This window comes from Falco peregrinus, chromosome 5 (genome assembly GCF_023634155.1).
Source record: "Falco peregrinus isolate bFalPer1 chromosome 5, bFalPer1.pri, whole genome shotgun sequence".
Taxonomy (NCBI): Eukaryota; Metazoa; Chordata; class Aves; order Falconiformes; family Falconidae; genus Falco; species Falco peregrinus.
This window is the reverse complement of record NC_073725.1, coordinates 12,038,045-12,182,223: the sequence shown is the minus strand read 5'-3', so window position 1 is coordinate 12,182,223 and position 144,179 is coordinate 12,038,045. Positions and strand designations below refer to the sequence as shown.

The following is a 144,179-nucleotide window of genomic DNA, read 5'->3' as shown; positions in this document are numbered from 1 at the left end:
CTATTTGGGGGTTTTTCCAGTTGTTTTTTTTAAGTATCTTAAAATCTCAAAGTCTAAAAGTGGTTGACAGCAAAAAATACGTATATAGCAATTAAAAAATATGAACCTAATACCATGCTTGTCATCAGTTTTCATCAGAACATTAGAAATGCATACTTTACAACAAATTTTATAGGTCTCTCTTTTCTCTTGCGCAGTACTACATTAATTCACCTGCTTGATCCTTTAATACTGCCAAAAAACATTTCAAAAATCAAACTAAGTAGAAGCCAAATACTTGTAACAAACAAAATTAACTGTTACACTGATTATTCATGATATAAATGTAGTCCTTACCTGTTGAAACAATACACATGTAATTGATTATGTCACAGCAGAGACTAATATCAAAAAAATCAGCTAATTTTTCAAACGTCTGCCTTTAGATGTGTAAATCAGTGCTTTCTGTTACTATGACTTTTAATAATTAATAAATCACATACAGTTAATAAATTGCATAAAAATATATTTGGGTGTTCTTTATACCATCCTTTTTTAATTTCTTTGTATAAGGTACATATTAGTACACCAGCATATATGTATATTTATAAATTAATAGATATACTAGTAGTATTTTTAATGAGAGCTATGTGAAGGAATACGCTTCATTATATTTTTGTTAAATCTTTGCGTAACACTTTGTGAAACGGCAATTCAACAACCTTGTTCTAAGTTCATTTTATTTCAATACTTGGTTTTAATGGTTGTCACAGCTAAAAAGATACTTGACAGAGATGTTTAGATCCCAGTGGAAGAGGTGCATTGTTGCCTGCACTTACTACATCATGATACTAATTTTTTAAACCCATCCACAAGTTTTGCAAAGGTTTTACTTGGAAGTTAGGCTAGTGAATGACCATCTTCCCTGATGTCAATCTGTTGTTCTTCCAAACTAATCAGAAGGTGTTGCATGCTTATGTTTTTAACAGATAGGTTCAAAACCCACTGAAACTGTCATTTGGACGATTTTTAAATAGGTTTAGATCTGTTTCTATCCTTCTGAATTGTACAGATATGAGAGGTTTTTATAGGTGACACACTCACATTGTGTTGAGCAACAAGAATGAAACAAAACATCACATACTGAGGGGAACATACCCAAACACTTGTTTTCAAAATGCTCTCTCCATAGCCTGAGTTTCTTCTGAAAAGCAGTTACTTTCTCACTCACTGTTAAAATGTCCCCTTCACCTCGAAGGGACCTACTAAGAGTGTTTATTTTTTGGAAATACCTGCTAGGCAGCAAACGACTCACAGCCACCTGTCATCACTGAAAAGGTCAGCCAATTTGGAACATTTTACTCTTTCTAAAAGAAAATGCCTAAAGTTTGACAACTCTCTTAAGCTTTTTGCCACAAGAAAACCAGTGAACCTCTGTGTAGTATGGGAGATTTTCAGGGCCCCTCCCCATCTCATTACTAAGTCTGGTAAAGATGCTACTATTTGAAAGGCTTGTTTGTATAAAGTTAACTACAATAATGTCACCCTGTAGCACTTTATACACTCCTGGTTCCAACCAATTTGCTGCAGTAGCTCACCTATGAGTGAATTCCACGTGCGGTGCTAGCTCTGTAACTTTAGCATGGGATCCCTTTCTCATTCCAGTCAAAGCAACCACTGTAAAGCTGCACCAGTTTTTCAATAAAGCATTGGGCTTTGTTAAATAAGCCATTTTCCATTGGAATTTATCTTCTCCAGTACATCTCTCCTTTAGTGGCTCACAAAAAAAAAAATTCTTCATGCATTTCATTATTGAATGATGAACAGCGAAGTCAGAAACATCTGTACTTTCATCCAACTGTACAGCAAACCTACCACACTGTAACCTGTTTCTTCAAATCTTCAGCAGTGTCTTCTATGCATCTTCCAACAGCACTTACTTACAAAGGAGTGCATTTTAGTTAGTTGTCATATTGTTTTGCACATACTATTTCAGCAATTTTTACCATGGCAGGAAGAACAGCTGTTTCTCCAATGGTATGTGGTCTTTTGCTATTAGCTAAGAAACCTCTAGATACTTATCATTAGGTTTTACAAAATACTGGACGGAGCATCACAACTTGAAACATTGCTGAAAAAAATTGTGAAGGTTCATCTTCATGTTCCGAATGCTTAGTTTCTAAACATCTTGCTAATCATAACAGCTTTATATACTATTAGCTAATATCTCAAGACACAGCACCCACTTAGAGCAAACTTCATCATTAACAGTGGGTGTCAATCCTTATTTCAAACAGTCTTGATAATTTTTAATGGTTTTGATCAACTTATTGTCAGATCCAATCAGATTGCCATTGGTTTTGATCTCACGTATCTGACAAAGCTTGTACTAGGAACAGAAGTGTCAGCTCTGCCATTTTCTAATTGCTTGCTTGTGCTCATTATCTTCAATCTTTGTAGGAATCTTTTTAAGCCACTTGTCCATTTTGTGAGGGTTAATGTAGTTAGAACTAAATATAATCTGTAAATCTAGTTAAGCAGGCACATGTAAACTGCAATACAAAGCAATACACTAAACAAAGCAGGTGCTATTGTCAACCCCTCTGCCTTGTAGAACACCCACTCCTCCCCCAGGGTATCTTGTGTACAACACCCGATGTGACCATTTGACATGCAGACAAAGCGAGGGCACCAGCATCAATCTGTATATTAAATACCAGTAAAACTTTTTTTTTTACTAGAAATAACTAGAAGTGATAATTTCATTTTCCCCACATGCCAGTGGATCATCCTGTGTACTACTGGTGTGTACATGCCGCATTTTGGAGACCACTGGTCTAGATGATCACTAACCAAATGATTATATTAATAAAAAATTCAAATTCTTCACATTGTTTTATTACAACGACTGTCAAAAAAAAATATATATTTCTATCACGATCCTGCAGGCCCTGCTTCAAGTAAAAGAGTCTTCCAGTAGTAACAGTTTCTCAACAAAGCTCCCACTGACAGTGTCAAAGGGCTATTGCTGTTTGGGTTTTTTTTTTCTTTTTTTTTTTTTTTTTATTAAATGAAAGTACCAGGAATTGCTGGAACAAAGGCAGACAACAGGGAAGTAACTGAATCATCTTGCTCTACAAGAGTTGAAGCTTCCAGTTTTGTTTTTGATTTCCCGCCCCCCCCCCTTTAAAGAAAGACAAGTTGAAGAAGCTACCACCGAAGCATGTATAAGCAAAAGCAACCACAAGGAGAATAAACAGCAGCAACAAAGAGGTCATGTTGCTGGTGGCACCTTTTAATCTGGAGTTCTACTGAAGGGAGAGAAGTTTTTGCAGCAAGACCTAATAGCTCTGAACAGTTTAAACAGTTAAGGACCGGCCTGTGTGCCTGAATGTTGGCTTTGTCAAACCCTGAGATGCCATCCAAGTGAGCTCTCTGTTACTTGTGATTGGTTGCAACTACATTCTTATGGCTTCTCAGACCCAGTTAATACCAGTTTAATTCTGCTTCCCACCCCTGACTAGCCTGCCTGCCAGTTTACTGCTTCTGGAAATAAAATCTTACCCTGTCTTTCAATGTAGTAGACATTTTGGTTCTGTGGCTTTCTCAGGCCAAGTCTGAATCCTGAGTATCAACTCTTTTTCTTTTTTTAAAAAAGAATCTCTTTACTGCTCCTAATTACTATTTCAACTTTGGCTCACCTTAACATTGTTTCCAGCCTTGACTCTAGTCTAGCAGCAACCACAGAGCCCAGCTGTCTCTTAATAGTATCTACCTCCAGATGACAGTTGTTTGATATTGTGTTGAAGTATAAATCAGGAAGTGAAACTTTCACAGATACTGCACATGTTTAGAAGCTGTGACATCAAAACATCACCAAAACAAATTGAATTGAACACTGCTGTAATTTTCTGTATAGTTACCGAAACGTGAATACTCTTTGGGCATCTGTAGGGAATCCAGTGTAATTCTCCATCTTCCACAAGGGACGCTCTTCAATTCCCATAATTGTGAGCATTAGGCCCCTCACTAACTATAAAGTTTCAGCAGGTAGGCTGACTCGCATGCTATGACATTACCTAAGCTAAAATGCAGACTGTTTTCATACAATTTCTGAATTAATAAGATGTTACTTATGAAAACTGGTGATTTTGAATGTCAAATATTGTAAGTGCAAAACAGAAAAACAGGTTCGAATTAACCTTTTTCGTAACTATTTCTAAATTTGATACAAGTCCCAATACTATTGTTTATTACACATATAAAGTCTTCAACGTAACACGTTACATTAAAAAATGATAATAAAATCTATACCTGTAATCTTCTTGAACAGAGATACAAAAATAAAAAACCTATTGTTTCAAAGTCTGCTTTATGGCTTCTGTTCAAATCTCATGTCTTTTTGAGATATCTCATTTTGCAGCTTTAGAAAAGCCTATATGAAAATATCTGCAGTGACAGAAGAGCATTGAACTTAATCTTAGTAACTTGATCGAAAATTTTCCACGAAGGATCAAAGCAGATTGTTTTCAGGATCATCCTTTCCCACCTATTGACAAGAAAAGAAAGTGAATGCCTGTAAGTTTTTGGCTTCTAGGCTTATGCAAACTTCAACATCTGAAAGCAGATGTAATCTTCAATGCATTCGTAGTGCTCTTGGATTTTGCTATACCCCTGTACCAGGACTTGTACCTGAAAAGACCAAGCAGTGCTAATATGAAGACTACCTCAAAAGCAGTGACCCTTATACTTGCTGTTTTTTGGATGGCATTGTAACTTGACAGTTCCTATTTAACACGTTTACCTTGACTGGAACATAGTTTAATCACACTGGACCAGATCCTCAGTCATCAGATACTAATGAAGGTTCCACTAAACCCTTCTGAGAGTAGCATTATCAAACTTTGACAGTTTGCTATTGTCCAAAACCTGTACACTCATGTTCCTGAACAAAATCTGTTTTCTGCGCCGTAACACTCTTTAGGGTGGAGCTTCTAATGAAATACATCTTGCCACAATGAATTATGAGAAATAAATCAGCACCTCAAGAAAGTTTTGAAACCGGAGAGACTAAGCCAATGAGAGAATAAAGATTCTCTTGTCGAAGAAATGTACTGTTAAGAATTGCCTCTGTGTATTTTTGTTTGTGGAATTAGTAGCCTCTGATGACAGGCTTACAAAATCCTTGTTAGAGTTGCTGAAATCAGCATTTGAACCTGGTGTTTGTCTTAAATCCTATTTCCAAATATAAATACATTGTAAGCTGGTATAACCAACTAGAAATGCATCTTTTGCCAGTTTAATATCCATCTTTTTTTTGGTTGGTCATTGATCAAACGCTAGAGGACAAGCAATTAAAGGGAAGGATGGGAATTCCTCATCCAGTAGCACTGTTCTTGAAAGCATTTTTAAAAATTACTTGGGAGCATCTGAGAGTGAAGTGGCCATGTACCAAGTTAAACCTGTTCAACTGTGATGTTACCTTGAGCGAAGTGAACTTTGATGCAGAAAATGCAGTGGCAGAAAGTGTATATAGTGACAATTCTTGTAGTTTCCTTGTTAATAATGGTGGTTCTCTATTTCTTCAAGGACCTCTGTACATTTTTAAAATAACAGTCAGAAACACTACACAGAAAATAAGGTGTAAGTTGATCTTTAGCTAAATACAGGAAAGTGTTAAAAGGCAAAGCATAATATTTAAGCAGAATTTCAGATTAAGGTACTGACTACTGAAGAAGAAACATTAACTGTTAGGGTACTCTACATACTTTAATTTGTCCATCTGCAAATAAGGCAATAGTATGTAGAATAATTCCAAATCAAGACAGAAACTTCAGTCAGAGTTACAAATGAAAATGAAACAGTTCAGTATGCAGAAAAACTCTGGATAAGCCACCAAGTTTTTCAGAGAAATATGCTAGAATTTTACCCTATAAGGGTCCAACATGCCATTGTAAGCATATAAGGATATATCAAACCACTATCGGATTTCTATTAGCACTGCATTCAGACAGAATAATGTAGGTACTTATGAATATGGGGTTTTTTTTGAAGTTTGATATTTGTAAAGCTTTGGGAAATTAAATAGTATACACAGATTAATGCCACGAGCCTTCAGGAAATCAACAGGTGAACTATTCACCCAAAAACTGGAAAAAACAGTTCAAGAGCACAGAGATCAAACAAGGCTGCTACAAACAAAACCACAAAACACACACAAAAAACAGAACAACAACAAAACCCCCACCTAACTATCTATCTATAAGACAAAGGACTTCCTTGTCTACTCGAGCATTTTCCGATTGCCAATTTTCCACTGTGGGGAAGACTGAAATTTTAAGACCGCAGGGTGGCAGCATGCAGCATAACACCATAGTGTAAGTAGTGTTATTTTTCCTTTCAGCAGAACTTGCACCAAAGAATAATCTCATTCTCTTGCTTTTTCTTAACAGTGAAGTTGTGTAACTGGGATAGATCATGCCATAAGCTTAGGAAACATCCATAATGATAGTGTAAAGGCTGTATCAGATTAGTTTTAGGATACAGTGCTGGAATGTATGGTGCTGGTATAGAGAAAATGGATCATATATGCAGTGCTACTGAATCACTGTTTTGAAGAACCGCTGTTCTTCAAAGATCCTTCAGCTGATGGGAATATCGAATCACAGGTTACTGTTGAGAACGAACATAGACTGAAAGACTATTACTTCCACGCAAACTCCCTGAAGAAGTCTGCAGCTATCTGGATAAAGAAGTCAGGTTAATACAATCTTCTTGGATTTCAAAAAGGCACTTTGTTCCTTATGATAAACTCTTAAGATAAGAATACCACAGAATATGGGTCCTCAAATGACTAAGCCAATGACAAAAAAAAAGAAAAATGGATAAAAGGATATTTAGTCTGTTTACTCAGTAACAGCATTTCACTAATGGAATGCCAAAATGGTCTCTGCTTAATTTATGAACATGTTGCACAGCAAAGCTATCTGGAGAAGGGAGTAAACACTGAACTTAATCTCTAAGTACCCTCCAATGAGGACAGTAACTTGTTCCAGTAAGATGAAAGTCACAGGGACAAGCAACTAAAAAAAAAACCCCCACAGAACAACCAACCAAAAACCCACACAAACCAACAAAAAAATCCCAGCTTCCTAGGCTGGACTGGGTAATAAAACAGCAGATGAAATCCAGCATAAATTAAAACCAAGAAGTGATGAGTATGTGAAAGAAATCATAACTTTACAAATATGACAGGCTCCGAATTGAAAACTGACACTTAAATGTGACCTTGAAGTTATGACAGCTCTATGAAAACATTGGTTGAATGCTCAGTATCAATCAAAAAAGCAAATCAAGTATTAGGAATTAAGATGGGACACAGGAAAACATCACAATGCCGCTGTGCGATTCCACAATGCTCCCAAATCTTACAGGCTGCATGCATTTTGGTTCCACAATCACAAAAACAACATAGAACAAAAAAAGACAGAGGCAACAAGGAATTAAGGTATAGAATGACTTTCAAGTACCACTATATAAGGTAAAATTCTTTAGCTTAGAAAAGGGATGGCTAACAAGGTGGTAAAATGGAGATGATCTAAATCTTGACTGGCTTTTCAAAGAAATCACTTTCTTTCAAAAAAAGTGAATAGGGAATTATTTCTACTCTCTTTTTTTTTTTTTTTTAAGCATGAAAACTAACCGGCATCAAACAACTTTTATGCACTGTAGACTCTAAACTAACAAAAGAAGATACTTCATAACTTAAGTAGTTACAGTGAAGAACTCCTTGCCAATTTCTGGAAAAAAAAAAAAAAAAAAATCAGCCACCAAGACCTTTGCTTTTAAAGGAAGGCCCTACAGCTACAAACTGTTGGAGGCTGGGAGAGCATCCTAGGGAAGTAGTGCCACATTTGGCGTTGTTTATATACTCTTTGCTGAACATTCTGCAATGTCTGATCAGAGAAGTAAAGGTGGACCAACAGTCTGACTTGCTAGAACTATTCTTACGTTATAAATTTGTGTTAGATGCATTCATTTCACCACTTCCCCAAACCCTCTTTCAGAAAGGGAATATGTCAAGTTATTAGGTGGAAGAACATAAAGACAGGAAAATGGACTATTTTGAAATAAGGAAATAAAAAATTCATCTACTATGCAAGATGAGGAAAGAAAGAAAACCAAAAAAAAAGGCCAAAAAAACCAAAGGACAGAAGAGTGATATACTGGAGTACCAAGCATGAAACATGCTACCCTTTCAAGAGGTGACAAAATAAACTGACAGTAGAAAAGAATCACTGGGGTAGGTGGCAGTACTAGTTTGAAATATCATTCTGTGTCCAGAAAGAGAATCCTGGCCTGAAGACTAGTGAAAAGCCTCTGAAGAACTAACTTACCAGCAGGACTGTTAGTAAGGTAATGGCACTTTCAGCGATCTGCCACAACCAAAAGAGAGGCCAGAGACTTCCAGTATTCCTGTTTTGTTGTGCGTTTTTTTTATATATTTCCTATTTTACTATGTTATCACAAAAACGTCTGCAACAACAACAAAAGGGAAAAGCCATTGCTTAAAAGAGAAAGTAAAATAGTAAAGCTGTGAAGAAAGTCCGAATGAATGTTTGTCACAAAAGACTACCAAGTTAGCAAAATGGAGAGCAAATAATAAAGGCAGCTGAAGACAGAAAATTTTGCCATTAAGAAACTAACACTCTTCCAAAGACAGTATTAGAGTTGGGGGACAGGGGAAGGGGGAGGGAAAGGGAAAAATAGTCTTTGCAAACAGGTTGTGAAGAAAGCAATCAATGGTGTTAAGCTCCGTTACACATTCACAGACAGGTGTGTGACATCTAGTGGCTACACAGCGTAAATGCGTTACAAACACAACGCTATAGAGCGCCTTTAGTTTTGCTTTCGGTATTCAAAGCAGACACTGAAGTCATAGCGATCGGGGGCGGGCGGAATAAAATCAGGTGTACGCACTACTTACTATATATATGGTTAGTTTGCAAAAACTTAACAAGAGGAGCTACTAGCAGAGGCATGTTAGATCTCACATCTTAAATTGCCAAGTTCTAGATTGATATATGAAAGGAAAAAATAGTTGACTCAAATGCTATTTTACCATTAAAAGACATGCTTTTATTAACACTGTTAAACATGACGTCAATTATTGAGGAAAACAGACTAAAGTTTGAGCGCAAACTGAACCCAGGTATCAGAGACCACCCAAATAATGCTCCCTCGGCTGTGAACGGAGTTGGAATTGAGTTACAGCACGTACATAGGGTATGGTTCTAGCAGACACTAGCAGCCATGGAATCTTGAAGACCCATGTGTGGGGAACAGCAGATCTGTTCATTTGGAAACCTTCCTGGAACACAACCTCCTTCCTAGCCCTTGTTTTGCACCTTTAAGTGCAGTTCAGCTCAGCACTGCAAAAGCAACACTAATAATTTTAAGATCCTTAAAAGAAAGGAGTATACAGAATTTTTCACAACTACAGTACAAGCTTTCAACTATTACAGGTACTTTCTTTTACCTACTTTTAAGTTTGTGAACTGGTTGAATATTTCATTTTACAAGTAAATATATCATACAGTTAATGTTGAATTTCAAAGTGTAAATATATTGGATAAGATTCACTGAGATCCATATTCAAGTGCAAATTAAGAATTAATCTTTTTAAAAAAAAACACTCCAGTTGCCCAAAATATTAAATAAGAAAACCAATGTTTCTTGAATAAAATATGAATAAATTGACAGATGTTTTTAAAAACCATTTTATCTACTTGCCATCATTTAGATAAATCTACTGCCATGTAGAAATAAAGACATTTTTTATTCAACTTGTGCATTGATACACTTATCTTCTGTAGTAAAAGTAGCAGAACAAGAAAGTTTTGTAGTAAAATAAGCTGTTTCTATTCCTCAGCTTTCATTTATTCTCTGCATTTCCAACAGTCCTAACTTTGAAATAAACAAACAAACAAACAAACTGCTTAATTTTCTGTCCTTGGAGGTTAGTAAGAGTTTATTTAAAACAAGTATTGCAAATATAAATAATAGAACTAATGACAGAACTTTATTTTTGATAGTCTACCAAATAAATTAAGTACATAAATGTACCTAATGCATACTCATATCTGAGATGTCTCTGGCTAAAGATGTCAAGAAAGGCATATTTCTTTATCCAAAGATTTATTTGTCAAGTGAGGAATTTAGTGAAACATGCAAGTGGAAGAATAGCTGGATTTTTGCAATCAACCTCATTCGCCCTCTACAATCCACATTTTAAGTAGTGAATGCTCCTTTTAGAGGAGCAGAAGCTTGCCTTTTAGGGACAGCCAATATTACATGAGCTTTGCTCATGACCATCATTCTTGGGCTATTCTTTTTCCTGAAGTTACTATGTTTGGCTTTGTTGAATTCTGTTATGTTATTCACTTCAAATAACCACAAAAGAGTTCACACCTTTAGAAAGTCCTGCAAAACTCTTCCATTACTTGTTCAAGGGGATTTTCTTCTCCCAAAGTCTCAATTACTATTTAGTCTAACAGCTTAAAAAAAATTTATATATCACAAGCATTCAGTAATACTGCAAACCACATTAACCAACTTTTTCTTTTTAAGCAACTTAAAATATCAACAAGAATTTAGTACTAATTAATAAAATTAGCTTATGTAATACTCCCTTGGCATTTAAGTTGCAAGTTGTCTTTTCCTAGATTGGAATGAAATATATTCCTGTGGAATACAGTAAAGTGAGGATTAAAGTCTCTCTTTTTTTTTTTCCTCACAACAAGGATTATGATGTGTTACTAAGACCTTTCAGAAGACTCCTAGTCAAGACATAAGGTCAGTTCAGAGGGAAGACAGAAGTACCCAAATAAGAGGCCCAGAGAAACTAGAAATACCTAACATAGTAATTAAACAACTTGACTGGGTAGATACAGAATGAGGGAGACTACATTGTTCTGCCACAAGTACTTTCTCCCAAGCATAATATTGTACAGCATGCACATTTCCAAGTAAGAGTCTTGATTTACATACAAAGTCAGTTCATACAACACTGAGTATAACTAAGCCATGACACAAATCTAAGAATCAGACAAGCTTTTCTGAATTAGCCATATGGAAAGCAGATAGTGGTAAGGGAAGTGAGATGACTTCTATACCACTACTGTCAGATCTGCGTAAAAGAAGCCATTACGATGCAATGTGATTCACAGTGTATCTGTCTGATTACTACTGGAATTGACAGAAACTACAAACATATCTAACACAAAACCATTCATGGTCAAATCTCCATCCGCTTATATTTGACAGCGGAAACTGAGAATACTTTCTATCCATTAGGTCATGATTTATCTACAGGCAGATTATTGCACCCCCTGAACAGCAAGCCTAGTAAAATACCACCATCTAACCAGCACTTACAAAAACTTGAAACTTGCAGTCGAGTCCTGCTGGTAGAATTTTACATCCACTTGACAAAGCTAGCATCCCATGTACTTGAAAAGCTAGATACCAGTATCAAAGCACTATCAGAATGAAAATAAGACATCCTCCTTTACGTTCATTAAAATGCAGCTTTCTTATTTGTGTTAGCTGCTGAAAGGCACACCTCTTGCTCGGTTTGATGGGAGGACAGAAAGAGAGGGTTCAGAGTTCTGGCACACTTACATGAAGCTGCATCACCCACCCCATCCCTCTTGGTCAGAGACAGCCTCTCCAACAGGGAGATCAGATGTGTCTAATGATCAGAACAGATGGGTATGAAAATTGAAATAGAGTCCTGAAGCATATTATCATGAAGTTCTCACTAGCAGATGGAATTCTCCACAGATCTCATGTACAGTAACCATTTGGAGTTAATTTTGCTGCCAATCAGTGCTGTGGGTAATCACCTTCTCAGGTATTAGGAAAAGTCTATGAAAGAAATCAACAGGACTATTAATCTCAGGTGCAATCTTTCTTCTCTTGCAGAGTGGCATAGCAAGCTTCCTCACAATCTTAACTGTGAGATATGCTTCAGCCAAAGGCAAGAACACAGTAATTCCCTTAAGAAAGATTTTTGTCCTTACAAGAATGAACATGGTCTTTATTGAGAAAAAGAACTGAAGTGTCTGAACACAACAGAAATGGCTATATTAAGAAATACATGAATGAGTTGGGTGAATTAAGCAGAAGTCATGTGAGGCACCTGGCAATACTTCCAGTCCAGCATAAAGCCCAAAGGTTCAGCTTTTCTCCACACACACAAAAAAAACCCCATATTGTTTCAGCCAATCAGAGACACGCTGAAAATCATTTACATGGTCAACTCTGCTTAAGGGCATATCTGTCCACACTCTACACCTTACCTTTTTAATAATCTGTTTGAGGTCCTAAAGATCAGTGACAACATGCTATCTTTCCTAAAGAAACCACTCAAACACTTCTCAGAGACGTAAAAGGACAGATGGCCTTTTGTGGTGGGTTGACCCTGGCTGGATGCCAGGTACCCACCAAGCTGTTCTGTCACTCTCCCTCCTCAGCTGGGCAGGGCTAGAAAAATAAGAGGACAGGCGTGTGGGTCAAGATAAGGACAGGAAAATCACTTAACAATTACTGTCACAGGCAAAATTGACTTAGCTCAGGGAAATTAATTTATTACCAATCAAACCAGAGTATGGTAATGAGAAATAAAACTAAATCTTGAAACACCTTCCACCCCCCACCTCTTCCTTCTTCCAAGGTTTATCTTTACTCCAGATTGTCTCCACTTCTCCCCCCACCACCACTCCAAGCGGTACAAGAGGATGGGGGAATGGAGGTTGCACTCAGTTCATCAGATGTTGCCTCTGCCACTCTCTCCTCCTCACACTTCCCCTGCTCCAACGTGGGGTCCCTCCCACAGGAGACAGTCCTCCGCAAACTTCTCCAACATGAGTCCTTTCCATGGGCTGCAGTTCTTCATGAACTGCTCCAGCATGGGTCCCTTCTATGGGGTGCAGCCCTTCAGGAACACACTGTTCCAGCATGGGTCCCCCCCAAAGTCACAAGCCCTGCCAGCAAACCTGCTCCAGCATGGGCTCCTCTTCACAGGTCCTGCCAGGAACCTGCTCCAGGAGAGAGTCTCCACAGGGTCACAACCTTCTTTGGGTGTACCTGCCTGCTTTGGTGTGGGGTCCTCCATGGGCTGCAGGTGGGGATCTGCTCCACCATTAACCTCCATGACCTGCAAGGGGACAGCCTGTCTCACAATAGTCTTCACCATGGGCTGCAAGGGGAATCTTTGCTCCAGCACCTAGAGCACCTCCTCCATCTCCTTCACTGACCATGGCATCTGCGGAGTTGTGTCCCTCACGCATTCTCATTTCTTTCTCTGGCTGCCATTTTCACAGCAATTTTTTTCCCCTTAAGTGTGCCATCACAGAGGCGCTGTCACTGACAGGCTCAGCCTTGGCCAGCAGCAGGTCTGACCGGGAGCTGGCTGGCATTGGCTCTGTCAGACGTAGGCAAAACTTCTAGCAGCTTCTCACAAAAACCACCCCTGTAAACCCCCCACTACCAAAACCTTGTCACACAAACCCAATACACCTTTTCAGATTTTTCCTTTTAGAATAGTAGTCTAAAAACTAAATAAAAACAATAAAAAAGGACATTTGTACTCAGGTTGGTAAAGTTACACATAAATCAGAAAATTTCATGGTAATGTTACATAATGTTTTTTAAAAATGATCCAAGACTCCTTTCTGCACAAAATATTACATCTCTAAGGACAGTTTTTATCTATTTAAAAGCAATTTCTTTTTAATTTCAAGATTCAAAATTCCAGTTTGTTGGTATGCATGTATGCACAGGTATATATCCACAGATACAAAGCTGTGCTGTGCCTAACACTCAACAATGACAGTACTTCAACAGTTTCTGGCCCAAATAAGTGAATGTTGAGAGTTACAGGCTCCTGTATATATATTAGCATTCTGCTATTTCTATCAGTATAAAATAATTGCTGGCTATGGATAACATAGCAAGTAGGCTGCAATGCATTATTGATTTGTTGAAAATTAAGGACATCTGAAAAATGGTTCTGATAATATTAAACAAAAAAAGATGGTACTTTTAAGCTGTTCTGTATTTCTGCAAGTGGGAAGCAAGTAGTAACAACTTCCAGAAAAACATGCATGTCACCGAGGAACAAGTGCTGAACAGCAGAAGGAAGAGGGGATTCTAGCTGATGACAGCACACAGAACATACGCTCTTAAAATATCCATAAGCTATTTCACATTCAGAATTCCAAAATAAGACAGAGTTTTCATATTTGATTTGCTCTGGCATAAATCTGGGTGAACTAGAGTCCCGAGCTACCCAACATGAAGTTTTTAAAAGAAAATTATACCCACAGACCAATCTCTGGCAAGCACTCAAAAGCAGTCAAAGCAAGAGTCATGAGATGGTTTTATTTTATGGTAGATAACTGAGATTTTCATTAGTATACGCTGGCAAGAAATGCATACTGATGTTCTGAATGCCTATAAAAAGCAAAACTGAATACACACACAGAGAAATTACAAGTAATTTAGGAAGAAAGCGCTCTTCCTTTTTCATATCAACAGTAAGCTCCTGAGGTTGCCAGCAAGTGCTAGCAGAAAAATATTTGGGGGAGAAAAACAGAAGGCTTTATACATAAGAACTGCTAAGTCAGAGTAGCAAAAGGAAATACCGTTTAGGGAAAATACACATCCACACAGTTTCTCCTAGCACATGCCCACAGCACCTACAAATGTTGGGTTAGGGGTGCTAGAAAGCACTTACTTGCCTTCTCCAAGTCATCATTTTGTTTATGACAACAATTCCTTTTTGAACCTACTTACACTACCTAACTTTACAATCTCCATTAAGTTCAAAAAGTTCAATGCCCACTGCATAAAGCAGAACTTTGCTGTATCTTTTATAAATTCACCTCCTACTTCCTTAATTGAGTGCCACCTAGTTTTAGTACTGTGAGATTTGGCAAGTAACAGTTCCACATTCCTTTTATCCACTGCCTTCGTGACCATAGAAATTTCAATCACATTTCTGCACCTTCTTTTTTCCCCAGATTGAACATACAGCTTTGGTTACACTACTTGTTTTTCATAAAACTGCTGTAGATTCATACATGGTCTATCTGAAAGTATACATAACTTTTTTACATCTGTTCAAAAGTAAAATTTAAATACAAAATAGACTCTTAATCCACTTTAAATTTTTTCAACTTTTGACTTGATAGTCAAAGAATCTCCAAATTCTCTAAATAATCTGCACATTGCTCATGTCTGTTAATACCTATATCATATGCAAAATCAATTCCTAACTACCTTTAAGTATGAACATATACAGTGACTCATATTTGAAAATATTCCATCAGTCATTTATGTGTAATGTAATTATTTTCCCAACCTTAAAGGAGTTTGGAATAACTGTTAAAATATTTTCCTGCAAGCCAAGCTCTGGAACAATGACTAACCAGGAATTTAACGTGATAGCTTAAACAAAGTCACCTAAATCATCCATCACGCACTGTCTGTTAACAGGATTGGAACACAATGTGTCAGGTCACCCTAAAAACTAACTGAAAGAAAATACGCTTTCACAGGTAGTCTATCTGGGAGATATATCCATATCTGTTACCATCAACTACTGCATAGAATGCATTAGGAGGCAGCAATGAAGTGCCTGAGTAGTCTCTAAAGATGAACAATTCTAACACCCATATTGACTTCACCTGAATTTTATGATAAACCTCTGTATCAACAGAGAGCAAGTCCAATCTGATATATTTAACAAATTTAGTTTCCCATATCATCAATATTCCTGCAGTAGCAGGATACACTGGCTGTTCATTTTTTGACTTAATGGATTTGCTTATTATAATATATAAAAATACAGGCATAAAGCTTAGAAGATCCTTCAGTGATCAAATTTCCAATTGTCATTTGTCTTTATAGACATTCAGAAATTCTTACCATGGATTTGAAAGACCTGTAGATACTAAAATTCTATTTTAGTACTATGACACAAGTATCACAGTCATGCAGATTTGCTCAACTAGGGATCATCTTAATACCATGTGACACCAAAATAAATAATGGCTGTAAAACTTCATTGAAGGAACTTCCACTGGAATAGCATGCATGTTTTGTAATTTCTACATTCTCAACATTGTTATAAAAGCAAAATTCACAAAAGGAATTAGAAAGCTTTCCTGTTCCACAGCAAAGGCCTACACATTCTGTCCATGCCACAACTGGCAAGCAAGAGCTAACCTTTGCTCCAGAAGTGCTGCAACTCTGTAGAATCAATGCAAACAGGCTTGGAAACGGTAAATCTGGACATATGACTGTCTGTGAGCACTATAAAAAGCATTGCTGTAGGCACTGCCTAAGAGGGCAGCTCTTGCTGTGAGGTTCTCCAGAGAAACGGACAGAAGAGTTGTCTGTTAGCATCAGGCAAAGGTTTGGAAGAGTTCAGCATACTCATTTGCGAGCAAGATAATGGTATGGTTTCCAAGAGAGTAAAAGGAATAGAAAGCCCCAAGAAATAGAAAGCTTTGAAAAATGAAGGGGTGAGTGGGGAGGTCAGGTCAGATTTTGGTCTGTTGAAAGGGTAAGATTAGCTTGCATGTTTCTGTATACCTAAAGACAAGTCAGTCTTAGATCATCAGAGAAGTCATCTTTGCTCAAAGGTAACTGGTACTAGAAACTGGAAATCTTTAACAAAGGCTTCTTACAAAATATTAGTAAAGTTAAATAGGTGTCAATAGAGACAACACAAGGTACAATGTAATTAAAAAAACCCAACACTGCTGCTGAAAATTAGATATAAATCATGTTCCCCCAGTAACCAAGCACAGATCCAACAGTGATTGAAATACTATTAAGTGGGTTTTTTACAACTTATTTTTATTTTTCACACTAAAGAACACATCTGAAATATTTCTGTACATAATACAAAGTAAGTATATGCATGTCTCAAGAAAAGAGACTATGATAAAAAAATAAGGTTATAACACCTGTAATCTTATATTGGCCATCTCCACACTTTTCCCAGAACTACTTCCTAGAGGAAGCTCTGGACAGATATATTTACTTCCATTTTTATGGAGCACAGATTCTACAGGGAAACACTCAGAAGCCAAACACTTATTAAATCATGGATGAGTATCCACATCACAATACCATGGCTAATTTGTATAAACTTACATAGCATCATCACCTGAAGACAGTCCCCGTTTTAAACATTTTTCCACTTTCACTCTGAACACGCACTTCATCTAGTTAAAATTCTTGTTTCTTTCAAATTTTTGCTAATCCATCAAAAAAGTGTCAAACTGTATTTATTCCAAATAAAATTAAAAAACCCACAGTTATAAGTACAACAGATATTTTTTTCCCCCCAAGGAAGATTTACTTATCAATAAAGTGATTTTTATTTCTTTTTATGATCTAAAAGCAACATCTTGTAACAAAAGAATTTTACCTTAACACTCAACAAGGATACCAACAAACTGTCAATCAGTGGACATGTAACACATTACTTCAGCTACTTACTTCTCTATCACCTAATGATTAAGGTAGAAGGAAAAAAAAAAGTCAAAATGTTGTGGTGAAAAAGTACAATCATCTAAAATATATTTGTCAATTCAGTCTCTTGAGATCTCCATTTCTCCATAATTATTACATCCAAAAGAATATCAGATATTCAAGAAGCATAATGAATTAGATGCACATTAATGATATTTTTTTTAAATAACCTATTTTCATGCATTTTGCAATTTACAAGTCAGCTGTTTTATCACAGAAGCATGACTATACCTTAAAACATTTTTTTGCTTTTAATTTTGCTAAATCATAATACTGCACAAAGGAAGAAAGGGAGTCTCCTTAAAAATGAATTGCTTTGATGCTTGAAAATGACATCAAGTATGACAGCAAAGACCCTTGCCCATACTACCAGGTCATTGCAGTGATTAGAGAGCATGTTAGGCAGAACTTAAACCCAGGACTGCTTTAAGTGGTTTAACTGCATAATATGACATTGATAGTACATGTATGCAAGAAAAAAAAAATGAAATTAAAAAAAAGCAGCAATGTATACTGATATCAGGATGAAGTGCCTGGTCCAGACTATCTGTCAAATATATTCAAGACTATCAGGAAAGACATCCAAAAATGCGTTCTCACACAAGAGCCCAGTAGAAGAAGAGAGGAAAAACACAAGAATCGCAAAGAACATGGAGCCTTCTTTCACTACAGTATACCTTTCTATACCTCTCTCTCATCTCATGGTTCATAAAAGATGGATGAAAAAGTCCTCAGGATAATACTCCTTTTCTGGGGAGTACAATAATCTATCCTGAACTGTAATTCTCCAAAATTAACAAAATTAATTCTCTTTCTCGGCCTTCCGCAACACACTACAGTTCTGTTCAAGGAGCAGACTGGGACATATCCATACATTTCTTTCAATGCTTAGCAACTTGTGGCTTTGAAACTGTCCTCTTAGATCTTGAGTGATTCAGCAGTATTTAATGGTATAAAACAGGTGGAATATTATGCCAAAGGACCTTCCTGGTTCATGAAACAGTGGGACGATGCTTAGATTATCAACAGAAGGCCCCGAGAAAGTAATTTCATTTTCCTGAACTGAGAAGACACAATTTTCTTGAATGAGCCAAGGTATTTAAAACATTGAAGCCATTGAAAAAGAGTTCCATTAGTTAGCAAAGACTTGAGAATAACAAAGCATTTACAGTGCGTATCACTGAACTGAAGACTTATTAAGCCAGTCTCTAATTAACATAACTATCTCAGCAGAAAATTACTCATTCTTCTTATAGTACCAAATCAGCTATTTATCACAGTACCACTTAACTTCTGGGAATAAGGAGTACAAATGTTTCCTTCCTACAGTCTTCCTCCTCACAAAACACCTCTTCCGCTGCCCGCCCCCCCCCCAAAAAACAACCTAAATGCAACCCACACACACAAATTCTCCTCCTTCCCTATGCTGTCTTAATGTATTTCACTAAAATTTGTATAAGACATCAATAAAGAAACACACAAACAGTGGGAATGCCTGTATTTGAGCAAGTTCTTTAGACTCTTAGCTACAAAAGTAGCTAAATTTCTAAGTACTTATAAAATGAGCAGTTTGGGATTAACACCAAAACAAAAATTAAAAGCTTAGTCAAGAAAGGGTAATAGAGTTTTAACTGCTTTTATCATATTAGCATATAGAAGTTCAAGCTTGTTGCAGCTAATCAGAATGAGTTAGCATGCTCAGGACCAGACTCTGCTCCCTTCACTTAGCTAAAACGCTACCACAACACACTGCCCTGTCAGTCAACAGATCTCTCTGGCTTGGATACCTGGATTATATACTGCTAAAGAGTAACAAAACACTAAACACCAAGTCCCACAGAGCTTTCCAAAAGTGAAGACACCACTCATGGCTCAGGAGACAGCACTATTGTAGTTTAGGTAGTTTTAACTTTTTCAGAGAGCTAGAAGTGTTGACCATTTCTACCTTGTATTTTTACATTTTAACAGAGTAACAGTTTGTTACTGAAAATTACAATAATACTCATACAATATAAAGATTCACTATAAAAAGGCTTATGAATAAGATGACAGAAGATGCTAGGCTATTTATCCATAAGTCATTAACCTGTACAGTAATTTAAATGAAGAGTTATAGGACAGTAAAAGTATTTCACAAGGAAAGAAAACATAAATAGTCATAAGAATTCTGACCACGTAGTCAAAGCACACACTGGAATTTTCTGAGAGTATCATTAGCTCGTAACACCTTCTTCTGCTGTAGTCCTTGAAGGTAACAGTAGACAAGCCATGGCTTTAATTTAGGTGACATTTCACAGACAGATTAAGCCAGAGCCAACTACTACCTTAATAATAAAAATGTCATAATATTAATAATTACATGAGCTCCTTTATCATACTGAAAATACCCAGCTGTATTTTCTTCTGGCTCATTAGCACCATATCCTAGTTGTACTGCATAAGAAACCAGTTTCATGTATGTGTTCAGTTAAGAAAAAAGTACAACCAGCTAAATGCCAATTAAAAAAAATTAGTTTGATTCCATGCTTACTAAGCCAGTGGCAAAACTCAGGTGATACTCTAAGCTTCCTCCACCCATTCCTGACTCCTTTCTAGTCCACAGCCTACTTCTCTAAAAACTGTAATGAAAGTTTGTAAATTGCCGTATTTGGAATGGCAATGCTGTAGTGCCTTAAGTTTATGCATTTTCTTGACTACATTGTCTTTCAGAACAGTGTCCCTTCATAAAAAGGGCTGACCATTCTAAAGCACAGTGGTTTACCATCAAATTAGTTCTGGACAGACCTCTTTCCATTTCCTTTCTCTCCTCATTCACATGCATATTGACCTTCCGGCACCATCAAACAAAAGTAAAAATATGACTTCTAACAATCTTTTCAAGTCATCTGTAAAAATGTACAGAGCTTCAAACACACAGTTCTTTCTTTTGATACATAGAACAAGCCTGATAAATACAAGTATTTTGGCTACACAGAAAGAAAAGTTAGTTAAGTTTCCCCAAATGCAAATAGGGTCTAGTTTTTGTTTTAAATCTCAAAATGGAGAAGGGACAAAGCAGAAATATCTAGAAATAATACTCATTTAAGCACAAACAAACATTTAATTTTAATGCACAATTTAACATTTTGAAACCTACAGGCATCAAGGGAACAACAAAAGACATTTAGCTCAGCTGAATTCAGTAGAAGGTTTGTCATTGTTTTTTCAACCAAGAAAACCAACTAATAAAGCTATAGATGACAATGAAAGCTCAAATTTCACTATTTTAAGTTTTTAGCCTCTTTAAAGTATTTTCATCCTAGTAGGACTTAATTTTTCATCTGCCACAGCATCTGTGCTCTGCAAGGATTCACCATTTCAACTAACATGGGTTCCAAGGCAGCAGCATTAGAACTGAGCAAGATACATGGATGTATTGTGGTTAAAAATATTCTTCAGCTCTGGCATCCTCTAAGGAGCTTGCTATCAGGGCTAATAAACTTCCAGAATAGCTTTTCAGACAAAAGAAGGAAAATAAGAAAGAAAAAAACCAAAACCACACCAAGCTACAAAAAACACCCAACCAAAAATTGCCCAACCACTCAGCTCCTGTCTGCAGCCACTTCTCCCTTCAACCTGTTACGGTTCGGGGGGGGAGGTTCTCGGGACGGAACCAGAGCCGTCCCGCACTGCCGGCACGCCCGCTCCCCTCAGCGCCGGGAGGGAGCGCGAACGGCCCGGGCGGGGCGCGAGTGGCGGAGCCGCCCCGGGGCTGCGCTCACCGCCTGAACCGGGCCCTGCCTGCCCGGCTTGGGCTGCCCCTCACGGGGGCGAGCTGCCCGCCTCAGAAAGGAACGCAGTACCTGCGCTACTTCAGCAGCGCCCACCACCTCGAAAAAAACCGCGCCCGAGCAGCAGAGGGGTACGGACGCAGCCGCCCGACGCGAGGGGTGGCGGGCGCGCCGCAGCATCGCGACCCTCCATTTCCACGACCAACACCCTCGAGCCGTCAAGATCACAGAAGAACCGACCGCCGCTAACCTGCACCGGGAGCTCTCCTATCCCTACAGCAACCAGCGGAGCCTTTGAACGAGCAGATCCCTCCCGCCGCCTCAGCGAACCGCCCTTACTGACAAGCGCCGCCGCCAGGCGCTGCCCCGCCGGAGGGAAAGGGGCGCCGCCCGGCCCCGCCCCGCCCGCGCCCCGCGCCTCGCGCCTCCCGGCTGAGCTTCCCGCCAAATTCCGCGGCGGGCGCGTGCGCGGCCGGGCGGCCGCCCCAACGGGGTTGTGCAGTGCTCCGGCCCGCCCCGCCTCACCGGCCCGGGAGCCCAGGCTTTTCCGTGGGCTTTGCGTGGGTTCCAGAGCTGTTAGCGGGCTCGCTGCCGCCGTGAGGCGGTGCTCGTCCTGCGGCGGCTGCAGCGCGCGGGGCTGTGCCGGCGGGTTGTGAGGGAGAGCGCAGCGGCGGGCGCGAGGCGGCGCCTGGCCCGGCTCGGCTGTTGGCCCGGGTGGCGGCCTCGGAGCTCGTCAGCCTTTTAGCTTTCAGCGTAGTCGTCTTGTTCTTCGCTGGCAGCTGGGTAAGCCAGTTTTTAGACAGAAACATGTCTTCAAAGCCTCTTCCACTACAGGAGCTACTGGTGCCCAAGTTAGCAAGTCCTGCCTAATTAAAAACTAGTTTTACAGCTCTTTCTCAAATCCTTTTCTCCTAAACCTTCAGAAATTGTGCTTCCCACATCATTTGCTACTGCAGTAAGAATAAACTTACTAATGCATACTGTGAGGCTCAAAGGAAAGGTGTTCTCCTTTGCTATAGTGTTTGTAAATTGTTTGGTTTCATTTGCAGCTTGGTTCATTAGAAGTTTCATCCACATCTGTGTCTCAAGTGGTACTGAACTTGTATGGGTTTTTTTTTAGTCATGGTTTTCTTAGGGGACTGAAAATACCTCAGAATTAACTGTGGGAGGTACACTGCCTTTGATAAGAAAACCATCATGTCTTTGCTTTTCCTTCGTTCCTTAGTTTTCACCTACTCTTTGCCAGTCAAGATTACCCAGTTAGGCTTCTCTATTTTAACAAAAATCCTAAAAAAGTAATGAAGTATAAACATATCCTAAATAATTTCCAAAGAAAAGACCTATATTTTATGTTTATTTCTGTGTGTATGTTACCAGCTTCTGCCTTTCATATCCTTCATAAAGAGGCCCTGTAACAATAGCAAGGACAGAACAAGCTCCACTTGCCTGACTGAGTCACCAAAAACATGGAAATTTACCTTCCAGCATGTTCTGCTGTCTGCTAAGACAGCCAGGTAAAAAATATCAGCTCTGTCATCATACAAAGTTTAGCAATTTTGGCAAGGGTTATGTTGTTCATGTGTTTTTGCATAGCCCAGAGTTTTCCAGGGGGAGTTACTATAAGGACTTTTTTAAAATCTAACAAAGGCCTTGGTTTTGTTAGAAATCCTTAAATAAGGGGCTGCAGAAATAATGTTGTAAAGTGTTTTCATTTGGGGTTTGGTTTTGGATTTGGTTTGTGGGGTTTTTTTTACTTTTTTCTACCTCTACAGCTAGCTATTAACCTCGAACAAACCCATGCTGGTTGAACTGTGATTCTGCTTACCACGCTTAATGGGTGTAGAGCTATGTTCCCATCTATCTCTCTGTAAGATGCACTGTGCAGACAGGAAAATTCTGCATTTCCACTTTCACCGTGTTTGAAGGATTAATGGAGTGGCTGCCTGTTTTACATAGGTCTATGTATATGCTATTTTTCTCTGAAAGACTTTAGTTCATTTGCTACCAATTTCTACTGTGAATCACCTGAAGATCCTTGATGAGTTGATGAAACAATATTGTAGCAATAGCTTCAATCTAACGGGTGTTTAAAGAAAAGTATGCTGTAACATTAAAAATTATATTAAGTACTTCAGTTTGAGTGATATATCTTGAAATGAATGACTTGTAAAATAATATAATACAGAAGGGTTAACCTATAACTAAAATTCAGGAGATGCCTTTTGTATTTAAATGTTACTTGTGCTTTATCAACAGTCTAGAGAAATAGGTGGCAAGGGGTCTGACTGCATATATTACTGTACTTCCAAGTTTTTACTGTAATGCAGCTTTGTGTTCTACCATGACTAGTACAGGATTGCAAAAGCGTGAAAACTGATAAGGCATTACCTTTGGGCAGGACATGTTTTATGAGATCTTTGCACTGCTTCTATATAATGTCAAGTACAGGAAAGGATCTGAGGAGAGCAACTATGACTTATTTTTATGTTTGCACGATATGAGGAGACAGTAATACCTATGATTACCATTTATTTTAGAGGCTAAGCTACCCTGAATGAGTAGATGAGGGTGTTTAAAACAGCTTTTGCATCTGCCAAAGTGAATCTAACTTGCTGTGTTTTATAGCATGCTGATTTTTATATCAAGTTCATTTTATTCTAATTATGTACAATAAACATTTTGTATCATTCTAATTATACATTCTTTAAATCACACATAATAGTCAAGAGAATTAAACAGAGTACAAGAAATAAGCTTCTAGGCACATACTTCTAATGTATCAGTTATTTGTCATCTAGGGCCTTAACATTTCTGAATCTAATATCTTCTATTTACAGTTTTCTAGATGAAAATCTGATGTTGTTTGGTTTGATATTGCTTATGCTAAACAACTGTATTTAATTGTTGATCAGTGTTTTGTTTGTGATAGAGTTTTTAACTTTTCTGTTTTGTAGTAAAGCACATAATCTTTCTGTAACTCTGAAAAAAACCAGCTATGGAATCAGTTTCTTTAAAGGACATACCTCTCTTGTGGGTCATCAAACTGGAATTTATTTAGTACTGAAAAGTTACTAGTGTAAGTGAAAGATGATATGCCTTCTGACACTGGATGTTCTGGCCCACATCCTTGTGGCCATTTGTTGTATTGAATTATCTGCAAGAATTGAAAAGATTTAGGATTTGGGTTTGGTGTGTTTTGTTTTAAAAGCCTAGTGTTCTGGTTCAGCAGGCTTATGCTTGTGCCTGGCATTTCACTAAATGTGCCTAACGTGCTGGAATTAGGATGTCAAACTGAAGTACAGAGAAATGTCTTGCTAGTGAGATAATAATGCTTGGTGGCTTGCAAGGTCTAGACCGGACAGCTTACAAAGAGCTATGTAGCAACGTGATCGTATTTTTTAAAAAAATCTGTCAATCTGTTGGCACATTTCATTCTTTTTTCTTTTTTTTAAATTTCTAGTTGTTCAACAGCAACATTGTATGCCCATGTGCAGCTGAATTACATGTTTTTTACACTTTAAAATTAGCTTTTTAATCCATACTCTGCTCTAGCACATTTTATATAAATGGGGTGATAACGAATTAGGTTTTTTTCTCTTCAGAAATCGAATAATCTGTTCTTTCAGAAAAGATAACCAATGCCATGAACTGTTGTCTACTTAACTATTCAACACTTCAAAAAGAAGAAAAAAGGCTTTCTACTATAGGAATAAATTCTGATATTAATTCTAGTATTACTGTCTTTAGGCTGGTTTTAGACACCTGCCACCAGGTTTTACAATGTTGGCCATTGCTTGGGGCGATTCTTTTTTTTTTAGCTGCTCTGCAGATGTGCTCCCAACTGTAATTTTTTATGGATGTATGTATACATCCATAAAAATACATAATTTTAAACGTATGTATGTATACATAATTTTTAATACGTGTATGTAAACAAATTAAATACATGGATAAAAATAAATGGGATAGTTAATGCTGTTCACAAAAATAGCGCACATATCTGATAGTCCAAGTCCTTATATTCTTTTCTTCTGGATTTCATAATGGCACTAATTCAAATCAATGCTAATGTATGTAATAAAGCCTCTGTTCTGTAACTTAACGATACGCAGACACATTTGTATCATTATCACATTATCACATTACTTATCACAAAGAGGTATTAACTTGGAAACAGTGATTTTTGGACTTTAAAAAAACACTGCTTTTGTTAAGAAGGATTTTAAATACAGCTGAGAGCAGAGCGCTGTACTACTTAGAATCATTAAAACCAGCAAAATTTACATCTAAGCTTGTGGTGTAAGTCTTAATAATGGTAGCATGCTGAAAACCTTAAAAATTTGTTTTGAAGTCTATAAACATGATTAATGGAGATCTTGTGGTTTTGGTTTTTAAGTTAGATTCTTGTCCGAGTAACAATCCGCTATGCACAGCAGAGGGTGAGGTCCTGGTTACGTTTGGTCTTTAGGGTGTACACAATATTGCAATATTCTTCCATATATAGAGCACCTCCCTCGCTCCAGCTGACATCGTGGCACAGTTGCATAAGGCCCTTAGGAACTCTGCTGGAGAAGTCTCATAATATAGCAAACTCCTGTTAGTTTTCAATTAGTCTTGGAACAGTGCAGCTGCTCTCCCCCGTAGATCTGTATTAGACTTGTTGAATCAGGGAGTTTTTATCCTCAAAACGGAGGTTCTGAACTGTGGTTTAGACTTATTCTTGCTTCGCTTTGAACTTGGCAGAGGAAGAAGAGCTGTGTTTTGGTCAGATGAGGATATGTACTTATCAACGCTGGTGCAGCAGCAGACCGCTTCTGCCTTCGCACCTACCTACCCTTGTTAAACAAAAACTAAACAAAAAAACCCACACCACGACAGTAAAAGGTTTCAACTGTGCACAGGTGTAGACTTATTGAAAACCTGCAAATATGTCTGAAGAACGTAAAATGGCCAACAGAGGGGAAAAAAACCCACAAAAACAAAACAAAAAAACCATTCAGCTGGGGATGGCTGGGAGCGCCAGCTGCGGAACGCCTTCCCGCCGCCGGCCCTGCTGCCTGCGTGCAGCTGCCCGTCAAAGCACCGATCGTTACTGCTTTATTGCCGTCTCGCTTTGGATCGGTTCGGGCAACTCGGTGCGCCTCTAAACGGAAGAGGCTGTTCGTACGCCGCCGTGCCCCAGCGGCGATGCCCCGCGGGGCAGGTGTGAGCGGAGAGCTGGAGCTGGCGGCCAGCAGATTCGCGCCCTTGTCGGGGGAGGGGGCGCGGTGGAAGCAGCAACGCCGGCCCCGACCTGCCCGCAGAGCCTCGGGCGCCGCCGCCGCGGCCGTTGCTTCGCCCCTGGGGGTCAGAGGCGGGCCGAGCCATCCCGGCGCGGGCGGAGACAGGGCCCGGCTCCCGCGGCGCCGCGCGCCCGCCCGCTGGATGCCGGGATGCGCAGCCCGCCCCGCCCCGGCCGGGCGCAGCCGCCTGGCTCCTTCCGGGAGCAGCGGGCGCCCTGGAGGCGGAGCGGGGCCGGGCCCGCGTCACGTGAGGCGTGTGTTGACTTCCTCGAAAGGCGCGGGGCAGGGACGGCGCCCCGGGAGTTCCCCGCGGTGGTGGAGGCCGATATCGCGGCCGGGCGGGCGAGGTGGCGGCGATGGGAGCCCGAGGGGGCCCGAGCGGAGACCGTGACGGCCGGCGCTGCCTCTCCGTCGAGGTGACCTCTCGTTAGTGCCCCGCCTGGCCCGAGGAAGGCCCGCAGAGGTTGGTCCTGGCATCGGGAATGGGCCGCCGGGCGGGCGCAGGGGGCTGCGGGTGGCACCCGCCCGTGGGCGGCTCCGGCCCCGCGGCCTAGCCTCCCGCCCGGTGGCAGCTCCGTGCCCCGCCGCCCGGTGGGAAGGAGCGGTTCCCTCTGGGGACGCGGGCAGGGCTGGCCCGTCTGTGGTTTCTTTCCCTGCGATGGCGGGGGTCCCGCCGGGGCAGCGGGGGTCCCGCCGCACGGCCCTGCCCGCTTCGCCTTGGCAGGCGGCGGTGGGGGCCGGGGAGCGTAGTTTAAAGGTACAGCTGATGAGCTGGGAGCGGGTCTCGGGTAGCCAATAAAACTAGTTAAAAAGCTGCGCCTAATTAAACTGAAAAGCTGGGTGAGATCTTAGAGCGGCAGTTTGTGCGTTAGTGTAGGGGAATCTGGCGAAGGGCATGAACGAGGTAGGATTATGGGTGTGAGATGTGGAAACAGAAGCACGATGGAATGCTGGACCAGACTGGAATACGTGTGTTGCAGGCCACATGGGTTTGGAAGAAGGGACTGCAGACGAGTGTTGAGATAGCCTTGTATGCCGGTGATGCTTTCAACTTTTACAAAATTACAGCTTTGAATCCTGGTATTTTACCCAGTGGGGGGATTACCACGATATCCTTAAATAAATCTGTTCCCCATCAGCTTACAAGTGAGAGTGGGTTGGGCTGTAAACTGTTGCAGTGAGGGGTTTCAGGAGCTTTTGCATTTGGTGAGGGATCCCTTAATTTCCCTGCTGTTTTACACTCTGTGTGTGCAGTAAAATCGGGACGCTGGAAGCCAACTCTGGAAAAAGTAGAGAGGAGGATTATTGTTTTAACAGTCAAGCCTACTCTGGACTCCAAAGGTCAGGTGCTCTTTGGAGACAGTTCTTTGAGGAGTGTTATTATGGACTGTGGGAAACATTTAACTTCCTGGATATTGGTGTATGATCAGATGCTACTGCTGCTAATAATACTAGTTACCCATTAGCACATGTATCCTGGAATTTTTATTGTAGAAACAAAAATAAATCTGAGATTTAACTATTACATTAATGAAATACTAATTATCCAAAAAACAAAAAGAACTTGTGATAGAAGTGTTTCTCAGATGATTGCACTGTAACTTAAGCAGGAGACTATTGCCCCAATTCTAAGCACAATTTTTGAGCAAACAGCTCTAAGTAAAGTCAGAAGGCAGAAAATGCTGGCTGAGTGCACTCTGGATCAGATGATAAGAGGATTGTAGCCCCTTCCTGCCCCCCAAACCCCACATTTTTTCTCAGACTACTTGCTATTTTTTCTGTCCTTGTATGCTATAGTTTACAGTTTGGAAAACTCTATAAAGTGACCACTGCCAGAATACTAGCTAGGTTATGTTGTGCAATTAAAATCAAATAATAAAAAGGCCTTGAAAAGAGCAAAGGGGGTGAAGTGACATCTTTGTGCAGCAAAAATGGGTAATAAATTAGAGATAATTTTAAGATTGCCTAAATATGAGCAGATGTTTTGATTTGGTTTTCAGTAGGTCTCTGTTTTCTATGTGACTGTTAAAAGGTGGGGAAAGTGTGAAAATTACCAGGTAAAATACGTAAGTAAACTGTATTTAGTATACTCAGAGTGGAGAAATTGGATAATTTCCTCCCACAGTGTTGGAAAAGCTCAGCATGAAGTTGCAAATCCAGTAACATTTGTTCTTATGATATCAATAGGTACATTGAATTGGGGATTGTGCGTTATGACTGGAAAATGTTAAGTGTGCGATGCCTTAGGAAAGCGAAAACTACCCTGGAAAGAATGCAGACCTGTCACTGCACGTGCTATTGGTGTCTGACTTCTTTAGAATAGAATTTGAAGAAAATAAGCGAAAAGGTAGACGTAAATGGGATAAAATGCAGTGTGGATTTACCTTTTGATGTATGTTTACATTCATTTCCTAACCAGAGGAAGTCTAGATAGACTGTCCATATTCAGTAAACAGTTGCAGCGGCAATGAGATCTAGTTGGTTAAAATGGTAGAGTCGGGCTAGTAACTGGCCAGGTAGACGTCAGTGGTGGGTTCTGCTGAAAGGGACTTTTAGGGATTTCGTATGTATGCAGTTTATTCACAATCAACTTTGCAATCAGACTTAATGTTTTTGCTATGTTTATACTATAATTTCATTAATTAACTATTAATTGCATGATTATATAATATTTTATGTGGTATCCTTAGTGCATAAAAATCATAGATGCAACTGAAATTTGACAGTACATTTGGGGAGAAGAAATGAAGTTTGAGAAGGGAAGTGAAGCATAAGTAACTTGAGCAAAGTCATTCACTTAGAGACTGCTAACAGGAACTTGGGTTCAAATGACCAGGTTTGTCTGCAATAATAAGGTGTAAACTTGAATACAGAATTGTAGAATGGCCCAGGTTGGAAAGGACAGGGAAGGATCAGCTGGTCTAGGCTTTTGTGGGAAAGAGCCTAGATGAAATTATCTAGCACCCTGTCCAGTTGTGTCTTGAAAACCTCCAGATGTTACGTTAGTGAATTGCAGGATGACCAAGGGCCATCAGTGTGACTCAGTTTAATTTGCCTTTTAATAGTTGTAACAGGTGGGGTGTGTTTCCAATTGAATTAAAAGTTAATGCAATTATACAAGGCTTTCATAATACCTTATCACTTGTGAACTTACTGAATGTTAATTAATCTGACAGTTTAATTGACTGGGAGGAAACTTATGACTGGGAGGTAGGACCTACTGTTTGTTTTACAAAAGAAGATTTTAAAAAACCCAAACCAACCCCTCATAGCTTTTTTTATTTATAAACATTTTGAAATGGGAAGAAATGAACGCCAAAAAAGTGTCTATTAAAATAATATTCAGTGTTAGCATGAGGTTTTTCAGTAACCTTTTAATATACTTAGATTTGGTACTAGAAAGGTTTAACAGCCAAAAGCCATCTTGCTCCTACTTGTGTTTCTTTGGCAGTATTGCTTCTCATTAGTTTCAAGATAAAATTTAATAGTTTAATAAACAGCATTACATGATGCTGAGAGGACAATATTTAATTGACTCCAACTTGGGGGTTTTTTTTTACCCCCCTCTCATTTTCTGATAGTTGTCAGGAAAACTGGTTGTTGTGGCAGTATCCACAGAAAGGCAGACTGAGTATGTTATGTTGAGGATGTATAGGGTTTGCAAATTAGCAATGAAGATACTGGAGTATGAAACTGTTCAGAGAAAGTAAAATTTATTAAACACTGTTGTCATAAAATGGGCTTTTTAGTACTTCTCTAGTTCTTGTGAGAGTAGGTTATTTATTCTAAAAAACTTCAGATTGAAAAAACTGCCTGTTGTACCTAAGGAGACACTGCTTGGCTCTCCTGTAGCTTACCCAGATGTTCACAATGGATGAACTACAGTGATCTGGTTTGTGAGTTTAGAGTCAGTAACTTTCCACTTTCTGGAGGCAGCGAAATGAAAGCGATGCGGAGGTCTGATTTGGCTGATGTGCTGACCTGTTTCTGCAAGAGTACCAAGTATGCTGAGGCTGCAGGGCTGTGTCCTTGTACGACTGGACTTTTAGAAAGTACGTTGGGGCTGTGGACTTTGAAGGATGAACAGTAGCCAAAACTAGCAGCTACTGAGACGCATGTATGCAGATACTTTTTTTTTTCCCCCCCCTAAAAATGGAGTAAGTATCTGTAAAAAGTGATGTCTCTCTCTGTAGAACACAGTGTTCACAGCTGAAATCAAAACGAACCTAAGGTTTCTGAGGGATAGATGCATAAAGAGTCTGGAAGTCTTGCTTGTTTTAACAGCGTGTGTTGTATACTCCATGTACTGCACGGAGGTTTTGATGCAGGCTGCAGGATTCTGTATTTTTCATTGCTGTGCTGAAATGTCTTTAAAAAGAAAGAAAAGCAGTACAACTTTTTTGAAATTAGAGGCAGCAACACATGCATTCAGGGTTCTGGTGGACCAAAGGCATTTCTTGAATTTAACGTTTTGGTTTTATGTCTACATGCATATATACACTCTTCTATGTAAGGCAAGGTAAACTAGTATAAAATCATACTGTTGTTACTAGCAGCTGGAGACTGCTTCATACTACCATTATGAAGTCAAACCCCTCAATTCTGGAAAATAAACAAAATGAAATGGTTCAGACACTCAATAGTCCTGAAAAAAATCAGGAAAATACTATCCTGAAATTACTTGCATTTGGAAATATTTTGAAAACCGTTCCATTCTCTTTTAAATCAACGGCTGGGGCAAAATGGGAATTTGCTTGATACTGGGAAAAATTTAATTTAATCCTGGTTTTACTGTCTCGCCTCCTGATCAGAAAGTAAGATTAGCATTTCAAACTACAGAAATCTGTTTGTGCAGTGGTCTGCCTGCTGTTAAAGCCTCTGCATCCTGTGTTCCCTGCATGTAAAATGTGTTTTGTATTTAACTACCTCCCATGGTGTTAATGACTAATATTTGTAAAGCTCTATGAAGAGAAAAGCTATATTTCTGCCAAATATTAGTAAGAAGTGGGAAAGGATTCTTATTCTCAAGATATTTAATACATTAAATCAGAGCTGTTCTATATCCTGCATTAGCCATCAATGAACAACAGAAGTAGGTTCTGGAAACCCTTGTTTTCTACAGTATGTGAAACAACACTTAAGTGGTGCCATCGCTTCAAACTCGTACGCTTATAAGTAGTGGACATAATTACCCCTGCTAGAACTTAATACTGCGTCCTGTCAACAGTGTATTCATGTTGTGGGTTTGGTTTTGTTGGTTTTTTTTTAAAAAAAAATACTTAAATACAAACACTAATACTGGTATTCATTTAATATGTTCATTTTTGGAAGTAAAGATTAAAGTTCTTTTAAATAGGCTGTTTCAAATGCAGGTCATCCTCAAAAAAAGTATAAATGTAACTTGTTCTTTGTCACAGGCAAAAGTATTAGGGAGACCTGTCTTGGGATGGGATGTATGGTAAGCGGGATTGTAAAACTTGCTTTAAGTAGGCAGAGATGGACATAAATTGTATTCATAAACATTAACTTGTCTGTGTATTACTCTAAATATTTTAGTGGAAAATCTTTCACTTCAATTGGTTACTCTAGTACCAATTATCTCATGGATTGCAACTCCAGAGAGACCAAAATTCATTCGGGTGCCTCAGAGCAACAGCTCTGAGGCATTTGCAGCAGTGCATGCAAGTGTAGCTTTGAATTGGAGAAGGCAAACAATAAAACGTGGGCAGAGGTCTGTGGTTGGACTCCGTGAGCCGTCCTGCAAGCCCTTCTGGGAATGCCAGTTTTGAGGAGTCATAACTTGTGGAATAATCTAAATGCATGCATTGTGTCAGGAAGCAATTCTTTGATTGTTGCTTACAGTTCATATTTTTAAAATGATGTAATAGAGTACCGGAGAGACTAAATTGATTCCTGTCCTTAAAGAGTAAAATTAAAGGCTACAGCAGTAGTCAGGGATTTCTTACAGATATTGGCCAATTTTGTAAGGTTTTGCCTTCTAAGGGTTTCTGTCTAATGCTTTAATATCATGGGAGAGCTTCTGACGGAGAAAGAATTTGCAAGCATACTTTCTCTTTTTTTCTGGTGTCTTTTTTTTTTTTTTTTTTTTTTTTTTTTTTTTCCTGACAACAAAACAAAGAGCTGGATGAACTGTGTATTTCACCATGACCTTTATAGAACTGCTGATCTTAACGCTGTTTAGCAGCCAGGTTTTATTCTTGTATGAGCTTATATCCTTTATTGGCCTTTTAATACGGGCTTAGCAGGTGCTGGAGCAATAACATTGCTTTTTTTTTTTTTTTTTTTTTTCCTTTGGAAATACTTCAGAGAGTTTTTTGCAGCGTAGAGATAAATTGCCCGGGGTTTTTTTTGTTCCCCCTTTTTTTTTTTTTTATTTTTGTTGGGTTGATTTATTTAGATACATGTAGCAATGCTGCTCTAATTTTTCTAATGTGAATTTTTCCTCATGCTTATCTAATGTATACTGCACTTAGTAGTGCATATATTAAAACTTAGTTTGGAGTTGTCATGCACCTATCCAATACAGAAGTCTTAGCACTGTTTGTCTTTAGGAAATGGCTATCATATAGTTCTGTAGACTGAAATTTGAAACTTTGAAATATGCAATAAAAGGAATATTTTATTAGTACAGACTGACGTTTACTAATAGTTAACTGTTAAAATTATTTTTTATCAACTCATACCTGAGGTTTCATAAATGCGTTTTTTCCTGCATTTTTTTCCTCTTTTATAAATTCGTTAATATTTTTGCAGGTTTCTTTTAAATTCAACTGTGTGATCTTGTAGAAAAACTATTATGGGAGAAAACGGGGAGCTATTTAGAAAAAAATATTTAAAGAATTTCCTTTTCAGATTGACTGACAAGAGCATAATGAAATCTCTTAAATTATAGTGTCTTGTTTATTTTGCAAAGAGAAGGTACTTTGGTTTCAAGAGTAGTGCTCCTTTTCAAAAGGACAAACATCTTTTAAGAGGTAGGGGGATATCTCAAAATACCTTTTTGTTTTCTGGCTATCTACGCTATGGCTTTTTGAAATGATCTTATGCTAAACTTAGAGTAATGTAAATATTACTATACATTACTGCATCTGATGCTCTAAAAATCTGAGTAAATTGGTGTTCAGTGGCATTTAAATTTCAGTTTATGTAAATCTGTCCATTTATTTAAAAGTTACCTTTGTCTGAAGTCTTGGTTTTGTTTGCATGTTGTTGGGCGTGATGACAATAGTGATTTGAATCAAGTTTCTTGTAAAGCTGAAACAACTGCACTTTTTTGCAGTCGTGGCAGTGTAATATGGTGAGTGGATATTATTAATACTTTATGTTAATAGATGAATATATCCATAGTAATGAAATAAAAATGAAGTATCTACAATGTGAATATTGTGGTGATTTTGCCTTCTTGACAGGCTGTTGAGCTTCTGGTACAGAGAAGCATGTTTCATGACAATTTTAATTATTTTTAATAACTGAAGCAAAACAGTTTAAAAATCATACAATTCCTTCTGAATATCCCATTTTTACTTAATTCAAGGCTGTGTAAGGTGTGTTGCCTCTTCCCCTCCAAAGTATTACATCATCAGATCTGTTCTTTAAGGGTGTGAGCTGAGAGGTGGTTGTCTTTTTTGAGCACCTGTCTCAGGAGAAGTAGCATTTTGTATTGGAGGCAGTTTGTCGGCACTTAGTATGCATTGAGATTAGTTAAAATGTGTATATCCAGTCTTTCTGAAACGGTTACCTTGTGTGTAGAAATTTAGGAAAATGTGTATTACAGGCCCCTTTGAATTATGCGGAATTATATGCTTATCTTCTAAATAGCATCCAGTGCTGGCTTAGAGAGCAGCATCGGAAGACCAGAGTTGAATAATCCTGTACACTAAATGAGATCTTTTAATAAAAAAATATTAATGTGAATAGTCCTCTTAGTAGGTGCAGCTTATGTGTGTACCTGAATTTATAAAATAGTGTTTGTGTATGCTGAATCTTACTTGGAATGTCTTGCTTTTTTGGAAACTCATAAAGGCAGTAAGTTTTAGGTAGCAAAATACAGAATAAATATCGTCTTGTCTTCTGATGTTATCTCCTGTTTTCCCTTATTGCCATCTCCTGGTGGAACTGATGTGTGCAAGAAGTAGGGAATGTATGATGCTCGAGTTTAGGAGCTATAGGAAAGTGTGGAGATGAAGATGTGTTTTATGTACAAGGTTGCACAGTCTGCTGCTTTCTTCAAGAGATAATAATGAGCTGTGACACATTAATGACACTTGAGTCTAGTGTTCAGAGAAAATGAGATGTGTTGCCATGAGAGGGCAAGCTCCTGGAATTTGACAAGATGGGTGACAAGACTTGCAGGGCCATCGGTAAAATGGGGGTGGAAAAGCTGGAATGCTATGCTCATTTTAGAAGACAAAATGAGCGATTCCTTCAGTCAGTTAATGCAGTTTGAATGAGGTAGTACTTTTGGTCAAGGTCACCTTGTGCGCACAGTGATATTCTTACAATGAAAAGGCATCAAACCTATTTTGCAGGGCTCTTTCTACTTAAGTATGAGTCGGAACAACAGGTGAGGGAAGCTTAGCCTACCTATTTTGTTAGAATACATCAAACAGTACGCAAGGCATCTGTTTGCCTTTTGGAGGTAACCCTTAGAAGGACTTCAGTTCTAGTTTGTTGTTCTATTGTCTTCTTTCACTTGCAACTCCATTGTGGTCTATTTAATATAAACAAGCTGTCACAGTTTTTTATCATGTTGTCTAGTGCTGGCTTGGAGCAAAGTGAGACAAATGTGATAACACCACCATAGTTCAGCTATAGCTGTGCTACAGCTCTTCATAATGCTGCAGTCCATGTAGCTTTTCCATTGCTAGCACAGTGAGGGAGATTTGACCACACAGATAAGCTCCAGGGCAGTAGATCCCTTTATGTCTTAGTATCACTAAACAAATGGAAGTCTAGTTTGAATTTAAATACCAAATACACAGGGGTTGTCACCTACTGATGCCTGCCTTTCCTGCAAAGTTCAGCTTGATCAGGGCAGTTTTCCATTGAAAAAACATTTTCCTGTAATACAAACTGCCTTCATTAGGATCATTTCTTTCATTCCAGCATTTCTGTTGGTTCAATAGCTAATCACCAGGAACCGAAGGATTTGTTCAAGGGGAAAAAATAAAAACCTGGTTTTGGTAGTAGCATCAGTAGTTTGTTCAAGGTGGGGGGAAGAAATGATGTTACCAGGTACTGTATAGCATTTGTTAGTATTACATATAAATGCAAGGAATCTTGATCATAAATAAATAAGAATGAGCTGTGTCTTTTTGTTTTGTTGGGTTGTGTTTTCTGTTGGGGGGGGGGGGGGGGGGCAGTTCTTTATTTTGAAATAAACACCCTGAACTTCTTCCTGATAACTAGTAACATTAAGGAAAATGCTGTTGGGGATTTCCCCTTAAGACCTGGAGTTCAAGAAAATATGGGGAGTTTTTTAAAGGTGCCATTTTCTTACTGAATGTTGTGATGTGCCTAAACAGTGTGGTGGTGTAACAAAAACTCAATCTAATGGTTACTTTGCATTTGTCATTCAGGTGTTTACCTAGTATTTTAGGGCGATACTTTTCTTACAGTGAGATTATTGTCAGTTTTTTCCATTCGCCTTGAGGCAGATCATGTTATTGAGTACATTTTCATTCTTACCGTATTTGCAGTCCAGAATTATTATAACTGTTCAGCAGGATGTTTTCTACTGTGACCAAGCGAAGAATAGCTACTCATGCATCTTCTTCAAGGACTAAAGCAAGTGTACCTCAAGATGCTATTTTGAAATTTGGGAAAAGTATAAATATTTGCAATTAAGATTGAAGGAAATTTGGCACTTGTGCTCAGGAACCGCAGTAGTTAGTCCGTTTCTTGCAGCTATAATCTCTTTTACAGCTCAGTGCTGGCTTGCAAAAACTCTTAACATGGTGTTCTTTTGGAATTAAATAATTGGTACTAGCCAAATTTTAGGATGGTGTTGAGCCTTAATAACAATTAATTTGGGGGTTCATAAATCTGATAAGCGCTCAAAAAATTTTATCGAGTTACACTGGCTAGAAAAGAAGCATCTTTCACTGTATTTTCAACGTGAAATGGATTTCAAGATTTTTCTGCAAGATTAAGATATTTCCTAATATTTGCTCTTGTCATACATAGACAGAAACACCCTGCAGTATCATTTTGGAAGGTTTTCAGACTTCAGACTCTTGATGAATTTGTCTTTGTGGAAATTTTACACTCATATCTGCCTTTTTAACAGCTGTCATGGAGGAGTTGGTAGAGGATGACATCTGTATTTTGAACCATGAAAAAGCAGACAACGGTCATAAGAGAGACGGGGAGATTCCTGTTTCATCTTACAGTGGAGATGAATCTGTTGCCTCACACTTCGCACTTGTCACTGCATATGAAGATATCAAGAAACGACTAAAGGAGACAGAGAAGGAGAACTCCTTCTTAAAAAAAAGAGTGAGAATTCTAGAAGAGAAGGTAAGAAAAAAAGGTGACTTACCAGCTTCTGGTAGCAGCTACTTTTTTTGCTCCTGGCTGGATAGCGGAACAGATGGTTAAGTTTTTAAAATTTACTTAAAATAATTTCCAAGTTAAAAAGTTTTGGTAAATTGTTTTATTTAAGTGAAGCACAGTTTGTTCCTCTGGTAGTCTGGTTACATAATACCGGGAATTCTGATTTTTTACTGGGGATGTGTGTGATGCAATGCTGTAGTGCCCTGCAAAGATATGTAGTTGTGTTGAATCATTACTGTATTTCATCTTCCTCTTTGTGGTATTTCTTAACTTAGGCAAGCATAGTATTGTTGAATAGTGAGGTGCCAAGTCTATAAATTGTCAGAATCCAGGAACTGTCTATCAAAAGAATCTCTTGGGCTCAGCATAGCAAAATGATAAGGGAAAAATTGGTTCTAGCTAGGTCTAGATAACAGCAGTCTCAAACACGAAATACGGAGTTGCAGTGTTTAATGTAGAGGTGTTGGCTGGCTGTTTTTTTTTATGCCGGCATTCTAAATTGTAAAGGAATCTGGGAATTTGTTTTATATGCAGTTTCTCATGGCCTTAGTCTAGTGAAGCTCATTAAAGCTGAAAATTGATCATGGTGCAGGTTTTTCTCCCTTAGTAAAGAATGCTATTTCTAAATGTATATCCGTCATTCAGTAGTGAGGGTCTTGATTGATTGCTTTCTTAATTAATGTAAGATGGAAAGATAGATCCTGGAGTTAGAGCCAAGACGTTTATTAGGACTTGGGACTAAGTATGTCCTACTGACTCTTAAAAGCTTATGAAGTCTGTAGTATTTTGTGGCATTCAAATTAAAAGCTTGAGTCACAGTACAATTTTGAAACACTTATTCAGGACTCTTGGTGACTAGTTTGACAGGATTGACTTTCTGTCAAAAGGCAAAACTTTCTCAGCGCTTTCTTTATATAAGGTCCGGGAGGAGTGATGGGGATAGGAATAGAGCTCTAGACTGGACAATGTCTGAACCATGCCGAGTGTAACACCTTTTACATGGTTACTTAAAATCATAATAAACAGGACTTGACCTTGACAACCCCTTCTGTCTTTTCTCTTTTGGTTCGGCTTAATTGTCTTGAAGATGATACTTTGTTTTCTATGTTTGAGAGAGGGGCATTGGGAAGGCCTGGACCATTAAATACTGGAAGGGACTTTCAGTCTTTGTTAATGGCTAGTATACCTCTATGATAAAAAATACATGGGGGTTACTCCTTTTTGAGTTTTCCATTTGAAAGTGTACGGAAACTTCCAGGAAGTTTGGTAAGGCTTATATTCTATCTGAATGGCTTTATTTGGAGGAGGAAAGTGTAAAGGACAAAACTTAAAAAGAGTAGTGTACATACTTTTGGTGGTCAATACAAAAAGCAAAGGGCAGAAGCTTCCTATCATTACGGCTGGCTTTCCCATACCTTTTCTCAAGCGAACACCTAAAAGAGGAGAGATTTAAGGGAGATGTATAACTGTTACCTCTTTGATTTCTGTAATTTTTTTTTGTGTGACTATTTAATTTTTATGAGAATATATAAACAATCTGTCACAAGTATCTACATTAGGTACACTGAATCTGTTGAAATGCCTCAGTAATTTAAAGCAAGTATGCAGGATAAACAGTGAAAAGGATAATGTGGTACTCAGTCAAAACAAGAACTTTATGTGTGAGCAGATGTAATTGATGTAGGACTTCTTGCTGTCTTACTAAAAATACTGGATATATTTTAACTCTGTTCTTCTCTTTCTGACGATCTAGTTGATAGTGCTTATTCCCCCTTGCTTGTCTTTGACCTGAGCAGGCAATGAGGTAGTGGTGATCTGGAAGTTAATAGTTATTTGTAAAATAATTCTGCTTTTGGCTTTTCTCACATAAATACAGTGAAAAAAAATCTTTGTTTAAATTATGAGTCATTACAAAAATTGTTCGGTTTCTTCTGAATTTTCTCTATGTTGTGTCTTCATATGCTTAAAACTGATTCCAAAAAGTAGTTTGTACATCATCAGAGCTTGGGAAAAACATAAGGGATTGTCAGTGTGAGTAATCATGACTTGTGGATGTTTTTTAAATACTCATAGCAGTAAACTAGAGGGCATTAAGTATGGTTAGAGATTGCAGAATTTGTAGACAGCTTTTTTGGCACTTGCATTGATACAGACCAAAATTTTTTATGAATCTGATTTATTTTGTAAGCTAAAAAAATGCTGTTCGTTTAATGTTGCAGGCCATACTATTGCACTTTAAAATTTTGCAGTTCTCAGTATAACATACAAAACTTATTTCCCATGTTTGTTAAACTTTTAGCTGCTGGGCTCTCGACTGGAAGAGGAATGCAGTTCAGTTGGACGTGAACAAGTAAATAAGGCATACCAAGCCTATCGAGAGGCCTGCATTGACCGAGATAATCTGAAAAACAAACTGGATAAAATTGTATGCCTTTTTAAGTAATGACTTAAATGCATGTTATAGAAGTACTGCATAGTTAGTAAATGTTTACTGTAGAATTAATTTTATTTGCTGAAGATCAGTGGTGTTTATTACTCCTTTTGTTTTTTTAAGTACAGCAGTACTTTATTTAGAAATAACAATTTTAAGTATCTCAATTTTATTACTGCAGTAGGCTAATGCTAAATAGAAAAATCATAGCACTATTTTTCTTGAGTTTGGGGTTTTTTGTTTAAAAAAGTTGAATTGTCAGGTATGATAGAAAAAAGCTTCTCAAATGATTTTGGGGTTTTGGGTTTTTTGTTGTTCCCCTCAAACCTGAAAATAGATGAAAGAAAGTGCAGAATCTTTGAAAACCTTGAATGAACAGTTGCAGTCCCAAGAAGTAGAGCTGTTACAACTAAGAACTGAAGTGGAAACTCAACAAGGTATGCATTTGGTTACTTCATCTTAATGTATGTCGACTGATCTTTGTGGTTATGTTCTCAGGGCGTGAAGAGGCGTAACCCTATAGAGTGGCTAGGCAAGAGAGGCATATACTGCAGTGAGGTACTTAGAGCTTGTATATGTGCTCATTCTTGTGAATGTGCGTGTTAGATTGTCATAGACAAGGAACTCCATGGTAGAGATCTAAGGCTGTTGTGCTCTTCCACTGTAGATTATTTAGTAATTTGAGAAACGTGCACAACCTGACAGCTTATAGGCTAATCATGTACATCTCTAGACCCCACCACCTTTTTCCCGGAGTCAGACAGGGGCATAGTTGTTCAAATATCAAACACTATCTGGTCGATACCACTTCTTCTGGTACCTGCAGATGATCCAGTGTATTGTGTTGCCTCACTGTTGGGATATGACACGTACAAGAAGATGTTGTATAGCAATAGCTGCAATCGACAACAGTTACTTGAAGGGCTGGGAGATAAGGAAAAGTAGAAAGATGTTGGTAGTAGAGAGCCTGGTGGAAAGAGGAAGAAGAAGCAAAACAGTGTACCCTGGCAACTCCAAAACCCCCGTTACTGCTATTGTAAAGAGTGCTGTGTAGATGATAGGTACATAAAATAAAACGCTATGGAAGAAAAAAGTAATCTTTATTAATATAGTTAAAAGAAAATGCCATTTGTGTAAACTTAGAGATATAGATTGGACTTCAGGTTCTATACAAATGCAGTCATTTGACAGGGGCTCGTAAGCATTGCTGTGCTTGAATTGGATTGCTTTCCAAGAGGACCTCAAGCATGTAATGCACTGCTTCAGCTGCACAAGGTTTTAAACCGAAAAGAACAAACCACATGTAGTAGGTAGTAGTAGTAGTACCATTACCATTGTGGAGGAACTCATGTTTTAAGGAGGTAAGAAATGCAGAGTTTATAAGGAAAGCTCTGAAAGCGTGGTGACTTCAAGCCTTTTGTAATCAGTTTTACTCCTAAGTGGGGTCTGAGTACCTTGTCTAAGAAAAATTAGTGTAGCTTAATCTTGTTTAAGTTGTCAAATCGGGAAATGAGTGTAGAGTACCATGCAGTTGAGGACTTGGGGGTTTTCTTCCTGTCATGTTCTTTCTTGTCTTGCTGTCTGACTAGTGCCGTACTACTGATTTGATGCTAGGATCGTCTTAGGTTGCTTCTTCCTAGTGACCATGTGAAATGCTTCTGTCTAACAAGAAAACTTACGTAACTTCTAGGGTTTGCTCTTTTGTTTTTGATTGAGGCTTTGGTTGTTGTTTGGAATGTCTTCATATTAAACTTGTGGTTTAATATGAAGATGCAAGTCTGAGGGGAAAAGGCTTTTGTTTTCAAAGCATGTAAGAATTATGCAAGTTGATGTGTATATCATGCATGTTTGCCATTATTTTGGTTTTGTATTTCTAGTACCTTTTAATGCTGTTAATTCCTTTTTCTTTATGTAAAATCTCCAGTGCATTCCTGGAAAGTAAGGCTGTCTAATTAAAGTTCAGAAGGTAGACCGCTTTTCTGCCAACTTTACCAGTACTACTATTTCCCTGTTGTCATAGACTGCAGTTTCTTCAGAGTGTACAGGATAACATTTTTGTAGGGTATGGGCTGGCTGAGGTGAAACCTTACATACCGAGTAACATTCCCTGAACTGAAACTGAAATCTGATTGTCTTGCTTGTCATCTTTGCAGTGATGAAAAATCTGAATTGTACTCAGTCCACCTGGGAAATGCAGAAGCTGAGCAGTGACCTGAAAGTGCATAGTCTGGAACAGGATCTGGAAAAGCTCAAGCAAGAGTGTAACAGTCTCAGAAAGGAGTTGCAAAAATCCAAGCAGAAGGTAGGTACCTTAATCTTTAAGGAATTTTTTGTATGAATGGATTATTTTAAATTCCATGTTCAAGGAAAATAACAGGTAAACAAAGATTAAAAGTATACAATTGCCTGAAAGATTAACATGTTAGCAAAATTAACCTTAAATGTTCTCACAGACTGTTGTAACATGCTCCCCAGAGAGGTGGTCACATCATCAAGCCTGTCAGTTCAAGGAGCGTCTGGACAATGCTCTTAGTTATAAAGTTTAGTTTTCGGTAGTCCTGGGAGGAGCAGGGTGTTGAACTCAGTGATCCTTCTGGGTTGTGGTTCTACATAGGTGAGATTTCCCAGCCATTGCCCATGTAACAACAGAAAATAAAGCTTGATGATTTCTTCTAAGTAGCCATCGACATCAGCGTTCTATGTTAGACTTGGACTGGACTGCCTAGAAAGTTTGGGCAAAACCTGGTGTATTGGGTCCGGCTGAGCTGCACAGCAGCCCTCATAGTGCTGCGCTCCCATCGGCACCTAGGAAGGTGGTGACAACGCACCAGTGTTTCGACTAGTGCCGAGCACTGCTCACCCAGTGTCAAGGCTGTCTCTCCAGCCTCCCCCCCAAGCCCAAGTAGGCTGGGGGTGGGCAGGATCTTGGGAGGGGACATAGCCAGGACAGCTGATCCAAAGTGACCAATGGGATATTCCATACCATATGACCTCTGCTGGGATATAAAAGCTAAGAGGAAGGTGGGGGCATTCTTTTTTCTTAAACAACAATAGAATGCTTATGTTAAAAGATGTCATGGAACTTTAAGGAGTCTTTAGCACTTTTCTTTAGGATAGTAGCATGAAGCTTGTCAGGAAAGTACCTCTTTTGTTGCCCTTTCCTGCCATTTCTGGGACAAATATGTTTGATGGACTCGCTGTGTAATGTAAATGCTAGGATTTCAAAAAGATTAAGATAGCTTAACAGTAATACAATGCAATAAGTTTAAAAAAAAAAAGTCTAATGAATGCTTATTGCTTGAGGAAAGGTACAGTGACAGTCTCTAGGACTCTGCAGTCATGTTGAAGTTACACAGTAAACTTAAAAAGATTTAAATGTGATTGTTTGAAGACTATTTTAGGTTCCTTGTGGTCATTTAAAATTATAATTACGATTCTGTAATCTTGATTCACATAATTTTGAGTGAGTCAATATTCAGGGTATGTAAGATTTGCAGATAGAATCCATCATCTATAGCCATCATCCTGCCTGCAAACAGGATTTGGTTTAATTCGGAAATGTTTCTTCGGCACACTGACACTACTACAGAAATGTATTTTTGAAGCAAATCTCCTAATCGCCACTGCCTACTGTGCCTTGCATTACAGAGCAGTCTAGAGTATAGGAACCAGATTCCTTTAAGATAAGATGCACCCCAACCTCTCCTGGGCATTCAGGGACCAGACTGGTGCTACCCTGAAGTCCTTCTCTGCTGCCCTCAAAGCATGTATGGTTGGGGCACTGGGGTCTCGCACTGGATGTGTCTGTGCAGGTCTGGGGCTGTCATGCCTCACCGCTAGCTTACACGGGCAGGCTTGGTCGCATCTCCTGTTGTGTTTCGGGTTTGGTCTGTGGTTTTTCCACTAGATGGGGATAAAGCACGTTACCTGGAAGGTATGTGAGGTGTTCTGTGAACTTCTGCCACTGTTGGTCGTTGCTTTCACTGGAATTCTTTCAGGTGTTTTTAGTAACTTGTAAATTCTGAAGGCATACTATAACTTGTATGCAGCTCTGGTGTCTTCAGGTAACCTATAGCTTAGAGTAACAGCTATATAAATAACTGAAGGTTGCAGATTATACTGTGAGAGTGAATGTTGCTAGAAAGAACAGACTAAAATAGCAGTTGTAAGCACTAAAGCATCATATCTAATATTTCTTATGCCAGCAACTTTTGTTGCTAAGAACAAATAAGGAAAAGCTTTTTTTCTTTTTTTTTTTTCCCAAATATAATTTCTTTTTGCTCCTGGTAACTGCTTAATGTAGGAAATTAAAAGGTACAGATTTTTCAAACGTAGGGTAATATAGCACAGCTTTGTGTTTTTTTTTCTTTTAACTATGAAATTTAATCTCTGATGGGTGGTAGTGGGAAAGTCTTCAGGAGGGGGAAAAATTGTGAGGTAAAATACAGGGAAATGACAAGTCGGTACTGTTTCAAACACAGCTGGTATTTTCGTTATTATTGGTTTTAATTACATCACCATTTTCAGATGTTTTCTACCTTAGGCAGGTATACTTTCTATTTTTGGATATTCTTATTTGGGGTTTGCATTTTAATTGATGCAGTGTGTGCGTTATATGGACAAGTTGCTTGGTGAATGTTTATAGGCTATCATCAAGCCAAGTGACCGGTGTCAAGTTCATAACAGCTTTGGCTGGAGGGAACAGTAGTAGGAAAGGAACATGAAGAGAAGGGTAATGAATGGGAACGGCTCACAGGTGAGGGTCTAATAGAAACATGACTAATAAAGTGAGCCCAGTCCTGTTAGCTTCAGTGAAGCTGCTTGTATGCATAATTTTAAAGTGGTCTTTCACACTCGAGATAAATTATGTTCTATCATAAAAGTAACTCGTGGAAGTAAATCTATACTGAAACAGTTTCCTTGCATTTAAAGGTTTTTATATACTGAGGCAGGGCAAGAACAAGAGAAGACTGATTTTTTTGTTGGTTTTTTTAATGGAAGTCAAAAGTCCATCTTAATTTTTGCTTTTCAGAGAATCACAAACTTTGAGATTTGTTACAAAAAAAAAAGTATGGTGGTGGCTGAGCACTGCTTTCATATAAGCAGGTCATTTAAGCATTAAGTGGAAATTCTTAGTCAAAGTCTTGTCTGTTTTGAAAACCATGGCAGCCAACACAAATGAAGACTACTTTACTTCTGAGTTTCAGTATTGGTGAACTTAAAGTTTCACTGCAGTATTTTTAGAAGGAAAATCTGAAATCATATGTTAATTCCACCTCTTTCTTCCCTTTGCTGTGTTATGCAGGACCAGGCTGAAGAAGAAAACCCATTGAATGGAGACCTCCTTCAAAAGCAAGACGTCCAGAGGTATGAAAATCAAATGGCTTTCATGTTTTGCTTTTAGTTTAATGAGGGACAGTTATTTGAACAAGTAAACATTTTTGTAGCTTGTTCAGATGTGTTATTTCAAATTATATAATCTAATTGCAAGTCTAGGTATACTAATTGAGCAAGATCATTGTAGGGTTTTTTTCTTCGTGTTGGTAGTTCAGGATGATGATGATACGAAAACATTTACACCTTCACATTGTTGTACAGAACATGAAAGTTAAATTATCTTGGATTTAAAAAATCAGCTATTTAATAATTATTGGACTTGAGGAGGTGGTAGATAAATTTCCAAGTCTCATCTTAGCTACAGAATATTGTCATTTTGTGTATGGGGAGGTTTCAGTGTTTGCATAGGTGACGGCTTCAGATCTCTTGCTTATTGTTGGGACATACATTCTTATTTAGTGCAGTGCAATAATACTTATACTAGAAGACATTTAAAAAGATTTTTTTAAAATATTGAGGAGCCATTGTGTGACCTATTTAAAAAGAAATAGCAATTTTCCAGAAAAATGCTAAAATATCAGAAAGCGTTTTGTTGCATTTTGCAGCCATTCAGATAATTGTGCCTATGATATGAACTCCATTATCCTGTCTTGAGTGTGTGTGCCATGTTAGAAAATATGTATGTCCTTTAATTCTTTACGCAAGATAACACTTCATGAATGTCTGAAAATTCCCAAATGTTCTATCTTGCAGAAATTAAATACTAACTGTGTCTCTTATACCCAGTTATGCCTGTTCATGTACTTACGCGATTTTCCACAAGAGGGAAGAGTGGTCCTTCGTAATGACACTTAGTGTAATACCTTGTTGCTTCCTTGGGTACGGAAGAGAGGGAAAGGGAAATCGGTCACTGAAAGAGAACAGTGCAGAGTTTTTCATATAGTCTGCGGTGTAATTATGATAATATTGTATGTGCTATGTGCAGATTACACTTTCACCTTTCACCTTGACTGGACAGCTAGCTAGCTAACAGGTTTTCTTGTGGTTTCTACTGGAGTTTCATACTCTGTCTTTCACGCCTGAAAAAAGGTGTTATCCTAAGGTATAGTAGTTATCGGTGATCTTGCAGAGGAGATTTATTCCACAAAGTGACGTTTAGGTGGCAACCATCTGAATTAGCATATGCACAGTATAGCATTCATTCTAATATGACATAAATAACGAACGTGTAATGTGTGCCAAAGATACAAGCCCATCCAAAATTCTGTGGAAAAACACTTGAAAAACCTCCTATGCAAAACATTTGTTGCAGCACGCAGTCCTGCTGTTCATGGGAGATGGAGGCATTTGCAGTTAGTTAACTTTTTGGAAAGTAATTATTTCACATTTGTTAGCAGCGTGCAAATCTGACTTTAAATCCTTGTTTTGCAAGCCTGCTTTGCTGTAGGTTTAGATAGGCTGTCATATCCGAAGTTTGTTATGTGTTAGAAGGCAGTTTAGGATAAACTTAAAGCATGTGGAATCCTTGGTTTTCAATTGCAAATTCCTTGAAAATTAGGCTGTGCAATGGGAGTCTAGGTCAGTGTCCACAAAACCAATTAAAATGTTGTGTGTGATTTCAGTGGAATTCTGGTACCTGCATCCCCTTGCAAGATGTTTTTAAAAGCACGTTACAAAATTTATCTAAGCGCTTTCCTTATGGTTGGTGGCAGACACTACACTGTTCTTATATTTACCACTTCTGTATTGAGTATTGGACAGTTCTGTTTGAGACAAAACCACATGAATAAATTAAGTGTGATTGCCACCTCAACTTAATTTTAAAATCGTCATCTCTTTAAAAGTTCAAAGAGCCAAACAGATTTTGCAGTAAAAAGGCTGGAGGTTTTAGCTGAACTTAATGAAATATGAGTTGTGAAAATTTTAACTTGTTACCTATCTGAATTGCTGATACCTAATACATTACCTATTAAACCATCAGCTTCTGTTCTGTAACTGAGTTTTTGAATGTGGATGTTTGTATTCTGGGGAAATAACCTCTGTGCATAGAAGAAAGTTTAATGTCTCTGTTTTAAGGGAACTCTTTTTAGTGTTAACTTGCAGAACAGATTAATAGCTGTTTCTCAGAGTGCTTTTGACATGTGTCTGATAAATTTCATGCAGGATTGAGTGATCCTATATTGCTGTTGTAGAGGGATAGAAATCTGTATATATGCATGTTTGAAAATACAGTTGTTATATAGCTTAATAGTTCTTAGTCATCTGGACAGTAGTTTGAGGTACTGAACCGTTTTCAAATAAATATCTTGGGTGAATATAGTGAGGAAGAAATTCTGAAAACTCTTGTCCATGATACTAGTCCTCAATAAATGTGTTTTGGTAAAATGCTAAGCATTAAAAAACATTAAATCATTGATCTCAAGTTTAAGTTGAAGTAACTGCATCCTTATGTCTTAGAACATTAGTTATTAATTACATAAATATGGTGTTCAGTGAGCCTTTGCTCAAAATTTTACCAAGAAACATATGGTGATGCTGACTTCTCTGATTTTGTTTTTTGTTCTTGATTTTCTTACCAGCGGAGAAACTTCAACATTGGAACAGTGCTGCTGTTGCTAAATATGTTCCTCGTATTATGCTGTCTTATCAGAGAATGAATTGGGTCGCTGTTTTTACACTGTCTGATGAGGCAGTGTATTAACATAAATTAGATTACTTGAATGTGAAACAGGATGTTTTATATTTTAGTTTGGTCTGTGTGCGGGTGCTCATTTTGGATCTCGGGTATCTTGTGTGAATTCATTGTAGCCAGGTAAATGGTGTAAAGACCCAAATACTGATTTGATGTAATGTTAATTGATCATAGTTTTAAATATTCAGAGGATCATAGGACATGGTGTGCGTGGTCATTTATCAGAAGCCATTCAAAATTAAAACTTCCCCTTGTTTGTAGCCTAGTGTAATTTTTTTTTTTAAGAAGTGTTCTTTTGAGATTACTAGTTTTATAGGAAGACAGTTTCAAATAATGGAATTGGAGAATATGCTTCATACGTCTTTCCATTTGGGGAACTTGAAGTTATTACTATCATCTAGTATGTTAATACATAATACATTATATATTGTAATATGCAAGAGTCAAAGTATACAAAGGTCTGTCAGATCAGGGTGATTATCAGTACTGCTCAATTCATTTTGAAGTATGGAGCTCTAGCAAAATCTGCAGTGTATGTCGGGCAAAAGCAATTCGTTAACAACGCTTGATGAGCATGTTAGTAGGCATGAGGGTGCTTTAGAGGTGGCAATTTTTTAACTTTTAAAAAATCTTTGTTTTGAAAGTGTGCAGCAAGCATATTGGGAACTGAAGAGAGAAATGTCTAACTTGCATCTAGTGACTGACTTGCAAGCTGGGATTCTGCAAAAACTGAAAACAAACCCAACAGCGACCAAGAAAGGCAAGTCAGTGTGTCTGTAAGGTCTGTTACTGCAAACTGTTGATTCAAGCTGTACCATCTTAAAAAGACACTAGCTATCATATCTTATCAGAATCTCATCAATTGAAGTTGATAAGATGGACTATATTATGGTTCCAGCCTACCCATTTTCTGCTTTTGCTTCTGTCTCATACTGGTCAACTTCACACATAAAGGTGTTGCTGATGTGTTTTTTCTTCAGTACTGTATTCTGTTCCCCTTGTGGCTTTTTTCTCAGTCAAGTGTTGCTTATGTGCACAAGGCTGAGGTGTTAAGTTTACTCGTATTTGACCTTTTACCACAACTACTTCATATTGGGGGGGGGGGGGTGATCTTTTTGCAAACACAGTCTTTTTTTCCCCCTGTATAGAATATATAAAGTATTAACTTGGCAACATTTTAAAGTCAGACTTTAATAGAATGAAATTCCCTTATGGTTGCGTATTTCTCTATGTTGGCATTCAGAAAAGTTGTCTTTTCTAGCAAAATGCTATGCAGGATGACATTTCCTGAATGTCACAATGCTGGGGCTGCAGAACTGCCTTATTTCGGCTGCTACACCGCAAATAGTCAAGGGAGGAAAGAATCTCCCCATAAAGTATGTATAATCTATGTGAGCAGTTCATCACACAGCTCTTGTATTTCATACATACGTTTCTTTCAAACCAAATGCTTAAGGAGGGCGTGTTCTTGCTCTGGCAGGCCAGACCGTCAGTCTGTTTATTGCAGTGTTTATTTCCTTTGTTGCTCACTTCAGTTGTGGTATTTACTGTGTTCAGAATACAGAAGATGCTGGTGAAAGACAGTGAATTTGGTTACAATATGTTGGTGGCAGTCTCTGCTGTCTCTGTCTGTTACAAGATCAAGACCTTTTGTTTCTAAATGGCTTTGATTGGCTCGGTGAGGTAATGATAGGATTCACCTCCAGGTCAGTCACTGCCTTTGTGGCCCACAGTGGCTCTCTGGTACTTGGCTGATAAACTATCAACACATTTTGTAGATTGGTCAGATTGTCACCAGGTGAGTCCCTGTTCCTACAGTTCTAAGACACATTTGTTAAATAACTTCAGCAGAGAAACTGGGAGCTTGAATGAATTTTTAATCCTTAAGTCTGTCAGGGTTTGAAGTGATCATGTAGTGTCTTTCTGTCCTTATTTTTAAGTTAGAGCTGTCAGTTTTGCCACTACGCAAGTACTGACTTTTCTCTTCCCCTGCTTGGTGAACAGTCTGATTTTTCTGCAGTTGCTAATGCAGTTGTACATCCACAAGATGGATTTCTGCCTTTTACTCTGTAGGCTTTTTTCAGTAATTTTTCAGAAGTACGTAAGAGTGGACAGGTTCAGCAAAAATGAAAACTATTTGTTTTTTCAGTTTACCTTGCTTGTCAGCCACGCTTATGAATGCAATGCAGATATATCTGTGCTTATATTTACAGAGAAATCTTTGCTTATGCAAAATACGGGTAGAATTGACTTGAACCTTCAGTTTTCTGTACTTGCAGTATTTTATCATGTGCAAACTAGTTGCCACTGTAAGAGGTGCTTTAAGTCTGGAGAACAGAGTGTATTTGTTGCTCTGTGTGATGTTAATAATGTCATAATGATATCGATTAACATGCAGATTCTACTTAGCTGTCATTTATGTATGGAAACATTTTCAACAAATGTCTGCTTTTCTTTTTTATCTTTTTTTATTATTTTCAATCCATTTTCAGTGGATTCTGTTTTTCTTGAAATTATAAGAGGCCTGTAGGCCTCGGATTACTTTTTATACCTCCCAGCACAAAGAGGCCAAATCCAGTGCCTTAGCACGTCTTTCAGATCTGATGCCTGTGCCGTTGGAAAGTGCTTTTGGCTGACACTTGTGGATCGGGCACTGCCCTTCATTTACTGTGACAAACAGAAGTTGTATTCTTTGACCGATATACTGGCTTCTCTTCCAGTCCCTTAAGAACTGAAGTTACTAATCACAGTTCGTACTCAAGATTCGTAGCTGTTCTAGAAAACCACCTGTAAGATAAGAGCTTCCTTAACTGCAGGAATTATTAATCTACTCCCATTACATCTATGTAAATCATCACTAAAAAAGAATTACCTGGTTGTATGTGGCCATCTGTTCAGATGTGCGTTGAAGGCGCAGCTCTTTCATTTCAGGTAGATGCTGTCCTATTTCAAAATCACCCTCTTCCTAGCACGGTTTAAAATTCCCCTGGAATTTCAGATGGCTGAACGTTGCAATCTCTCCAGAAGTCAGACAATAGTGGAGCACAGAGAACCTGTGAACACCGTGTGTTTCCCTCTTGCTGCTTCCTGGACAGTGAGGATGCAGGTTCTTGGCAGCTTGAGAACACAACTCATTAGCAGAATCAGTAGAGTAGGAAGAGGCATGCTCTGTGTAAGCAGTGTTCTGAATCTGATCGATTTCTCCAAGTGCACAGGAATCCTCTTTCAGCATTCGTTCCAGTCTTGTCAAAGAGAATCATCAGTTTATCTGTGTTCGAGGGGGAGCTGGGAGGTTTCCTTGGTGTTGGGTGTATTTTGACATTGCGATCTCAGGATCTCTGGTTCATCTTGCAGAATCAGACCGAGGTTAGTATGTTCAGTTTGTAACTTCTGAGCTACTGAATACAGTCTGAATATTTGTAGCTTGAAAATACTACTGTTTTACGTTAACATCCCTACTATACTGCCATATACATTTGGAGTATATGAAAAATGCATTAGGTAATGTCATTTTAAAATCTTTTTATCTTCTTTCTTCAGCTGCCTCTACTGCACCCGTACAATGTGTTGACTTGAACATTTCAAAGCTGAATTTGACATCTGGGGTAGTCTATAAAAAACTCTCACAAAATGATAAAGTACTGTGCAATGCTGTGTCTCCCCCTCCACCAAGAGATGTAAAAACCCCATCTGAAAGGATGACTCTGCAAGCATGGACAGATGAGAGACCCATTCCAGTTGACGGCAAACCATTTCAGGAACACCATTCTTACGGAAAGAGCTTTCTGGAAGATAATTCCTGGGTATTCCCAAGTCCTCCAAAGCCTAACGAGAATGTGTTTTGGGAAATTAAAAATAAAACAGCTTTGTTAAACTGTCCAGCAGATTACCTGGATCAGTGTAATCAAAACTGTCTGCACAAGAGTTAAAACAATTCTTGGAATGAACCGAGGCATCTTTAGAATGGCTCTGAACAGGCACCTTAACGATTGAACTGTTAAAGAGGGGGGAAACAAACTGCCTGAAATGTTCGTTCTTTATTTTTAATTCTAGTTCTGAAACAGAAAGCCTAGTCTTCCTCTGCTGTAAATCAGGAGTGAGCTCCTTGAAGTTAAAGCTGCGCTGGTATAATGTAAATATAAAGAAATACAGCATGGGGCCCAGATAGTCTTGTACTGCAGATGGCATAGATTTGCAAAAGACTGCTCTGAAAAGTGAGTTCTTGGAATTACACAGAATAATAGAGTTCTTTATTTGTTCGTTATTTGTAAGTTATCAAAAAAATACTTGGTATCCTGTGTTAAAACTTGTACCAGCTCTGAGCTTATTTTTTTGACAGTGGTTTCTTTCAGAGTAAGACATAAAATGAAGAACTGGATTATTTCTCCCTTCCTCCTTTCAATTAACCTTCTGATTCCTCTGGTTTAGAAATGCATTTTTATGTGATTTTTAACAAAGAAAGGTGAGATATTGGGGTTTTTTTGTCAAAATCTGGATTTATATTAGATAGCAGCAAGAATCACTGTTTAGATTGTGGCATTTTGGGCTTCATTGTGAATTGTAAAGGATCGTAAGTAATGCTGCTGAACGCTGTGAGCCCTGGGTGATCAGCCTGTTTCCCCTCAGATCATGCTGTAGGAAACAGACTTAATTGTGTGCACAGTGGTGCCCGCCGCAGTCTCCCTGTTCATCGTGCAGTTAGCCTTCCTTATTGTGCCTCCTCTGCACAGCACCAAAACCCTGACTTTTTATTTGTGTGGTGGTGAAGGCTACTAACTTATCTTGTATTAAAAGAAACAAAGCCTTAATTTAATCAAACTAGGTGTTGGAGTGTTGCTGATACACATAAGAAGGATTTTCGTGGTGTCTTTAGTATGCCACTGAGAACTAGAGTTATTTGAATTACAACTACCTGCTTTATAGATTAAGGGTGTCTGCTTTTTTTTTTCTTCTCAAGAACTGGTTTTAGATAAATACATTTATGCTTTTTTTTTTTTTAACTGCTCTGCTTCATATCAGGCTTAATACAACCGGGTTAAGTGAAATGCCTTGACTGCTCAATACGTTGGAGAAAAATGCTTTGTATTTTAGATCCATGATTCCTAACTTGTAATGGATGGGAACATACATAATACTAAAGTTATTTACAGGTGGGTTGGTGAAGTATTCAACTTCACAGGTGCACCTTAAGATCTGTGTAATAAAAGTTAATTTGTTACTAAACAGCTTTGACATTATCTTGAAATTGCTTGCAAAGAGGGGGGGAAGCTGTGGCTGTAGCACAGCCACAGTAATGATGGGCTGTAAAAGTGTTACCAAGGTGCTACATGACCTGTGTGGTCCCAGAAACCTCCTTCCCTGTGGAGTCAGTATTTCCTCTGATGGCCATCTTCTTCTCCTCTCTGTTTGTCTTATCAACGTCGAAAAAATGCCTTCCAGATACCTTCTACTGTATTAGTGAACAGCATCCATAAATAATGTTTCCCATTCACTAGATATTGTTTTTATCTTTCTATTATCTTGCTCACGTATACTGGCTTGTCTGTGATTAATGGAAATGGTATCAGATGCTGGAATTTATTCTGACCAATGAACACAGCTGACTCAGGGGAGTACAATCTCTTGGAAGGTAATAGAACAAAACCCAATATGCATAAAACAAATCCAGCTCACTAGGCTTTAGCTGACAGAACCAACTACCTGTGTAATAACGAAGCAGCAGAAAACATTTCTCATCTGGCTGCATAAACTATATCGTGTCTACTTCTAATGTAGCTTGCTTTTTGGGGCTCCCCACCTCAACATTACAGAAGGTTTTTATTAAGTAATGTATTATCCAACAGACATCAACACGATTAATACTTCGATTTGTGCAATGAAGGAATTCTACTGTGTAAGATTTTAAATAAATTTATTTTTGTTTGAAATGGGTTTCCCTTACAAATCTCCTTTCTGTATCTGGCGCAAAATGTTTGAGTCAGTTTTAATGTCTTGGTTGTGTATAAATGTCATTCCAAATGCAAACAATTAAACTTAATTTCGTCCTCTTCCATTCAGGAAGAAAAAAACCCCAAACCAACAAACCAGACATCCTCTGTAGACTGCTTCGGTGTGTTCTGGGAAAAGTAATCTCTTGGATGTTGAAACCTGAAGGATTTGGTTCCCTTAAGCTATGGTGTGTTCCTGTGGTCTGACTGCTTCTGTCAGAAGGCTCCTGGTCAGCCTGTCCTGTCCTCTGTGACCGGACAACTTAAAATAAGCTGCTCTGTGCAGTGCCGAAAAAGTCTGTGCTTCACCTTTGACTCTTGGTTCATCTGTGCTGCTTTCTGTGCTGGAGGAGGGAGCGGTGATGTTTGCCGAGAGGGACTTCAGAAGAACTGCTGCTACCGGAGAGGGCAGGGCAGGGTGATGGAGAGCTTGCTGTAGGCGGCATTTCCAATCCAGTCGCTCACTGCTGTGGCCAAGCTGTAACATTTGAGAAGGAAGGCCCCAGATGTGGAGCCACTTGGGAGCTAGCTGGCTTGTGAAGCATAGAATCAAATTTTGATTCAAGATGGTAGAGTCATTTAAATCCATGCCACTAGTGGCTTACCGGGCCTTTTCCATTTTCAGAAGTGAAATCTTTTCATCACAGCGACAGCAAATTACATGCAGAAGTAGCTGTAGTAAAGGGGTTCTGGTGTTTCGTGTGCACGTGGGCATTTGTGCCACAGAACTGTAAAACTGCATAAAGTAAGGACTGAGGTCCTCATGCAAGTACGTTACATGACACCAAAAAGAAGAATTTATTCGAATACAAACTTGGAACATTTTAGAACTTCACCCACCCCACTGATCTGACAATTTCTAATTTAAGAAAGCACTAATTCCATTTAACAGAAATGGAAGACTGCTTTTTTGGGCAGGTGGAGGCTGTTGATGTGCACATTTAAGTGAGCATATGGCCAACTGATGAATATCTAGATGCAGAGCTGGACAAACGTTTTAGTAACTCGTATGTAAACTTCCACTGTTCGGTTAATTTTAAATATTTTGAAAATCTGGTAATTTTAAGTCTCCCTGCCAGTTTGGTGGGTTTACAGTTGACCAGTTTTCCTCTCGTGGACTAGCCATATTGAAGAAAGCAAACGCTGAAATTAGCCGTGATGCACTGGCAATTTTTTACAGCTGGAAGAAGACCAGAGTGGTACTAGACATACGGTGGAGTTACAGTAAGACAATACCCATTCCCAGCAATTTAGCACAGGCCCATGTAAGTATAATATGAACTGTACTGGTGATGTAAAGCAGACGAAATCTTACTTCAAAGCCAGCTTGCAATACACTTAAGACTCCCACACTCGGATGCCTGCATTTGTGGCCCAGTAAAGGAAGAGTGAAAAGCTCCAGTACGTGACCGGCTCGCCTGCGTTTTCTGATCTTCAGACAGGCCCTGTGAGACAGTGGCTGCGAGCAGTAAGGGGTTTCCCTATTGCTCTGCGGAGTCTGAATACAAAAAGGCATGTGGGGTTTTGGGGGAGGATGGGTTTTTTATTTTGGGGGGGGGGGGGTTTAGGGTTCAGGCTTTTGCCCCTTTCTGTGGGGGAGTGGTGTGCAGTTCGCAATTGTATGAATGTAAGACAACAGACAAGAACTATTTCTTTTTTTTAGTACCAGCACTAAAGGTAAACCCTATTTTTAATCAAGTTGCAGTTGAACCATTTAAAAAAAAAAAAACAAAAACAAAAAACAACAACAACAAAACCTGTTCTCTGTCGTAAATGTGATGTGAACTGAGGTCAGTGTCCAGAGGGATTGATTGCATTAAGATGGAAGAGACAGAAGGGTTCAAACATCAAGATACAGTAATTGAGGGGTAAGATGATGATGTTTGATCTAGGGGAGAAGCATGAAAGGAAGAACCAGGTGTTTGCTGTTACTAAATGATTTTTAACTAGATGGAACATTTGCGCTCCAACTGTATTTGACCATTTTTGGACCAGCAGAGTAAACACAGGAATTACTTGAGGAACAGTGTGTCTGTACTATGTATAAATACAAGGTCGAATGGGTTTGGGGCTTAAATCGCTGGGTGATGCCTCAGACCTGCAATGGCACGTAGCTCCACTCCTCTTTGAAAACTCTGTTCCCCCTTTCCTCAGAGTTGTCATTCTAGACTACGAAGGCAAACTTTTGTATATGACACCTTTTCCCTCCTCCTTTTTAGATCTTGCAGTTGTAGGGGGCTGTCTCAGGAGTTTGAAGAGAGCCCCAAGTGAAAAATGTGGGCGCTTGCTGCGAGGAGGCAAAGGTAGGCCCCTTTGCCGCAGAAGCTGACTTCGCTGCACTGGGTGAGGGGGTAGGTGACACAGCAGTCTTCTGGTTTTAAGACCTTATTCCATCGCTGTCCATCAATGGTGCCACAGAGCAGATGGTTCCCATGCAAGGAGGTAAAGCACGGGGTGCAGGCTCGTCTTCGGGCTACAGTGCAAGCTTCTACTTGGAACCACTTGGTAATGCCACCTTAATTTTGAAGAAGGTCACATGTTAGAAAACATCAGCCGCTTCCACAAATAGTAACTAGATGGGCCAGTGCCATTGCCGTACTTCAGTTACCCCCTGCCTCTGCCCTTCCCTAACCTTTTTAAATTAACAGGCTCACTGGCAAACACTGGAGATGCACCTAGATTAATTCCACCAATGGCCTATTCAGACGCAGAATAATGTGTAAGAATCCTGCAGAATTTATTTCAAAATGAAGAAAAAAAAACCAAAAACCACAGCTAGGGATTATTAGTTAAGAGTTCAACCCCTGGTTTAGATGGAGATGGCTTATTGTGCACTGATGTCTGCGCCCTTCCTGATCGCTTACAGCTGGCTACTCTCAGTAAGGACAAAAAACGTGTTGTGTTTTGTTGGGAGGTGGAAGATGGCCAGGCTTCCAGAGCTGTACCCTCTCCTCGTTCACAAGCAAGTTCTGACAAAATAGAAGGGCTTTTTAAAAAATATTCAAGGTGTAGCTGAAAGAGCTTACAGTTCACTGGTGAAGCACAGCTGAAGGCTTTGTCAATACTACTGATGTTTTCTTACATGGATTAGAACCCAGGGCTGCTTCCCGTTAACCTCAGCAGGAGGAAGAAGCTGCAGCTGACAAAAAGAAAACCAAAAGCATTTTACTAGTGTCAGTCTGTCACCTCCTAGTATTCATTTTTTCATTTAAACTTTAAATAAAAGATGTAAATGCAATTAAAATACAGGGTACTGCACAAGACCTTAGGAAAGTGAAAGGTGTGAAATCAAGAATTCGAAACCAGGAAACGTGGCATTAAGGCCACGGGTGTGTGAGAGGAAGCTGATGCCAGAGCCAAGGGCAGACAATGGAGGAGCCGCGCTAACCCCGTTCCTCCTTCCGCAGCAGGGTGGGTGAAGAGAGGCGAATGGCTGATGGCACAATCCAGTGTGCGCAGCTTCAGGCTTGGCAGCAGAGGCTAGTTACCAGTGCAGAAGGGAGTTGCAGTCCTTCCCATAACGCGCGTATGGAACAGCAGGGGAGTAACACCTGCAGGTTAAACTGGACTTTGTCCCACTGTAGGCATTAATTGCTCCCCGGTCAATGCACTGGAGCTGCCCCTTACCTGCTGAACATGCTTTCTGCTAAGCCAGAAAAGGAGAAACCCGTGGCTGGTGCTGCTGGCTGCGTTCGCCAACTGTGGGGTGAACCCGAGTAAGACCCAGGTGAGCCCTCGGCGCAGGTACGTACCACTGGCAGCACACAGCACTCGCCTCTTAACAGAATGGTCCCCCCAGCCCAAATCCTCTTTGGAAGTGCTGTGGACAACAATTGCAAACACCCAGGCTCGCTGGTTGAAAACGTAGCAGGTTTTCATAGTGGGATATGTTTTTAAGAACAGTGGCTGTCCTTAAAAAAAAACATTTCGCCATCTATATTAAGTTTCCTCTTTTTTAAATATGTACAGGGAAACAATTTCCCACTTACTGGAGTATTTTTGTTTCCCGAAGTGCTTGAACCAAGGAGCCAAGAGCAAAGTACATATATAGGAAACAACTGCACAGAAGCTATTGCAAGGCGGTGAGTTTTAGAGCTGAATGCCACTTCAGTTTGCCTCACAAGGCAGAATGCTACACAGCTTTCCAGGTTTTCATTCACAAGCATTCCCTAGTCCTCCAGCCAATCTGCTGTCTAAGAGCAGAAGCAACGTTAATTATTCCCAGTAAAAGGCACAGAATAAAGGGCAAGGATTAACCTGCCATGTTAAGTACTTTTAGAGCGATACTGGTTTTGTGGTGAAACAGTACTTAAGTCAAATTTTGCATCTTCTGATAGAAAAGTACCAAATCCTACTACTTACTCAGACAATTTATTTTTTTTTTTTTTTAAATCAGGGCATTAAAGTTACCATGCGAATAGGTCTTCTAAGTGCAGCCTTTCCTTATTTGTAAAGAAATTATTTCAAAATGCTTCAAACGATACTTTAAAATAGTCACATCAAGTTTTGCAGGCTGTGTCTAGAGAAGCCGTTTACGCATGTGAGAGTTCTACAATTCAGCAGCTTCAAGTATCAGTACACAAAAGATCCTCTGCCTGCCCCTTTTTAAATAGGGACTTGCTTACAAGTTTCTGCAGGAAGTGACCTGCATCTTACTTAGCTGGTTTAGGTTTTTTACTCACCTGTACCTGTAATAATTTTGCAAGTGTGGTCACCGTTACCGAGGTGTGGAAGCTTACACAATCCGCCTCATTCTGAAAGAGGAAAGCAGGGGACGGATCCTGCTGCCAGTGATTTTGCCTTCATTGTGCCACCTTCTCCTGTTCTCAGGGAAGGTCTAGATCAGTGGACTTTTTCTCTACAGTCCAACAGGTCAGTCTGGGCCACACACGGGCACAGGGCACCCATCACTTCTGACAACGTAGACTTAAAAATGAGTCACAGTGTAGGCAAAAGTACTATCAGGCTCCCATATGAGTCAGCATTTTCACGAAAAATTGGTCCAAGAAGCTCTGCGCTTCTCCATTTGCCACCATTTTCCCCTAGTAAGAGCATTGCCACACATCCGCAGCTTCAGATGACAAACAGACCAGTTTTAATGTATACCCAGTATGTGATCAGCTAATGCAACTTAAAGGTGAGCAATTTAAGTTTTTACGTAGCCTGCTACATGTAACAAGACACAAGCTTTGAATTCCAAAAGGCCATTTGTAAATCGGTAACAAAATCTCAAGTTCAGACAGAGCAACAGACCTTTGCAAGTCCTCTCACAAACTGTGACTGCATGCTTTGTAGCTTTACAGAAAATTTAAAAATTCACCTTTAAGTTCAGGGATTTTTATTCTCCATTCATCTCATTTTGTGTATTTCGGTTAAATTCCACACAGAAGGGAACATACTATTTAAGTCTGCTTAAATCAAGTCAAATCAGAGGTGAATAAAAAATTTGAGACGTTCATTTTAACTACACATTTGAAGTAATCTTCTGTCTTTTTTTCTTAATTCCAGTTGCTCTGTATTCTTCTCTTTGCTTCAAATACTCTGCTTTGCATTCTTCATAGAATAATGGATCAGAATAGCTACAAGACAAATACATAATACTGTTTTTCATCTTGGCATATGGAACAGATATTGCATGAATAACACTCGTAACTGATCTTTCCTTTCACACCCAAAGAAAATTTGCTCGTCTTCAATAATAAAGATTTTTTTAATAAAGTACATAAGCACTAAAGTTATCTCTATAAACTATAAATACCGAGTTGCTCTGCATTCTCTCGTATACTGCTCTCTCTTGAGGCAGAGTCCTTTTCAAGCCTCTACAGTGAAGCCATGAAGAAGAATGGCAGAAAAAGGAAAAGACGTTTGGTACTTCAGCTAAATCATCTGTTATTACTTGCAGTTAGCTTCCTCAGTGTGGGAATCTGCTGGATTATGCTTATTTATGCAGGTTTTATGCACCCAAGCAATTACTGGGTACAGGTTCAAGTCTATGTCTCAAACAGTAGGTCTAATTAAAAAATTAAATCAATTTTTCTCATAATTTTGATTTTTTTCATAGTATTTCGGTTGAGTGGTGGTGTTTTCTCTTTTTTTAAAAAGGCAAAGGTACAGACAAATGAAACCGAGTAACTCCAGCAAGTTCTTGCTGTGGTTAGGCCTGACCTCTTGCCTAGCTGCATATGTTTTTTCATCAGTTCCCAAATACTTGAGAATAACTGTCACTAGTTCAAAGGCATTTAATCTTAGTTTCTGGTTTAACAGGGCAGGACACTCATTCTACCCAAAACCGAACCAGCCTCCTTCTTCCCCCAGGTCAACCTCAAAAAATCCTCAACCCTGGGAAATTCAAGAATCTAACCCTTCAGCCTGATGGCACTGGGGATAAATCAGAACTTCCAAAAGAGACTTTTCGATCCACCATGGCATCAAGTTGACATCTCTAACAATTTCCTGTTGCTGTTCACAACAGCAGGACGCTTTCAGAACAAAGAGTAAATCTTAACAGTTCAAGAAGCAAAATCAAAATAAACGTACCCTGTCTCACTAACACAGTATGAAGGTACTTGCACTGCTCCCCCCTATCCCCACATCCGTAATTCAGCATAGTGAATACGGGACAACATGTCTTCTGGGCTGAACATCTAGATCCATCACCGTTTAAATCAAGAGGAGAGTTTATAGTCACAGGACAACTTCATTAATGAAATAAAATCTTGTCACATTTTTTAATAAAGTGAAGTTACAATTCTCAGAAAATACATCCAAGTCACTAACCTTACATAACTCTTTTGACAAGGAGTTAAGGTTTCTACTCATCTCTAGATTTTTATAGGCCATGCAACAAAACAACAAAAACTGGAAGGGACTTACTAGCCAACCAGACAGTCTTTCAGGGCTGTGTTCTCCTGCCGACACTTCACCACCATGAGAAAACCCGTTTCTTGACAGCATTTAGTAAATGCTGGGGGAAAAAAAAGAGGAAAAAAAAAAAAAAACCAACTCACAAACTAAATCTGAAGTTAGAAAAATGACAATTGGTACAAAAATCCTCCTATGTGTATACCGTTCCATAAAAAAACCCTCGCAGACCAGATCAGATTTATTATTAGTACAACCATAGTTGGCCTAGGGTCTCCTACTGTTTGTAAGGTCTTTGTCACTTGTTTAGCAACAAGATTTTAATTGGATTCCTCCCCTCATCATGCAACACGTTCACACACATACTGCCGTTGCTAATACCAACAAATTTCTGAAGTTACTCTTGCAGCAAATCCATCGAGTCTTGTGTCTGCTTTTCAAACAGACTACTCGGGGCTATCACAGCAAAACAAAAGGAAGCATGAAAAGTTAGGTAAGCCACGGTTGTTAGCACTTCCTCTGCAATGAAAGCTTTTGAAATTACTGAAGTACAATTGTTTCTACAAATTAAGAGGGCAGTAATGTTGACAGAAACTACTGTCTCAAGGAAATGCCACTGGCAGTCACCTCCTGTGAAGGTTTCCTTGGGACAGGAGCTAAGAAACTGCGAGGTCATGGTTCTTTCCTGGCATTTCCAAAACTCTTCCTTGGGAGTGCAAGGAGAAAGCCAGCAGTTTACCAGCTGGGAGTGCCAGGTTGTGCTCCACAGCACTACAGTGCTCCAAGGACCGCTATCTTCTCTGTGCCAGGTAGTGGCCTGTAGCTGTTCTTCAATACAGAGTTTCTCTGAAGTCCAAATGGCTATTAAAGAGCATTGCCCTCAAAAATATTGATGATCATCTACATTTCTGGGATCATGACCTCCAGCATTTAACAAGGGAGCATAAAAGGGGAAAGAGTCAATGATCTCTCTTCCCAATCTGTTTGCTCAATGAAATGAAAGTACCTGGTCAGTCTTAGGGATCTTGAGACTTTAAAAGTCACCAACTCACTGAAACAGAATGGCAAAGTCAGGGTTAAGGGTGTGTTTTTTATCTGGAAGTAACTAAAATTACGCCTCATTGTTTCCAGGACCCTGTACAGATGTTTCACTAAATAAAAACTCTAGATTAAAGACTTGGCTGTTACTCCCATCAGGAGATTTCAAACTGTTTCGTTATAAGGGGTCTGAGTTAGTAATATCTGCATTTAACAGGTGAGAGAGAGCGAGCCAATTGCCCAAGATCAACCAGTAGCCAGGTCAAGAACAAAGTCAAATCTGCTGTGTCGCCTTCCAGAGTTCCATCCGTTTCTCCTCCTCTGAGCTTCTGGTAGTGATTTAATATCCAGCAAATTTAGGGCATATAGGAATCATTACATTCTTGCACACCTTTAGCAAAACTTACAGCTAATCCAGTAACATCACAACTAAACGATGCTATGTTATACAAAGGGTAAATCACATTATCTATAATTATCTATACTCGGTGTATGTGAACACCGAGTATGTTTACACACATCGATTTGTGCGCACTGAGTATCACATATGTGTGTATATATATGCTCAGTGCATTACTCTTATTCTGTTTTGTCCAAAAACTTGTACTTCATGTACCCACAGTAGCATCTTCCTCTTTTTGTACACACAGCAACCAGGTATGTAATATTTACAGAAATAGCAATTTTGCTATCACTTCCATTCTTTAAGTTTACTGTACAGATATACCTTCTGAAGCCATGCTGGGCATCCAAAAGGCACCTCAAGCACCTGCAAGTACCTGACCATGTGAATATATGGGCACAACTGTTAAACACACCAACTGTAGCACAGTCCTATACCTGTTGTATGTTTTCATGACATTTAGCTGAAGTTTCAGATCTCCCTACTAAGGAACTGTTGATCCTGTACAATGATGTAGCTTCCATTACATCAAAACTTAAATAAACAAGAAAACAGATTTATGCCTATAAAAGCAGCAAGTCTCTCCTTAGCTCCTAGCAGATGCCCACTGAAATGGGCATTAAGCAATCACAGGCCTCAGTGGAACAAAACCCACCTTCTAGTACCCTGGACACTTCTGGCAAGACTTAAAGGAGGAAGTGATCGAGCAGCTGCAAGCAACCCTTAGGTGAGGATAATCTGCTCGTCCATGGCTGTATTAATCAGACTTTTGATAAAGAGATTTATTAAAAAAAACAGCGTTTGCTCAAAGTGTTGACAACAGTCTTAAGTGTCCTTACACTGCCAAACTTACATGTATCTTTGCAAAACTTTGCAAAGAATTGACATCTTATCTACTTTGAACATATTACTGATGAACACTTAAAACATACTTCAACAAAGCACCTAATGTTACACGCTGGTAACGTTACCATATGCCATCTGAAAATGCACCAGATTCAAGTATGCAAAAAATGGGTTTCAATTAACCAGTTCACTCCCAGTTAGGAAGACACTGTAACCTGTGCTCACAGGTATTTACTAACAACCATACTCAATTGCTACGATCCCATTTGGCATATGTGTTTCATTTTCAGACCTAAAATCACCCAAGTACACATGCACAGATCTGAGGGTACTTCTGGATAGCTAAAGTTTACGAAGCAGTGTAAGCTCAGAACAACACAACTATTAGGTTATCAAAATGTTTCTTTGGTTTTGAAATAAATCTGATGATTCTTCTGTTCTTGCCTGGACTGTTTACACGGAATGTCCCTACCTCAGCATCTCACAAAAAGCATACCTGTATCACATTTCTAAAACGGTCCTTTTGTTTTTACCAGGAAAAATATGAGAAGCCTTTGAAAGCTTATGGTTTGCCTTTTGACCAGTCTGATTTCTGCTCTCTACAGGCGCTTCCTTAAGTGCTGTGCTGTTTGGGTTTTTCCCTAGTAATCATTCCTTCTGGAAACTGTGAAGTAAAAAATCCACTGAAGACAACAGGAGGTCCCTCTCACTTGTTAGCTCACCAGTCTTGATTGGTTCAAGGCGCGATGTCCCAGTGAACAAAACCTGACCTGCAGCTGCAAGCACTCCCTGGCTTCAGACAGCCCACTTGCGGTATGTGGCCAGGCAGTTGCTAATTCATTAAAACTGCTTCCAGCTTTCTAGCTTTAACGTTACTGGTGCTCAACAGCAGCGGGGGCAAAAGGAGCAGGGTAAAGCACGCTGGGCATCCTCACGTGAGCACACAAAACTTGATTCTCTCTCTCCTCTTACTTCCAGCACTTCAAAATCCCTTTGGCGGTCACGTAAGGAGTGAGACAGGTTTAGTTACAAACATTTACCAGAAACCTTACAGGAGTCTGGAGAACCTTGTTTTATTTTTCATTGTGCTCTGTCACGCTCACAGCTCTGTCGTGAAACAAAACATCTCAAAATTGTGCAGCACAGAAGAGTGTTAAAACTACTTGTTTAGAGAATAATCTCACAAATAGTACACAATAGTTCCAGATACGATCTCAAACCAAGAATTAATCTCCACTTCCATAATCTTAACAATCACCACTCGTTCCTCACTCAAGCGATATCTGTGCTGTAGACCAAAGCTTCAGAGTGCAGAGCAAGATACCACAAAAGGAGCGGATACACAGGATCTGATTAAAGCCCATTGTAGTTTAACACTTCAGCAGGTATAAGCGGTAATCAGGAGGCTAGAGAACCTGGTCCCACACTCAAACCAACCTCCTTCCTGATGTACTGAACGTGATACAAAGAACAATTGTTCTTTCAGAGCAGGATTGACCTTTGAGAAATCTTGTGCATCTTCCAATCTTCACAACTTCAGCAAATAGCCTTCTGTGACTCTACAAGATACAGTGCAAGCAGCAAGCTACCAAAACAGAACCTTAGGCGGCAGCGAAACTAGATGTGAATTGGGGGCAGTCTGCAAATCCACTGCAGACTGTAACACAACAGAAAGAAACGTTACAAACAAACAATAAAAATTTTCCCCAGTATTTACAAATACAAGCTAAATAAAATGAAGGATGGAGGAGCCAAAACGCCTTGTTAGAAAGGAGGAAAAGCTTGCCCTCCATAAAATGAACACTGATGAGGCTTTGCCAGGACAGCTACATATGTCCATCACTGAATGCTCCATGCACAGATCCAGTACTGCGTCAACGAGCTGCAGGTGCCTACTAGTTACCACGGAAACTGGCCACGGACCCCTCTCTCACCTGCGGCAGTTACGGTTCTTGACATCATATCTGACATAGGTCAGCCCCACAGGCTGTGTCTGGAGGGACGCACACCCAGCAGAGAACTCTTCTCGAGGCTACAGCTCAGAAATAGTTCAGAGCAGTTCATCACTGATTTGAGGCTAGATTCTGTCGTCTTCTCTCTCATGAACAAAGCTTTACACTTCTGTTTTAAGGCAAATCCCAAATGAATTTTGGGCACAGTTCTGAGAATTTTTAGTCTTCTTACTTTGTTGGCCATTACAGCCACCCAGAGAGATTTTAACTGCTAAAGCAAGCTTGCAATTTAGTACCTTCTCTAAATCAGCCATGTGTGTTAAGGCTGAATGGTATCTCTGCCAAGACGAAGGTCTGCTTTTAACTGAACAAAAGCTGAATTACTGTATTTGAATACAGAGCAATTCAGTTTTGCCAATTCTCACCTGCTAACTATGGCATGCTGGCACACAGAGGTGATCTGCCCATGATGCAAAGACCACTCAGCTCCTACAGTTTTCAGGGACAGTCACGGTGGCTTTGTGGGCCGGGTCAGTGATGAGCGAGCCCTTCCGTGGACTGACTCTTCAGCAGGGAGTATCTCAGGGAAGCTGCTCTGTTTGGTCCCAGGCACCTCCAGATCTCTAACTGCCCAGGATCTAAGAGCAGTATTGCACTGGGTCTCCCTGTATCAGCTTACCGACTTGAGAAAGCAAAACATGAAGAACAAGGGGAAAACCAGCTGCTTTTGTAGGTCCCGGCACATGTAAGGTCACAGAACAACAGAAGAGCTTTTAAAAGCCTTCTAATTTTTTTCTAAAGCTGTCCGGACATGCGTGTTTTTATTTTTTATAAAATCCTATTCCAAGTCTCTGTATAATTCTGTTCAGATACAGAATTATACAAATAATGTTGGAGGTTATCAAGAATTACTTTTGAATGTCTGACTACTTGTTAGTATATCCGATGGTTGATTAAGAACTGCTTCAAGTTACAGAGCACTCTTTTATTAAGGTTTCTTAGATAATTAGCTAGAAGATTAACTCAGTAAAGAACTTTATAAACAAAGATCCTTACGGTCCACCTAAGACTTTGCTGGAAAATAGTTGGTATTTAAGAAGAACATTTGTCTTTGTTATTTTTAAGAGGTGTGTCGTCCCCGCCCCCCTTTCTAACTTTGCTACAGGATAATATGGGAAGCAGGCAGAAACCAAAGTGCAACGGGGTAACGGTTCAATTATCTCAGAATAAAGACTGGACAAATGATTTCCCTGTCTATCCAAGCAGAGAGGCATATGAAATAATCAGCACATGAAAGTATTGATTTTCAAATTTTAAAAGATCAGATCCATTACCAGAGAATTAGTTATAACAAAGTTGGTAGAGTCCACCAACAGATGTCTGGGTGCATATATTTCAATTTAAAAAAAAGAACTAAAAAGCCAGGGCACTGCCCATTTTCATCTTGGAACACATTTACAGTTTCAAGTAATATTTGCTCCTACATGATGAAAATAAAAACTTGCAGGATTTTGACTCAAAGGGACAAACCAACATCTGGCATAACACAGAGCCACAGCTCTGCTGCATAAAGATACCGCTTTTCTTCCACACCAAGGTTAATTTTAACATTCTTAATCTCAGTGCAGACCTACAAACAGTGGACACAAAACCAAGGTGCCATATTTAAGATGCAAGTGTTCCACCCTCAAGCAGGGGTGGCTGGTCTCTTCAATGTGCTGCATTCAGCGTGAAATGGCAGAACTGGCAGCGTGAAATGGCAGAACTGGTGTGTGGGACTGCAAAAGTTTCAGCTACATATATGTAAAGGAAAGAATTTATGAAAAAAACCCCACAAACCCAACCTGTAACACCCTGCCCCAAGCATTAAAAATAAACAGAAAGTTTTTACTTTTTTGTGGTTTAATAAAAGGGAATAACCAGTAAGCAGATTACATTTGGGGGGCGGGGGTAAAGTGTTGGGTGGGTTTTTTTACTTTAAATTTAAAAATACTAAATAATTATATCTTTCTGCAAACATGGAATTCTGTCCATGCACAATGCAAGAGAAGAGCAAAAAGCATTTGGAAGTTATCTCCAGCTAACCAGCTGCATGGAAACTGCCTTGATATGACAATGCCAAGTGACCATCATCATTACTTTCAGCATATGAACTGTGTGTAGCATGAAGGCTATTTCTGGAAGTTCATTTTTTGCAGATTCAGATTATAACAGTACTTGGCACTTTTGTATCAACTCATACTGCAAAGCATTGTGCAATTCATATAAAACTGTAGTTTTATCCATCATAATTATGTATCTATTTTGCAGATGTTCTTGTACACAAAATAAATGAAATATTCCCCATTATCAAGATAAATTGATCCTCTCAGGTCTGGCTCTAGTTTATTTAAAGACTTTACAATTTTACTACTTAGGAGAAAGTCCTACAGAGGTGTTATCTCACCATTTATATTTTCTCAACACTTATGATACTGCTATCACACTCTTAAAATAAAAAAAAAAGCTTGTATCATGATCCAGACCAGGCTTATGTTTTATTCCTTTCCTTTACACAAAAAAGGAAATAATTTTGTCCAATGCTTCAGTTGTTCCTGGAGATCTAGCACTGGGCGGAGAAAAGATGCCCAAGTAACAACGAGGATTTGGGGGGCAATGGTGGAAGGAGGAAGAAACAGTTCCCTTTAAAATGTGAACAAGGACAAGGTTTTAAATTCTGTTTGTAAAAGGTGTACAAAAACATGAAATTGATATAAAACATTATCAGCAATGTTTTATGGTGAAGTTACTATGCTTTTAATTTTGTATTAAATTGTGATGTATCAGCTTGTTACTTTAAAGATTACTCAGTATGCACAGCACAGATTACTGGCACGTTTAATGAGACAGAGGAAGTAGTAGGATGAACATGAAAAGATTGTTTTAGATTGTAGAGTACAAGCTATTTGATATTTCCAACACAGTACAAAAGAAAGCTTCTCTGTAGATTGCTCATGGTTCAGTTAACATCACTGAATATCTAATACCTCCAACTCAATTAATTCTCACCTGATTAAGATCAGTCTGATATTCAAACTAAATCATCTCTCCAGTCAAGTAGAAATCAATATTTCTGATTTTACTTTTAAATTACAATAACAAATAAAATACATGCATCGTCAGTATGCCAGGAGTAGCTTTCCTATTCTAGTCTACTATGGCATGCATAATACAGCTGATTAAAGAATTATTCTAATTTGAGCAACAATATATATAAGACAGATTAATTTGAATAGAGGGAGACAGCATGAAATAATTAAATGCATCTTATATAGGGCAAAGAGAAAATTGACATAAAATAACCTTGACTCTTTCAAGTGAACCTCTGTTATCAGATCAAATACTTTGTCTCCACAAATATTCATTTGTTGTAACATAAAAATAATCATATACTTTCTGTTTTCCTGCCCATCACCACCTCCCAAAAAAGCTTCTCCCCATTTCAGCTTTTGTAGCTCCAGCATACTGCTGGGGGCATCTGTCCTGGGGCAGATGGTCAATACATAGTAACACACAACACAGGACTGGGGAGGAAGGACGATTCCAGGAATCCAAGAATTTTAGGGAACTACTATTCACTGTGTTAAAGATCTCTCCTCCTGACTAATGCTTTCCAGGGCACTCTCAGCACAAATAACCAGCTTTGCGTTAAAGCACGCAATACAAACTGGATCCTCCAGTAGACTACAGCATCTCTTGCACTCCTATATTAAATGCTGAAAAGTTACTTGTCCCATGATTGAGAGGCGAATATAGAGCAGGCATCTTCAGGAAGACAGACAGCACAACTGCGATCTGCAGAGGAAGAATACTTCCCCCAAAAAATAGAAAATGATTCTCTAAGCACACTGCCTTGCAGTAAAGAATACATGTTACCAATACCCTAGAAATAAATCTGAAGACTTTGCTTTAGGGGACACTTACAGTTAGAGATGAGAAAATAACATACTGAATCAGACAAAGGGCCCATTTGCCCTGTATGCCTTCTGCCTCAGAAGCCAGTAACAGCTGCTTCAGGGAAAGGTGCCATGAAGTCGACGCTATGGAAAAACGAATTCTCAAGTGAAGTTTCTTCCTAACTCCTATCAACTGTAAGCTTGGCTTATACCTTGAAGCATAAAGTTCTCACATGCCTTTAAAACCCTTATGATCACCTGCACAGTGGGTCTAAAATGACAAGCCTCCAACAGAAGAGGAGGAAGAAAGTGGAAAAAAACCACCCCAATACCAAAAAGGCATAGGCTAGCCGGAATTCCTTCAACATCTGTCTGCCCCAGCTTGCTCAAGTCCTGCTGAAGTCCCAACTATTGCAACTGTGGTTATATGTCATACCATGGATGCCTTTTTCATTAGCAAGTTTTCAAAATCCTGCTGCAAAAATAAACTGGCTTCAAAGTATCCCTTGGCTGAACGCAGAATAAGCCAAAGCAGTAGGGAGGAAAGGTGTCTGCTGATCAAAGCTGTTTGGGAGTGGGGTTTTGTTGGGGGTGTGTTGGCTGGTGGTGTTTTTTTTACAGAACAATCCAGTTACTTGTTTGGTAATGCTATCTACCTTCCCTTAGAAGCAACAGTCTCAACAGTTTTCATCTTTTAAATGCACAGATATTACAAGTTTCTGGGTTTGATCTACTGCTCACACCTGGCAAGAGCGTATCTTTTCTGAAATTAAGGCTTAGACAGGGCTTTTCAAATGGAAACCAATGGCTTATTTAAACTTTCTGTTTCAAAAGTTATTAAAAATGATTGGTTTTTTGCTTGTGCTGTTTGTTGGGGTTTCTTAGAAACCACAGTACCACACCAGTTCTGAATACACATATAAGGCACGCAGGGATTCTCCAAAATCACTTAATTCAAAACAGAAGTCATTGCTCAGCTGCCGGTCTATTTTTTTTTTAATAGAAACATTAACAGGGTTTCTGTTGTTTTCAAACCCAACAACCATTAAAGACGGAATTTCTGGGGAAAAAGGGGGATACTAATAAACCACCATCAAGGGATGTCAAATAAATCCAAGAAAGCCATGAACAATGAAGACAGTCCCATTCCCATACGATACAGAGGCTCACGGTGGTGGATGCTCTCTCACTGGACTCACTATACGTGCTCTGCAGTCTAAAATTTACTCCCAATTAGACTGAGCATTGTGGCTGTTTGTCAGAGGTATACCCAGAAACCCAAAGCAACAACAAGGAAGTACTTCTGTCTGTCCCAATTAACCCACACTTGTCCACAGCAGATTGTTGGACATTTTCTTCCGAATTTCATAATGAGCATTAGGAGACAGTGAATGAAACTGAAAAGCAGCAAGTCAAAGAAAGAAATTAGTTTAAAAAAAAAAAAAAAAAGACTGAGGAACACAGCCAAACACAGTAATTCAAGCAAACCCAATCAGTACAACTAACAAAAAATAGACAAAACTGTTAACAAAAATACACCAGATTAATTAGAGTTTAAAACTGGAGTTCTGAAGAAAGTACACATGCGATCTTACAGTACTTTCAGCAGTTCTTAGTTCTGCTGCTTGGACAAGGACAGGTCAGCTCTCCTCATTCCACATTTCTGTATCAGCCCTGCACACGTGAAATCTGACCAAAATTATTTGGGGGGGCTAAGGGGTGGAAAGATTAAAGTTAATTGTCAGTTTGATAAGAATTCTGAATGCACACATGATACGTGACTATGGAAAGTGTTTTCCTAAGTTATCACAGAGCCTGAAAAGATGAATTTTTAAAAATGTACAGCTTAAAATGTCAGACAGTATTTTCCTGACTATCGCTGAATGCTGATGAAATGCTGTGGTAAACATAATTTGTTAGTAATATGCGCTTAGTCACTAGAATTTCAAAAGAACTTGGATTTCAACAGTAAACGGAGCTCTGACACATGCAGAGAAGTATCTACTTGTTAGCTTTAGTGTAGTAGGCACAAGCCTGACCTGATCTAATCTCCCATCTTGGATTTCCAGATTTGTCAGCATTTTGTGTATGCATGTGTATACACATATATCTATACGTGTATGTATTCTGCCTCAAAACCACAGAAATATAGTGCACCGCCACACGCATTAAGTAAGCTCCAGCTCTTTAAGAGCCAAGAGCCAAGTCCTCCTCCCTCTGACTAAGCAAGACACCCAGAGCACAGCAGTACAAAGAAGAGGGTTATGTCCTCAGAAAATGGAAGAAATAGCAAATCATGTATCAGGCTTTACAGTGCCTGTACTTGCTCAGGCAAGGCAGGTTTAAGTGCTCAAAGATGATAATGTGCTGGACTACTGAGGCAGATTTGTCAAGAAAAGCATACCTTCTTTTCTTCCCATTGAAATTATGAAGAAAAAAAAAAAAGAATCCTTTTATGCAAAGTAAGTATGTTGTTGTGAAACAGTTTACTTGGGTAAATCACGATTTGCCCACTAAAGATACTCGCTTTACGAATGTTCTTGTCAAGTACAAGCATTGTCTTCCATGTAAGGTTTCAGGTGAAGCACACCCAACGAGCACAGCCACCTAGCTGAACTGCACTGTTTTTAAACAACTGCTTCCTTTAAGACTGACTTGATCTAATTCTCCTCTTACCCTGCAGTAAGTATCCCTGACATCAAGCGTTACCATACCAGGCACTGGAAGAGGCAGAACTGGAACAAATGCAAGTTCCCCCATGGCTACTGTCTGTCACCGCCTGCTTTTCTATAAACAAGCGCATCCAACTTGAGCTGCGCAGAGTAGCCTCGCTGCTGCTTATCCTCCCACCTCCTCCGGGAGCTGCTGAGCCACTCAGGGACAGCTGAGAAGTTAGCATAACAGATGATTAAAAGAAACAACATCCCCCTCCCTCTGTCCCATAGTGACTGACTCCTTAGCTGAACTCCAAGTTAAAAAAAACCCAAAAAACCCCAACAAACCAAACCCCTATTTACAGAAGACAGATTCACCCAGAGGCAGAAAGAGCAGTGATGTCCTTCTACCGCACGGTGGAGGTAGAGTAGGTCATTTATGTAACTCCTGAAGAGGCGATTACACAGCTCCGCCGCCGTAACACCAGCTCTAATTTACAGCATGCTCTTTCAGGGATATTTTTTCCCCCCTCAGTTCAATTTAGCGTATTTCTAAAAGTATGATTTTAACTCAAAGTCCCAATACCAAACTTGTGTGTGTGTGTGTGTGTGTGTGTGTGTGTTTGCTTTTTTATTATTATTAGCTCTCCCTCCTCTGAATTAAACAAAGTATCTTCTAAGCAAAAGTGAAACGGATTTCAAGGCTGAAGAGAGTGGGAGTGGGATGGGGCATACAGCATAGGGTCAAAACTTCAGGCCGCCTGGGCACGCCAACAAGGATACAATATTAAAGATTAATACACTTGTGCTCTTTTTAAAAGAGGAAGTGACTTTCCCTTATAGATCAAAATTAATCCCCGATCATCAATCACTCCAGCATCTCCAAAACAGACTACCATGTACTTACCTTAGTTTGAAGTGTATATTTAGTCTCTCTTTTTTAAAAAATTACTCGCCTTTAGCATATACCAGTGTAGAGGCACAGGAAGAATTCCTCCCAAATGAGGTACTACTCAAGCATTTCTAAGGATGACAGAACCAGAAGTGCTATTTTCCAGCAAAAAAAACTGTGCTGCATCTATATCCTGAACAGTATACTGAAGAGTAACTTGACCCTTTGCAATGGTGGCCAGAGTGTGACCAAGTATGTATAATCACTTTTTCAAAAGAAAGTACGTCATTGACTATGTAGGCAGTCAGTATTTCAGACTTCCCTATTCATTTCATGATTCTGAATAGATGAATTTTAACAATGTGACAAGAAAGCACACTACTAAAGCTTAGCAAGATCTGGCCATTTGGTAGTAACCCTGTAATGCTTATCTTCCATCTTCTGTAAATGGTTTTAAATAAATGACTGTGATAACCAGGTACCTAAAAAGGACTGAACGCCAGATATAGCCAATAATCCAGCCACCATACTCTTCCTGTATCTTTGAAGCTGTTACACAAAAGAACGACAAAACAGTAAAACTCAGTATTTTGTTCAGTTTCTGGAAAACTCCATGAGCTGTGAGCACTGCACACTGCCCTGCAGGAATAGGATGGTTATGATGCTCCCCTTGACCAGGAATTGCCCCACGCCACACACCCTCCCTGAACTGGCAATACACATTTTCTTCAAACTTTTCAGAGACGTTAAACTGAACAGATGAGGCCAAGGCTATTGAGAACCAGGCAAGACTGGCAACTTTTTACAACCCTACAGAGCAGTTACGTTCTGAACCAAAAGCTTGCATTAAAGGTAGCTCATGTGCTTCTACTCACGGAAGGAAACTGATCATAGAAGGGAGGAAAAAAAATCCTAAAAACAACCAACCCACCATCCCCTCTAACCTACCATGTCTTTTGGTCCAGTGCACAGCTTCCAAGAATCATTTATTTGCCCAGGCAGATCGGGCATGGACATCAAGCATCAGCGAACAGGAGAAGGCAGAACTGATGACATAAAGCTCTACTGAAAAAGTCACTGGTTTTGACAAGAAAGCACCAGGCTGAAGCCGTGATGTCATGCCTAAGAATACAGCAGATACAACCAAGCAGATGTTTCTGTGATGTTATTGGCTATCGGAACCTAACAGTACACCTGGCGCCATAGCATTACACATGTATAAGGCACTGTAATAACAGACCTGATTCTACAGAGAAATTAAGAGATGAGGTCATTTCTCCATAGCAAAAATTATAATGTTGAAGACAGTAAAATGGAGTATTTGTAGACAGAGGATTTACAAATAAGCCTTTGATAAATCCACAAAAAAAGCAACAGCCACTGTTTGTCAGCTATGGAAGTCCCTCAAAACTATTCTTCAGTGCAAAGTTTAATAAGCAAATGGCATAAAAATCTGTATAGCACCATAGACCAACGCATCTGCTATAAAACTATTGGCAAAGGAGACATTAAAAATATGGAGGAGGACAAATACATATGTAGCTTTAATTTAGAAGCCATTTTAGTCACACTTCTTCCCGTGGCATGAGGATACTTCCTATGAAATACCATACGCTACCCAAACAAGAACTACTCAGCTTTCTAAACAAGTCCACAAAGTTTGTTTCTAACAAGTTCAGTCACACAGGCTCAAGCTGCTGTAAGGCAAGATGTGACACAAGAACTGGTGGCAGCCGAGGACACTAAGAACTCAAAGCAGCACTCGGTGGCTAGGACACAAGCAGAAACCGTTAGAGGGTCTTAATGCTGCCATTACCATGGCCTTCTCAGCAGCACCATTCATCCCCATGTAACCTTCTGTCTTCCATGCCTACTTAGAGCTGAAAGCTCCTTGGGGTATATCCTGACTTCTATGTCAGGATCTTTACTGGTTGGGACCTCTCAGTACTATGACTGGATTACCGAGTACCTTCTCCACTGGTACTCTGAAATTAGAAGAACATAACGTGGCTAAAAATCTTTCTTCCATTTGCTGGGTTCTGAACTAAATGAGCTGTACTCACTGAATGCAGATGTACACATGCCTCCACCACCACAGATTTGTCAGTAAGTTTTTCCAAAGATTTCTCTCAGCTTTATTCTGAAAGGAAAAAAAAAAAAACCCGCCCAAAAGCTAGCATATGCTGTATTAATGTAAAACCCCTAGAGGGCAACTAAGCTTCAATTTCAACCTGCATAAATATTCAGCTCCTTAACTAGTTTACAGATTATGTAAACTATTTCCTTCAACCTTGGGTTTTTTCCCCTCATTTAAAAGAAATGAATCCTTTTCATTCTCAAATCACATTACTGCTGCCTATTTAGTGTAAGTTAATCACCAGGGCACAACCAGAGACTGAGTTCTCAACCCAACAAAGCTCAAATGTGTGCAAAAGAGAACAATAAAGAAAACACATGCAAGGGCTTCATTTAAAGACAGAAAACAAGCATATGAAAGTCTGGAATTACTTTCTTTGCATTAAAGACCTTTAACAATACATCTTGTTTATTATTCAGCTTAGTATTAATTTATTGCATGGCATCTGTTTTCCTGTCCAGCAGGCTGGTTGCAAGTCTCAGATTTATGAATTTAAGTTTATACTGTTGGGATTATTTGCCTTTTTTTCCCCTATGTACTATGATTTCAGCCTTATATATCATAAATATTTGGGGACAAAAAAAAAGATGAACGGGAAATCAAATGTCAAATTAGTTATGGAAAACAGTTTCATTTATTCTTCAGTCTCCAGCTAGAGTCTGGGTCTGCTGCTAGTGATGAAAGAAAAAAAGGGAAGTAACTGGGGCCATAAAAGTAAAAAACCTTCATTCAGTTCCAAGTGTTCTTCCCAAATTTTAAAACTGCTAACTCCAGTGTTTAGCTGGGCCTTGTTTATAATGAAGTAGCAGGCATCAACTGCCCTTCCCCTACTTCCCACCGTATCTTGGCGGGAGCTGAAAGGCACTTACTATCCTGCCAGTCCACATCTGCACAGAACCTGCAGACACACTGATGTTTAATGTTAGAGGACACACTAACAAATCAATGGGACTCACAAGCATTGTGGAAGCAACCTGAGATAGGGACGAAAAAAACAGCTTAAAGGAATCCTTTAGCAAATGCCCACGAAGCCCAACGGTTTCGACATGGCTTTTGCAGGAGATCAAATACCCTAACAGAAATTCATATTTTTATGCATACCAATTGCTTTATGCATACCAATGCAGTGCCACATATGCACTGACCATGATAGTTCTCCTTCATGTATGGTCTTATCCTCATTTACATGTGTGAACAGAGACTAAAAATGACTACCAGTGGAATTCACTTTACGTAATTTTAGACACCTAAAATTTAACTTGTCTCACCTAAAGCTGATTCTGGAAGTAGTACCCTGCTGACCCTTCTTGTTGCCTTGACACAAAACAGAGAGACAGAGCGAGCCAGCAAGCACAAGTTACTTCCAGAATGCTGTCAGGTCCCACTCAAGAGATTTAAACAGGACGACTGGTTTAGACTAGACATAACTTTCACATGACTAGAACAGGGATGAATGTCTCCCATCCTACATGACTTAACAAGAAATCATAAAGGAGGAGTTCAAGGAGCCAACATAAGTCTCCAAGCTTAGTGCTCCACTCACAAGCATCTCCTCTCCGAATACTGCAGAACACTATGAAGTCGCTGCTGCCCCACTGGAGCTCTGAAAGACTGCATAAGGGAGAAGAGGAGGGCTAGACACTGTTTCTTATTCAGATTCATCCCCTCTGCCTGCCTGAAATATAACAAGCTTTAAGTGATCATTCTGACTTTTGCCACAAGTTCCGCCAAGGCTTAGAAGGCTTGAGCACTGGAGAACTGTTAATACAAAACCTGTCAAAGTAAAAAGTTATCGTGCAGTCAGTTAGGGTTAGGACCACAAAACACTCGTTGCTACCGTATCTCTTTATATGGGTGCCCATAGCACACGGTAGAACCTAAACTTTAGCATATCAACTTTGTAATCAAGCTTTAACATCGACTGTATTACATTAGAAACTAGGGAATTCCACCTGCTTCACATAAAGCAATTGTACTCACTGTTGCAATTTACCCTTCATGTGAAATATACCTAGGCGGACCTGAAATAAAGGTAATTTAGAGTTTGTATTACCATAAGTACTTTTAACACACTTAAAGAGGTGACTTTTTTCTCCTCCTTATTAGAGTGGCTGAATTAGCTTTCAGGCAAGTCAAGCAACTCAAACACTAGGGCAACAGTGATATTAATGCCAGGTCTGGAACAACAAGCACTGCACCGAGACCACTGCTTATGCCTCAGAGTGAAAATACTTCTGTGAACTATGAGTCCTGGGTAAGACCATAAGATCAGAATTCAGCTGCACTAATAGAATTGCCAGTGAAATGTTGCACTGATTTCCCAAGTTCAGCTCGTCATCGTTTAGAAGAGAACTTCATTCTGCAGTCACAGCAACCCAGCAGTCTTCCACAGAGACTGTAACATATTTTTGCATTTAAAACTCCAACACGGAATCTTACCTTTCATTAACAATAGCAGTAATGAGACACTAATTAAATTCAGGTACATAAATGCATATTTGAATATGTAAGCAGTTATCTAGAAGATAACTGAATTAGCATATTTTACTTAGGGAAAAAAATTAATCACATGCCATATTTTCCTGAACTACTATTTAAATGGCAAGAGCAGAAGAGAAAAACCTGAGACCAGAAATATTCATCTGAATTACTAGCCTGTTGGGAGAATGCAGCTAAAGCAAGAGTTGCCAACTCTGTCAAATACCTTCCCTCTATAGAAGCGCAAAAATTTTTTTTTGGCGTGGTGTTTTACTAAGTATTCTCTGCCCAACAATGAATGTTTCTCAAAAGTTTATGCACAGTCAGTAACTAGTATTTACACAAATCTGATGGCAGAGTGAGGAAGACAGATTCCCTGAGCAATATTCTGTTTTAACACAGCTGAAATTTCATAGTTACTCAACAGATGAAGCATATTAAAATGAACTTACACAACAGCCTTGCTGAAGCAAGAGGATTCCTTTCCACACCATTCTCACTCCCCACAAAGGACTTAAAATTTTTTCAAGCTGTTTTAAATGTACAAAGTTAAAAAATTCCATCATATATACATGTATATGCTTTTTATTTTCCAAGTAGCTGAATCATGAATAGTTTTCCAAAGTATAAGATGAGGACATCTCTGTTAGAAAGAGAAAGCTGAAGAACAATTAGTACTATTACTCAGTAGCAATGAAGCATCATTAGATGTACATAACACAAAATATTTTAAACATAGCACACTGGATACAAAAGTGGATATTCCTGTGGTGAAGACACCACAGGAACTCTGAGCACTGTTAGTACCCTGTTAAAGATTAGTTAGCTACTTACTAATTAATTAGTAATTAAATATTTGGTTATATAAGCCCAAACAGTATACATTCTTTTATATTCTTCTTTTCCATACTATATGGAAAGCAATGGTAAGTTTCTGTTCTTTAACTAGACAGATGTTGAAGCCTACATTAAGGTACTAATGCAAAACAGTGCCTTAAAATAATGTAAGAATGTAAACACTATGGCCTGGCAGAATTCTGAACTTCCTGACAGGCAGAAGGAATACGCCCATCTGAATCCCTGACAGTCCACGTGCTTGCCCTGCTGCACTGCGTCTCACTCAGCATGCCATGCTTCTTCAACTGTGTTGACTTTTGCTATCAAATATCTCCCTCTGATCTGCAATCTGGAAACAGAAGGGACATTTCCTGCACACCCAAACTTTCTGCAAGCTGCACTGTTGGGGTAGGAAATGGGATGGCACACAAGACAGGTACCATCTTCCCCAGGTTACTATTCTACAGCCATACACAGGATGGTATCACAGACAAATTAATGCTTATGCGAAACCCGTAACACACGGGTTTTCTATAGTTAGGAGCTCAATTTCTTCAGCAATGCTTAGACTGTACGTTTGTTATGTTTCTTAAACATAAGGCACACTGTAAGTTGGAAAGTTTATATACATTAAGAAGGAGCATTAAAAAAACACTCAGAACACATAAAACAAACAAGAGGAGGAATCAGGACAGATGAGGGATGACAAACCTGGATTTACACCAAAAAAATAAATAGTACTTTTCATCACTGGCCTTATGAATTATTTTGACTGGGCTGTCAAGATTCGCTGTAGAAAATTACCACCACAAAGGCAGAAAATAAAGTAATGGGCAATAAAGTGCAGTATTTGAAGTTGCAGACCACGGTCACTCTTCTTTACTAGATACCATTTTCTTCAACCAGAAAGCACTAGTTTTCCCTGTTTTACTTCATGACATTATGATTTTGGGCATTTTTGTTTTAAATTCTCCACGGTCCTGAAAACAACCCTGGAATCTCGGGGTCCAATACCTTCCCTAAGCCATCTCAGGAACTCAGCAGAAGAAACAGTTTTCCAGGGTGGTTACTGAACAAGCCTTTTATTTTCCCTTTTCTTTTTCCTCTTCTTGCCTTTTCTAGGTAAAAGTTTGTCCTATTTCTTCCATTAAAAGTGCTGATTTTATACAGACCATTACCAGGAATCTGAGAACATAAATGGCTTAATATAAAAAGAAAAGTTAGTGTAGGCATTTAATAAAGCCCCAAAACGTAGAAAAAAAAAAATCATTCTTTGAACAGTAAAAAAAACCTAGGCATTGGAACAGCCTTTCTATAGAACCTGCAACATCGATCAGGTTATAGGACAAACACAGGCACACTAGATATGGCCACGAGAGAAAATGATGGCCTAAGAAAAGTCCTTTCCAGCCCTGCATGCCTCTTACACTTCATAAATGTGCCCTCCAATGAGGAGGGAATTGTCTAGAGCACTCAGGTTGGATAGTCTCTTTATACAACTGAAGCTAATGCTATTAAAGCACAGTTAGACCAGCCTAGATCACATCAAGAAGTCCTGCTTTCAACCCTCTCCTATGTGCTTCCACGCTAAACATTTCCTATACAGTAAACAATAGCATTCGGAAGTTCTTTTTGCCAACATAAGCTGTGAATTCATAAAGTGATTTTTAAAAGGTCTGACAGTCTACACCCACAGATGTGAGATTACACCTCAAGCCACATCTTTGCAGTGCTTTTCACCAACTTCATGAGCATCCCGTTACAGTAAAGTATACAGGATGTTTCTGTCACCAAGAAACAAAGCAAGACCTGTACCAAGGCTGGTGTGCAAGTGTAATGATTAATTTACACACATAAGCAGACTTATGATTTAGTGTTTCAAAAAGGACTATTTAAATATCCTCAAAATATGTTCTTGATCTGGAGGGCTTGGAGGGCATATTTAGTTTATATTGAAAAGGGGGAGAAAGAAGACTAGATACTTTCTGGAGAAATTCTGCATCACATACAGGAAGAAAGAAGGCTATAAAGTGCAAGACAACATATGTGACAAAATTCATACAAGGAAATCCTGAATTTGACTATTAGAAGTGAAAAAAAGGGCATTTCAGACTTAAAGAAAACTTTCTTTAAACTCATTTTAGGAAAAAGGTAAGAAGGCAGATCCCTTAATACCATAATTGAAGTCCAAAATTCCCTACTATTTCAACTCCTTCCCAATACAGTGGCTATCAAGATAAGAATCTGTTCATCCAAGGGAAATTTTCATGCATTGCTCTTTTACACTATCTTCTTCGAAATTCCTAGTGTAGGTCCTTTCCTACTCATTATCCCATCAGAATTATTACCTTCCATCCCTTACAGGATTCCTTTCAAATCCTTTACTAGTATCCCCCTCAAATCTAGAATACAGCAGCTAAATTGTTTTTCTTGTTTCCTGATCATAAATGTAAAGCCTCATCCGTACCTCCAAAGCTCTGTACAGCTCTAGCATTCCTTGTCCATCTCCCTTCACATCTTCTGACCAGCTCTGCAGCTCTTGATTACTCATCCAAAATAATTCTCGCCTTCTGTCACATGCTTACACGTCACGTAAAAGTATCTATCCTGATCTTAGACAGCACGCATTCCAGGCGCTCTTTTCTGCAAGAATGTTAAAAATAAAATTCAGAGGGATGACAACAGAGCACACGTGTTTTACGGCCTTTCACTACTGTAGCCTTTACTCATTCCTCAGGCATCAAACCTTTAAGTGAAACATTCTTCAGAGCACCTATCTCCCTACTCTATGCAGCACCACAGAGACAACTATTGGAAAACAACATAGTAACAAAACTAAATTACGGGGTGGGAAAGAGGGGGATTATTTTCTGTGGCAGTTACTAAAAGGACCTGAACAATAATGCACAAGAATGTGGTTTTACTCAGCAACAGACAAAACTGTTTCAACTTTTTTTTTTTTTTTTTACGTTCTCATCAGTCCATGGTGCTACCACAGGATCCACCTATTCTATAAAGAATAAGTGCTGGAGGGACAACTCACTCTATTTAGCCTAAGCAACCTTTAGAACTACTGTTCCACATGGAAAGAGAAGTTTAAAATTATTTCATCCCAAAACAGGATGAAAATTTGAGATTTCACTAAACACACTGATGTTTCCAGAACACCAAAAAGCATGAAGAATATTTAAACCACCACATCTTGTTGAAAGTGTGTTTATTTGCCAAAATGTATTTCAGCTTTAACTCGCATTCCCCTACTGCCTGATAAAGCCTGTAATTCCTGCCCTTTTTTTTTTTGACTGGCTCTGCTGACTCATAATATTCTACACAAAGATATATACACAGGAAATAAAGGAGATCAAAACTACAACTTTCATAATGCACTGTGTCGTAAAATCAAAATATATTAGATCAAACTGCAACTACTATTCTGACTCCCATTTTGCTCAACTGGAATTAATGAAATTAATTTCAATTTTTGTGATTCATATGAGCAATTTTCTTTGGCAAATACACTTGCCCACTTCATGTGCTTTCTAAAGAATGATGGACAGAAGTTTTCCCCTACTACCTTACCATCAATATCATACATTCTTTACAAGGTCAATACACGGCTTGTAGGCTATCTGAAAGCTCACTATTTATTGTATTTCTGAATACACAATAGCTACTTTTTGACCAAGTTAAGTTCTGTTTTCCACTGCTGATCCAAATGGTATCTCCACAAAACATTCTGACTTCAACAGTTGAAAAATAACCTATTTTCTGTGTGAAAGTAACCCCAGGGTAATATTCATAATTCATACACAATATAAATATTCATACACATGCAACGGGAATACAGCATGACCTCCTAGAAGTATTAGAATTATTTACACAAAGTGCTAACTGTGTTACTGTTGAATGTAGTATCTAAGAGGGGTTTATAATCCAGAACTGCAAAGCAACTTACATACTTAATACATCATTAAGGATATGCAGTTAAACTAACAGTTACCATAAGTCACACATGATGCCATTAATAATGCATTGCTATGTGCAACTATACCACAGTAATACTGTAACAACACATGGCATCTGTAGGTTACCACCATCATCAACGAATGTATACAAAAAAACCCCTATGGAATCCCAAGTATGCCCTCACTTGCTAGTAGTACGAATGACACAGAAGAAACAAAACCTGTCAACTGGGAAGGAAAACTATGAGAATCAGCAAATATTGTATGTAACAACTAGGAAAAGATACAAACCTGGTATTAGTAATAGGCCGCAACAGTAACTACCCTAGCCTCCTCTTTTTGTTGGGAGAACAACTTGACCAGGTGTCCCCTGCCCACTGCCTGCTTCCCTATGGATACCCACCTCACAATCAGAAAAAGTGGTTCTCTAAAAACTGGTCTAAATACCACAAAATACCCCAAGTTCAGTAGCTACAGGCAAGCCTGAATTTCTCTATTTTCACAGCTTTCATCAAACCAACCCTACCAGGACTGTAACACATGGAACCAGCTACTCAACCCAACAGTACAGAGTTTACCAGTGGAGAACTGGAAATAATTAAGAGCATATAAAAGGCAACCTTAGCCTCAAAGAGCTAAACACCAGATATAACCCAATCAGATTCAATTCTTCCCAAGTCACAGGATCTATGTTAACATAACCTTGCTGAAAGCAACAAGCTTGAAGAAAGGATGTCAAAGAGACTTTTCACACTTTTCTCATCACTGGTCAAGGAATTTCCAGGTACAGAAGTCACATGAAGAGAGAAGCAATGATCCAGATTTGATGGGAAGTTTGTCAGGGAGCAGTGATATGACTAAACAACTGATGATCTTGGATCTTTATTTCAAGTCCCGCACTTCAAACGATCCAAGAGAAGATACAAAAGGCCAAAAGCAATTGCTTTTCTCCTTTCTTTATATACAATTAAAGTACTTCCATTCTGCAGACACAGTCTGAAAGAACAGTTTTCCCCCTGAAACTGGATCACCAAGTTAACACCACAATGTAATACCTGTGTCTCACCATAAAAGCTGGGAAAGAAGCAATCCCATTGTTCCATCCCCAGCAGCTAGCTTGGTCAGTGCTCCTGTCATGGATATTACTACCATGTACTACAGTAACCCAAAACCATGCAGACATTCTCTACTTAAACCAGCATTTGTTAACATCATGTAATTAACCTACGCTATGTTAATACATTTATACTGGACAGGGTAAACAATTTGAAATTCAGGATCTTAACTGGAAACCAATAAAACCTCTAAGTTGAGAAAACCAAACTGAAAGACTAGACAACACACAGGTAACCTCTTGAGGTTGTCATCTACGAGCTCTGAACTACCAATATCACTTTAATATGTATACACAAAAATCTCTACCAGGTAAGATAATCAAAATTAAGACAGTGCTTGTAGGATATGGCAACCTAGCTGAAATTGATATTCATTAGAGTACTCTTTGCATGAATAGGAGCATTTGGACTCTGTGGTCTTTATCAGAGCCCCAGCTGGTAATGGTTGAAGGTTAATGCCTTACCCCATTCTGTTCAATTTTCTGTCCTAATTAGTCCTCCAAATCTATAGCTGTGAGCACCAAGTGTCTGTGCTCAAAAGAAACTAATTAATGCTAGCAAATTAGATCAAGTCCAAAGATCCAACAGCCAAACTCTTAAATGCTCCTTGTTAATAGGAAGTGTAGCTGTCAATAACTGCTGTTGGTGGCTATAATGAGGCCTCTTTCTTTCATTGAAAGTGATTTCATTTCTCTTTGTCCCTGTAAAAGCTGTTCCATTCCCTAATAAATAAAAAAAACCCCACACAACTAAGTTGCAGTGGTAAAGCTAGCAGTCTGACCCATTTCTTGTCATCAGCTGGGTTGAAATGACATAGAGAGGGGAAGAAAAAAAAAAATCAAATAGGGCAAGTTCCCTCCGCAAACATTTTCTTCAAAGTCCTAACACCAGCTAGAATGCTTAAATTTCCATCGCCAAGCCACGCAATATGCTCTCATATTTCTTTTCTATAAAATCCCCTGAAATAGCTTAGGGTAGTTAATGCTCTAAGTATCATTAAAAAAAAAAAAAAAAAAGAAAAAGGAAAAAAAAGACCATGAGATCTAGCATTTCATCTCTTCAAACTGTAATTTACATATAGCTGTTTCCTCTGCCCAGTTTGTTGAGGCAAAGCTCAATATACCATAATCCCTCTAGAGATTGTACTAATTCACATAGTTAAATGTGATGAGAGTAAATGTTCACTGGAAATACATAAAGCTGAATAATTTTTTTCAAAATAAAAGCTATTGTGTGCAAACAAGAACGTCATATAAAAACTCAGCAACTTACCCTTGAGAAACTCTAGCAAGGGAAAAACACATAGTAATTTACTACCAATACTAAACATAGCTGTACACTATCAAAACACCTAAAATAATTTAAGTAACTAACAACTGCACAGCATATTCAACAGTAATCTCAATAGCTTCATATAGGGTCACAGGGTCACACACAATATGACTATAATGTACTTTAATAGTCAGACAATAAATACAGCAACAGAGGACAACATTTTTCTCCACTCCTCCACCTGCATTTTTGTCACTGGATTGAAACTGTTCTCAGATTATACCAACCTTCCTTTCACGAAAATGAAGTTGAAGGCAATAAGGCAGCATTCTATTTTATTATTCCTCCCATGTAACCTCTCAGGCTTTCCATCAAACTCTGAACAATATGCATGCAAGCACATGTAAGCAATTTCTGGCCACAGCAAGTGAACTAGAAAAAAGTTACCAGGAGTTGTCATGTAAATTACTGATTTTTATCAGCTATTTCACAGTTTTGCTTTGGTCAATTAGAGGATTCCTGTATTCCCAAATACTCCTAAAATACGTGAATAAAATAAAAAAAAAATTGTAAGGACTATTATTTTACATTGAGGCAAAGCAGATGAGCAAAGTTCAGCCACAGATGGTGATTTGGGGTTTAATTTGCTTCAAGAAAGTAAGATTCATCAAAATTTTCAAATGTGACCATCATGTAACTTCCCACTACTATCAGTTTTAGCATCTTTTTAGTGTAAACCTCAGAACCATGACTGTAGGTACCAACAGGTTAATCCTCCCGCAGCATTCAGCAAGGGCTTGCATCAATTAACAGAACTTGGTCTGCAATACAAAGGAAAGTGAGCAATACTCCTGAGGAACATCAAGCTGCAATTTGCTATGTATTTTGCATATTTCATTATCTGCATTTCTGAGAATATATATATAACAAGACTTCTTTTTGAAAAAGTAATATGTAAAGATGTGCATTTAAATGTGCAGCATCACATGTAGTTCAATCAGGAATTTCTTTGGTTTTATGGGCCTTGATGTGTCAGGTGTAAGGGTCATGGTCTAGAGCAGGTGGCCCCTACGGGGACAGAGATAATGTCAGTGACAGGGCTGTTGAGTAACTGCACATTATCAAAACTCTGGTTGACACTGGTCATGCTCAACTGTAGAGAAGCCTGCAGTAGTGTTGCATCCCATCATTTTCACTAAGTATCAACATTAGCCCTGAGGAGGAGATGGCTAATGGGGAAACTGGAGAATGGGAGGAGGGTGGCTGCTTGGAAATGTCCTTTTCCAGCCACACTTTCCAAACCATTTTTTAAAGCCTTGCGAAGTAGCAAGAGCTTTTTCAGCAATGTGAACCCAGCTGCCTTAACTACACAGTTCCTACAGACAACAGAACCAACCTAACAGTTTTCTCCAGAGAAGCTCCTCAACTCTGCACAGACAGAAACATCCCCCTTTTGTCTCCCTCTCATAAAAAGAAGAAAGAGAACAAAAACAAAAAAAACCCCAAAAACTAAAAAAACCACACAAAACTCACAACCAAGACAGAAAAGCATATCTCCCACAACAAGCTTCAAAAAAGAAATGGCCACATGCTTATTTACAGAGTCACAGGCAGGATCAGGTCTTCACTCATCCAAATTGTTTCCCTTACTTCACCGCCTTCCTAACAGCAAGATCAGGCTGATTTGAACTATCTACCCCTGTATTCACCCTGAAAAGTGTGTAGTAGGTTTCCTACTTGAATCCTTGAGACTTACAAATGAGTCACAACTACAGAAGACACCTGCAAGTCACTCTTGGTGACTTTTAAAGGACCAAACCCAGACCACGTATCAGTAGTAGACAACAAAATTTAGAAGAAAAAAGTTTTGAATTAAAACCCCCATCTCTGGAGCAAGATTGCTTTTCTCCCAGCAAAAAAAGACTGAGGTTTTGGAAGGTGGGCAGAATTGCTTTCTGTTATAATAAAACAAATACACAAAACATATCCAACAAATATAACACAAAATTATGATCTCGTGACTGACTCAGTGATCCAGTAATTTCTTTTGGGGATCTCAAGACAAATCTTTCAAAGTCCAAACACGCAACCTATCGAAGTCACTCAGCTGTTTCTGTTTTTACAAGCCTAGTAACCCAAAAATCAAACTGAACCGAATGTACAAACCTTAAAGTTTGTGTATTTCTGTCCTCAATAGTTCCTCTCTAGCTAAATCCATCAAGTTTCAAAATTGGTAACTCTGAAGAGCAGAATAAGCGCTGTTAAGAAATGGAACAAATACTTCTGTAGATATGATCAAGATCAATCAAAGCTCTTGCAGTTTTTTTCTAGTGAGTGTCTCTAGCTTCAGAGCAGAAAGGAGTCATGGAAAGCACAGTACAGCTAGATGAAACTACAGAAGTTTTGGTAAGCTAAACGAATAACGACAAATGCTAACTTCAGGTTAATTTGCTATGATTTTGCTTTAAAGAAGTATACTCAAATTTAAATTTTCTAACTAGAAATTAAAGCAAAAAATAACAACTTTAAAGGAAAACAGATTGATTAAAAAATTATTTCACAAAAGCAATAAACGAGGGAATGGCAAATAAACATTTCTTTTAGCTACTCCTGTTTGAAAGCACAGATTTTTACATGCCAAGGACACACGGATGCAGAAATACATGGATTTAATATTATTTCAGACAAATTCATGCTACAGTTTGTACAAATACAGGGAAAGTTCCTGTATGACAACACTGTTGGGTTTTTTTTTTTGTTTACTTGCTTTTTACAACACTTTAGATACTCCTACAATAGCCCACAATTTCAAATACATATAGCGCATGGATATTAACACGATAAAGCGTATTTACATAATGGTCATGAAAAAGGGACTAGCATTTCACAGAAAGCATGTTTACTCTCGTAACAAAATTACTAATATATGCATTTTCACTGAAAAAGTGCTTGAAAATCTTAAACACATAGAAATTATTCTGCACCTGAGATGTACTAAATTCCTGAAAAATGTGCAGCACACCCCAAGAACTATACTAGCACAATCTGAAAAAAAGAAGTTCAAAATAAATTTAAATAATCTAAGTAAAAAGAAATATGACCAGACAATATTTAATTCTTCTTTAAAATAATCAGATGGAAACATTTTCATGGTTATTTCATCCCTAAGCTACTCTGGTATGTTAACAACCAAGCATAGCAATAGGTCACCCATTTAACTCGGCTAGGGCAGCAGGATCATCTCTTGAGTTAACAAAACTTTTGGGTTTTATTTATGTTTTAACCCTTGGGGTTTCTTTTCCCTGGATGGCTCTTGAATACGTGCTGGACAGGCTGTCACTACTTGCATTATTAGCTCTGATAAGCACACAGCTCTAGGTGGTATAGCTGCAGGCTAAGGTAACGGACTGTATACAGATGGACCCCTGTGTTCATGCAGAGCACTATTGAATGTATAGGGGCTCCCCATAGGGACGCATATGAACCTAGCACGACCAAGCAAATTGTAAAGGCCCACATTTGCAGAATAGCTTTATTTCCTGTATTACCAATCCATTTACCACAATTTCCTAAAAAGAAAATGAAACAAAGGTGTATTAATAGGAGCTGTTCAAACAAAATTAACGTAAAGCAGAAAAATCCTAGAGAGCAAGTTAAATGAGTAGCTATGCCACTTAGTGTAAACAGCATGATTTCATACACATGTGTACGCTGTGTAGCAACAAACTGAATTGCAGGAGTTTTCATTACCTAATTACGCAGTTTATGTTCATAGCTTATAATTGTTTACAGCATAGAAAACACAGCCTCTTTACTGTGATTAACACATAACCCTGTGTACTAAGATGACAAATTTATTCCAGGAATAATTTCAGGATGGATTTATGAGATGATAAATTCTCCTGTTCACAAAACTCCTTAGGCTTCATTTCCCGTGGTTTGGTCCCTCCCTGCCCCATCCAGATTAAAAGGTATGCAACAAAATAGCTGAACTTATGCTACCATCTTATTTTAAACAAGGGTATCAGTGCAGATTTTGCTTGTCTATTTGACCATTAAAATTGCATCAGAAATACTCCATTTCTACCCCTAACTTTCACACAGTTTAATCAAAGCTGGCTTAGAGATGACAGAGAAATGAGGGGGAGAGAGATGCATCCATAAACCTTATTTTACTCAAAATACACAACTGTACTCTATTCAGGAAAAAGAAGAAAAACCTTTAGTTCTGCCTCATACGACAGAAGAGAAAAAAAAAAAAAAAAAGACAGCACTTTGCTTTAAAATTATGGACACAAAAACATGGAGAACCTGCAAGGTAATGGTCAACAACTCACAGCTCAACAATCTCCACTACTGGTCGCTGTCACAAAAAATTAAGGTGCTGAAACCAAAGTTCTCATCCTACACAGAGAAAGTCCAGAGGAGAAACACACACCCCCTCTTTGGTCTGCCCCCAAACAAAATTACATAAATAGCATACTCTCAAAAAAGTTTTAACTGACATCCTCTTTCAATGACCCGCATTACTACAATTGCTTTTCCTCTTCATTTTTTTTCCACAAAAGTTATAGAGTTCGAAGTAAAAATGATTTAACTACATTGAAATGAAAAAAACGTGCGTTAAGTCCTTCTGGCAGCACTGGAAGTTACCTGTCATGTGATACCACTTCCCTTGGGCAAATATTCCCACCTTTTTTCCTACTTAGTTTCAGAATTACTTTGTAACACTACTCTTTTATGTCTTTTGGAGAAATCCTAAAAGCAGCTGCTTGAAAATACGCTGGTTCACTTCACCTAGACTTGACTCCAAACCTAGTGATAAACATCTAGAAACCTCCCGTGACATTTCTTAAGTAAATAGCGAAAAACAAAAAGCCACATACCACTGAGGAAACAATTGTTCTTCCTGCCATGGTAAAAATCACTGAAATAATACATATAAAAGATATGGCAATAAACTAAAATCCACTCCTTTGTCAGTAAATACTCTTGGAAGATGCCTAGAAGACACTGCTGAAGATTTGAAGAAACAAATGTTGGGACAAGTTAAAGAGTGTGGGAGGTTTGCTATACAGTTAGATGGAGGTACAGGCATTTCTAATTTCTCTCAGCTTATTTGCATTTCAATAACGAAATGCACGAAGAATTTTTTTTTAAAACAAAGTGTTATGGATAAACTGTGCAAGTTTAACCACTGATGGAGCAGCTGCTTTGACTGGAGTAAGAAAGAGGTCCTAGGGTAAGGTTACAGAGCTAGCACCACATGTGGAACAAACACATAGGGAGGTACTGCAGCAAACTAATTGGAGTCAAGAGTGCACAAAGTGCTACAGAGTGACATTGCTGTACTTAACTTTTTTATAAAAACAAGCTCTTCAGATAGTAGCATCCAAATTTGCTGACCTTTTTAGTGATGACAGGTGGCTGTGAGTCGTTTGCTGCCTAGCAGGTATTTCCAAAAAATAAACACTCTTAGTAGGTCCCTTCGAGGTGAAGGGGACATTTTAACAGTGAGCGAGAAAGTAACTGCTTTTCAGAAGAAACTCAGGCTGTGGAGAGAGCATTTTGAAAACAAGTGTTTGGGTATGTTCCCCTCAGTATGTGATGTTTTGTTTCATTCTTGTTGCTCAACACAATGTGAGTGTGTCACCTATAAAAACCTCTCATATCTGTACAATTCAGAAGGATAGAAACAGATCTAAACCTATTTAAAAATCGTCCAAATGACAGTTTCAGTGGGGTTTGAACCTATCTGTTAAAAACATAAGCATGCAACACCTTCTGATTAGTTTGGAAGAACAACAGATTGACATCAGGGAAGATGGTCATTCACTAGCCTAACTTCCAAGTAAAACCTTTGCAAAACTTGTGGATGGGTTTAAAAAATTAGTATCATGATGTAGTAAGTGCAGGCAACAATGCACCTCTTCCACTGGGATCTAAACATCTCTGTCAAGTATCTTTTTAGCTGTGACCATTAAAACCAAGCACTGAAATAAACTGAACTTAGATGCTGTTTCACAGTGTTCAACAAGGATTTATTTTTAAAAAAATGCATATTCAATCACATAGCTCTCAATAAAAATAGTTATTAACAGTAATATTTATTTGTACCATTAATAGCATAAAGTTATTTTAAAGTACTGTTTATTTCATTTTTATATCATCCTTTTTTAATTTCTATTTTTATGTGTTATAATGTACATAATGCACTAGTACAGTGGTACACGTATATGATTTAAAATAAATAAACATATATTGGGATTCCATGCTCAGAGGGTTTTACTGATGGAGTGCGCAATCAAAAGAGTTTATAGAGAACACAGATCTAGATGACAAGAGGCATGCACACCCTACCAAAAGTGTGCCACTTGTATAGAACAATTCTGTGGCCTGGTTTTGTTGGTTTTTTTCTTCCTTTCTTATATCCCTCTGAACAGGAGCATTCTTGGCTAACCTGCACATAAGTAGCTCTATCTTTCTCATACTTCAAAAAGTTCCAGATTTCTTCCAGGACTGTATGAACATCTGTGTCTGAATGTGATACCCAACTTCAAAGAGTTACTGTCCAGTACTCTTCAAAAGAAAATGTAAACAGGCAAAAGTGGACTGCATTATCCTGTTTCAACATCTGCCTAATAACACGTTTATGTGCATGTATCATTAAAATACTGGGGCAGGGAAAGGATGCAGTTAGTTGGGAATATTTAAATACATTTATCATAATAAAGGAGACCCCTAACTGAAGGCTCACATGATGCAATTCCATTTATATAAGTATCAAATATTACGTACAGGAATACAGTAAATCTTGTGTTGCTCTGTCATCACATAGTCTAGACTGAGATGTGGGAAGTTTTATATTAATCATACTAAATTCCACAGCCCTCAAGAACAAGTCATTTTCAAAAATAGTCCACATCACCAAGCAGCCAAAGCCAACACCACAGACTTATACACGTTACTACCAGTTTCACAGTGTACAGATAAGATGCAGATCATACGTATTAATTCTATGATTGCTTGGCTTCAAAAACAGGGATTATATTCAGGGACAAAATGGAATACATCTGATCTCCCAATGAATATTTACTCTTACCTTGCACTTTATCTGAACACAGCTCCTTGGCTCGGTCCCTCATTATCATTGGAATCAAAACATCTTTTTCTACATGTCTCAGCTTAGAATTTTCTGCAAGAGTGGAAGAAAAACAGAAAATAAGAAAAATAGGGGGTTTTACCTATACATCAGAGAAAGTCAATCTACAGAAATAAACCCACATTGTTTATATAAGATACACGAGTACACTTAAACTGTCACAAACTAGTAGCATAAAGTACCATGGGAGGACCACACAGATCAAAAGGCAGGAAAGTCCCAAGACTTAAAATTGCTCAGATACAAATGTATGCATTACCCTGAATATTTCTGTTCTGTTCAATGTGTACAATGAACCAAAATTAATGGAGAGAATTCTGGCAACACATTCTAATTTCTGCATTACTAAATAGAAGGTCTGCCTACAGACTGCACAAAGGTTGAGAATTACTTTTATTTCAGAATACTAATATTTTTCTATGTACATTATCTCTACAAACTGGCTTTTTTGCTCACTGTCACAAAGCTGAGAAACACAGCACATATTAGAGCACAACCTGAAATTTGCACTGCTATATGGAAGACTTCAGTTCTTTAAAAAAAAAAAGCCTAAGAAGCCTAATAAATGGAGGATCTAGGAGTTTCTTCACTGAGAAATTCAATTTAACATGAACAAATGCTGCTGCCTGAATTCTGCAATTAAAGTACAGTTGCAGTTTGCTTTCAGTTGTCTCAAAACAGAACTCGGTACTCTGAGTACAGCTAGTGATCTTGAATAGTTAAACACAGACCATTTAGAAAAAAAACAGTGCATTTCCAAATCCACTTTCTTTAAAACAAAGGGATGAGAATTTATCAAGTACAGCTTTTCATTTCTCAGCTTCTCAGTTAAAAACCCTCTAAAGGATATTCGTTCAGAACACTGTATAGTCCAACACAATTATATCAAATACCTGGGTTTCCTCCTCAAACACACTATTTATTCATCCTTTGATGTCAATATGCTTCAGAATAGCATCAGATGTGATGCTCACATTATGAAAACTCTACTGTCAGACACACTGTTATTTTGAATATTTAAACAAAAATAATTTCATTTAAAAATTGGTTAACAAAAAAAGATAAAATTAAAGAAATTAAAACTGTGATGTATTCAAATTCAAAAGGAAAGAAGCAGAATTTAAGTTACCTACCGCTTTCAAACACTATCTGTTTTTCAGAGCATCCGCAGTTACTTCTAGATCAAAATGCAACAGAGACAAACATTTCTCACTTACCATGTTTTAAAGTTTATTAACTCTATGAGGTTACACAGTATTGAATCTGTGATATTACTAGGGGCATTGGGTAACAAAAGAGAGGATTACAATGAGCAATATTCAGAACCTGAATTAAAGACTTATCTTTCTCAAAAACTTCCAATTCAAAAATTGGAATTTCTACAGCAAAAGATAGAAAAAAAGTGTCTTCTGTAAATACAACAAAAATGCCAAACACAAATAGCTCATGACTTAGATTCGCTTCTATGCTCCTGTTTTCATGACTGACATAAAATAATTACAATGAAATATCTTTCATTTTAACTTTCTGCAGAGTATCAGTACAAATATGTTGTACCAGGCATTTATTACGTTACAGACAACACAAAGCTGCCATAAAATTTTATTTACTTTTTTTTAAAAAACGGGACAAACCACTTCAGCTGAATGACATGGCAGGAAACAGCACCACCAAGCTTACATGCCTCAGCTCTACTCTGAACAATTTCAACCAAAACAAGCTGACACTACTGCAGTTCTGCCTCTCCTGATCCCTGTGATGCTATTTTTCCTCTGCCCACACAGATGTGGCTCTGCAGCCCTGTGGTGACCCAAAACAGGGAGTTAATTTGGTTTAAAGGTAAATAAACTTCTTTGCAGGCAATTTTTCAGCTAGATAAATTCTCTGATCCAGTTCACTATATAAATGCATAAATAGCCCATGAGATGGAACAGCATGAGACTAGGACAAGAAGAAGACTGAACTGTCATGACCACTGCTGGCTCAAACTACAGCAGCCTAAGCTTCCTGCCTTTCTTTTTAAATTTAAATTGGTTATATTCACGCTTAGAGTAGGCAGAAACTAAGCTAACCTACGAACGTGAATAGATAGCAAGTGCGTTACTAGCTGTCACCAAAAGGGAAGTTTTAAGTCCCCCACTGCCCTCATTCACCCCATCACATCAGCACTACTACGCACTTAACCACACAGTGCCTGACCAGTTCAAGACAGAAAACTAACTCAAGCACATGCAAAAAAGTATGTCTCACCTGGTTTACACTTTGAAGTAAGTAGATCTACTTTCAGAGTTCTAATAATTACTTAATTAAACTTTTATACCCCAGCATAGGTGGAAGCGTAGCAGACAGCACAGAAGCCTTTAGGGCCTGGGAAGGGCACCTGGGTTCCCCTGCTGGCAGAGCTGGCTACAAGTACCCACAGCTCCCACAACAACAAAGCGCAGGGCTCCAATGCAAGGGTCAGCCACCCACTACTGACAAAGAGCAGAAGCAGTTGGAAACCCAATGAAGACTAGAAAGAAAACAGGACAAGGGCATCCCCTAAAAAAATTAAAAAGAGAAGGCCTCGCTGCCCCCTTGTTAGCCCAAAACAGTCAAAAAACATTTTCAGGTTTTATCAAAGCTTAAGCACCCACTTTTCTGTTTGATTATTCAAAAAGAAAGGGGCATAAGACTGATAGCAAGAAGTAGCTGTACTGGTGTTAACATCAGCTCAACCAGAACCATGACAGAGCCATGCTCCAGGCAATGTTCCTCTTTTTAGTCCTGTGTTGTCAAACCTGCAGAGGCTGAAAATGCAGGAAGGAGAGGGCACATCAGGACACGGGGCAGTGTCCAGTACGAAGAATCAGAAGAGTGCTACAACAGTAATTCAAATGTAACTTAAAAGTTCATCTACAGTTTTTAAAAGAATGTTGGTAAGTATCAGTTTTCGAACCATTACACAAGCAATTCAAATCATCTTCTAATGTCTAGGAGGTAATTTTAGGCAACTGGGTGCCACCATCTCTCCAAATAGCTCAAATGCAGATGTTCAGTTTGGGCAATACTGTATCTACTCATGAGTTTCAACTGTAATGTCTTCAGTTTTTTAATATTCTTCCTTGATCCTAAACTATCCACTGCATTACATTTACAGTGATTTTCCTTCAAGTATCTTAAAACAGGTGACTAAAGTTGGTATTTCTAGCATTTATGCAAAATATTAAAGAAAAATAAAGTACAAAAATTAACAGTACCTGATACCAGCTAGAAAAATATGTTTATGTGCAGAATAACTGCATTTCTGATACCAATGTACAAACACTTGCAAGATCATCATCAATTCAACCTAATCAGCTCTGAAGTAACATGTACGGCAAGAACTTCCAGGGAAACAATCTCGCAGAAGCAAGACTTCATCAAAAAACATGAGACAGCCATGATGTGAAACCATTGATTCCTTTTGCCTTTTTTCAACTATATTACAGTTTCTAGAATAAGAGCTTTTTTCCCCTTTTAAAAGTTCACTATTCTGCACTAAGAAAGATAATTCTTATTCTAATATCAGATTTGCTGCAGACTAGTCCCCACAGAAGAATCTGCATTACAACAGACCTACTACTGTTTTGTTTTACCTTCAAAACATCAATACAATTATCCTCAGAGAAGCAAGAAGTAAGTTTTTCTACAGTCTGCCTTCTGCATTTGAAAGCCGATAACCTCTGGTCCCCACCCACATCCTCCACACACTTTGCCTGGTCTTCTGGGTAGGCTCTTTGAGATGATCATGGTGTTTGGCCACAAAGTGAACCAACAAGAACCTATTACCTGTCAGCTTCCAGTGGGCCAGACAAATGTTAGCAGCAGCTTTTCCTTTTCCTTCTCCTCCTGCCAGCCAAAACTCAGGCACATCTGTAGAGTAACTTAACACTCTGAGATTCTACCTTTACCTTACATTCTGTTGAAATTCCCAAGTACCATCAAGGTACAAGGGAGAGACAGATGAACACAAGCTTTAACTGAGTAAAGGTTAAAAAAGCAGACTAAATATAATTAACAGTAAAAACTAAGTATTTTGTAAAAATACATGCAGAAGTTAAGCCAAAATTAAAACCAAATGCAGGCTTGTAGATGTTACAGCATCTAAGTCACTAGATTCTTGAAAATGCAAATAAGGCTACAACCAAGGTGTATCATGAAACTACTGAATGTTTCCTAAAGACAGAGGTCAGCACATTCCAGAACGGTGACACTCCTTGTGGGGACAAGGAACTGAGGAGAGGATAAAGAATGGGTATACAGGTTATAAGCTTGCATTTGCCAGGAAAAAAAAAGACAGAATGGCAGAAAACTACAGAAAAGGGAATACCACTGTGGAAGAGAAATTTTCTTCCATACCACCTCAGCCCAGTGTAAAGAATTAAAGGAAGGAGACTAATAAACTAGGAGTTATCTCTATTCAGCAACACACTAACACCACATTGAAGACTTTTTGTTTTGTTTTACAAATAAAATCTGTGGGGTTTGGCAAATCTCAGTGCTTGAAACAGTTCTCTAGTTGCATACAATATACAGGGCACAAGACTACAATTGTAACAGTTTTCTGTGGTTGATCAAAACCTTCAACTGCAAAAGCTATTTATTGCCATTGAAGGCCAAGGACCACAGCCACTTTTTTTAAAGGTTTTAATTATTTTTCTAAAAATCACCAAAAAAAACTCCCAGGAAATAAATGCATCAATAGGAACAAGGGCATCACAACCACTAGAACAGCATAGAATACACATCAAATTCACTCCGTACTGAAGCTGAGAAAACAGATGATGAATACTCTCCCGGCTTCTTAGCCTCTGACCACAGGATCCACGAAGGCCTTGGGAAAAAAAAAAGAAAAAAAAAAAAAAAAAAAAAAAAAAAAAAAAAAGGAGGACCGCGGTGTAGACCTGTGCTGTACCCAGCAGACCTTTAAGAGGACAAGAGGAAATTGAAACACAAAGCTGCTTTACAGTCCTAATAATGAAAGGGACCATAGCAGCTTGTCGTATTAATTGGTATCCCCTTTTTGTAATAGTCTAAGACAAAAGCTCTCATAGAAATGAGTCCTGAGAAAAGTCATACCATCCCCTCTCTTCCTTCAGCACAGTTGGTAACTGACTTCTTCACCCTTCTGTCACTATGTCCTGCCGGTAGTTTACAGCCTTGCTTTCACCTCACTCATGACTTCAGGTAGCAGGGACACAGATTACTCATACCTTCTGCATTCAAGAGGATGCAAGTCGTGATTCCAGCAACAGTTTTTGAAACATGCACTTCTCATTATACAAGCTGTAATTTGGATATTCTTGGTTCAGTTTATGCACATTTTAAAAAAACAGCTCAAAGTAGTACTTTAAATATTATAGCTATTTCAGTAAGAATCACAGTATATAAGAAAAACATAACAAATTTTATGGAGTTTTTAACATTTTCATTAGCAACTGTTATACCTCATGTTTTCCTTGAAGTCCCAGTTACATAAACTTCTAGCCATCAGCTATGTTATTTACTAACAAAAATGCTGTATAAAGTTCAGTCAAGGTTCAAGAATCCAAGTCAAAAAATATAACACTCTTCAAAATATAAACATTTTAAAACAATCACTTTAATTATTTTGTGGCTTTGGTTCAGAAATGCAGAGCCATAAAAGGGACTGTTTTTTTTTTTTTAAATACACCTTTCAATTTTTTTCCTACCAGCTGCCATCAAAGACAAGCAGTTGTCAGTGGATAGGTTTCTAAGATGCCTTTCTTTTTTAAGCTAAGAAATAGAACTTCAAAAGTATTAATGAAACTTCAGCAGCAGAAATAATAGTTATTACAGTGAAAGGGGAGAAAAACAAGAATATATATGCAGAATTCCAATTCTCTAATTTACACCACATTTAAAGAAAATCTCATTCTGAAGAAGTGTAATACAGTTCTTTTCCTGGAAGGGAAGGTCTTGCCTTCAACTGTGCTGAGTGTACTAAACTTGAGTTTACCTGCCACCTCTCATTTTTTGCATATGCAGACCTACAGTATAAACCACACAAAGTTAAGATGGGCTGGAGAATGAATAACAAGTTTATTACTAAGTTATGTAAATGCATTAATTTGGGGGATTGAGTTATTTTTCATATCATTTGGGAAAATTATTTCTATGCTGTAAATAATCTGTGTCATCCCAAAGGTTTTTTTAAAACATTTGCCTGTGAGCTAATTATAAAACTACACTGAAAACGTACACTTTTATTCGTAACAGAAGGACCAGCACAATGTTAATTGCATGCTTATTTGCAAACATTCCTTTCATCGTTCAGACTATTGGCTCTAGAGGTTAGACTTTTACAAAAACCATTTCAGAGTTAGTATACCTGCAACAGCGTTTTGAATAGGCAAAGATAAATTATAGCTTACTACTCCTCCAGGAAAAGAATGCATTCAATTAAAAATTTTCACCTCCTTTATTCTGCCTAACTTACCCTTTTTGTATTAAGTAAGAAGTCACCAATCTTAGGTTAATCCACGCAAATTCATTTGTGCGTACTATCAAACAGTCTGTATAGCTGAGTATGTTACCAACTACTTAAAACCTCTATTCTGAAACACTATGCCACACATCAAACAAATTAATTTAGATAAACCCATTAAATTCATGGGAGGAAAAAAACCCATGTTTCTACAATCTAAGTTTTTTTTCCTACAATTGTAATTTTATGTATCAATGTAATTAATACTTTAAGTACCCAATCCTGTGAGGGGGCTCCTATGCCCTTACTGCCAAGAGGTTCACGGGGCCAAAGAGGCAAATCATTTCAGCATACTGCTTTGCAACCTCAGTCGCACAAAAACGTTCAGGATCCTGTTAAAGATAAAGGATTTTATCAGTCAAAAACATCCACTGTGAACTGACTGATGACGGACCAGGACCAAACAACTTTATGCACATGTGAAATGTCACCGAGTTTGGTAATTTAATTTGCACATAGCGGTTTGCATACAAACTAGGGTCTTCAGTACTTTGCTCTCTATTAAGGTTTTAAAGTATAGAAGGACAACATGAAGTGACAGAAGTGTTATAATCAAAGTGAAACAACATACATGCTATCCTTAAACCTGATTTAAAAGCAAAAGAGGCAGATGAGTGCAGTTTCTTTATGCAGCAACCATATTTTCTTTTTTAAATGTATATAAATTTCTTTTTATTTAAAAAGTTACAGATTTTGAGATCTTTCTATCTAATACTGACATCATTTTAAATTAAGATGGAGTACAGGGATGACAACACCAAGGAAAATTTCCAAAGCTTTAACTTCTCACCATTCTATCATCACCTCAAAGTCAATTTTCACCTTTTTCACTGGCTGAATTTGTTATCTTACATTTTGCTTTGGGGCTCATGTTCTTGCAATATGGCAGTACTGGATTACGAGAACACTGACAAGCCTGTTTGCTAAAAATGAACAATGGCCATATTACAGCAAGTCTGTAATATCTAGAAAGAAAAGGAAAAGCAGACCCAACAAAGCACACTTACTTGTTAATTACATGCAGACTGCAAATATTTGTACATCTAGTGAGTAATAAGTAAAGCCAAACCTGAAGTTGCTTGCCAAGGTTTTTGACACCAGGAGAATTTTTTCACATTCTTGATCACATATGAAAGCCAGTTAATGGCCCAAAAATTAATTCTAGATCAGAGCTTAATATTTACTACTGAAAAAAATGCAGGTTCATTAACATCTAGCCTGAACTGCTGTTCAAGTATGACCACCCTGCCAGGTAGGAAAACTTAAGGTGTGAGGCACCTATAAGGGGAACACCCCACCCCACCTCAAATCTCTTCTGACAACTTTAGATGAGGATTCCAGCAAAACACACAAAATACAAAGTCACAAACACAGCTAGGGACACGGACCAGACAAGGACTAAAATGGCACAGGCAGCCTTAATTCTGCCATTGTAAAGCTTCTGAATATTTCACTTGGTAACTGACGGAAAATCCTCAATGCAACTTTCACTTACACAAAGACAACCATGCAGCAATATTTCAGCAACCAAATACACATTTTGTTTTTTTACTGGGACAGCAAAAATATAGTAAAAGCACAGATACAACTGGATACCTGCATATAGGGTTCCACACTTTTTAAGCAAAGCCCAAACTTTTGAGCACCTCTTGTGTGAAATTGGTCCCGACCTTTCTAACTAACAGTGGATGTTGTGCAAGAATTTACTGCTTAGTTCCACCTGAGGTAAGAAACAGAGAAAGGTGCTGCAAAAATCACAAGCTATCTGAAGTATATAAACCAAACAGATCACATAAAATACAGCTAAGCAGTGACCACAAGAACAGTGCAATAACTTGCATCAGAAACAAGGGATGAGTAACAGGTAAAACCAACATAGAAAAAAGGAAGTAACCAGCACCTGGATGAAGAAGGCACACAGGAAAAATCTAACAACCAATGAATGCCAATTATTATGGCAGGAAATGTTAACCACCTAAGATTTCCCACCACGTCCAATAACACTAATGGTGGCTTCAGCACTACATATTCCTCTTTACCAATTCTCTGAATTGTGTAATAAGGCATAAAGAAAAAAAATGTAATTCACAAATGGAAGTTTCATTTAAAAAAAAATACCTGCCCAAATTCCTTGAGAGCAGCTTGAGTATTTAGCTCTCTGACTACTCCTTTGAAGATAAAGTTTACACCTTTCATTCCAAGTAACTAACACCACACAAAAATTAAGAGCAAGGCTTTTGAATAACAGGACCGAGTACATTCTTCCTGCCTTTTTGGTTTGTTTTTTTTTTTTTGACTGGGAGTAAGGATTAAGAGACAAGAAAAAATGCCTACCTTAGATTTCTGTACCTATGTATTTAACAATCAGTACATAACACAAATGAATAAAGATTTAGAAACTAGCACCACAGATATGATCAAAACACATCAGTGTTTTCAAAAGTAGCACAGCATGAGGCATCCTGACACGGAGAGAAGGCTAAAAGCCTTTTGGTTATATTAGCACAAGGACTGCAGATAATATTCTGGATTTTAAACTCTCTTTAAAGAATCCTTTCAAACCTTTCAGTATTATGAAACTCACTGCAGCTTCTCAATACATCTTTCATTTTTTTAGTTCTTTTCCCTGAACAGTTCTTCAAGATGTGGTGTCAAATAACTTCTGGAAATCATAATTATCTTTTCCCTTCATGTTCCCAATCACGTCCCAGGTCAAAGACACCAGGAATATCAAAAAGGTCATTCTCATTCAACTCCCTTCTTGACAATGGTAACTTATGTTTTTAAACACGCACATTATCAAAAGAAGTTTAATTAAAAGCTGGAACTGTTCTTCATTTTATTTAGATATTTTGCCTTTAAATTCAACATCACTTTACCTCCCATTAATTTTTCCTTTCTACCTTTGGAAGCTGTAATTTCATTCCTTTCAATGTATTCTTCCAGCTCCGTCTTAACTGCCCATGCCACTTTGAAACGTCACAACCATTTTGCAAGCCCAATTCTCTCCGTCCACTGATATACTGTTGCTGTATTTAACAACTTAGATTTCCACATGACAGTAAGAAACTTAAGTAGCTTAGGAAGATTATGAAATCAGTCTTTGGCCCCTCTGTTTTTAAGACCCCAAAAAATGTCCAGGATAGGTACCAAATCCTGCACTGTGTATCTAAGCTACTGTCAGTAACGCTGCTCTTCTCTTTACATGCTTGTGAATCTTCAACTAGGGATCCAAACATCACTATCCGAAAATAACAGCTACAACCAAGTGCACATTAAAAAGAAAATGAGCTTTCTTATAACCCATGACCTCTACTGCTGAAAACAGCACCCTACAGAGTTTTAGAAGCGCTGCATACAAAAGCCAACTTCAACATTGGGCTGCAGCACATTCATGCCGAGGAAGGATAAAACAAAACAGTGTAACTAAAATTTTGTCAACAGATTTATCTACTAATTTATTTACTGAATACAATCACCTAATGATGCAGCCACAGTTCCCTTCCCAAACTGTGGCTGTCAAAAAATCCTCCCATACAAATCACAACATAATTCACAGGTTCCACATTCTGAGCTTCAGAAGACTCCTTGATATTCACTCCCTACTGCCTGGCAAAGCCATGAGAGTATTTATGTCTTTTGCGACTGTAAAACAAAGCATCAGTCACAGTAACAATTCACTAAACTGTGATTCTTCTTTTTTCTGGTATGGAAGCCAAGAAGCAGTTAACAATGATGACATTAAAAACTACCACATTGGGGTACCTGAGCTAACATCTTACTGATATGAACAGGGCAGCTCACACCTCTTGCAGCTATTGTTCCAGTTTCTCTACAACCTCACTTAGACACCTTGGCTTTTAGGTTGTGTTCTGAGGTTTTCAAGAGAGCTGTAACAGCCAGGGACTGAGGGGGAGAAGGGGGGAGTAAGCAAAAGATACCAGATAACAAGGTAGCAGATTTAGAGAGGTGTCAATAAGCAATGCCACTACTCAACAGATGAATCTCAGTATTGGTGTCACATAGCATGTACTCAAAGTACATCCTCAGTAGCCCTATCACAGCTAACATACAACTACAACGTGGATTAGGATGGACACATAACATTGTTATAGACATGAATTTGGAAGCAGAACACTGATGAGCTTCCATGTTTGGAGCCATCCCTTTTGCTATACAGCAAATGCACAATAGCTTGATTTAAGCTAGTGTACTAAGTAGACTTTTTCCAAAGAGCAAACAAGAAGCAAAACTACACTGCAAATGAACAATCCCTTGAAATGCAGCAGTTAAGTTTTACAACATTTTCTTAATTTAATAAGAGATCAATGCTTAGATGGTATGATCAACAAAGCCAGAACTTGATTACTCTACAAATGCCTTGTTTGTAGGGGCCAGAGAGCGAGGCTCAGTACAGGTTTCCATCAGAAACTGAGAGCTTGGCCTTGGCCAGCACCCTTCAGCTTTTGAAGAAAAGACCAAAGGCTGCTGGGACCGAGGTGTACAGTCACAGCTGCTGCAGTTTGCCACAAACTACTCGTGTCTCAACACCTCGTGTTACCTGAAGCATACCGATGCCTGCTGGGTTCGCTGGGTTTGGGGCAAGTGGCCTTTTAACATCAACATAACCAGCCAAAGGCACCAGCCTCAGGGCAGGGCGGATGAGTGAATATTAGGTGGAAGCACATGGGCAAACGTCACTGCTGGGGATATGCGGCTGTAGCTGTCCAGACAAGATCCTGGTAACACGAACCCGAGGACCACGTAGCCTTGGTATTTTCCCTTTACGTTTGTTACACGGCCAGGGAGGCCAGAGCAGGCCGGGCGGCGGCGGCGAGGCCCCGCGGGCACCTCGACGCCCCGGAGCAGCTGCGCCGCTGCTGCGGAGAGGCCGCAGGCCGCGCCCCGTGCCTCGCCGCTGGAGGCCACGGCCGGCGGGAGGACGCGGCGGGGAGGGCGCTGCCCAGAGGGCGCCAGCAGCCCGCGGCAGGGCAGCCCCGGCCACAAGGCTCGCCGAGCGCGGGCCGAGCCCCTGCAGGCGGCCATTCCCAGCCCCCGCCGGCGGTGCCGCCCAACCGGCTCTCCTCGCCCGCGTGTGTGAGGGGGCAGCGGAAAGCGGCGGGGATTTCCCACAGGAAGCCCTGTCGAGGCGGGCGGCGGCGAGCCGAGGCGGCGGGGGGTGTGCGTGTGCAGAACAGAGGGGGCGCTCCGCCGCTGCCGCCCTCCCCCTCGCTGCACGTGCGAACCGCCGCCCGCCCGGCCGCCCGCCAGCCAGCCAGCCAGCACGGGCAGCGGCCGCCCCTACCTGCGGCGCCGGGGGGAGGCTCCATCTGCGACTCCACGCTGCAGCGGCAGCTGCGCACAGACCGCATCCGGGCCCGCCGCGCAGGCGCGGCGCCGCCGAGCCCCGCCCCCTCTTCCTTGCACCGGGCGGGCGCACGGCGAAGGGCGTTGCAAACGAGCGGGCGGGGGAGGCGCCTGCGCCAGCGGTGTGGCGGGAGGGGGGCGCGGGCGCGCGGGGCGGGGTGCACGCGCAGCGTTCGCTGCCGTCGTGAGGCGGGCGGGCAGGTGGCGGGGCGGGCGGTCGCCGGGCTGTTGGCGTTGCGCGCCGTGCTCCCGCGGCCGAGGGCAAGGTGCGGTGAACGGGGCTGAGGAGGCGTGGGTGGGCTCAGTGTCTGGGGGTTAGTGAGGGGTCCCTGCAGGTTCGGGTACAGGGAACGGCGGCTTCCTCGGGAGCCACAAGCAAACAGCTGTGTGAGTGCAGCCCCTGACAGGGCTGCGGGCGAGGGGTGGCACAGCCTCCGGCTGAGGGAGCCCTTGGAGTGTCCGCAGCTTCCACAGCAAAGGCGTGAAGTGGAAGATGAGTATTACAACGGTGGTCGCTTTTATTCATGAGTTGGTTTGTGCCTTTCAAAAAGGGCATCCAGCTATGTGGGCAGGAGGCCCTCTGTCCTGGCTCTGTATTGTATGTCTCTGGGACTGCCCTCCTGTGACAGGTGTTCAGGTGGTGGAGGAATCAGAAAATGTAGTGTCCCACCAGAAACTCGGGCAAAATATTACCATGGAAAGTTCTGCAGGGGTGTTGGTCAGCCTAGCAAAATGCAGCAGAAACTATGAAAACCTGAAAAAGAGGCATAGCTGAAACTTGGGACTTATTTTAACAAAGACAATACAGAATTTTCGGAGAACCCACCGTCTTTTCCTGTCTTCAACATTTTAGACTGATGGGCGCTATGGAAAATTGGTCATTTTATGCAGTAGCCTCTTATGCAAGGCTGCAAAAATTCTTCCAAATATAGCATTTCCTCTGTTACCCTGCAATGTTAATTCCTGTTCAGTGGAAAGGTAAGCTTTAAACATCATGTTCTCAGGTAAGTGGGAAGCCCAGGAGCCTTCCCCAAGCACCAGACAGACTTTGTATGCTTCTGGAAGGTAACCACAAGCAGTCTAGAAACAAATCAGTGGGAGGAATTTAGATCACAATTACCATGTTATTTATTCTTAAAATGAAATTTCATTAAAGTTTCAGATCCACGAGTTTTCTGCAGATTTACATAATTTTCCCCATGTGAAAATTCAGTCCCTTTATTTGAAAATGGATCGTTTCAACTTGAGGACACACTGCGAGCCAAGTACTTTGTGCTGATATGTTCACAGAAATTAGTAGAGCGTGATGCAGGCAGAATCTTCCACACAAATGCTTTTGGCCTTACTGATCTAGAGCATTTCTGTTATAGAGCATTAAGTGTCTTTGTGGGTTGGGCTTTTTTAATCCACAAGTTTGTTCTTGTTCCTTGGAGTAAAATGTGGCTATTACAGTTGTTTTCTGTAACTTTAAACTGTACCGCTTCAGTTAATGCTTATACTGTGATTTGAGAATTTTAATTGAACAGGGCTGTGAAAACGCAACATATAAATTTATTTGTATTTGTTTTATTAAGGGGTTTTGGACTATGCCACTTCAGCAACGACTGTGAGAGAATGTTAAAACAAAAAGGTAACCAACAAGCTACAAACAGTTGTTATATATATATGCAATGAGACAATACAGAAAAGCACGCAGTACAAAGAGAAGCTTTCAGCATGAGAGCCAAAAAGGAGAATGTACGTTTACAACAGTAAGTTGAATTTAAGGAAAAAAAAGAAACCTCCTTGAAGTTGGTAATTTTGCTGCTCTTAAACTATTGGCTACTGGTGTTTATCTATGCCCTGCAGAATCAGAACTGTGAAAATTTATTTAAGATTAAGAAGTTTGAATGTGCATGTCAGCTCTCTGTATTGTCATGTTAACCTGACAGTTTTCAGGGACAAGATACTAGGCTAGATATAACTTTGCTTTGCAGTAGTATTTCTGTTCTTTGATGAAGGCAATAAATAGAAAAAGAAAAGTCCAACAACTTTGTAACTCAGGGAAGTTGTCCTCTCCTGCTGCTTCGTCCAGTAACAGGCCTGGAAAGCAGAAACAAGATTTTTCTGCAATTCTTAATTTCATGTCTGACAGACAAGAATGAAGAATGCTAAGAACTGCAAGTGAGTAAGAGGCATCTTGGGGAAATAAAAACAGATACAAAGGAAAAAAATGGATAGAACAACTTTGTTCTGGAGATTTAAGGGGCAGAAAGAGTATTTGAGCAAGGGTGTAATGCAGATGTGGGTCTGGTATAGTCTCATGCTATTTGGGGCTATTAGAAAGTATTGAAATGAGAAAGTACCAGAGAAAGTGTTATCATGACAGATACATAAGACATTATGCAGAGCAGGTATGGCTTAAGTAAGACAGAAACTGTCCTCAAAGAGCTTTAAATTAAGATTAACAGTTTATTTCTAACCTGGGGGTCAGTGCAGTGATCCCAGGAGGTGGTATACAGTGGCCAAGTCAATGGTTTCGTTATAGCAATTTGAATGAATATAAGCAGAACAATTTTCACAACCAGAAAAGAGGAGGTTATTGTGTTAAAGATATGAAGTTTTAAGAGTTATATAAAGAATTTTAGTAGCATGGATTAAAAGAGTTAAACACTTTGTAAATACATGTATGCTTTTATATGCAGTCTAGATATTAAGATCGTCGACCCGTATAGAGAAAAAAGATGTATTTACTTCCTTCCATAATGCAGAAGTGCCTGTTATTTGAACTCCATCCTGTGGGAGCATTTCAAGGGTATGCAGGGTAGTTTCATTAATAAAAGAGAATGGAGCCAGGCTCTTTTCAGCAGTGCCCAGTGACAGGACAAGGGGCAATGGGCACAAACTGCAACACGGGGAAATTCCGTCTGAATATGAGGAAAAACCTCTTTACCTTGAGGGTGGCAGAGCCCTGGCACAGGCTGCCCAGAGAGGCTGTGGAGTCTCCTCTGAAGACGTTTAAAACCTGTCTGAACGTGACGCTGTGCACCTGCTGTAGGTGAACCTGCTTTAGCAGGATGTTTGACTAGATGATCTCCAGAGATCCTTTGCAATCCCAACCATTCTGTGATTCTGTGAAAAGTGCAAAGTGGGTCTTCCTTAAACATGAGGTCTAACTTGCATCTTATCCCAGGAGAGAGTTTTGAAATGGCATCTGGATTACGTAATTTGTGTTTAGTCAATTTTTTTTTATATGAAACTTGTGCAAGCTCTGCAGCCCTGTGAAGTTATGCTGAAATTGGTGGGCTTTTGGTATAGCATTTTGATACTAGTACCATATGCTTTGTTTAACTGATATACTTATCCAGCAAAATTGCTTAATTGGGACATCTCCTGGGGCACTGATGTAAGACCAGTAGTACTTAATATATACAACTGTTGCTTAACAGGGCCTTAATGTGATGGTGGCTACAATTTACTAGTATCTGCCCCTGGTTATTCAGTGCTGCTTATGTCATCTGTCGGTTACAGTCTCTTGAAACTTGTCTATACAAGGGAAATGTTTCCGGCAGTTAATTCCCTGAGAGTAAAATATTGAGTGCTGTAGTGAAAATAGATTGGTGATGGTAGTCGCAATTTCTGCACTGATTATTACAGTGGGGAATATCTGGTAACTTCCCTTATAGTCTTGGAGGATGCTTGCCACAATTTTTTTCTGATTAGATGAAAAATAAAATACAGTCATAAGTAGTGTTGGATTGCAGTCATTCCTCAGTTTCTAAGATTCATATTGTCATTTGATTAGTTAATCACCCATTTTCAAGTGTGAACATATTTTCACACTTCAACCAAGACAGTGTTAACAATGAAACTATAGATAGCAATAGAGATTCATTATCTATTGCACAAGTCTCTGCACCTTGTTCTTAGCAGATAAAGAGAGCCTATGTCTGCACACAGGTGTGATTGATTTTTTTTTTTAACTCCAAACGTTGGTCAAATGAGTTCAAAGGAGTATTTTCAAACGGCACCTCTTCAGCATGTTTGCTGTTGACATTTTTTATCTTGTTTCATGAAATATAACTTCCAGTAAAAGCCTGTGATTCTTTGCTAAGCTTATGCATGTGAAATACATCGCTCATAGGTGAGAGATGTGGGGGAGGTTTAAATGAAAATTAACATTTAGAATCAAAGAAACATTTCTTTCTCTTTTTAAGGGAGCATACTTTTACTGAAGCTGCTGTAAAGTCATTCAGGGTGCCTTATTTGCAATTGCCATCTGAGATTTTCACTGACTGGAGACATGTCTTCCAGATGAGGAAAACACATGGAGGAGCAGTTTGTAGTGTCTTTTTGTTGTTGCAAGTTGCAACATTTTGTATTTATTCCCTCATATAAAATTAAACCCATCCATATGTCTTGTTTTCTAAAGGCTGAAGATCAGAAGTCTTTACAGCAGAATCTGCTCTTATAGGAAGAGGAAGCACTAGGCATGTTCAACTATTTCTGTCCGGTCTTACTAATCAATAATTCTGCCTGTTCTAACAAGCGGATACTAGTAGCTTGCCAGCCTCTGAACCTGCAGCCTGTCAAGTCTCACATAACTGATGTGAGACTTCAAGCATTAGTGCTGTGTTGCCTTGGCCTCTCTTGCTCTAGAAGAACTGCAGCTGGTGTGTGGCTAGGTGGCATGCTCTGGAGTGGCAGTGCCTATGTCAAGTCCTGTGCCTTGTCTCTTTCCCCTTCACCAAGAATGAAACCTTTCCCTTCGTAGGCCTGGCCTTTCCGTTCATGTTTCAGGGGAGTTGGAAGCATCCGATCAAGGTGACTACCATAATTTTTTTGTTGTCTTTCTAGCAAGACGTCATTGAAGTAGTATCTAGGGAACTGCCATCTGTTGAAGTAGAAAAAATGCATCAAATAATAATTACGTTTGCCAGTCACTACTGGATGTGATTGAGAGAGTAATAACCACTTCAGTTCCTTTTCTGAAGTCCATACACAGCAGCACGATCTTTCATTGGCTTTTGTTTCCTTACAAATGAGTCTTTTATCTAACAGATTCAGATGTACCCTGAAGTTATAAGCTATACACCAGCTATAGATGACTTGAATGGCACCAAGATTTTGAATAAAAATAATAGCATTTCAGTAATGTAAAAGGAAGGGAAGGTCCACCACCAAAACAAAGCCAAATATAAACTTTCATAATTTGATTTATCCTCCTTACAAGAAAATTACTTTTCAGGCTATGGTCAGAATGTTTTCTTGTCTGAATAAATTTACAACAATTATAGGGTGACTGTCACTTGCACTGAAGGTTTTATTTGGAAACTTATTTCAGACATTACCGAAGCTTTGGATTTTTGTTTTCCTTCCTTGTGGCTCTACATGCAGTCAAAAGTTTTCTTTGTCGTCATGGTTTTCTTTAAAAAGCTACCTAGTCAGTCTCTTGTTTTATCCTTTCCCATTTGTTTAAATGCTGTACAGAGAAGAGCTACTCCCTGATCATAAATGTTGAAGAGGAAATTGTTCAGTATTCAATGTGGCTTTTAGGCCATAGTAACCACTGTGTGGTGCAGTCCTCTCTGTGTGTGAGCTGGCAGTTGAGCCCTCTCTGCTGTCTTTCCATTACTACTAGCCTGGACACTTCCTAATCACTCCCGGGTGTGGTTTTAATTTGTTGGGGTTTTTGTGTCACAGTAGAGAATTACTCTGGAGGCAAGCTCTGAAGTCCTGAAGTACTTTCCAATCCATTCCTTAATGTAGACAGGTGTTAAAGCTCTATCCTTGGTATCAGGAGTTATTACAAGTATAGAAGAAGAAATTGAGTAAACCTTTAATAACTGAAACATGCTACATAGTCCTGTTTGAGTGCTAGTCTTGTTTATACATGCTCTTTTTGTGTGGTAAATCCCTGCTTAGAGACACAAATCTTCTTAACTGCTGGTTGATTCTCTTAGGAATTGCTGTTTCTTTAGTTCTGGAAATGTTTGCTTCTTAAAGGGCACGCCACCCTGTAATGTAGGATCACTGTTCTCCCTTGAAGTTCAACTGAAGTGGTTGCTTCTTTCATCTCTAAACCTCAAAAAGCCTTATAGATAGGGAAACAAAAGTACAAAGAACTTAAGCAGTTTGCCTGACATTCTGGAGGAATGCTAGTGGTAGAGTAGAGATCTAAAGATCAAGTCCTCAATTTATAGTCCGTTGAGATGACATGAGATTGTAACGGTACTCATAGTTCAGGAAATTACACCTAAGTACGCTTTTGCATTTGGATTGTATCATTGGAAATGGTAGGGTCTGAGTCATTGGAGCAGAAGACAAAGGTGATGAAACAAAAGCTACTTATTAATGTATGTAAAGAAGGATGCAGAAATGGATGAGAAAAAAATGTCATTGCTGAATGTGATCCTGTTACTATCTAAAAAAAAACTTTCTTTCAGCAGGTGACTTCTTTTTGCATGCATCATACCCTGAATATTTAGCTTATAGTAGATCCTTATGCCTATCTGTAGCCAAATGTACAGTAGGATAGTGTTATATAATTATCTACAGTGTTATATTTGCATACATCCTTAGTTTACGTTGCTGAGAAGTCTGTTGTTGTTTGTCTCTTCCATAAATTATAGAAAACAATCTGAGAAACTGGGATTTATGTTCCTTAAAACTTACAGTAATTAAATAAATTCACTGCAGTTGTTTCAAGTTCAGACTTGACACTTAAAGACTGATAAACAGGATGCGAGGAGAGGAAGATGCTTTTCGTACCACGACAGATCAAAACATGTTGGTTTTTTTAATAAAAGCTTTTCCCCTCCCTTTAGTTTTTAGGTGTGTAAGAGTGATGCAACAATAATAATGCTGAACACTTAGCTTCTCTGTATTCACCAGTCTGGAAAATTCAATCTGACTTTAACACTACTCTGCTAAGGAGCCTCAACTGACCAGCGCTCATTCTGTGGTTTTACTTACTGAGATATGGATGTTATGGAGAAGCAGTATTGGCAGTCATAAAATTCCATGACCTGATATTCAGTAAGGGGAAAGAAGTCTTACATGCATGAACTTCTTAGTTCCTAGTATCTTATCTATGTTGTGCAGTTAAACACTTGCCTATTTATAAGTACAGGAGTCTTATTGTTGAAGGCAGTGAAATTATTGTATCATATATTTTTGAGCTGAGAAAAAAATTCTCATTGTAACTGCAAACAAATGTGATTTATATCCCTGGCTCTCTTTCTTATCTTTTTTTATGTTGCCAAATATGATTTTATAGCCACTGTACTTTCATCTACTGATATTAATTTCAGTGTTCAGGGAGTACTGAATGCAAGGAAGGGAGATCTGATTTGAAAACTCAGCTCTTGACATATATTCCTCCACAATAGTATTCTGGTGTGTTCCTAATTATCTACCTTACAGGGATATTTGCATCCTTAAGTAATATGGGTTTTATGCAACTCCAGTTCTGATGGCTGGTTGGTGGGGGTGCAGCAAGAGTTAGTTGATGTTGATGTGACAAACCACAATATCACCTGTAGAATCCTGAGATATATTTCAGACTGAGTAATGTGACATATAGTATATAGAATCAAAATGAAAACTCAAAAGCTTTATCCCACTGATTCCAGTTGTGTTTAGAAGCTCGTAAGAGCCTGGCAACTTCTACATTCAACTTCTTTGTTGCAAAGCATTCAATTAACCACCTCCATTGCTTTACAAGCAATGTTCAACCTTTGTTCACAACTGAAAAGTATATGAGTATATGTAATGTAATGAAGCTGGATACAAAAATGGATACTCAATGGAAGCCCTTGGCAAAGTTAGTCAATCAAATTGTACAAGGTTTTGGAAGTGCTAGACAGTTTTGAAATTTCAGCGACAATGGTAACAATTTTAAGTTAGGGCAAACTGAAAGTAGGAGTTGAATATAGATAATATGAGTCAGGATTTCATAATTAATCTCTCTGCTGTCCAATTAAATGTTTAAGGTGTGTCCTATGTTTCTTGACTTTTCCCAACAAGCTGCAATTGGAGATTATGGATTTTACTGAAATATTTGTATTATTTACCTGTTTCCAGCATGAGTCTGATCATGTGTATGGTTAACATCATTATCAGGGATTGCGGTTTGTTTCTTTGGGCATTATAGAATCATAGAGTCAGTTAGGTTGGAAATGACTTTGAGATCATCAGGTCCAACCATTAACCCAGGACTGCCAAGTCTACCACTAAACCATGTCCCTAAGCACCTGTATATCTGTTCCAAAAATCTCGTGGTACAAACAATTGAAATGACATAACAGGCAGAACTGAATAAGGGCAAAGAGAGGAAGAAGACATTACAAATGTCATATTTTGATATGAACAGATCTACTGCATATCTGTTTCATTATACATGTCATACATGTGGAATTTAGTATATGTATTTTATATATATAAGTATTTAATTCTCTTTCCTACCTATCCTATAGAATTAGGAAGAAGCATAACACCAAAGAAGACATAGCTGAACCGTGATGTGTAAAAGAAACCGTAACTAACGTTTAACTTTCTGTCATGGTTTTACTTAACTAGGGCGAAGTGTTAATCAGCTTAGAAAAGCAGGGATTTTTGGTCAGGCTATTTTGAATTCATTGTTTTGGGGGGGTTTTTTACCCCACTTCTTAGAACACCTTTTATTTAATTTCAGTGACTAATTCACATTTTAGAGAAAAGAATAGTCAGTGCTCTAAACTTTCAATAAGGTTCATAACATCTCTGAGATTTCCCAGAACTTCTACAACAAAATTATGGGAGAGCGAATTTGGTAGTTCTTATAAGTCAAAGGCTTAAAAGAAAAAGAAAAAGAAAAAAAAAATTAACAATTGTATAAATCAGCATACAGAAGTACAAAAGCATAGAAAATCAAAACACTCATCCTCCCATTCTTTCTGTGTTTTACTTTTTATGGGAATTTGGAAATGTAACTAAATCTACTGCAGAGGATAGATCAACTTTTTTTTTTTCCTGAGCATTGCATTCTACGACACAAACATGTAAATCTCTCTCAGTATCATAATTTGTATTCAGTTAAGTACCAAAAAGTTGATTGCAGAGTGTGATGAATCAATTCCCATGCTGGGATAAGCTGTAGAAAGGGGAAACTGAAGTTTGAATTTCATTATTGTCTGATACAGAACATCAGATTATGACTAACAGCAAGATTTTAACCCCAGTGTTCTAAAAAAACATTGCATTTGGAATGTCAGAATAATACTTTTTAGCTTCGCTATGCTATATACTGTTGCTAGCATGTATTGAAGTAAAAAGTTTTGTTTGTTCTGAGGGTCCTTTCTCCCTGTTTAGAAAAGAAGATGTGGAAATTTGCATAGCTTGGTATTTATTTCTTGAACTAGGAAATCTTAGCTAAATGGAGACAGCCAAGTTAGTTGGAGAAATCATAGCACCTTTAGAGAATCACAATTATTGGGTATTTTTTGATATTTTTATTGGGTTCTTAACAAGTGCTTCTTACACCTTCTTGTTACACTTCTTGATTTTTATTTTCAGAAATATATATTGTATATACCATAAGTATAGTACCTTAATGTTACATCTTTTCTTCCATTGCTATAGAAAATACACATAGAAAAACATTTATTAATCCTTTGTTCTCTATTGCAAGTGTGAGAGCTTGGCCCTTTGTAATGCATAAGGATCGCTTTTTGTCAATTTTAGCAGGAGAAGCAGCAGTATGTGGCAAAACTGTATCTACGATCTTTGACAAATTATATTCTTGTTATGGTTCCAATTTCAAAACCATCGGTATGCCAGTTATGCTGTCATCCAGTGTCCTCCAATTCATTAATATCATTCCGGTTTTACCATGGTTCAAGTCCAAATTTGTCATAGTAATTGTCTGTCTTACCATCCATGAAAGTTTTTGTTTACTTTTTTAAATATAAAGATTTTATTGGTGATGGCACCTGACCTGTACCAGTACTGACAGATATACTAATGCAAATCGGGTGTGTGGCTGAACTGGAGTTTCTGCAGATATGCTTTTACAGTCCCTTGAAATTCATCTGCTTCTTGCTTAGGCATTTACATGTTAACTTGCTTTTTACCATAAAAAATAATCTCTAACCTGGAATTTCAAGTCATTATAAATACTGCATATGCATGGATGCTACCATTTTGAAGTACTGAAATGTATTTGCACTTTTACAAGTGATGGTAGCTATTAATACTGTAACTGAAAGTAAATAAATACGTTTGTAATTCAGCTATAATAGTCTTTGAATTGACTTGAAATTCAGTCTTGTTAATCAGAAAATTAGGGGAAATATTGAATTTAATTTTTTTTTAAGCTCATGTATGGGTTACACAAGCAGGAATATATGTTAATTTAAAAAAAAAATGACGCAGTTTCCCGTATCTTTAAGCTTCTAGAATAGTATGATGTTTAAGAATTTCTCACATTGATTTCAGTTGTAGATTTCATTGTGGAAGACAGAGTTAGTCATATTTAAGAGACTTAGAATATAATCGTAACTAGGACCATCCAGTGTAAGTGCAAGCAAAGTACCTCTAGGAGAGTGTAACCAGTTGTGGTGGCAGTTTAAGTTCCAATCATGTTCTTATCGCGTCATCAACAAAGAAATGTAAAGGGCTGTTTCAAAGAAAATATTACAGTACCTTGCTTTGTGCAATTAAAAGATCATTTTGAACAATTTAGCATTAAGCTAAATTGACTGTCTGAATAATGATTAGGACATCTGTCTATTGAATGCAGTTTGCATTGAATTCTGTCTTACGTAGCCCAAGTTCTGCCTGAACTAATGCTCACCTAGAACATGGCAACTGCATAGACATAATTCTTTTGATATCAGGATAACATAGGCTGGTCATTTTATTGACTTTCTGTTCATCAAGCCATGTTGTGCTTTGAATATAAAGAATTCAAAATGTCTAATTCAGCATCCTTTTTTCCTCACAATTTAATTCCATTGGAATAGCAAAAACCCCACAGTGTACCACCATCTGCAAATTCTGAGCACCAACCAGCTTAGACCCCTGTAGACTTACAGCTGAGGAGCTCTGGTTCCTTGACGGGTGATACTCAGTCTCCAGGGTCGAGGCCATAGAAAGCACCTTCGGGAGACCTCCTGCTGGTGGTGAACACCAAGAGAGTGGGAAGCAGCTGCACAAGAGCTGCTGGCCAGCCTGTCTGCTGGAGGTATGGGGCTATGGCAGCACAGAGCCAAGGCAGGGGAAAGCGGCAGAATCTCAGCAGCGTGGTCCTTGCCAGGTTAGGGAATGTGTAACAGAGCAGCTGTTGGATATGCAGTGACAGTTACCACGACCACCATGGCTTTGCTGGCTGACAGCATGTCTCCCAAAGGGGGGTAAAGCATGGGCTACTCTAATCAGATGTTCATCCAGAGAAAAATGAACTTTCTGTCATTCAAGTCCTTGTGGGTACTGCAAAGAGAACAAAAGCATACAGTCATTAAAAAAAAAGTCACTGGCTACTGACCTACCTGTCAATAAGCATTAAAGAAATGTGATGCTACTGCTGAGAAACTATCAAATTTGCTTTAAAGAGCAATGCTAATGTCAAACATGAAGTCAGAATCAGTGTTGATTTGTAACAATCATGCTGGAAACCAGGAGATTCTTTTGGTTTTATTGTGAAAGGAAAACCCTCCACAACAGATACTTGCATGAACAAAGGAGAAAAATTGCTGCTGAAATAGGGAAAGAACAGAGAGGGTAAAAGTAGTTTTTCATTCCAGGCAGTTTGGACATAGTATATTCCGCACAGTTCACAACAGCAATTAGGCTCTGGAAATTGGCAATAAACCCTGAGAAAGGATAAACATATTGTCAGAATAGTTGTTTTTTTGAAGAGGTGCATTCAGTCTGACTCAGGGAGGAGCTGGAGTCTGCAGTGAAGGGAGATTAGCAAGCACTAACATACTTGCAACTCATTGGAGTTACTGTAAAACAACAGTTTTTCTAAGAAACATCTGCATGACCCTCCTCAGAAGACATGCATACACCAGTTCTACTTCTGCAGACTTAAATTCATATCCTGTTCCAGAAAAGAGAAAGAGCTTTGTGGTCTCACTTCAGCTTTTACTGTGTTTGATGTACATCAGAAATACCCTCCTAGCTTTTTCACATGCTAGTCAGAAGGCTACTGTAATTCTGTAAGTGCTGTGCTATTCTGGCAAGGTGGTTTTGCATTAAACTCTTCTTAGCACGTTTTCATTCAGTTTCTCTCTCCTCTGTCATTTATTTCATACCACTTCTGACTTCTGCAGTAAAAAAAAAACAACTTGTAATGTATATAAACATGAATGATACTTGCTTAAAACAAACGGGTTTTTCCTTTCGTCCATTCTGTAGTCATGTATGAAGCTTCTACCTTTTTCTTGTATTTTGGTGGTTAGTCAGAAGGCCATATAGACATTTGGGCCTTTGGGAGAGATTCTTCCTGCTTTTCATTTGAAAGCAGGTCACTGCTCTTATTGATTTCTGGACTACCAGATAGTGTATGTGTCAATGTCAAGTTTTAGGTCTCCTCTTGTGTTGGTATGGGTGATGAAGAATATAGTATTTCAGTTGTATGGGGGCACACCTAGGTCATTTTACCATTAAAATTACCAGAGAACCAGAAATGCTCTCCTGTTTTCAACTAAGAAATCTCAACATTGTTGAAATATATTTAGAAAGTTCATTGTATAATTGTCTTGTTTAGGGGGGTGGTTTTTTTTTTTTTTTTCCTTTTGGCATTTCCAGCAAAAACTCAACAAAGGAATTCTCTTTTCTTTTACTATTGTATAAAAACTAGGCTCATTCTTGGAATGTTAATATTAGTGTTACCTATTTTGGAGAAAAAAACTGAGATTGAGAGGCTGAGTTATTTTCTTGCAAAAATGATGAATGATGACAAAAATATCCGTGGGGAAATATGTAAAATTACTGAGGTATGTGGGAATTAAATGTTATTTTATTGAAGATTTGTATAATCTGTCTGAAATACAGAAAACCTGAAAGAATGTTGCCAGACTTTTAGCTAGAAATGTATGAATTTCTGTCCAGGTCTTATTTTAAATGTTAAAATTAATTCTGACCCACTTTTGAATAGAAAGATCTTATATTTTTCATACTAAAATTGATGATATTTTAATATTACCAGGAAAATTTATTGATAAAGTTTACAAAACTGAATGCCATTTTGGCTGGGAAATCTCACTTCTCCCTGCCAAGTAGCACTGGATATTTTGCAACATCCAGAAGTGCAGACCGACAGCAGTCTCTTTGAGGAGAGGATCTTAGAATTGCTCAAACCTTCCTGTCCTCATTTCAGCTGGGATGGAGTTAACTTTTCTTAGTAGCTAGTACAGTGCTGTGTTTTGGCTCTGATATGAGAAAAACGTTGCTAACATACTGTTGGTTTTCGTTGTTGCTGGGTAATGTTTATACTAAATCAAGGACTTTTTCGTTTCTTGGGCCCTGCCAGTGAGTGGGCTGGAGAGGCACAAAAGGTTGGGAGGGGACACAGCCAGGACAGGTGACCCAAACTAGCCAAAGAGGTATTCCATAGCATATGGCATTATGTTGAGTGTATAAGTTGGGGGAAGAAGGAAGGGAGGGATATCTGACATTATGGCGTTTGTCTTCCTGAGTAACTGTTACGCGTGATGGAGCCCGGCTTTCCTGGAGATGGCTGAACACCTGCCTGCCCATGGGAAGCGGTGAATAAATTCCTTGTTTTGCTTTGCTTGCATGCACGGCTTTTGCTTTGCCTATTAAATTGTTCTTGTCTTAACCCTAGAATTTTACATTCCAATTCTCTTCCCTGTCCTTCTGGATGAGGGCTAGTAAGCAAGCAGCTGTATGGTGCTAGGTTGCTGGCCAGGGTTAAACCATGACACTTCCCATGAAACTAGGAATACAAACCACAGAATAAAGTGGTTATATTTATTAATAACACTAATTTTTTGCCACCTTTTCACTTCCACTGTCTGGAGACTGCAGCAGAAACCATGTGGCCAGATAATTATCTTTCAAATAAGTTATTAAATTAATCTTCTGTCCTTGAAAACACAAGCAAAACTAAGAATACGTTAAGCAACCCCAAACATTTCCAAATGTGCGCATGCATTTAGTGGGACAGGCACATTCTATTTCTTCTAAGCATAAATTAGTGTATTGCAAAAGGAAAAAAGGAAACCTAATACTTATATGTATAAATTAAAAAAAGAAATTCTTCTAAGCAATCTAGGAACTGGTCATTCAGCTGATTCAGTTTTTGTCTGAAGCCTGCATATGAGGTGCAGTGTGTTGTATTTCCAGTCTGAAGTTCCAGGCAGAAGAGAAACTGCTTCAGCTATTCGGGTATTTAGGTATGGAGAGAGAAAGGAACACATTCTACTGTCTTACCGAGCTTAGCTTTGAATTGGCTGGGTTTGGACTGTAGAGGCAAACTTTCTCCACTTGTGCTGTACCCATTTTCCTTGGCTCAGATTTCACTTTTTCCAGTAGAAACAGGATGAAGTTACCAATCAGGTACTCTGCAAGCCATCTTTATGTGGTTGAATTGTTTCTTTTGTAATGTTAAGGTACCTTTCTGGACTGCTTGGGAACGGGAAAGAGCTCTGACAACATCATTGCTTTAAAAAGTTTTAACAGCAGGGTAAATTCTGCCTATCTTTAGCAGCTGTCTTCTTTAGATTCTTTCATTCCCTGTAAGCAGGGTCAGACTTTATTTGTCTCATGCCTGTGACCTACAGTACCCAGTGGTCTACACTTCACAGTCACAGACTTTGAAAAAGTGTCCCTAAATACTCACTGTGCAGCTGTCCTGAGGCAAATGGCTTAAGGGCAGATATGATTATTTCAGAGTTTTCTGAAAATCTGAATTGGAATGTTGCAGGCAGTTTTTTAACATAGTTTGCTTTTATGCTGTATTGTCTTTTAACAATAGCTGCCCTTTTTTTTTTTTTATGTCATCTTTGTGGTTCACCTGTTTCATATTTGCCAAGGAATAGTCATTCTTCAGCAGGAAATAAAAATGGCCCTATGAAGATGGATTCTGCAATCTCCTTTAAATTGTGATTCTAGAGGACAAGAAGGATAGGAATAGAGGAGGCATGTTTAGCTGAGAGCAAAGAGCAATAAATGACGTATAAGTTCACCAGAATATCACACAGCTCCTGAGATAACTAAAAGGGCTGCTACCGGCCACTTTGCAGAAAGCATGTGGAACCATACCCCAGCAGTAATTACAGTGGCCAGACAGCTCTAGGTTTTGGTGTGGGAGCACAGATTTTTCCACCCATCCCACTCCAGCAAGGCAGTGTATTAGGCCTTCTACTCACCTGGAGGAGAGAACAAAGACAATTGCTGTCCTGATCCAATCGTTAGCATTCAGTTGTTTTCCTAGGCTGTTGAATGTCTCCTGTTTATTGCTGAAGTGATTGTGTATAGTGAATTGTGAAAGCAACGATATGTTTAGTTTCTTTTGCAAAAAAGCCTTCTGAAACCTAAAATCTAATATACCTCACTAGGTTCATCAAATTTACCAGCAATTAATCGAAAATCTAGAACATGCCAAAGCCAGTGTATTGATGAAGTTGCAAAAGCTAATATTAAGTGATGTGTTGCTTGACTATAGCATGTTGTAGTGCTTTTAAGACCTCTCCTTCACAGTTCAGCACCTCAGTATGCTCTGCCAGAATGACTAGGCAACCGCTCCATTTGGTCTCACAATGTGTCCCCCTCTAGTGTAGCTTCACAGATGCTCTAAACCCAACGTGCATAAAGAACAGGAGTATTTGTTCTGACTGCTATGTCAGTCCACCAAACAACTATGTAATATGAAATTACAGAACGGAGACATGTGATTTTAGGACTTACCTACTTCCCTGAAAAGAAGCCTAGTAAACTGCAGTGCTTTGGGAAAACGTTCCAAGAGGCAATGGACTGGCGTGAAGAATAAGGGACACTTAAGTACTTAGATAAAGGTTCTGGTTTTTGCTCTCAGACCTCTCAGTGTAAATAAGAACATGCTCTATTGGTAAGGAGAGTGAACATTTTGTGCACTCTAGTGAGTTAAGACCATGGCTGGCTGTCACTGATAGTTTTTTTGGTTTAACCCTATTTTGGTGATAGTTTCAGTTTGAGTCATTATTACTCGCTGAAAGACAAAGTGATGGAAACCTTCAGAGTAATAAGAGAGGTTATGTAATCTCATCAATCATTTTGTGTTTGCAATGTATACCATAACTTTAATTTTTAGTAATTTCAGTTCTTTATAGTCAAATGGCCAAAGTATCTGGGCTTTTTATCAGAATTTAATTATAAATTGTTACAAAAATGACGTAAGTTACATGAAGCTGATTTAGCAAAGCTTGGGGAAGAAGCTTTTGGAAAGAGGGTAGCTTAGGACATATTTTATTAGCTTGTCCAGAGGTAGCATGTTTTTTGAAAAAAGATAACTAGGAAAACTGTAGGTAAGACAGGCTATTTATGTAGGGTAGCAGCACAGGAAAAAATAGTGTCTGATGAAAGGTGGCACAGTTTTAATTCTTACTAAGTTTCCTTGTAATTGTATGAAACATTTTGAGTTTGTTTTGCCTCAAGACAAAAATGTAGGAGGCTGAGAGATTTTTCTTTTATACAGGAGGAGAGAGACAGAGAAAGAGGAAGAAAATAATAGTGAAAACAGTGGCAGAAAATAATACTTGGCATAATAAAATCAGTAACATATGAACCTCTTAGTTTGCATAAGCACACAATATTTTCATAGGTTTACCATTTCAAATGTTTGCATTTGAGTGAGATTTTTTACATCTATCTGTATATGTCTGGTCTTATTTTTTGACATGAAATATTTGTGTTATATTTGCTATCTGAACTTTGCAAAATAATCCCAAAATACAGTGACAATGGTGGTTCTGTCAGACTTGCTGAAATTACGTAAGCCCTGTGCCCTTTGGAGAAGATTGTTTCTTGTCTCATTTTTTGAATATTTGCCTGCTTTCCTAAAATACTGAATGGCCTGTGTCAAATTCTGGTCTTCAGTGCAACAATAGCACCCTGCTTTGGGACCACTGATTAGTCATGCAGTAGGGAGCAGAATTTGTTGCTGTGTGTTTGCTCTTCTGTTGCTGTTCCTTCATATTCTCCATGACTTGTTTGGCAGCGCATTAGGAAGAAGTCTTGTCTAGTGGTTCATTTAAAACAACAATGTACTTGAGTTTGTTGACAATATAACTACTACTTCTAATTTGAAGATCTGAGCTGTCCCAAGAATGAGTCCCCAACAGTTATTTGCCTTATACGCTAATGTCCAGTGGAAGGAAAATCTGTGCTACAGATAGTTACCACATCAGAAATAATTCAAAACTGCAAGAAAGAGAAAAATAAAAATAACTGAAGCTCCAGAGAAATTGGCAGGCTGGGTTGTGTAAATAAAATGGCCAGCTAATTGTATTCCCTAGTGAATCCAGTCCAAATGGACCAGACGGGTTGAGTGCATAATAGAACACATGCACCACAGTTTGAAAATCTCTGGGAATACTGAGCTGTCTTGTGCCACCCCTGATGGAGCTGAAATTGTAGTGAACAGAATGCTGGAACCATGTTGTATTATCAGAGGACGTGGAACCACTTATTTGAACTAAACACTTAGTGCTGTCATGCTGGTGTGACAGAAAATGGCACTAAAGCACAGCTGAGTGGCTATTTTTGTCTGGATAAATACTCCAGTTTGTCAAGCTCTGTCTTCAAATCTGCTAAAGCACAAAGGTAGAATTCAAAATTAGACGTTAACAACTTTATGTTAGCTCAGGAAGAAGTATCACCTTTTTTTTTTTTTTTTTTTCCTTTTTTTTTCTTTTTTTCTCCTCCTGTGTGCAGTTTCAAATGTCTAATAAAGTAATAGGTCTCAGGTTATTCAAAGGGGATACTTCAGACTATGTTTCATATTGTATTCCATAAAGGCATATTTTGTATACATTTCCTTGTTACTTTATTTCAGTTCATCAGTTTCTGGCATTGCTGGTGATGGATGTAGTCTCCAGTTCAAAAAGCATCTCTTGTAAGAGATGGTCTTCACTATATAAGTATCACTGTAGCTCCTGCTCATACAATTATCTGTACTGCTCTGGAGCATTTGCTTTTGTGTCCCCAAACTAAGCAAAGTATAAAAAAGATAGAGGTTGCAGATAAAAAGATCAGTCTTGCTGGCTGCGCAACCAGGCTTAGGGATAAGTGGGAGTTCACAGTTTCCATTCTTCAACTAGAAGTCTAAAATTAATTCTTGCTTAATAATTCTTTGAGGGCTTTTTGTCATTAAACTTGGCTAAAGTTGGTGTTTAGATGGATCAGGGAAAAATCATAAACTCAAGGTTCATGAGTTCTCAGAAGCATTTTCTGCAAATATGTAAAGTGGACCATTACCCCAAGACATGTTCATGGCACCTTGCAGCTCAGGGATGCTCTGTGGCAAGCTGAAGAGGCTGTTGTCTTGTGTTGGGGTGAAGAGCCAACAAAGAGTAGATCGATGGTAGAGGAGTACTTCAGGCATATCTGAAGGCACCCCAGGGGCATAGCTCTCAGGATACAAAACTGAAGAGGGAGCCTCAGTATATAGGCCACCATACGGAAGGACTGTGCTTCTTTCTATGCAGGAAATCTGGCTTTCTGGCAAGACTGCTGGAGTAGAAATTTTTTGTTTGGTCAATTGTCAGAACTATAATTTTAAACTGAAATAGTACATAGAACTCAGAGAAAGAGTTCGTTCAATCATACTGCCTTTAGTATAGCTAATGGGTGTTCTTGCTAGGCTTGCTGATAATGTTGCCTTGAAGCCAGGAGTGCCATGCCCTGGCAGAGCAATGGGAAAAGATGAAAACAGTGGTTTGCCTCTCTGGTCCCCTAAAGGCAGCGCTCTTGAACTTTCACTACCCTCTTCCTGCAAGGAAAGAGAAAGTGGTTTGGTCAGTGCAGTTCTCTCTTCCTCTTTGTTTTCTTCCTTTTCATTTGAAATTTTCTCTATCTGAAACTGATCTGTGTCATGTAAATAGTGGTATCCAAGATACCAAAATTAAGAGCTGAATATTGCTTTAAACATACGGTATATTCAAAAGCTTTTACCCTTAACAATTTTAAGAATTTTTATAACCCATTTTTAAACTCTTCATAATACTCATACTGATTCTCAAGTATTGTTCCTGAATTTTTAGGTCAAAGCATATTAAGAGGTAGAATATCTTCTAAAAACTTTTGTTTCTGAATGAGGCATACATTTTACAGCCAGATTGTTCATGAATATATGTGGGGAAATTTTGACTTCTAGTCAGACTTGAGCTGACTTCTGGGATAGCTCCGCCTGCTTGTTGTCTGGTGAAAATATTGCTAGGCAGAAATTAAATAAAATAAAAGTTCAGAATCAATAGATTTAATACATTAACATATTATCAGGGATCTAGGATGGAAAGATTTTCTTCAGTTATATTTTGTTAGTTTCACTGAAAGTAGGATTAATAGCTAAGGCCAAGATCAGCCAAGTATTTTTACATATTTGGTTAAATACTCTACATACTTTATAATTTTAAAACATATTCGCTGGATATCTATCACAATTCTTGAATATAACTATTCAGTGTAACACTGTTGGCCATTCTAGTAGCTGGATAATGTACATACACAGAGAAATACTGAGTTATTACAGGGGTAGTGTTATTGTTGTTCATGGCATTGCTTGTGTCATTGTGAAAAAAAACCAGGAAATTAGGTTGAAACTAGGAAGGGACACAAAGAGAAAGTATGATGGAGAATCAAAATAGTTTGTTTGGAGAATCAAAAAAAATTTTTTTCCTTTCCAATTTCAAAATAATTGGAAAGGAATTTCAAAAGTAATGTGTGTATTTGACATTAACAATGCCTGCTTTATGGTGATAGTTATAAATACCTTGATATATTTAGCTTATCGGAAGAAGACAACTAAGATGAAAGTTGGTCCTCACCAGCAAGCAATAGAGTATTGGGACAAAATATATGATCATTCCTGCTGTATACACTCATTAGAGAAATACATTACAAGATATGGAGGCTGGAAATGAAGGCAAGACAAATGAAATGAGCAGCATGGTCCAGTTTTTAACAAGCCAAGTAATGGATTTGGTATCAGTCACTTTTCCCATCAAAATGTTTATTTTTTTGCTGCACGTCCTGTAGCTCAAACAGGAACTATAGTCTCCTTTGCTTAGGAAGTCAGCCACAGTAGTCAGAATGTTGCTTGCAAAATATGGATATAAATACATGAAACAAGTGGAATGTGTGTATAATCTGTAATAGAGTCATTACCCATCTAAGTCGAGACCTCGACAATACTGGTGGAAGCATCAGTGGATCTGCAAGAATGCCTAACTCTAAGAATATCTAATTGTACTCCTATCTCAAATAGGTAATTTTCACTTCTCTGCATTGTATTAAGGCACAATAGTCTTTCTTTAGTATTTAACAATTATCCAGGTCAATCCAAAAGGTATTTATATTACAGTCATAGCAGAAGTTCCATTGTGCTGTGTGCACTGTTCTTGTCACAGTGAATATATGCTTACAGTTAGGATGGACTGATAAGCCTTTGGCTTTGAGATATAGGAAGCCATACAGTTTGAAATACTTCCTGGCTAGAGTCTGCTTTGACACTAACTTTTTTTTAAAAGTAGCATAACAAATAAAATCCATCTCTTTTTCTGGAAGAAAACTAAGGAAAAATACATTGTTTTCACTGTGTGTTTTTTTGCTTAACTAGTGCTTTGCTGAGAAATTCTGTTGCCTTAATGTTTCCAAACAGCACTCTGTAATTCGCAGAAATTTGCTGTGTGCAAATCTGTTCAAGATTGATGGCATTTTAGTTGGTGAATGCATCTGGGAATGTATACTTTAAACAAATACATCTTACCATTTTACTTTTTCCTGCATGTTCTATTTCCAGGAACCAGAAAGGTACTGAAATAAACTGGGGTCTCTCAGCCTTCGGGATATATTCACCCCTGGTTAAGCACAGAGCTCCATTTGGTGCGTGTCAGAAAACCAAACGCAATTATTTGAGCAAATCAGAGTACAAGACCCTGATCAATTTAGCTTTGATTGATCCTTATGATCACATCAAAAGGGCGTGGTCTGACACTACAGCACGTGCACGCCTAAAAAAGCAGATTGAAAAACACTGATTTAATTATGGATTTTTTGTCCTGACCTGTAGTTTGTTTTTCATTTATTCTGATAATGCAGTTACTTATTTATTTTTAAGGTGAGCCACATGCTAGTATTTTGAGGCAAGTGACTTGTAAATACTTGGTTTTGCCTTTGAACAGGAAATACAATCCTCTGCTGCTAGGCTGCATGTTGTAACTAGTAACACTGACAGATACTATGTCAGAATTGCTGTATGTTCCTCAGGACAAATCCAGAGCAAGTGTAAACTTCATCATGTGTTGTGCTCTGTACACAGTGTCACATAGCTTTTCCACAGGCTAGAAAGACATTTCCAAGTGAATTTGTTGAGATGGTTCACTCCTGAATTACATGATGCCAACCTAGAAAATTGACAGGAAGCAATTATTTAGATTCTTATAAATTTTTAATTTTTAAAGCACATTGTTATGTATTTCTCTACTAGGTAGGGTAAAGCATATTCCTGGTCATACTGGAATGCCCTGAGGATCCCCAAAAGCCTTTTAAAGAATATTTTATTTACTGTGAGGAGGACTTGAGATAACCCTTTAAGGTGTCTGCAAAATTTGTAAAGTATGGTGAGAACAGATTGGCAGTGGATGCCTTCGTCTCAGGCTTCATTGTGTAAGGTTTACTGTGTATGGTTTCAGGCTACTGACAATACTATGAGCATTAAGAGTGTCATTGTGACATTAGTGTTGATGACGTGGGAACTAGTATGCGTGGCTGATCCACCCAAAACTCAGGAACAGATTTCTTTCTTTCCTGCTGCTATGTGGTTGCCAACAATCTTTTTTTACATACTAAATCCAAAGAAAGAGGTGCTGGGCAAAGCCTTACTGTGGTGCTGCTGGTTTGAAGAGGTGCCATGAATATAATTTGGTTTTGTCTTTCTAATATTCGACGAGACAGACAGAACTTCTGTCAAAGCACTTCTTGTTTATTTGCAAACAAAAGTAAACTTGCTTTCATTTTATATGAAGAAACAAATTTCTTACCAGTGTCTGACCCTTGGTAGCAGGTAGAAGATCTCTGTGAGGAGAAGTGTGGCAAAAGAGCTGAGTTGGCGTAAGAAATGGGATTGAATTTGGACATGCATACCATTGGAAGTTTGTATTGGATTTGCCTGGCAAGGTTTCAGTACTGGGGGTTTACAGGGGTGGCTTCTGTGAGAAGCTGCTAGAAGCTTCCCTTGTGTCTGATGGAGCCAATGCCAGCCGGTTCTGAGTTGGACCCACCGCTGACCAAGGCCAAGCCCATCAGTGACAGTGGCAGTGCCTCTGGGGTGCCATATTTAAGAAGGGGGTAAAAAAGCCTGCGTAAAAAATTGCGGTCAAAGAGAGGAGTGAGAATATGTGAGAGAACGAACTCTGCAGACACCAAGGTCAGTGAAAAAGGAGGCAGGAGGAGGTGCTACAGGCACCATGGCAGAGGTTCCCCTGCAGCCCACAGTGAAGACCATGGTGATGCAGGCTGTTCTTCTGCAGCCCATGGAGTTTAATGATGGAGCAAATATCTACCTGCAGCCTGTGGAGGACCCCACACCAGAGCAGGTGGATGTGCCCAAAGGTGGCTGGGACCTCATGGGAAGCCAGTGCTGGAGCAGGCTCCTTGCAGGACTTGTGGACCCATGGAGAGAGGAGCCCATGTGAGGGAGCCATGCTGGAGCAGTCTGTTCCTAAAGGACTGCACCCCGTGGAAGTGACCCATGCTGGAGCAGTTCATGAAGGAGTGCAGCCCTATAGGAGGGACTCACATTGGAGAAGTTTGTAGATAACTGTCTCCCATGGGAGGGGCCCCATTCTGAAGCAGGGGAAGAGTGTGCAGAGTGTAAGGAGTCCTCCCTCTGTGGAAGAAGGAGCAGCAGAGACAACATGGGATGAACAGACTGCAGCCCTCATTCCTAATCCCCCTGTGCTGATGTGGTGGGAGGAGGCAGAGAAATCGGGAGCGAAGTTAAGCCTGGGAAGCAGTGAGAGGTGGGGGGAAGGTTTTTTTAAGTTTTGGTTTTATTTCTCATTACCCTACTCTGATTTGAATGGTAAATAATTAAACTAATTTCCCCAAGTCGAGTCTGCTTTGCCTGTGATGGTAATTGCTGAGTAATCTCCCTGTCCTTATCTTGACCCACAAGCTTTTTGTTATATTTTCTCTCCCCTATCCGGTTGAGGAGGGGAGTAATAGAGCTTCTTTGGTGGGCACCTGGTGTCCAGCCAAGGTCAACCCACCACAAAGTTAAAAGGTTTTTAATTTTAAGAGGAGTGAGCTCTGGACAACCTCTTTAAAATACTAATGGAGAGAGTAAGATTGATAGATTTAAAGAGGACATTTCATTAGTCCATGAACAGGATTACGGGGCCCAGGTGTCTTCAGCAGCAGGAGTCTGACATGAGTCATGAAAAACATAGGAATACACTCTTGAGATTGGTTTGTTACCAGTTATTATACTTCTGATTCTGCCTCATCTGTTTTTCTTCCACATCTTCTGTTTTGGGGATCCCAGTTCAACTGAGCTGACTAAATGGTAGACCCATAACATTTGTGATCCCTATATAAATCCATTTTCACAAAGGAACAAGTACTGCACAGAAGGCCTGGAGCAATTCTGCTGTTCTCAGGTCTGTCAGCACAGAGCAGCTTTCTTTCTCTGCTTAATGTGAAAAGCCATTATCAAGGCGGTAGACTGCTGTTTAAGACTACTTGGCCAGGCAACGTAAACATAGTCATTCTGTTTAAATGGCATTCAGAACCATCAGAGATACTTTTCTTCTGGTATTTGAAGAAAGATTTTATGAAAAGTATGGAGTTTCAGTAACAACTTAATATGAATCTCTTTTTTGTGAATGATTAATGAAGTCAGAAGTTGACTATGCCTAATTAAAGTATGGATTAATTCACTTTAATCACAGAATAAAAGAAATGTTGTTTGGAAGGAACCTCTGGAGGTTACCTAGTCCAGCCTTCTGCTCAAAGTGGGGTGATTGTCAGCGCTAGAGCAGGTAGCTGTGGTGTTGTCAAGTTAAGTCTTGAAAACATTCAAGGATGGAAATGCATAGCTTCCTTCAGTAACCTATTCCAGAGCTACACTGCCCTGCTAGTAAAGTAGTGTTTCCTAATGTCTGTCACTAGTATTTTAAATAATACATGCATAGATACAAGTTAAGATTGAGAAAACTGCCTCTCTGGCATTTTGTTTCTGTCTGATTACTTTAAAAAGTAGGAAGGAGTAATTTCCTGTGTGAAAGTGAACAATTGCCCTCAAACTGCCTACTGCCAAGGTGAGTTACCACTAATAGGTAGACAAGTTACCTACTTGAAATGACAAGGAAAAAGTTAAAAGTACTTTGTATTCCACTTATTTAATCTATGCAACATACTGGTAAATGAAATTTAATTTAGCAATGTAACTGAATAGATTTTAAAAAAAAATAGTTGAATCCAATTATACCTATTCTATCAGGATGTAGCTAAAATAACTTCATTCTTGCTATGTTCTTCTCAGCACATTAGATTGAGTTTATTAAGGAAAGAAGGAGATATAAACCCCTTCTATAAATCTCTTCACTGACCCTTAACCTGAGCAAGAATCAGTTTCTGATTTTCCCATAGATGTTTTCTGCGCCAAACTTCATGCAGGTGAAGCACCAGAAATATTTGTACCTTTATAGATTTTGGAAAGTCTGTGATCTTTGTCTGCCTTTCCTGCAGATACCTAGGCTATAGCTGAGTTCAACTGGAGGATCAATTGAAAATGTCAACTTGTAACTGGAAATATAAAAGGAAGCATACAAAATATAAAATAAAATATAGAAGTACACTTCCCTTTACAAAAAAGAAAGTGCTTTACTTGATAAAATATAGTGCATCTAGGTGTCTTAAGATGCAGTATGGTAAATCACTAACAGAAACAGATGTAATTCTTAAAACAGTGCAGGCCACAAACTCTAAATCTGATCGTTCCATTGTAAGCATGGATTATTTAATGCATTTGCGTTAGCCAAGACAATTTTGTAAATGACCAGAGACCACAGGAAGATATCTGACTAGGTACAGAGATAAAATAGTGAGAGATTTAACCAGTTCAGACTTGCAGTTTGTAGCAATACGCAAACTGATGAATTGTCCCCCATTTTGCAAGTGTGAACATACACATCTTGGTATACAGAATGTCGGTAGATTGATTGGGTTCTGATATGCAAAATGAGGAAGAGTGATCCTAGTTAGATAACAAATGCCTGAACTCCTTGTCCAATTTTCAAACTAAACTTAAATAATTTCTTAAAGTTCAGAAGCTTATAGTGATTCTCAAATGTTAGGTACTGTTTGATTTTCACTAGAAGTCTGTATTGAACTAAAAAGAATAAGTGGCAATGATCTGTGTACCCATCAAAATTAGTTTAACTTGGATAACTGTAACATTATTAAAATTTAGTCATAGAAACAAAAATTAAATAATCAAGTCTTTACATGTGTGTTGCTTCTTTTATAGTATATATTAAATAATTTTATAATGTGGAAATTACTGCTAGCTTTAGCTGAACTTATTTTAGAGTGAACATAAAATGATGACCGTCAAGAGAAGACATAAATTTAGTCATCTTCAAGTATATAAGTTACCTACCCTACTTTTCAGTGGCAAAGTAAATTTCATGTATGCAGAGTATTAATAATAAAAATACTTATTTAATTCACAAATATTTTTTAAAAAAGAATTTAATGGGTGTAGACTTCTGATAGTAAAAGATGCTCTATTCATCTTCTTAACTGAAATACTAGGGAGTTTTTTTGCAGGAGAGTACTCTGTTTTTAAAGTTTCAAATATCCTTTTGTTCCAGATGGTAAATCTTCCTTCATTTAGATATACAGTCTTGCAAGAACTGCACAGCAAGAAGTGAAAAAGGCAAAAAGAGCAAAGAAAACCTAGGAAGTTCAAGACAATGTTCAAGGTACAAATACTCTTTTGTTTTTAAAGAAGAGTTTGAAAAAAGTCAGAATACAAATCCATTCACTTTCTTTATAAGGCACTTCCCACCCTCCGCCCCCCCCCCCCCCCCCTTATTGTTCATAGCTCTTCTGAACCATGCACAAGTGAGTTTCAGAATCACTACAGATTCAGATTTCTGTATTTCCACAGGTGTTGGGTATGCTGAAATACCTTCTAGAGCTTTAAGATTTATCAGTACTGCCAGTATGTATTGGGTATTTCTTTCAGTTTGAAAGAGAATACCAAAGAAATTATTCTCCCCTATTTTTTTAACGAAGACTGACACCAGATTTAGCTATGATACAAGTAGTTCTAGACTTTATTCTACAGTAATTCATATTCAAGTTCCATTTTAGTTCAGATGCATTATTTCACTGCTTCATACACTTGCCCATTACCATCATAAATATATTCTTTCTTATTCACACACTTGCGTATTAATACTATCAATATATTCCTTGTCAGCAGATGATGGCAAATGTATCTTTCCTTTCCAAAGTACTGTTTGCAAAAGGTTTCTTTAATTATAACTTTTAAATAAGCTCTTGTTAATAACAATAGCCAGCTGAATGAAACATTCCTCTTCTTTAGCTTTGAAATTTTCTCTCAGCTGGCTTACATGTACCACATGAGTTAGATTAAAAAAAAAAAGAAGAAGAGAGAGAGAGAAAGATGTGCAAGTTCTTTGACTCAGGCTATACAGCATATGATTGAAGTAAAGAACATCATCTGCTTTGTTCACCAGGGTCTTTTATTATTATTATTTCTCTCTGGTCTTATACTTTTCTGCTCCTCAAATAAGGCTAATTACAAAGGAAAAAAGTTGAAACTGGTGGAGAGAGATCCTTTAAAGCCATTCCTTTTGCAGAATGGAACAAAAGAAAGTACCAAGGGCATGGATAGGCCTTGAAAAAAAGAAAAGAGAAAAACCATCTAATGAGGATGTTGAGATAAGTGCTCGTGAAGAAAACTGGCAAAAAAGGGCTTTTAGTCTAAAATCCATAAATAAGTGGGCATTAGATGGGTACTAGAACATTTTTAACAAGAGAGGCCACCAAACCGTATCATCCTATGCAAGAGCTACAACCCTAAAAACTCTTCTTCTTAACAAGATAAGGGTTTTTCTCTTTGAAATATTAATTTGAAAAAGAAATACTTGAAAATTAAGGAGTATTATTCATCTCTGTGAATCCATTATAGAGGAAGACACCATCAAAGCTGCTTTAGATATAATTATGAATGCTGTAGACTTTCTAAAGGTCAGAGATCCTAAACAGTATGAAGAAATTGTTCACAGTATATGATGGTTCAGACAGGATTTGACCTCCAATCTCTCTTTGGGTCTTCTAGGCTGTGCTAAAGAAGCAGCATGTACAGCGTCAGCTAGAGAACAGTTTAAGAATCAAATCATTTGCCCATCCTCCAAACCTATTTCTTAATACTCCTGGGTAATTGGGCACTCAGACGTGCTTGATATCCATAGATGTGCAGGTCAGGTGTTTGAGACTCAGTCTAATTACCAGAGAATGACTGCCAGCTAAGCATTGTCCATTTCAGCTCTCAGTACTGCCCTTGTAACACATAAAGGAGAAAAACAAATCTGAAAGGGAGAGAAGATAAAAGGACAGAGAAAAATAAACGATAGGACCTGATCCAAAGACTGTAGAAGTTAATAGAAAGTCCCATTAGCATCAGTGAGGTTTAGATTAATCTCTGTTTTTAACAAGACTGGCAGTTCTTTATCCCATCGTGCATTAGATCTCCTTTCATCCATGTGTACCAGGAAGTTTGCATTTAGTACCAATGTTCTGATTTTTGAATGTGTTCTGCAGATACATGAATCAGGGAATTATTATTTACTTTAACTTTGGGGTTTTAGAAGTTTCTCTTAATATGAAATTTTAAGGGTTTTGAGAAAAGATTACAACAACGGTAGTCCCCAAATATAATAATAATAATAGCTTGTAAATCCCGTAGGCTATAACTGAAAATCTGTTTTCACTGCCTGTGGTGCATTTTGATTGTGAATAAGTAGTAAAATACTTAGTGCAGATTTATGAACAAAGTGTTTCCTAGACATAAGATACACTTTACACTGCTCCTTTCTTATTAACTTTTAGTGAAACTTCTGGCACATGTTCTGTGCCACAGATGGACCAGCAAAGTACACATGTATCTCATGATCAGGTGTTTGAACTTGATTGCCAGTTGGTGTGATAGAGGATTCACCCACAGGTCTCCTACACACAGGAGAGTAATCACTTGGCACTAACTTTTCACAGCAGGCTACCTGATAGCCATTGGCCCTTTTATGTCACTTGCTGCAGCATTTCCCAAATTCTGCACCGATGATGAACAAATTTAGCAGGATAATGCCAAATGGTTTGATATATCTCCTGCGATAATTCAGGTTTATTTATTGTAGTTTACAATTTGATTTACTGAATACTGAAGCTGAATTAATATGAATGGTGATTTTCTTTGCATCAATGTTTTCCTTGTATCAGGGTTTTTCCTGAACCATCACTCATAAAACTGATGTTTTATGAGGTTTTGATAGCAAAGATATTATGATAGCTATTATCTTCTGCATAAAGATTAATAAACTGGCAACAACGGCAGAAGAGATGGTTGAGAGTATTTTTGTGCTAGATTCAAGCTAGAGAGATTAATAATGTTCTTTACTTGTGAGACAGTCTTTTATTTTGCTTTATATGGCACACTCAGTATTAGTGAAGCCTCAAAAGCAATTTCATAATTAAATTCTGTTGATACTTGCTTTTAAAGCAAAGTCATAATCCTTCTGTTTCACACATTAAAGATTGAGTTCAGTCTCTGAATAACACAGTAACTCTTCAGAGGACACTTGAATTTTATTTATCACATTTTAAGAAAAATATGTGCTGACTGTAGCAGAGAAAATATGTATAAATACTCTCTTACTGATATTTGCACATTTTTCTCACATAACTTTGAGTTCAGTTAGCTAAATAACCACAGTTCCCACAAACTACAGACTTCTTGGAATCTAATAATGTCTTAAACATGAGAAGGTTTTGAAATATGAAAACTGTATGCAGAGCTATTTCTCTTATATTTGTTACCTACAGGAGTTTGACCTAAACTAGACAATGAAGCTACTGAGAAATTACTTGTGTTTTCCATGGGAGGGAAAAAAACCCTGTCTTGGCTTTTTTTTATCAAGATGTTATAGAAGTTATGTGGTGAGATTGAATCCCTTCTCAATGATCTATATGCAGGTTGTATCGTAAATAGTAGACAACCTAGGTGAATGCTGGTTGTCTGAGACAAAAGGGAAAAATGTGGACTGAGTGGATGATGCTGATTGATGTTGAGGAATAATTAAATGGGGAGACTGATAAATATTGTACCTCTATTAATTGTAACTGGATTAAGAAAGGGACAGAAAGGCATGTTGATAATAAATTAAGTAATTTAGTTCCTCATTTATTTTCCTTTTATAATTTGTGTGGGCCCAATGGTTGGGGGTTTTTTTGAAAATTGTGTTCAGTTCCTCCTTGGTTGAAATACCTTGTATGTTGCTGTATTTCTTGACAAAAGGGATTATAGAAGGCTGCACTGAGATCAGTTACTATTTTGGACCCTTTTTTAAATTTTTATTCCTATCTTTCTTCTAGTATGTATTGCTTCTCCTCAGTAAGAATTTATGTCAGTATATTAGTAATGTGACTTTTCTAAAATTTGGAAATGGAGTTGTGAGTTGAGCAATAAAGATATTCTGAAGTACACATGTAGTCAGTTACCTGAGCATTTCTCAGCCAACTTTAAATGAGCTTTTTTGGAAGTTGCACCTGCTAAATGTAATCTGTCCACTGTGCTGTATGTTGTCTTACATGTTTATGTGTATTGCATCATTCACTTCCTTCATGTGAACAAAGTACTAGTACCTGGTGTAAGTCAGGATAACAGCACACATCAAATAGATAAAAATGCATTGCATTTTTGCTTAGATGATTGTAGTTATTAAAGGAGAGGAAGCAACTGGAATTATCTACTTAATATTCAAAACTGTTCAGTTTATATGGAAAACTACTTTCTGATGGCTTGCTATTTAAGTTAAAAAGGAAAAAAAATATTTTTAATTTTTTATCTTATTTTCCTAGCTGTGATCATTTAGTTGCCTAAAAATAAACAAACCGGACCGATTGTGGTAGCAGTAGTAGTTTTCTTTCAGTGTAGGCTTTATATAAACTTTGACAGAAATAATTGCACATAATTAATTGCTAATCTCTAATTTTGAAATGTGGGGCAGCTTCTTCATGGTCACATTTACTTTCTTAAAATTACCAAACATAGCTATATTCATCTCTACTTACCTCGGTGAAACTTCCCAGGTGCATGCCCACCTATATAAAGCAGTGTCGTCCATGGTTCAAATTACTAGAATTCAGTGCCTATATATTTTTGAAAGGACTTCTGCTCTGGATTTCCACTATACTCATTTGGAATTTCACCCAAATAAGGAAAAAAAGGACATTTTGAATTATGATTTATGTTCTTCTGTACAGAACAGGAAGTAGGAGGAGATGGAGTTGCATATCTTCTGCTTTTGTTTATTAGTCTTTCTGAGTTTGATAATGCTGCCTTATTTGGCCTCTTGAAATAGCTCTTTGTAGGTCTGTTGGAGTGATTTTGTGCTAAACTAATACAGAATCCAAAACAGTTTCATTAGGCTTTACCTTTCCTCAAATACATGTTGGAGCACTACACTTTTACTTTGGTATTCTGGGAAGCTGATATTTCCTGGACTTGCCTGTGTTGATTTCATTATATTTCAGACCTTCAGCACTCTGAGAAATTTCCTTCAACTGCACAATTTACACATTTTTTGTATGCTCAAAGTGAAACAGTCTTTCAGCCTCTAGTTGAGGAAAACCAATGCCAAATCACCTCAGACTTGAAGACTCTAAGATTAGTAGAAGTGATTTCAGCAGAAAATACTGTCAAGCTTATGCATATTTGACTACTGTTTCCAATATAATGACCTGGCTCAGTTAAATATATCACTTAATTGGAAATTGTATATGGCAATCTATACACAGTGAATGGACTGTATAGTATAATTTAGTAAGCTAAAGGGTGCATAGGGGAGGTCTGAGAAAAAAAAACACTAACAAATTATGTTTAATAAATAACAAAAATATTAAATGAACTATTCTCAGCTCTGAACTTTTGGTAAGTGAAAGATCTGCTTGTGTTTCAAGTTGGAATATGAATATATCTTAGTGACAGTGTGATCCTATGCATTTCACATGACTTTTAGAAAACAGATTTTGCTACTTAATATGCCCAAAATCTGCTTTATCTTACTGCTTGCTGAAGACAAACACTGTGATGGTTGGAAAGCTTTCTGTTTATTCTTGTTTCTACACCATTTAAGACTGAAAATGTGAAGACCAGAAAACTGTTAAGAAGATACATTGAATTGGCTTTAAAGCAATATTTGGCTAGATGCAATAATAAGTATATAGGTGGAACATTGTGGCAGCAATCAGTGTATTTATATGTTTGTCACACAGAGAAATTTCAAACTTGTGATGCAGACCTCCATTGTCCCCTATATCTAAATATCAGCTGGAGTTGGCGGAGAATGGTGGTAGCTAGCGTAAGCGGCCTTTTCTCCTAGTTTCTATCAAGAGATAGGCTTTGACATATTCCATTCAATAACTAACACACAGATAATCAACAGTGAAACACTGAGACTCAAGCCATTAATTCAAAACATAATGATACATTGTCATTGGATGTTTATTGCCAGTTGAATGATTTATGAAGTACTATAAAGCAATAAGATACAGTATTTTAATAGGGCAGTCATTTGGGGAAAATGGTATTCATATGAGAAAGTAAATGCCAGGAAGTGGTAGGTCTAATATTATCTAATGTTATGAATTTGTGCTACTGGAATGAACATAGTCTTCTTAAGTACAAGTTTAATGACAGACAAAATGAATTTAAACTTTTTTAGTTGCTACTTTAAATTGTTCCTTCTGCCCCCTGCCCCTCTTCCCCCGTCAGCCACTGGCTGTGTTTTGGCTTTTACAATTCATGTGAGAACTGTAGAAAAATTACATGGACTATAATGCATTTTTAGTGGTAATTCTTATTGTGGAAAACGTGCAGCATATATAATGAAATGTATGCTGAAGCTGTTGTTTAAACCAGGATGTCTTAACTATTTTTTGAATGTGTCCACAAGGAAAAATTATTATATACAGTTGCATGAATGAGTGACAAAAGTGGCCTTGCTGGAAATTTGGTTTGATTCTTGGCTGTAACCCAGTTAATAGAAGCCAGTCGTGGAAATAAGTAGAAGTTCTCTGACAGTGAGAATTAGACTGCGCTTAGTACTGCACTTTGCGCTCTCATGGTAACTCAGATTGCAAGCTCACATATTTGATTACAGATCCCATAAGTACCCACTGTTGGCTCACATTCAGTCTCTTCTTTGGTGTAAAACAACTGCCTTCCAGAAAAGGAAGCTTCAACTGGTAATATAAAATTCAACTGGAGCATATATGATAGTTGCTCAGACCTTTGTGGCGCACTTAGAACTCGAAGAGGCAGTTCAGTAAATCTGTTGTAGGCCCTTGGAGGCTGTTGTGGAAGTCTCAGGAATCTATCTAGATCTAGACAAATGCAGAAGTGTCCTTTCAGGGACTGTACTTAGGCCTAGCGAGGTTAGAGTAAAGAGCAAAGAAATACTGGGTCCTATAACTCAAGGGATGTCAGCGTCAAGGCAGGGGAGCCAAATCACCCTGATGCCTCCTATTCACATCCCAGACTTCATCAGCTCTGTCATGCAGTTTGCTTGTGCAGGAAGTTTAGTCCTGACTGAGCCAATCAAGATATGACGTGCCAGGGAGATTGTCACCGAGTGTGCTGAGAGGTCATAAGATGTGTGAAACTGCATGTTTAATCCTGGAAAGGCCTGGCATTGCTGAGTGCAAAAGCAGATGAGCCCAACAAGCCTGTTAAAGTGAGTTGAATGCAACAGGCATCAGTTGTGAATGAAAGTAGGATGACAGTGTGGGCACAATTGGCTTTAGCCATTTGGCTTTGGGAGCTTGAACCTGGCAACCAAGAGCACATAGACATGCAAATAAAAAGCACCAGAAAGGTGGGAGATTACTAGCCATCTTTTTCTTAGCGGTGCAACAGATTTACAATGGTACACTGCAACAGGTTCATTATGTACAGCCATAAAGAAAGTCTAAGTATATTGTGTATTACAATTTTAAATTGTATTCAGTGATGAGTCTGCTTCATTCCAGTTTTTCTTACTGAAATGATCTAAGTTGTATAGCCTATATAATATCATTAGCATCTGTCTGGTAAGACAGCTGCAGGTTTGATGAACATCCTTATCTTATGTAAGCAGAATTTTTAGACCTAAGGTTCACATTTTAGGTGATGTTAATGGACAGCAATAAGTACTGCTTCACCTGCATTCTGATTGAAGGCTAAAATAGAAATAAGAAGGCAAAAATGAGGGAACAAAGCTAAAACTGAGATTGGCAAAGCAAAACAAAGAGGAAGGCCATGCAGCTCTCTTTCCACCAGTACTGCAAGGTTTCAGTCATGATTGTGAAGTCTCTGCTTCTGAAAAAAATGGATTGTGATGAGATATTCAGACCTAGGACTGCTTTACTACTTTTAGCTGACTGTGCTGCTAAATCTGCAAATAATTATGTGAGCAAACATCATTTGTGGAAACAAACTGTATCGGTGCACACATGCTGTTGGACCAAAGGTATAATATGGACAGCTACACAGCATTTGTAGTAAGTGAAACAAGAACAAGAAACTGTTTTCTGAATGGAATTTGGCTTGAAGACTCCAGGAGGCATAGATCTTCGGTGTAGCACTACATAATGAAAATTTATTTTCCAAGTATATAGTGCTGTATTTGTCTACAGATACTAAAAATATTTACAAAACATATAGGCTAGATCTTTTTTTAATTGTTTAGTGCACAAGTTTACAAACATTATAGAGCCAAAAGTACATATACATTTATATAGTATGTAAGTTGCACTTGCAGTCAGTGAATCACCATGTAAATTAGGCTGAACTTTTATGCTTATGTTTATACAACCAAAGGTTTAAGAATATCATCATCTTGGCATAGGAGATTTTCACTGACTATCCAAATATGGCTTTGAAAACAGAATAATCTGCATCAATGTTACACAATACTGTAATATAGAAAGTGGAAGAAGTACCCTGTTCAATGGGTCTGAAGAACTTTCTCTTTTAAAATTTACCATGTATTAATTATGTATGACATTTCAGGGAGTGAGAGTTGTTTGTGGCCTATGGCAATGAGTTGGTGAAATGAGACATTACTGAGACAGAAAGTAAAAGTGTGTCAGCATATCGAATTACAAAGCCATTGGTAGCCTAGGTGTATTTGCTAGTTTAGAAAGCTATGTTTGATATTGTGAAATTAAAGCTTTGCACACTGGTTTTATATAGCAGTACCACATTTCTTCAAAAATAACAATACTGAAGTAGCTGGGTGAAAAAGGGAATTCTCATCTTGCAGCATCACTGCAAAGAGAAACAATAAATAAAGTATCTTCTCTTACTTAACCTATTCTGTGGCTAATAAAAATGATGATAGAACTACTGAAATGCATTTCAAAGCAAAAAAAACTTAGCAACCTCCTTCTCATTCAACAAAATAAGCAAAAAGCTTATGGAGGATTTATATGCTATGTGTAAATATTTTATTTGGTTTTCCCCTTCTTTGGAAGAATATCTTTCTTTAGTAGTGCACTTAGCTACAATATTCAAAAGAACTTTCTTCTTTCAGATATGTGAAGGAAGGATCCCCAACTTTCTGGGGATCAGTTATTGTTTTGATTTAATAATGCTCTATTTTACAGTGTGTTGGTTGTTACATAGTCTATTAGCTGTATTTTTCTAGTATGTTTCCTTGTTCTTTTTATATCTTTTGATCACGTGGAAAGAGAAGCTTTCTTTCTCGCAGCCAAAGACAAGCTGTTGAAATGGCTGCCAGCAGAACTGTAGTGTTAAAAAACAAACAAACAAACAAACACAAAACCCACAAACAAAAACCATCTTGCAAACTGGAAATGGTTGAGCCAGTGAGAGGTCTTTTAACATTCCTCCTACCCTACCCACTTGGGTGCCTGTCGCCCTCCTCCTGAAGTGTGAGCTTCATGAGTATTAAAACAGCCACTTTACCAATAGTATCTAAGAAAGATTTCCTTCTAACACCTCTGATATTTTAAGGATATAATGTTTCTCCTCCTCTTTTATGTTGCTACAATCTCCATTGTCTTCTTTAGTGCAGAGGAATTTGGATGGGAATTCCTCAAAGTCTCAAGAGTCACTGCTGCACAGTGCAAGATGATCCATCCTAAAGCCCTCCCCATCTGCGCTGACACATGTTCTTAAGGATCTGCCGTCCTGCAGCCCATCTCAAGGTTAAATCAGTTAGGTACCTGTGATGCCCAATAGACTTAACATTCCATTTTATCAAAATGTAAAAGAAACTGCCTTTATCTTAGCAGGCAAAAATGTCAAGTAGGAATAGCACTTCCTACAATATGGGCAAACTGTAGCTATCAGCTAGAACATCAGCGTCCATATCCATGCCTCACAGTGTTTTCTTTTCACTGATGCCCCTGTTTGGAGTTTTTTGATTTGTGCTATCCGTGTTCAGTACTGCCAGAGTTTCCATAGTCACTATTCTTACAGGAGGCTTTGAAATTTGTAGGGAAACACTAATAAATTTCATCCTTATTGATTTACTTGTTAGATTTTTTGCATCTTCTAGCTCCTAGTTCTCATTTGTTTTTAAATTTAAATTAAAAAAAAAAAAAGTATTTGATGCAGATTTAAATTATTTCAACAGTTTCCAAAGTACTTCACATTTGTTTTGCAAAAGTAGTGTATATTGTACCGTGGTATTTATAGTGGTTCAGTACTGAGACCATGCTTTATGGGAACTATGAGTGCTTTTAATTTCAGTGATTGATAGTACTTTACACTCAGCTAACCTTTACAGAGGCTTCTGTGTTCTTATGCTAAAGCACTTCCAGTCAATTATATCTGTACTGAAGTATTTTGTTCTCTTCTTCACAGTTTTTATCATTGTATCCATGTGCCTTGGATCAGTGTGTTAAGCAGTGTGCAGATGGCTAATGTTTATTGTTTGTTCTTGGAGTTCAGAGAGGCAGCACTGTGTTCAGTAAAGTGGTTTTATTTTGAAAAGGTTATATTAGGAAGCTCAAAAGTATATACTCTAACTTCAATAGGCGGACATGAGGTTTGTGATGATCTGTAGTTCCTCAAAAAGCAGTGAAATGAACAAGCATCCAAAATCTGCATCTTCTGTGCAGACAAGATTTTCCTGATTGCTGAAGGCTCCACTGAGCCAAGCAGAAAATTGTTATCGATCATTATTTTCATCTGTGTGCATTAGGCCATCTTTCATATTGATACTCTTTGTGTCAGCAAATGAATGCCCTAATTTTTTATACTGGGTGGGTGATAGGTATACAGTTGCTGAGACATTGCAGTGTTTTGTATCAATTGTATCTCATGCATAGTTTACAGTACTGCTATAGCAGTCTAACAACCACCCAATGGATGGACTTTGGGAGAGCAGATCATGGTTTAGGCAGGATGGAGAAGTGACCTAGTCAACTGAAGATATTGTCCAAAGAACTGCTATGCAAAAAGTTAGTGTTAGCTTTCTAAACTACATACCAAGCTTGTCAACTGTAGAATGCAAGTCATGAATGATGTGGTTGTACAGATAATGGTTTGTTTATGACAGAAATTTTTATAAAATGTTGCTCTAAAAAATGGATTAACTACAGTATTCCATTTAATCCTTAACTGAATGCCCCAGCTGAATAAGAGGAATTGTGGTAATGGAGGAAGCAGTAGTAAGAATGGCAAACTGCAATAGCTATAAAATCTTAACAAATCTTGATAATTTTTGAGATAAGTTGGGCACATGCTGAAATTAACTGACAGCAAATGGAATTCAGTAAAATTATTGCTGTTAAAAGAGAAAATCATGGTAAAACATGCTGTTGGTTCTTTAAAACAACAGCAAAAACGTATCTTCCATCTTTAGCCAATATAAAACAAAAGAAAATGTCAATAAAATATGGAAGGAAAAGTGACAAGGCTTTAGGCATTTATACTGCATTCATCTCTGTTGTATGGAACTATTACTGTGTTGTCTATTACATGTAATAAATAAAAAAATGGATCCTGGGTTTGACAAAAGCTAGGATAATATTTGTGAGGATTGCTTCTTGACAATGAAAAAGGAAAAATGGCTCTTACTTACTTAATCTTCCTAGTCCTTTATGTCTACAAGGACATGCATTACTTCACTCTTGTTACCATGTCATCTTCCTCTTCAGTCTCTGTTAATGTCTTCTTCTGGTCTTATCCTGCTGTGACTGAGCATTACAAAGTTTTTCACGCCTCCATGCGTAAGTCCATCAACCAATTAGTTTTCAGAGCACATGATACATATAGATGGCATAGCAGTGGGTTCAGACCTAGGTCAGCATACTCCAAGCTTTCAGTCAATATGAAAAAAATATAGGTCTACATTATCAGTTGTATCGATTTAGGGAGTGGATTTTTCATTGTTGCTTCTTTTTCAAACTTACTTCCAGCTGTGATCGCTTCTGTTTTTCTGATTTTTGTCTCAACATTCACCACAGAATTTCTCACTATGGTAAACATTGATTTTAAACAAGTACCTGAAAAGTATAGGTCTCATATTGACTCTTTATAGGCTTTTGTTGCACACCTTGCATACCCGTGTTTTAGAATGTTTCAGTAATTTATCCAACTTTTAGATCTAATCAGCTTCTGTTTTAATCTGAAAAAGTTTGGAGGACTTGTTGGTGAGGACTTCTGTGATAAGTCTGCTCAAAAATATGTCTATCTTGTAAACTAATGTAGAACACAATGGGTAATTTATTTTAGTTGAACCGAAGTGTCAGGTTTTCAGAGTCCAAATTAAAATAACAGGGATCAAGTATTATTGATTGTGTTTAATGTAGACTGAAACAAATGTGAGTAAAACAGTGAGACATCTTAGATTGGAATGAACCCACCTTGGCATTTTGATGGAAGCAATGAATCATTGTACACATATACTGAGGATTTGGGATCAAGTGTATCTCAGTGGAAAAAAGGAAAAGTGCTTTTCTGAAAAATATGCTGTCTAATTTTTTCCTCCATTGCTATCTGCCACTTTACAAGTTAGGAAAAAACTTTTCTGTTGGTTGCTTTGTCTTTTATTTTATAGTAAAGAGGGATATTATACCTTCAGAATCTCTTTAATTTTATTTAGTATGCTGAAGCATAAATCTGTTTGGCTGTGATCTACCTCTGTCTGTATTAACCTGATTTTTTTTGTTGTATAATTTCTGTTTTGTCATTATAACTGAAGTGAGAAGTAGGCCTAGTAGTTTAAAACAAATACAGATTTATATTATTATAAAGTTTTGAGATTAGAAAATGAGATGGTACTAACTATTGTTAAAGCAACATAAAACTGGAAGCAGCTCCATTCAGCTGCAGTCTGAGTGGAGATGAAGAGGGTTGTCTGCAATTAGAAGGCACTGCTTAGGTGTGAACTGCTGCTGCTTCGTTCTTTCATTTCTGCTTTCTCCATTCTTCTGCTCTGAGGTAAATGAGATTACAAGCTCCCCTGTAATCAATAAAATTGCAATGAGTTATATTAATTCTGAAAAAAAAATATCCAGTAACTGGAATATACGGATATCAAATCTACTCAGGGTAGGTAAAATATTATATTTATTTATATTATTGTTCTATTTTTATCCTTATAATGATGAAATCCATGTCCCACTACCACACATTTCAGTGGGGACAGAAGTTTAGCTTAGATATAGAAACTTTTTGGAGATCTGCTTTCTGTTCTCAGTTACATGCCTATTTGTACAATCAATCTGTGGAGATCTATGTAACTATTCTTGTACTGAGACACAGTCCCTCTGAACTGAAATTAAAGACTACAGAGATCTCCTTGGATATGTTAGGTAGTTTAATGGATCATGCATACATGTTTAAAGGGTTACATCTTTTGTTGTGTAGTAAGAAAAATGGTTTCAAAAATGGGAAGCTCACTGAAACATGTAACTTTGAATTCAGAGTATGATATATATGAAATCATCAGAGCCTTTCCTTATCCAGAGAATTTCAAAATACCTTTCTAGTCCATAGGTAGAGTTGATCTGAGAAGGAAGGTGAAGGTGCTGTTATGTTTCATGTCATTCTCTTGATAAATCAGAATTTTAAACAAATAAAACATAATTAGGCTTCCACAGATCATTTCAAAATGTCCTCAGGCCTCTGACGTGTCTGTATTTCTACAGCAGATAGTGGTAAAGATGTCTTTAAAAGAAAGAACAAAACAAAAGTCACAATGCCTCCACCTCCACATCCATCAGAGGCATATCATAACAAAGACTGGATCAGGGGACTGCCTGCCTACATAGAACTAAAAGTGAGCATCCGCTTTCAGATACATAGCCAACAACTCAAGATACTTCTGGAAAGCCCTTTCAACTTCAATCACATTACCTTTGCTACATATTGAACTGCTGGTGTATGAGTAGCTTCAGGTCAAAAAGATAGGAGCTTGAAAAAATTTTAAACTCTAAGTAATAATTGACCCTCAGTACATACCAGGTACATAGTTTGAGTTAAAAGAAGAGATTTACTAGGAATATTGAATAAAAATCATCCCATAAATTTTCACATCCCAAAATCAAAGTCAGAGTCAACAATTTCCATCGTTTCTAGACAAATAGGCTCTGCTGCTTCTACTTTCTTTGACAGAGATTGAGCTGTTATAAGTTCATATAATACACTAAGTGCACTGTAATACAATAAACCTTTTAAAATAGTTCTGATACTACTAAAAAAAAATGTTTTACATACCTTTATCTATGGGAATGTCGATTATCAATGACTGTGGTAGAAAGAAGCTGGTAAAATATATTTTTTCTCCAACTTAAAAAAAATGGCTGCCAAAGATAAAACTCTCAATCCATATTTAGGTAATCTAAAAATTGTTTGATATTTTAGAAGTAATTATTGTAGGCAAGATAAATGGAAGCTTCTGGGTAACCAGCAGTGTTGATTATAAGTCTGCTGGACTGAGTAGTTCAGTATAAAATATAGGTGCTTAACTTCAGACATCAATCAAAAGTAAAAATAAAAGGTCTCATGTTTCCTTCTTTATCATCAGCTCTGTCCTGCTTTGCCTTAATTCCCAAATCCACTGAACTGGTTAGTTGTTACCAGTTGTCTTCTGTCTGTGTGAACATAGACAATTTGTTCTTTTTATGACAAAAAGACATGAATTTTGCCCAAGTTGTTACAACAGAAAGTATAGAATTCTGAGCTAGATAGGTACCATTGTGGGAAGGACAGTCTAGAGACAGTCCACTAAAGCCTTTTTTCTTTTTCTGTTTACTTTATTTGAACTATTGACCTTGCAAAAATATTCAGCTTTCTGTGAGGGTTTTTTTTGGAGTGGCTTTTGGTGCCTGAGCTTTGAAACATGTATAATCAGACCCAGCTTATCTCTGAGGCTGCTGGGTTTTCTAACTCGCTGTGCTGGAAAACACACCAATCTTGGGAAATCAAGCTAATGTCTCTCAGCTGTGCAGAAAAAGTGTGAACAGCTCTGTCAAATGAGCTACCCCCATCTCCTTTTTTTCAGGCAGCATCTTATACTCGAGCAGTCACTTCACATTTGCCATTTGAGCAGTTGTGATATA

At 38.5% G+C, this 144,179-nt stretch overlaps 2 protein-coding genes across 3 annotated transcripts; one reads left to right on the top strand and one right to left on the bottom strand.

Moving 5' to 3' along the window:
• The first annotated feature begins 26,855 nt into the window (after positions 1-26,855).
• On the top strand, positions 26,856-53,607 carry AZI2 (5-azacytidine induced 2). Of its 2 annotated transcripts, XM_055803367.1 has the most exons (8): positions 26,856-27,104; positions 36,951-37,180; positions 39,516-39,641; positions 39,985-40,084; positions 41,801-41,949; positions 44,953-45,014; positions 48,321-48,436; positions 51,217-53,607. In XM_055803367.1, exons 2-8 carry the CDS (start codon positions 36,956-36,958, stop codon positions 51,603-51,605), a joined length of 1,167 nt encoding a protein of 388 aa, XP_055659342.1. In that variant the 5' UTR covers positions 26,856-27,104; positions 36,951-36,955; the 3' UTR covers positions 51,606-53,607. The 2 variants fall into 2 exon arrangements, with proteins under 2 accessions (XP_055659342.1, XP_055659343.1); XM_055803368.1 differs by lacking the exon at positions 39,516-39,641.
• Positions 53,608-58,984: 5,377 nt separating this feature from the next.
• CMC1 (C-X9-C motif containing 1) lies at positions 58,985-103,165 on the bottom strand. Its single transcript, XM_055803369.1, has 4 exons — positions 103,045-103,165; positions 91,151-91,243; positions 60,537-60,627; positions 58,985-59,242 (listed from the first exon to the last, which is right to left on the bottom strand). The coding sequence occupies exons 1-4, from the start codon at positions 103,109-103,111 to the stop codon at positions 59,128-59,130; spliced, it is 366 nt and encodes a 121-aa protein (XP_055659344.1). The 5' UTR covers positions 103,112-103,165; the 3' UTR covers positions 58,985-59,127.
• Positions 103,166-144,179: the final 41,014 nt, after the last annotated feature.

Coding starts and splice junctions, on each gene's coding strand:
- AZI2 (XM_055803367.1), top strand. CDS start 36,956: ATGGAGGAGTTGGTAGAGGATGACATCTGTATTTTGAACCATGAAAAA. Junction 37,181..39,515: donor TGAGAATTCTAGAAGAGAAG/GTAAGAAAAAAA, acceptor TTAAACTTTTAG/CTGCTGGGCTCTCGACTGGA. Junction 41,950..44,952: donor TGCAAAAATCCAAGCAGAAG/GTAGGTACCTTA, acceptor TGTGTTATGCAG/GACCAGGCTGAAGAAGAAAA.
- CMC1 (XM_055803369.1), bottom strand. CDS start 103,111: ATGCGGTCTGTGCGCAGCTGCCGCTGCAGCGTGGAGTCGCAGATGGAG. Junction 91,244..103,044: donor GCCTCCCCCCGGCGCCGCAG/GTAGGGGCGGCC, acceptor CCACTCTTGCAG/AAAATTCTAAGCTGAGACAT. Junction 60,628..91,150: donor GTGTTCAGATAAAGTGCAAG/GTAAGAGTAAAT, acceptor TTTTTCCCCCAG/CATTTACTAAATGCTGTCAA.